At 44.5% G+C, this 144,179-nt stretch overlaps 1 protein-coding gene across 5 annotated transcripts; it reads right to left on the minus strand.

The window, feature by feature from the left end:
* Positions 1 to 6,088: 6,088 nt before the first annotated feature.
* LOC147623585 (signal peptide peptidase 2-like) lies at positions 6,089 to 116,991 on the minus strand. 5 transcript variants are annotated; one of them, XM_086820161.1, is made up of 9 exons: positions 116,522 to 116,990; positions 113,546 to 113,670; positions 70,620 to 70,855; positions 69,806 to 69,886; positions 69,229 to 69,340; positions 33,360 to 33,463; positions 33,148 to 33,200; positions 32,799 to 33,021; positions 6,089 to 6,546 (listed from the first exon to the last, which is right to left on the minus strand). In XM_086820161.1, exons 1-9 carry the CDS (start codon positions 116,888 to 116,890, stop codon positions 6,398 to 6,400), a joined length of 1,452 nt encoding a protein of 483 aa, XP_086676287.1. In that variant the 5' UTR covers positions 116,891 to 116,990; the 3' UTR covers positions 6,089 to 6,397. The 5 variants fall into 5 exon arrangements, with proteins under 5 accessions (XP_086676287.1, XP_086676290.1, XP_086676288.1 ...); XM_086820164.1 differs by having other exon boundaries at positions 116,533 to 116,668; XM_086820162.1 differs by lacking the exon at positions 33,148 to 33,200 and having other exon boundaries at positions 33,364 to 33,463.
* Positions 116,992 to 144,179: the final 27,188 nt, after the last annotated feature.

Genomic DNA, 144,179 nt, shown 5'->3' on the forward strand with positions numbered 1-144,179 from the left:
CATTATTAAATGGCAAAAAAGTATGGAAAACACTCCAAAATGGTTTTCAAGAAAAAGTGCCCACATCAAGTGCAAGACTACTTTGCAACAATTTCCTTTCCTCCACTTTCATCAATCTAAATGGAAGAATGACACATCCCCCTATAATTATAGTTTCAATGGGAGAGCTCCATGCTATATACCTTGTGTACATGCTGTATACCTTGTGTATAGTCTTTTTTTTTAAATTTCCACTCCCGCACGTGGGTTACCACAATCAAAACATTTAACTTTATCATTTCGATGTGGGCTAACATGTTGATACTAGAAAAAGATTACAATTATGATCAATTTATAATGATTGGCGTGTTCATGCCTGAGGAGTTTGTGCTAAGCTTGCTCAATAGTTTCCAAGGTATAATCATCTCAAAAACGTTTTCTATTCTCAAAATTTAACTAGATGCACTTATGATGCCTTGTTCTTTTTACATTTGAAGAAGTAAACAAATTTGTTAATTTTGTTTGTTCAACAAATACGGATAGACTAAAAATACTTTTATGTATATTCTTGTCATGTGCAACATTTAAAACAATCCCAACTAGCACACCAGTTATGTTTTGGTTTTTTGAGTGAGACTACAAATCCCATGGGTTGGTGGTGACTTTTTTTCTCCTAATCTTCTTGATTAGACCCATGGGCCCTACCCAAGAGTCCACATAAGAACACCTTCAAACCCTTCTATAGGGAATTCTCTCTAAAGAATTTCTTAAAAGTTATAGCACATAGATTTCTCTCCGTTTGAGTTAGCACAAAACTCTACTTGGTATGTTTGGATTTGGCAAAATTGATCCTGGGCCTATGGTCCTCTAGATATGGGAGAACTACCTCTTGGCTTGAAGTTATTTTTGTTGTGCCTTACATCAATATCATTTTCACCATGGATTGAAGAACATCGAAATGTGTTGAACTAGTATTTTCTTCACATTTTGATCTAAATGTAACTGACTTCAAAATTTCAAGAAAGCATTTTCCTTTTCCCATTACTTTAGAAGGCCCTTTTAGAAAGCTTTTTTTTGCAAATTGAACAAGTTCTAGGCTAAGCTGATCCTACCTTTTCCTGAACCTTGGTGGGACCAATGAGTAATTTTGTGGAGATCCCCTTTGATCACCCAAGCCATTCTTTCTAAGGCTACTCCATTATTGCGGACAACATTTTTTGGAAACATTTGTGTCCAGAGAATCTCTTGAATCTAGAGCTTCGTCTCCTCCCTTCGTCTCCACTCTCAAGCAATAGGGTGGGGAGAAAGAAGGAAGGTTGTGTTAATGTGTGCAAGGGACCCAATGGGTCTATATGTGTGTGTGTGTGTGTGAAAGAGAGAGAGAGAGAGAGAGAGAGAGAGCACTATGGGTGATAGTGACAGAGCTTTTTTAGGGTTTTGAATTGCTGTCTGGTGCTGTTTTAGGGTTTTGAATTGTTGTTTTCTATTTTTTGGGGTTTCGAATTGCTGTTTACTATTGTTTTAGGTTTTTGAATCGTTGTTTTCTACTGTTTTAGGGTTTCAAATTGCTCTTACTGTTGTTTAGGGTTTTGAATTGTTGTCTACTGCTATTTTAGGGTTTTGAATTACTGTTTTCTGTTGTATTAGGGTTTTGAATTGCTCTCTTATTATACTGTTTTAGGTTTTTAAACTACTCTTTTAAGATTTTGAGTTGTTATTTTAGGGTTTTGAACTGTTGTTTTAGAGTTTTGGGTTACCGATTTTAGGGCTTCAAATTGCTATTTTAGGGTTTTGGGTTGCTGTTTTAAGGTTTTGAATTATTGTTTTAGGGTTTTGGGCTAATGTTTTAGGGGTTTCAACTACTATTTTAGGATTTTAGGCTATTGTTTTAGGGTTTTGTACAACTGTATTCTGTTGTTTAGGCTTTCAGCACAAAGAGAGAGAGAGAGAGAGAGAGAGAGAGAGAGAGAGAGAGAGAGCTATCGACTCAATGAAGATTTCATTACCAAGACAGTGGCTGCTTTGGGTCCTGACATTGACAAAGGCGAGACAGAGGATGAACTTCATGAGAGCTAGGTCTTTCTAAGAGGCCTAAATGTTTTGGCAGTGAGACAGTAAAGATGAGGCTATGGTTGTGGCAGAGCAACCCCGGAGATAAATATGCCCTTGTTGGGTGATGGGTCGAACAATGTTTGTAATGATACACATGCGTATTGTGATTGCTTGTTGGATTTCACAAATTCCCTTCTTCAGGAATATGTGGAACATAATGAATCAAAGAAAGTGGATATCCCTAAAGAGGATGTTTTGGAAATGCACGCCATGTGTTTTGCAGGTCATGGTAGCCTTCCATGAGAAGGTTGCAATTTTCTTTTTCATAGGGCGCTTGCTGGTTGACTTCCATTCCGCAGCAGTCAGATGTGGTAGATAAAATTTGTGATGGACCCAGGGTTTGTTTGAAATTATGTTTAAAACACCTGAAGCTCGACAGTTGGTGCTTCAAAAAGTGCCTTTGTTTTTTGAGGGCCAGTTGGTGCATGTTGTCCCATGGAGACCCTTAGTTGAGTTTCAGAGTAAATTCTTAAGCACGAATGTCCCATTTGGGTGGAGGTGGAGCAAGTCTTGGTTCCACCTCGTTCTAGGTCCAACAATTGGAATAGATTATGTATGTTATGGCATACCGCTCGTTCCCGTCCTCCATGGTTGCGCCTTAAGTCACCAGGAATGAGGTGTATGCATTTCAAGCTCCGTTGAGGAGCGTTTGTTGGAAACTATTTTCAATGTGGTCAATTGGGGCATTTCATGACTGACTGCAAGCTCAATGACAAACATCAGGGGATGCCTATTGAGGTGGAGTCTCAGGTGGGCAAGGAGGCTTCTTACATGGTTGTGGAGTACACATGCAATACTTCTGATGTACAACATGATGCACACGAAGTTGAGGATAGAGGAAAGCAAGTGGTTTAGGAGGAGGCCCCTTGGAAAGATGTGGTTAGCCGTAAAGGCAAAAAGATGGATTAGTCATCCGGCTAAGGGGAAATTTGGAATTCACATAATGCTCCTATTACTCATGGTCGCCGGGCTACTTCGTGTGAGGGTGATGCTCATTCTCGAGACTGCTAGCCTTAGCCTTCTATCCAGGGACGTGGATCTCTTCCTATGCAATATAATTTGCGCCCTCAATCTACCAGCGCTAATGGGCCTTCTTCTCCTCTGGCTTTTGATAGACAAGGCCGTTGCTTGGGATATAAGGTATACGAGTGAAAGAGGTAAACAATGGAATCAGCCCTCTTCATCCGATCAACCATCTTTTGGGGTTTTGCAAAATGCTTTTACAGTTTTGGGTGACTATATGGGTGATGTATGTGCAACATTGGCTACTATTGAAAGGCAGGGTAGTAGGCCATAGCCTCGCTCTCATTGACTTTGTTTCTTGTCCTTATGAAGCTGGTTCATTGGAATGTGTGGGATTTCCTCCTGTAAGAAGCAGTACGTCTTGTGGCAAACATTGTTGTCTAACCAATGGGATGTTCTTTGTGCGGTTGAGCACAAACAACATAGTCGGGTGGGTGGTGGGTTTATATATAGAGTTTTTCATGTTTTCTTGAATGGACACCCTTCCACCTAGTGTGATGATGATTGTCCATGATCGTTTTTAGCCTTCTATTGTGTATCAAGATGTACATGGTAGATTTATAGTTGTGGAGATCACTTATGAAGAACAACTTCTTTGGTTGGTTGGTGTGTATGCTCCCCATATAGTAGGGGCTCGTTGTTCTCTTTGGTGGGATCTGCAAGAATGTTTGAGGTCAGGAAAACCACATTTTCTCATGGGGGATTTTAATATCTGCTCTTCTACTGATCAAGCTAATTCACCTCACTCTATAATGGATAATCCAAAAAGGCAGGTTTCTCTTTTATGTCTCTAGTCCTTAAGCATGACATTTGGTCCTGGCTACATCCTTATGATTTTGGCTTTACTTTTCAGTCTTGCTAGTATCCTAGTACTTAGAGCAAGCTGGATAGAATGTATGTTATGCACGATGATTTATTTTTTCCTAAGATATTGAAAGTGGCTATGGAGAGACATCACGTTCTTTCGGATCAGTTCCCACTGGGACTGGGCATAATGCATCAACCTGTGGATTTTTATAAAACTTTGCTTGGGGGCTACCTTTGTGCTTAGTTACAAAGTTATATGAGGGTTAAGTTATCTGCTCAGTTGGAGGACTTTAAGGATAATAATTCTCACACATAAATTTTATGCTCAGTTGCATCCCTCTTATGCTAGAGAGAATATTGCGAGTGTTGAAAATTCATTGGGAGAGATGATTTCAAAGTCTCATAGCATCATTGATTTGTGTGTTCACTTTTACCAGGAGATTTTGGGCACTCCTGAGGTGCTATCTAACGATGTTCATCAAGCACGCGCTAGTATTCTGGCATTGGTGCAACATCAAGTATCTTTGGACTTAGCCAATATTTTAGATGCTAATATTATAGAGCAGGAGGTTGGCTTTGTGCTTGCTCATTTTCCCAAAGACGAGCCCAGGTTGGGATGGCATTACTGATGAATTGTTTTCCAAGTATGCAGATCATTTGAAGGGTCCATTGACATCCATTTGTCAGGAGATCTAACAATCTGGAGCTATGCTTGATTCTTGGAAAGTGGGGGTGATTTGGTTGTTGCCAAAGGTGCCTTCTCCCTTTGCTTTAAAACATTGGAGGCCTATCTCTTTGATGGGTTGTATGTATAAGATTTTCTCTAAAGTCTTGGCAAACATATTGTACAAGTTTGTGCCGCACTTGATACACCTTGCTCAGTATGGCTTTATAAAGGGGTGCAATATCTTGCATTATGTCCGTAATGTTCAAATAGGCATCGATTATGCAAGGAAAACAAAGCAAGAGGTGGTGATGGTTCAGCTGGATTTGGAGAAAGCCTTTGAACATGTTAGCTGGTCTTTCCTTGTTGAACCAATGCATCGTATGGGTTTTGGGCCACATATGTCTCATTTGATCTACACTCTCAACCATGGATCTCAGTCTCGGATTATGATGAATGGTGGAGTTACATCCCCAATGTCCCTTACTTGCTCTTTGAGGACAAGGATGTCCGTTGAGCCCTTTGCTATTTGCTTTGGTTACCCACCCATGCTTACTTTGCTTTACTCAGTTGGCTCAAGAGGGGGAGGTTCTTGGGCTAACTTTGCTCCCAGGTAAACAGCTGGTGGTCCAAGCACTAGCTGATGATTCATTTATGTTTCTTAATGCCAACAAAGCCAACGTTGAGGGGGCAATGGCAGCTTAGTCTTTGTTTGCGAAAGCTTTTGGGTTGTATATAAATACCCAAAAGTCAACCGTTCTTAGTTGTACAGAGAAGAGGTGGAAGCGCATCCTATTTGTGGTTGGCATTCTTAGCTTCCTTTTCAGGGAAAAGTGTTTATTTGGTGAGTCATGGTTGGGGGCTGCCTTTGGCCACTGCCCTTCGACATCGGAGACTTTCAAATGGCAACTGGTTGTTCTACCAAACTTGTACAAAATCTAGTCGACAGCACAGGTTTATTTCTAGCCCAGTGGCTCGCCAAATATGGGAGTTCATCTCTTTAGTGTGGCAAACGGTGACGGGGCACACTTTGTCACCCAGGCAGTGAGTATTTGGACATGATCAACCCGAGGAAAACAATCAACAACATAACGTCTTCTTTGTTTTCTTTTGATGGTTGGGTCTTTGGCATAATTGACTCATGCAAAATGCTTTCATCTTTGATCAATGCACATGCTATCACCAGGGCGCAAGCTGACCCCTGGTTACATGCTCTTCGTACAGTGGGCATGCCTCATGTGGCCTTTTAGTGTGTGGTCTGATGCCCTCTATGTACATGTTTGTATAGCTGGTCATGCAACCTCTCCTAAAGTACACAACTCTATTAGAAAACTAACAAAACCTTAAAAAATATGTAGCTTTATTTGTCCCGACACAGGGGTGGACCACAATTTACGATACAAGCATTTTATAGAGCTCAAGTTTAATCTCAAACAATTACACGAAAACCATTTAATTAAACATGCAAAGTTACCCACCACGAACAAGACAGAAAGCTCAGAATACAAATAAAATAATCATTTGCCTTCCCCCTGTGTCAGTCCACCTTCTGAGTGTTTCACAAAAATATAGCATGTCCTACTCAATACATTCCATGTTTCAACTGCAGCAGCAATGATGCCTCTGAACAATGATGAATAATCCTTCACATGTCACCTGCGCCCACCACCTCCTACTTCAATTTTGAGGGTTTGAAGGCTTTTGAGCCTGGGGTTTTGAATTCCATCCATACTGCTGCCTACTCTGGTAACATGTCATCAAATACATCTCAACCTGCAACTTCATCCTATTCTGCTGGCAAATAGGTTTACACTACTCTTTGCGCACTGGCATTTCATCTCTGAAGTCCAGCAACAATGATGCTTCTGAACGATATGACGCCATTACAAATACCCCAAGAAGAAGAGAAGGTACAAGATAAAGTAACGCTGGTTGAGCCGCTCCAGAGATAGAGTTTGCCCCTGTAGTATTGACATAATTCATACGTTAGACCAGTCGCAACATCAGACCAGGTTAAGAGACTTTGATGAAGATCACACCGTGGAATTTTATTTCATGTTTTTTTTTTTTTGGGGGGGGGGGGGGGGGGGGGGGGGGGGGCTTACTTTTCATAAAATGAGAGGCTACATTAACCATTAGGTACGCATTGCTACTTACTAGACATGCCACGGAACGAGCACAGTAGACCTCACAATACTTGTTTGGATTTTGATAGAGACTTAAGGTTACAATGCTCCATTGACTTGTATGCAGCAGACCCTCCATCTGCACCACCTCGTTCTAGAAGAGTTGCATTCCACCCGCTCACGTAGACGTTAATTTCCGCTGGTTATGTTTGTATAGAGGGTAGGACAAATAACAATTCTTGAGACTGGCCTTGTCTTCATCCATCCAAGATGCCAGAACAACAAGATGGATGACAACACATGCCCTCTCAACAAATACATTGATAGCATTTCAATACTCCAGACAGCCCCATGCCATACGGTGTATTGAGATGGAGACTGCACAGATTCATAAGAGTGTATTTGGGCAGGTTACCCCAGACATTATTGTCTAGAATGAAATTAACTGAGGCCAATTCCTCCCAGTGATGCCATGTATCTACTCATGAGGAAAAATTTGTGGAGGCTAGTTGAGGGACGAGATGAATGCCCAGAGGTGAGAGGGGAAAATGAGTGGAAGAGCAGGAATGAAAAAGCATTGGGACTTATTGCACTCAGTTTAAATGATGAAATCATTCATCACATTACACGGATACAATGGGCAAAAGATGCATGATTTGAACCCAATAAATAATTTGGCACACAAGCTAAAAATTCAAAGATAAATCTGTTAATGCAATTCTACAAATTGGATATGAAGGAAAGTGAACCTTTAATCACACACTTGAACAGATATAAAAGCATTAAGCAACAACTGGCAGCTATTGGCAAAAAGGTAGAAGATGATGAGGCACTAGCAGTGCTTCTGAAGAGTGTGGACAAAGGTGAATATGAAAATATTTGTGTGAAAAGGGGTGCCATCCACACATGATGATCAAGAGCTGTATGTGAAATATGCCTGCATACTCTGAGATCAGATGCCAATTCTACACCCTTCTTTCACAAAGTGATTCAGCTGCCAACACGTGAGTCGCCTAGTAGTGTGGGCATAGTCACAAGGAATGGGCATTTTTAGACTCCAGAATGCTGGGGATGGCAGCATCTTCCCATTCCCATTCCTGTACCATGTCACTCTATAGTCACAAGGAATGGCCATTCTCAATCTTTCCCGTCCCCGTTCCCCATCTCCATTTCGCGTCCCATGTGACTATGACTGTGGGAATTGGAGAGGTCTCAGTTCAAATCCCCGTTGACCCCTAGTTGGCATCTGGGCTGCTTTGGGTGGGAGGCCATGCCGCCTCAGGGTGGGCACCCAAGTTGCTACTGCAAAGTCTCCTTAAGGTTATAAACTCGAACCCCCCCCCCTCCCCCCTTTTGTCTAGAATGAAATTAAACTGAGGCAGAATCTCGTCACGAAAAGGCAAAGCTCTGATACCAACATAAAAGTACAGACAAGATTATACTTTGATAAGGAATATTCAGCACCTTGGTTCTTGAGGATTGCACAATGTAGCGGAGATAAGAGTGCGAGAGAGAGAGAGAGAGAGAGAGAGAGAGAGAGAAGGGGAGAGAAAAGACAAGCACACCCGATTGCGTCCCAAATACCATCCGAAGGGGCCCCACCAAGGACTGGTTGGAAATCTGCAGACTGAAAATGACATATTCTTGACCTTCAAGTCCACCTTTGCTTTAGCGGCTAGCCTGGCTTTGGTTGTCCTGTCCCTTGGAATACTTCACCACTTTGTGAATAATAATATGGATTTACCCTTTTCAACCCCATAGCTGTCAGCCTGCTTTAATTGCTTCACGACTGGATAAAACACTACATTATGGACGCCTTTTCACATGTGACAACCAGAGCTGCTGCCTGCCTGCTGTCAGGGCCCCTATGGCCTGGCCAACTGCTAATGAAGCCTTTCAAGAGGCTGCTGATTGGTCCCATGTGTCCCATGTGGGCTGTCGCTTGGGCATGGGGCCTTCTCGGCCCCTAGGATGGCCCCTAAGGGCTGCCTCCCTTGCAGGCAAGACCCTTACGGCCTTATGGGGCGGTCTATAGGGCTGCCCCCTTGCCTACATGCCCACATACAACTGTATGCTTGCAACAAGACTCCTTATACCTAACCTTGGTGTCCTAGGCAATGCCCGGTACATATCTACATCATTCTAGAGGGTGGCTCACAATACGGATTGGCACTGCTCCATGTGGGGGACATGCACACTTGACCATCACATGTATGGGACTTGTACACCTGACCATGACTATCTAGTGGACTCCTAGCTAACTCATCTCAGACAAGGGCTCACAAAGGGCCAGTAACAACTCTAAGACACTGCACTTGTTGTCCAGATATGTCCACGTGGCATCCAAGTGTGGGATGCACACGACATCACCTTCTGTCTTAACTTGACAGAAGCTACATAGCCTCCAAATATTCCGTTAATAACGCCGGATAAGCTTCGAAAAAATTCTTGTCAAGCCAAACCGCTTCATGTGTCCCTTGGTCCTGAAACCTCTTGAGGAACTATCTTTCTCTTTGGCTAGAGCCATGCTTGAAGCCATGCAAGAGGATCTATCTGTTCTGGAACCAGAACTTTAGCTTCGTCCACTATGTCTGTTTCTGGTTCATCGTGGACAACGAAGAGAGGAAGGCTTCAACCAACAACTAACATGGAACACATCATGCATGTTCCAACTGGGAGGTAGCCTCACCTTCATAGAAACCTCATTGATCTTCTTTAGAATGCAAAAAGATCGGAAGCTCCGAAACAATAACTTTGGGCATCGCCTGCCCACCTATTTCAATCTTTGCTTCATAATCCAGAGCTATACCCAATATCCTTCCAAGAAGACCGCATCGCTTCTATCCTCGTTGACATGTGCTTTAGCCAACCTGTCCTTCATAGACTCCAAATCTCATGGTAAGACTCTGTTGATCTATTAGCTTTAGGCACTGTGAGGACGACGTTCTGGTCAAAAAAGACTCGAACGGTCTTCCAAATGCTACCTCATATGGAGTCCTCCCATTTGTTGAAGAAAAAGAGTCATTCAAAATATCTTGAACTAAAGGCAAAAAATGTTTTCAGTTACCTTGCTGATCGTGGACATAACACTTGAGCACATCAACCGCCAATTGATTATAAATCTTTGTTTGGTCGTCCGTTTGTGGGTGAATTGCACATATGTGAACACGTCTCGCCTCATTCTTGGCCAGTAAAACTACCACTCTTTCTCCAAAGTCGAGTTCATGCCCCTGTGACCACCAATAATGGCATCGTGGATATCATGGATAAGAGTTTGCTTGAAATTGTTTCAAGACACAGAAGCGACCTTTGTAAAAAAGCCAACCATCGCGTATCAAGAAGTGGCATGGTAACGATAAGCTGCGAGTCCCCCCCCCTCCCTACCCGCTTTGCTTTCTCCACACCCTCCCACCGTGCCAGCAGCCGCCCCCTCGCCTCTCGCTTGCGCCCCCGTCTCCCTCTGCCATCCCCTCCTCCCCTTTTTCTCTGCCGCTTGCCCTTCTCTCCCTGAATATCTTGCTTTTCCTCCTACCAGCACCATGCTTCCCCTTCTCGCCTTTCCCCTTCCGTGATTCTTAAGACAGGTTTTCAGTTCTCGGGCAGTTTTTTTTTCTTCCAGTAAGTTTCAGTGTCACCAGCCTAGACGTTTCCCAGTATGAAAGGGGTCTAGTGGACTCTAGGATGTCCAAATATTCGGAAAGAACAAGCTTTGGGAATGGGGGATTATCTTGGAATACAAAGGATCACACTCCTAAAATTTAGGAGAGTTGCTATTTTGGCCCAACTCCGATGAGATTCTGTTCACGTCATTACGTCTCGAATTGAGCAGATACCAAGAGTTGCTAAAGTACCTATGACAAATGGGCTACCAGTTGGGATATTTTTAGAGATAAAGATAATGGGAGAACCCATCTCTACATGTGGCAAGAAAGTGGATCAAAGTGAGACAAGTGACCTCACACTTGTCAAGAAAGTGGATCAAAGTGAGACAAGTGGCCTCACACTTGTCATTATAGCCTTCTCTTGCCATTTTAGCTCATGGGAGGCCCAAATCTATAAATTGGAGCCCTCTCTCTTTATTAAAGGAGGCTCTCTTCCTGCACACCAACCTCTACCACTATTACACGCTGCCCTAATGATGGCTACTCTCTTTCTCTCTCTTGAAGGCTGCCCATGAAGTATACCGGCTGTTGGGGATTGTTTTGGAGGCTTCCATTGTGAAGAAATACTGAAGGCAAGGGTATTTAATCATTTTATTATGATTTCCAGTCACTATACTTGTACCATCCATTGTACTGACTGTACCAGCCACTATACCGACTGTACCAACCCTTGTACTTCTTGTACCAAACATTGAACCGACTGTACCAGCCTATGTACCTACTGTACCAGCCATTGTACCAACTGTACCAACCACTATACCGGTTGTACTAGCCCTTGTACATGCTGTACCACCCATTGTACTGGCTGTACCAACCCTTGTACTTGCTGGCTGTACCAGCCATTGTACCTGCTACTATAACAACCATTGTACTTGTTGTACTGGCCGATTGGGAGCTGTACTTGCTGCTCTAGCTCTATTGCATGAAGACCCGTGGTTTTTGGGGAAGAATTAGTACCCACATGGAGGTATATGGTTTATACTGTTGGCTTGGCATTTCTACAGCTTGTGTACCGGCTGAATTTTATGGTTGCCTTTTCTCCTTGGGTAATAAAATACTCTAAGGGGGGACGGGGGGTTGGCCCATTCCAGCCTCTTTGCGGTGTCAACATGTGCAAGCTCCACTTTCAGCATTTGGGGATGTTTTGTCAAGCTTTTATGTTTTATGCAAAGTGATCATGGATATGTTTAAGGCTGTGGCCGATTTCAGTGTTTAATTCAAGTGTTTTACGAAACCCTAGGGCACCCCGAAAGTTACATTCGGCCTCTTCTGGTCTTCAACCCCTAGGAGGACTCCATGGCGGCCACTCTGTCATCCCCGACTGAGGTCACCATTCCTTGCCTATCCTTTTCAGAAGCGGACCTCCAACTCCTCACTTCGACACTCGCATCTTTAGAGACCTCCACATTGGTATGCAAGATTGTTGGTAGCTACCCAGCACGCAGACAGCTCAGGGCTCTTTTGCAAGCTAGCCTCCTTGGTGCGCCTAGCAAGATTACTAATATTCATCCTTTGGGGCGTGGCTATTACCAAGTTGAGTTTGACTTGCCAGCGGCATTAGAAAGAGTGGAGGGGATTCCATCCATAGTCACATATAAACCCGTTTCTGGGCTGAGAAACTCCGAAACCCCAAAATGGCCAAAATGCTAGAAACGCATTTCAGAAATGGGGATTTTTTTTTGTTTGTAAAAAAAAACAAATTGTCTTTAAAAAAAAAAATTTGTCTAAGTTTTTTTTTAAAAATGTTGTGCTCATCAGGGAGATTCTCTATGGCACAGGCAGCCAGAGACAGAGTGACACGAGGGTATGCAGCACTAGCAATTTTGGAACGCCAGTGTCACCAGGCACACTTCCAGGAGCCCTGTACTAAGGGGTGGCTATTTGATACACTAGTTACTCCAGCATTGATGTATGCAGCAACAGTATGGGCACCAGGTTTGGCTACATCCTCATGGACACAAATAGAGCGCCTTCAGATTTTGATGGTCTCACGGATGATCCGCAGCAAACCTTCAGTACCACATGATATCCTTCGAGCGGAGTTTGCTGTACCACCTATGTTAGTAGAGGCCATGTTCCAGACTATATCTTTTATACACAGGATGTGGGAGCTCCCACTAAATTGGGTATCTCGGGCTGCTTTTGAGGCATCCAGACAGCGTGCTGAGGAGGACATACCTGGTCATGGTACTCCCAGGTGGTACAGTGGATATCATCACACAAGATTGATATTGACAGATTACCACCCTTACAGTCCACCACACAAACGCCTCTCTTAGACAGAGAGGAACAGAGTCATGAGACATGACATTTGGCAAGGCCACATACAGGAGACTTGGCTATCTCCCAGTAAGCCACTCTCGACGAAGATGCTCTACTACAGAGACCACTTCTTGAGCACCTCCACAGACGGCTTCATCCAGCGACCACGATACTTGGAGGTCCACTTATCACATGGAGCCAGAGTAGCCATTGGGCGACTAAGGGTCTCATCACACCAACTAGAGATCGAGACTGGGAGAGAAGCACGCATCCCTCGAGCAGAGCGCATTTGTAGATTATGCCAGACGGGGGTAGAGACAGAGGAGCATTTTGTTTGCCAGTGTGGTGCTTTGCAGGAGATCAGGGCATGCTATACTAAGGTTTTTAGAGGGACCACCTCACTTAGACAGATATGGGAGAGATCGGACCAGAGACAGCTAGGCAGACTACTACTAGCACTACAGACATAGGGAGATCTTACTTCATACACCCGCACATCATAGCGGAGGAAGACAGTCCCAGTTGACTGACTTCTTCCAGAGATTGGCACTAGTAGCCCAGCCACACACATTGGGAGTGACATTTCAGCGAGCGGAGGAGGTTCGAGCTAGGCGACGACCCAGACTAGCCGGCTACCAGACACCACGGCTACACCACAGAGAGATCGCGGCCATCCGGTCTCGACACCAGCAGGAGATCGAGGAGCAGCTGGCACATTTTCGCTCTGATCGAGACATTTATGGCATCCTCAGATCGGATGTATGACATATTGTACCCAGACTATGGGACTGGATGGAGTTAGGAGTAGATAACATATCATACTTGTATCACCCCTTCAGCATATAGAGATGCATTAGTAGCCCTAGTACTCCATCCACACCCTCTCGTTTGTACACCACCATTGAGTCCCCTATGGTCGTGTTGTCATACTTGTACATTTTATTCTCACTCCACATTTTCCTCTTGATGACTGGAGGAACATCATTGTACTACTTGTTTGTCTCATAGGCCAATTTTGGCCTTTTGCAGACGTTAATCTCTCTCTCTCTCTCTCTCTCTCTCTCTCTCTCTCTCTCTCGCATGATTAGGAGTAAATCATTAGTACCACATGAGATAGTCTCGGCAAAGATGGGAGCCCCACCGATCGTAAGCGAGGCCCTCTTCCAGACGGTCAATTTCATACATAGGCTATGGAGTCTCTCTAGGCACAGATACTCCAGACATGCCCTAGAGTCATCCAGACAGCTCGCATCACAGGGCGACACGGAGTGCTGGTATGCCCAGACTAGCACATGGTTACACCTACATGGTATGCATATGGACCGCCTTCCACGTTTACAGTACAGCATGGACTCCTTCCTGGAGTTGAGCCGGAATGAGCTCAACAAGATCATCAGGATGGATATCATTCAGCTACACATAGCACGCACATGGATCACACCGGCCAAGCCACTAGAGACGAAGATGGCTTTCTACAAAGAGCATCTTCTCCACTTATCCCCTGATGGTTTTGTTGTCCGCTCGAGGTACATGGACATTCACCTCTCTCATGGAGTCAGATGTGCTATTGGCCAGATCCGCACATCTTCACATCAGCTAAGGATAGAGACCGATCGATACGGAGCCGTCTCCCTTGCCCTTGAGGATCGGATTTGCCAGCTTTGTCAGCTCGAGCTAGAGACTGAGGAGCACTACATATGTCGGTGCCCAGTGTACTACGAGATCTAGGGGCACTTTCATTGCCTCTTCCGAGATGGATTTGGGCCATTGTCCAGAGTGAGGGACTACTCAGACCAGCGTTGCCTTGGGCTTTTTCTCCTCGAGCTGCGCAGACATCGAGACCACATCCTACGCTCCAGACAAGGGCGGCATGACCGAGACATAGGCTAGCGCACCCTTACCAACTTCTTCAGAGCAGCAGCGACCCCGTGCACCGTTGACCACCAGTCGATTAGGCCCACACAACCACCTTGAGGAGTCACCCTAGACAGAACTGGAGAGCTATGTAGAGCACGGTGTCCACAACCCGCTGAGCCGCGGCCCCAGCCGAGACATTATCAGAGGATACAGGCGATATTGGCATGAGGTCGTGCAGCGAGACCTCGGCGCTTCAGCCTGTCTATGCTGGATCGACCTATGCGAGACATTATGGGATGAGTCTATCTCAGCCGCTTCCCATAGCCTACCATTTTTCCAGTTCCACACTTTTATCAGATATACCTTTTCTGACAGTTGTATCAAGGCACTAGTTCCTCTTTGGCCACATGTCATAGCTCAGTTTATGCTTTTTATTTTCTACCCTGAACATTTAGTTTCCTTGTGTTTTGGAGGTATTGGTACTTTTGTCTCATTGGCCACTTTGGCCTCTTGTAGACAATCTCTCTCTCTTTTTTTTTTCGTGAAATGGTGTTTTATATTATATGTAAAAATGTACATCAGCCACATGGCTCACACAGAACCTATGGCCCCAAAAAAAACCCCCACAACAGATCCTCTAAAGGATCATGGCCATGCAAACCTGTACACTAATAAAAAAGCCTCCTAGCCAAATAAGCATCCCAGATAAAAGCATCAAAGATGAGCCAGCTGAGCCGCCGTAGACCATAACGAAATAACATCTGCATCCAGTAGCTGAGCTGAGAGAAGAGAAGAAAACTGCCAAAGCAGCAAACCGCGGATACGTAGAATATGCCCATGTATTCCAGACAAGGAATCAAAGATGAACCCATTCCGTGTAGTCCAAATATGCCAAAGTCCTGTCCATCTAAGGAAATGGAATATCACAAGGTGACTGTCCGAAGTAATGACTTGAGGACAAATCCCAAATATCCACTGATGAGCTGAAACAGTATACCTCTCTACTGCCTCCCAAACGCGAGAGACAAAAGACCAAATCTGACGCGCCACTGGACAACTCATGAACAGATGCATAACTCTTTCAGTGCATGTCGTGCAGAAGAAGCAAGAGGCCAATGTAATTTTACGACGGCTGAGCTGATCCCGTGTAGGTAACCCTCCCACCAACATCCTCCAAATGAAAACCTTACCTTGGTAAGGGAGTTTAGACTGCCAACCACGCATAAGAGTTTTCTGCCACCATGATTTAGACTTGTGCAATCCCCACACCTTATTGGCCTTGGCTGAAACCCAATCTTTCTCTGATACGAGCTTATGATAGACCTGGTTAGCTAAAAGTGATATCAAGTCACCAGATTTACATAGTGCCCAATCAAGCCAAGGCTGATCTGTAGATGGCCGAGGCAATGGAGTAAAAGGCTCAACTGCATGCATGGTGTCAACCCATAGTGGCTGAAATGTCCGAGGAACCCTAAAGTGTTGCCGAATACGACGAAATGAATATGGCTTGTCTCACGACCAGGTATCACAGCATCTCGGATTCTCTGTCTGGCCAAACAATGACACGTGACTCCACAAATGTTTTGAACTGCAAAGAGTTCAAAAGTAGTCTTTCATGACCAGGATCCCACCGAGCCAATAGTAGAACTTCATGCCAAGAAAGGAGAATATGCGATAAAATGTGAGATGAGCGAATACGGACAGGATGAGCCGCATTCACAATGTCCCACCATGAAGCCTGCACATGTGTCCGTCCATGTGACAATCCCTCCAACTCAATCAAGTCACGAGCCATGAAAAGGCTGCTGCTGCAAACACATATCCTGAAAAAGCGCCCATCTACGCGCCACCATATACAAGCGGACATCCAGTAAAGCAGCCCCACCCATTCTTTTGGGCATCGTAATGTGATTCCAAGCTATCCATGTTTGACCCATAATATTTCCTTGCCTCTTCCACAGCATAAACCGAATGGGAGCAACCAAATGGAGAAGAGATTTGTGCGTCCAAGGTAGCAAAGGCAATAAATAGGAAATCATGCTAAGCATAATAACCTGAGCTACCTTAACCCTCACGTGCATAGGCCACCCTTGAGCTTTCCAATACACAAATTTATCCGAGATCTGAGCAGAAATCCAAGCAAGAAGTGCTTGGGGGTCCACATCCACACCCACTGGATACCCAAGATGACGAACAATGTCTCCTGTATGCACCACACGGCCTTGCCACCCTAATGCCTCAAGATCAAATTCCGTGCATACAATGAGGGCTGATTTTGTTGAATTTATTTTCAGCCCAGAGGCCAATGCAAAATTATTCCAAGCTTCCATTGCTCGATCTATATTGGCTTTTTCGGTCCTGAGAAACATAAAAGTGTCATCCGCAAGGGCTTGAGCAACCAATTGCTTGCCATGAGGGAGATGCAAACCAACCACTTCACCATGCGATGCCATAGCATCTAGGCGAGATAACATAGGATGAGTGGCAATGGCAAAGAAAAGAGGGCTAAGAGGACAACCCTGCCGGAGAGAACGGGTGAGAGAAATACCATCCGAAAGTCCTCCATTGAGCATAATCCACGTGATAGAGCCAGAGCCAAGTAAATGCACCAAATTAGCCATTTTGGGACCAAAGCCCATGGCTGTCATTAATTAACTGAGAAAGGAAAGACCGGCTGACATGATCAAAAGCTTTTTCAAGATCCAGCTGCACCATCACAATCTCTTGCTTCTTTGCCTTGGCATAATCCACTCCAATTTGAACATTAAGAATATTATGCAAAATATTCCTGCCATGCACAAATCCATATTGATATGGATGAATAAGAGTAGGAAGCACCTTCTGCAAGCGATTGGCAAAAATCTTTGTAAAGATTTTATACATAAGTTTTCCTTGGGACCGCAGCCCTCTCTGCTACACAGAGCACACCAGCGTTTTATCTTCAGTTCATGGGGACAGCAGCCCTCTCTGCTACACAATGCACACCAGCGTTTTATCTTCAGTTCATGGGACAGCAGCCCTCTTTGCTACATAGAGTACATCATCATTTTTCTTCTACAATTTACCTTGGTACAACAGCCCACTCTCTGCTTCATAGAGTACATCATCGTTTTTCTTCTACAATTTACCTTGGGACCGCAGCCCACTCTTTGCTATAGTACATCATCTTTTTTCTTCTACTACAGTTTACCTCGGGACAACAGCCCTCTCTGCTCACCATCTCACATCATCCGGGACGGCAGCCCTCTCTGCTTATCTTCACCATTGACACCACTCGCAAATGGCAGCCCTCTCTGCTCCTCTGCACCACTCACGTCTTGCAGCACCCTTCTCACCGAAGCTTGCACCACTACAGCACTCAAGACCGCAGCCCTCTCTGCTCTTCATCACCCCTCAGGTACCACCACACCCTTGTCACCAGAGTCTGCATCACTTCACCTTCCGCTACACACTACAACCTCGGAGTGCCTCTGCATCCACCGACGCGAGCCTTCCACACCGACCACCTCACCGAGTGCCTTTACCTCACATCAACGTGAGCCTTCGTCACCGACTGTGCTTCAGCTCCGACATCGTCTTTGCTTCTACACTCGTCTTCTTCACAGAGTCTCCTCACATCAGAGGACCTCTAGTAAATATTTTCACTCATCTATTTCATGCTGTGTTGATTTGCTCTGATCTCTCGTACATCTGGTCCTTTCGTCCTTTTGCCCTGACATGGTATCAAAGCTATCGTGAGCAAAGGGATTGAAGACCTCAAGAGCACACAGCATGGATCGTCTACCCACATTCCCGGAAGACCAATGTTTCTCACCAAAAGTTGATTCTCCGAACTCTAATCTGGACCATACAAGGAATGGGACTTCTTACTCAAAGGAGAGCCCCGTTCAAGATCTTACTTTGCTATGTGAGATGTACTTCCGCCTCTAAAGGGGGTCCTTCGTCGACCACGAGATCTGGTTGTTCCTACTCTGAGTCTTTATAAGGATTGTCTCTTGGAACATTCAGGGTCTTGGAGGTTTTTTTCCGCGTCAACGGAAACAAATTGTAAAAACCCAGCTTCATTGTGCAGTCACAGGTGGACCTATGGATATATTGCTCTTGCAAGAGCATAAACTGGATGCTAGTCAGTGTGGGAGATCAGGCAAGCTTCTCTCGGGACACACCTTTTGGTCACCGGCTGTTGGTACCAAGGGTGGTGTTTGTATCTCTGTTTCAGCTTTGATCTTGCCTTGCATCATTGGACATGGTGTCATTTTGCCTGCGAGAGCGCAGTGGATCCTTCTTCTGCAGGGTACTACACGCATTGGTATTCTCAACCTCTATGCTCCTAACCATAGAGGTGAGAGGATTGCCTTTTGGAAATCTCTCACTACATTGATGCCTCTTGCCGACCATTGGATTATTGGTGGGGATTTTAACATGGTTGAGATGCCAACGAATAAAAGAGGTGGACATGAGGGCTTGGTGCATCCTCTTGAAAGAGTGTCTTGGGAGAGGTTTATACTCTCCATTCATGGTAGAGATTGTTGGCATGAGAATGACATTTTGAGGAGTCCAGCCACTCTTCTTTATTCATGGTCTAACAGGAGAAGAGATGTAGGATGTATCTATGCACGGTTAGACAGATTTTATGTGGATGATTGGATGCTTGACAGAGCTGGACATACTTTGATTGCTACAGGCACCTCCAAATCGGATCATTGCCCAGTGGTTTTATGTATTAGAGATCCGAATTGCCATGGATCAGCACCCCATGTACGCATCCCTGATCATTTGTTTTCAGATGCAGAGCTATCGTGTCGTATGCTTGATATTTGGAGATCTCATGACTTCTTACAGGCCTCTCAAAGCCTTGCCTCTGCTCTCTGTGATATTAGTGACTTTTATCACACATGTGCCCTGTCTAAGAGGCAAGAGGCCTTGGACTTAGAAAGGGCTGTAAGACGTAGAATGGCTGCCTTGCAGAAAGAGCACAAGAAACATCCTCGTGCTCAATGGGTTGCAGATTCTTTATGTACTGTTAGAGTTAAACTTCATCACTCTCTTGAGCAGCACGCGGAGTACCGTTTCCATGCCCAGGAATCCTTTTGGACACAGATGGGTGGCAGATGTAACAAACATTTCTTTGCTTCTCACGGCCCATCTCATGCCAAAGATAGTGTCAGGCAGTTGCAGGATTCACATGGCACTCTTCACTCAGATCCTCTTATGGTTAGACAGATTGCCACCGATTTCTATTGCCAGCTTCTTAGTGCTGAGCCGCATTCTGATTTGAGACAAAGGGCACAGAGGAAGGTTTTTGAATGCATTGCCACATTTGATCACTGAGGAGATGTGTGCCGCTCTGAATGCCCCTTTTTCTATGCAGGAGTTCCGTCATGCTCTTCATGACTTACCTCATGGTAAGTGCCCAGGGGAGGATGGCCTCTCCCCTGTTTTTTTCATTACTTTTTGGGATGAGATTGGGGCTGAGATCACATCGGCTTTGCAGGAGATGTGGGACACAGGTTCTATGCCTTCTTCTCTCACTGAGGGGCTTATTTATCTTATTCCTAAGAGCAAGGATAAGACATTGATTGGCCAGTGGAGACCTATCACCTTACTTGGGACTGCCTATAAGATTCTTGCCAAGGCAATGAGCATCACGTTGCGGCCAATTTTGCAAGATGTTAATCATGATATTCAGAATGGATTCTTTGCAGGATGTTAATCATGATACTCAAAATGGATTCTTACACGGCAGGAGCATCTTTGATAACATTCTCTCGTTTTCGGAGGCCATCGAATGGGCTAAAGCGAGCAATCAACCCTTAGCCATTCTGCTCTTGGATTTTGAGAAGGCCTATGATAGAGTGGATTGGGACTTCCTTGAGGGTACTCTTTGTAAAGCTTTTATAGCTTTATTAACATTATTAAGACTTAATTAATGAACATAAGACAAATACTGCAGGAAAGACTGAGTTTTGCATTGAGATAGGGGCCTTTCTTAAATAGAGGCCGAAAGGGTACAAGTGAAGAGACACATCCCTGGGAAGGGGTGTGGCTCTTGAATCAACGGTTATGTCCTTTGGACTTAGGGGTGTCTTTTAATGAATAGACATGTCCTTTGATAGTAATCCATGTGTAAGGGTGTGACCCTTCACAGGTGTCCTTTCAGTTAATAATAAGGGATTAAGGAGTAATTAAGGAGAGATTAAGAGAGTTAGTCACAATCGTGACATTCCCTTTCACTTAAAATGAGACTCCGGCTAAGAAGAGATGGTTGTCTTTGAAAGAATTCCCGAAGAAGTTCTGGATATTCCTGTAAGTCTTCATCACTTTGCCAAGTAGAGTTGGAATCATCAAGATCTCTCCATTTATCTTTCTGTCTGACATCAAGAATTGTCTCTGGCATTAAGAGTATGTGTTTATCTTCGATTTCTGGAACATAATCCAAAATATCTAAAATTGGAAAATCACCGTCCACAAACTTCTTGAGCCAAGATATATGGGAAGTTGGATGAATTCTACCCCAAGAAGGTGGTAACTCCAACTTATAACTGAGAGATGAGTTCTTCTTAGTAATACGAAAGGGTCCATAATATCTTGGGCGAAGCTTTGGGAAGACTGATTTCAATGTCTTGTATCGATGAGGGGCAATATATAATAATACCAAGTCTCCTTCTTGAAATTCAATGTGATGACGACGCTGATTAGCTGTGCGTTGATATTGCTCTTGGACACTGACCATCTTATCCTTAATCTGTAATAGAATATCTTGCATTTCTTGAATGAGGTGATCTGCTAAAGCCACTTTATGTTGAAGAACAAAGTTGGCAGAAATAAGGGGAGTATGGCCATAAGCTGCTTGAAAAGGTGTCATTCCAATAGCTGAATGATAAGAATTATTATAAGCAAATTCCACCAAAGGTAAATATTCTTCCCAAGTCTCCTTCTTGAAATTCAATGTGACGACGACGCTTATTAGCTGTGCGTTGATATTGCTCTTGGACGCTGACCATCTTATCCTTAATCTGTAATAGAATATCTTGCATTTGCTGAATGAGGTGGTCTGCTAAAGCCACTTTATGTTGAAGAACAAAGTTGGCAGAAATAAGGGGAGTATGGCCATAAGCTGCTTGAAAAGGTGCCATTCCAATAGCTGAATGATAAGAATTATTATAAGCAAATTCCACCAAAGGTAAATATTCTTTCCATGAAGCTAATTGAGACTGAACATAATGACGCAGCATTTCTTCTAGAATCTGATTAACTCGTTCCGTTTGTCCATCTGTCTGTGGATGATAAGCAAAGCTAAAGAGTAAATTTATACCAAGAGATTTGAATATCGAAGTCCAAAAATGTCCTGTAAACTTTGGATCTCGATCAGAAACTATAGATTTTGGCAATCCATGAAGTTTGAAGATATATTGTATGAACAGTACTGCAATATCTGAAGCCTGGGTCGCTTTCTTGCACGGAATGAAATGTGCCATTTTAGAAAATCTGTCAACCACCACAAGAATCTGTGTATTACCTTTAGAAGAACGTGGCAATGAAGTGATAAAATCCAAACTAATACTTTCCCAGCGTTCATTGGGAACTGGAAGTGGTTGAAGAAGACCAACTGGAACTTGTCTGCTAGCTTTCATACGTTGGCACCAGAGACATGCTGTAACAAACTTAATAATATCTTGCTTCATTTGAGGCCAATAGTATGTAGCTGTCAAAAGACGATATGTCTTGTTGATGCCTCGGTGCGCAGCATAAGTGACCTCGTGATGTTCTTTCACCAATACTCTTCGAACATGAGTATCATGAGGTACACAAATACGGTCCTGATAATATAATAAACCATCCACTATTGTATATGCTCCATAAATCTTCAAGTCGGAAGGCGTTGCATTCTGAGAATTGAGAATTCGAAATGCATTTCCAAAATCACGATCTTTTGAATAACGGTCCTTGAAACTTTGAGGTATATCCATTTCAACTGTAGAAATAGCCAAGACCGAAGCTGGCGGCATACGACTGAGGGCATCCGCAACCACATTGGTAAGACCAATAACATAGTCAATTGTCATATGAAAATTGGCTAAGAATTCGACCCAACGCGCTTGCCTAGCATTCATAACTGGCTGCGTGAAGATATATTTCAAAGAATGATGATCTGTTTTCACCACTGAATCCGCACCAAGGATATAATGTTTCCATGCACGATAGGCATGAACAATAGCCAAAAATTCCTTGTCATATACCGGGTATCTTCCTTGAATTGCAGAGTGCTTATGACTGTCAAACGCAATAGCACGTCCTTGTTGCATTAAGACGGCACCAGTGGCAATATCAGAAGCATCCGTGTAAACATCAAAGGGGAGAGTAGGGTCAGGAATAGCCATGACAGGAGTTGTCAAAGCTGTCTTTGAATTTTCAAAAGCTTGTATTGTGGGGAGCGGACTTTTGAAGTTCTGTGAGAGGAGCAGCTATTTCGGAAAATCGATGAACCTTTGTGTGATAGAAGTTGGCAAGTCCCAAAAAAGAACAAACATCATGGATGTTTGTGGGAGTTGGCCAATTAACAATAACCTGTATTTTCTTTGGATCCACGGAAATACCGTCTGCTGAAACATGTCCAAGGTACTCCAAGGATGTCTTGAAGAATTCACTTTTGCCTGGATTAATATAAAAAGCATTGTCAAGAAGCACCTGGAAAACGATCTTAAGATGTGCCTTGTGTTCTTCCATATTACGACTGAACACCAGGATGCCGTCAAGATAAATAATGACGAACTTGTCCAAAAAAGGACGAAAAAGATCATTCATCAGACTCATAAATGTTGCAGGGGCATTGGTTAACCCGAATGGCATGACCAGGTACTCGTAATGACCATATTTTGTGCGAAAAGCTGTCTTATATTCATCACCTTCGCGACTAATTTGATGAATATCCAAACTTAAGATCAATTTTGGGGAAGACCTTTGCATGGAGCAATTGATCAAACAATTCATCAATGGGCAGAACAGGATACTTATTCTTGATAGTCAACTTATTAAGGGCACGATAGTTGATGCAAAGGCGCATAGACTTATCCTTCTTTTTCACCAAAAGTACTGGAGCTCCAAAAGGGCTTTTGCTTGGTCGAATATGTCCTTTCTCCAAAAGTTCAGTAAGTTGTCGCTATATCTCCTGAGATTCCGTAAAAGAAACTCGATATGGAGCACGAGTAGGTGGAGCACTGCCAGGAAGGATATCAATAGCATGGTCGACTGGTCGTCGAGGTGGGAGAACCGAAGGAAGCTCCCGAGGAAAAAGATCCAAGTATGGAGCAAAGAAAGGTTGCCTGAGGTACATCACCTTTGTATCTATGTCCTCGGGAGGATCATTGGCTGAATAGACCATTAAAAGTGGTGAGGAACAACCACTCTTGTGGACCCACCGTTTCACTTGAAGAGCTGAAAGGGTTGGTGTAGAAGGTTGGTCTCTGATTCCTTCGAGTGCCACAAGCATATCATTTTGAGCAAATTGTATAGAATGGTTCCGGAAACTGATCAAGGGATCATATTGATACAACCATTCTTGACCAAGGATCATATCATAATGTGCCAAATTCATGATTTGGAAATCCAATTTGTCGCGATAGTGCTGAATTCGAAAGGAGAGGTGTTTGGCAATGGTGTTACACGAGGATGTGGAACCATCGGCAAGCTCTACTTCATAAACAACAATACTTGGAGAAGTCCAAATCTTCAATCTCTGAGTCAAGGTGGTTTCCACAAAGTTACGAGAACGCCCACTGTCAATGAGCACCTGAATAGGGTGACTTGAAATAGAGCCTTGCAGAACCAAAACCTGAGTAGACCGCTAGGGCAACGGTGAAAAGGCAGCTTCTGCTGTAGCAGTAGCGGTAATCACTAAAGCATGTGCAATAGCATGGTGATTAACTGCACGCTTTCCTTTGTCAGCAACTAGGGGTTTCTCCTCAGAAGTGGAGGGTTCAGCATTAGAATTCTGTCGATGGGTTGGTCTTTTGGGGCACTCAAACCAACAATGAGGTCCATTACAAATTGTGCACAATCCTGTCTTTTGTTGATCTCGTCCAGAAGGAACAGTAGAAGGACGAGGATTGCGCGATTGGTCACGTCTTTGGTCCCGTCCACCATCCAAACTGCGTGGTTGGAAGGATTGAGAACGTCGGAACCGAAAAGAGAACGATCCTTTTGATCGGCGAGGGTGTTGAGAATTATTCCATTGGAGATTAGGCCGAGAGGTAGAAGTGCTAGATGACTCTCTACGACTATCTCGGCTCATACAAGATCCATTGGCTTTCTGAAAGTCATTAGCTCAACCGGAAGAGGCCCAATTTCGAGAATTAATGTCTGCAACGCACTCGGCGTATCGTATGGCATCGGCAAGATTGACAGGGTTATATTTCTGAACATCGGCACGTAGTGTGGGGTTAAGCCCTTCAATGAAGGCATGAAGTTCGTCTGCTGGGGACAAAGAGTCAATCTCTAGTATCAAGTTGGTGAACTGTGAGATACAAGAGGCCAAGGAACCAGTTTGGTCCAAATGGCGTAAGTGAGTACATGCTTGGAAATCCGCATTGGCAGGTATGAACTGCTTACGGAGGATCCGCTCAAATTTTTCCCACGTTGTAACTGTTTTTCCGACGTGTTGTCATCATTGCCACCACAATAAAGCAGTGTCTTTGAGGAGGGATACCGCAAAAATCACCTTTTTGGAATCAGAAAGGGTCATGGTTTCAAAGTATAACCGCAGTTTGTAGAGCCATTGGTCTAAGATGCGCTTATTGCGCTGACCACCATAAGAGTCAGGGGGTTTAATTTCCAATTTCTTTGTTTTACTGGCTTGTAAAAGACGATAAAGAGTTTTAAGGTCGTCGCCTTCTACCTTGGAAAAGGAATGACATCTGCGTCTGTTGGTACTGTTGTTGAAATATCTGCTTCTGGTAGTACGAAACTTGTGTAGGAGTGGCGATCCGTGTGGAGCTACTAGATCTGAGAAGCCAAGGATGCCATAGACTCCTGGAGTTGCTGTTGAAGTTGCTACAAAGCTAGCTGCCATTCCGGAGGGGCTGGTATGTCAACAGGTTCTTCCATGAGAGACGATGTTGATGTAGAGGCTTCAGGGTGATGAGGCTCTGGGGGTTTTTGCTGTTGTTGACGCCGCTGGGCTCTAGTAAGAACCATCGGCTGGAGGGTGCGGCATCTGGAAATCCTGAGAGGGGAGGCTACGTACTGGTGAAGCGGCTGTAGACCATCCAGTATAGTAAGGGCAATCCTCTGGGACTGGGCTCGCACGAGAGTCGGCTACTGGAGAAGAAGGTATAGGGGTAGGAGCAGCTACTGGTGTAAAGGGTGTATACTCCGGTGTAGAGGGGCGCATCGTGAATGAAGATGGATTAACGTCCTCAGACTAGGTGCAATATTCATGAAAAATGATGCTACACTCGAGGAGGATAGCGCCCAGATAAGGATGACGCCTAAGTATAAAACAATAATGATCCAGATCCTGTGCAGAAGTACGAACACGGATCACCCACACGTCGAATTCTCGGAGGTGAGAAGTTGGTGTGGCTATTTGAATGCGGTAATGAATGGGCTGGGAAATGGGGGGCACACTCACTCCTAGAACAGGGGCTGAGACTGGTGGAGAAACACGGGTAGGAGAGGGCACTATGGACTGAGAGAATATATTCTGTAAATAACTGAAATCATAGGTTTCCACTGCCATAAGCCGTCGGAGAAGAGGGTAATGTGTGTCCACGTGATCTGAGAGGTGCTTTTGAACCCGTAAAAAGGGATATTGGCCCCGGAGGAGTGGAGAGCCCGCAAAAGAATGAAATGGCAGGTTTCTGATATGTTAATACTCCACATTATGTGAGATGTTTATACCCAAGAAAATGGGAAAATCACACCTGAAGGAGGTTGCCATAATTAAGAGTGTTGCTGGAGAAGAAGCACCAAGGATAGTAGCCGTCAATTCAACAGAAAGCACCAACTACAAATGGCTGGTCCAATCACAGGCGTAGACAGCAGGATGCCAACAATGAGGAGAGGTACGGGTGCTGAATTCGTGGAGGAGGAGGACGGCTGCACACTGGCGCGAGGAAAACCGTATGCAGGAAGGTGGCGGGTGCATGCCGAAACTGCTCAAGCAAGGTGGCGCCGTTTCGTAGGGGCCCGTAAGGTGAGTTTGTGGTTTTTTTTTAAAAATGTGTTTGTACACGTGGCATTAAAGCCTTAGAGTCATAACCTTTGGTTGAGGTTATGAGGGGTGTTCGTCGTTTAGAAAATAATAATAATAACAATAAAAATCAACGAATCGTCATGCGCTCTCCGCCGGCAGCCAATTGGGAAGCTTCCACGAAGGGGTGCGACTGCTCTTGGGAGGGGTGCCGGTTCATGAAGGGGTAAGCCTCCTGGATAGGTAAGCCTCCTGATTGAAGGCTTTTTTTTTGCCTCCTTTATGCAAGAGTGTCCTACATATGGCTGGCCCGAACTTAATCAGCAAAAATTGGGAGTTGGGGGCTGAATTTGATGGGGCATTCTCTCTTGCTCTTCCATTCAACACTTGCTACACCCAATTTTAAGGTTTGGGCGGGCTAATCTTAGGGTTAGGGTTAGGACTGATTTTAGGGTTAGGGTTAGGGTTTGGGTTTGGGCATAACACAGGGCAGAAAAAAGTTTGCTTTGATACCACTGTAAAGCTTTTATAGCTTTATTAACATGATTAAGACTTAATTAATGAACATAAGACAAATACTGCAAGAAAGACTGAGTTTTGCATTGAGACAGGGGCCTTTTTTAAATAGAGGCCGAAAGGGTACAAGTGAAGAGACACATCCCTAGGAAGAGGTGTGGCTCTTGAATCAAGGGTTATGTCCTTTGGACTTAGGGGTGCGTCTTTTAATGAATAGACATGTCCTTTGATAGTGACCCATGTGTAAGGGTGTGACCCTTCACAAGTGTCCTTTCAGTTAATAAGGGATTAAGGAGTAATTAAGGAGAGATTAAGAGAGTTAGTCACAATCGTGACACTCTTAGTCATATGGGCTTCTCTCAGAGATGGATCAAGGGAGTTTCATGCATGTATCGTGATGCCCACAGTGGAGTTCTTGCTTGCGATGATAGAGGAGAGCGGTTTCAGATTTCTAGCTAAGTCCCTTTATTATATATCATAGTTGCAGAGGCCATGAGCATCTTCCTCTGCTCCACTGCTGGTATTTCAGGATTGAGGTTGCCTCTTCGTAGTCAAGAGGAGTTGGTTGACTCTGAGTTAGCTGATGACACAGCCCTGTTTTTGGAGGCTTCACATATATGCTTATGTTCCTTCCGGGTAGCACTAGAGGAGTTCTGTTTGACAGCAGGGGCACTCATTAATTGGCACAAATCTATTGGTTTTTGGGTTAGTGATTCACCGAGAATTGATTGGGGTGCAGAGCTTGGTTTTACTTGGATCAGCAGAGGATGCACTGCTAGATATTTGGGATACCAAGTTCGGATCAATTTGCTCCGGTACTTATGAGTATCCGGAAGAAGCTCCTCCATTGGAGCTCCAGGAGATTAGATTTAGCCTCCAGAGCTTTGGTGGCTAATCGGGTTTTGCTTGCCTCACCTTGGTTTATTGCCTCTTGTTGGTGCTTCTCTCGTGCGTGCATTGGCCAATTGCGGAGATTGATCCGCAATTTTCTTTGGTCAGGCTTGGATGGCACACCACACACTCGTGCCAGGGTAGCTTGGCTCACAGTTATTCAGTCCAAAAGAGAGGGGGGCTTGAATATTATCGATCCGGATGTTCAGTGCAAGGCATTGCTTTGCAAACTTGTGGTCAGAGGTTTCCTACCAGGCACTGAGCTTTGGAAGGATTTTTTCTTGTCTCAGATTTCCAGATGTACACCCAGGGTCGGGAGAGACTGGATGCCCAGCACACGTTTTTTGTTCACAGAGGCTGATATTAGGGCACCATCTTTCCCTCTTATTGTAACCATTGTCAGAGCATGGAGAAGCATGAGATATTTGTTGCGACAAAGGCTTCCTAGGTCTTTGGACGAGGCTGACCGACAACCTATTATGTGGAACGAGTTCATTAGGGATGAGGCTGGTCGGCCACTTGGTGCATCTTGTTATATGCAATGGTCAGGATGGGAGAGATGCGCACACACAGTTCTTGCTTGGAAGACCTTTAAGAGTCTTCCGGAGGATCGGAGAGTTGCATCCACTCAGCATCTTAGGGGCTCTCGCATTCGTATTGATCAGATTGATGCAGCTATTCCGCATGAGTGGCTTTCTAGGATCTTTCACGGAGACTATCATCCGAGTTGGCTCGGAGTTTTTTCGAGGATAGGCATACCTCTGCAGGTCATTGCTCTCCCGGGCCAAGAGGATACAGATTGCCTCATTTATTCTATCATGCCTAGTGGGAGATTGAGGAGATGTAGTATGGAGGAGATCATCCCAAATACTAGGCTTAGTCCAGTGAGGATTGTTGGTCGCTCGGGGAAGCACTGGTTCATTGACCCTTCTCCTCAGATAGTGACTCATGGCTCTTGGTGTTTGTGGCTATATGGTGGTAGTCCTATCAGATATCTTCAGTGGGATCCAGGAGAGTGGGAGTGGATTGATGCCTTCGATCCTTTGAAAAGCCTTCCTTTTTTCAGTTTCATTGTTCAGAATGCCAGGCTTCTCTCACTTGACAGATGCATAGGATCCCTACTCTCAAGCCTCATTGGGAGAGCTATGATATTTCTCCAGTGACACAGTGCAGATATTGGCATAGACTTTGGCACTCATACAAAAGGAGCCAGATCTCTCATTTCTTTTGGTTATTCTTACATGGTGGTCTCCCCACCAATCAATGGAGATCAGTTTTCGGTGTAGCACCTTCCTGTCCTAGATGTGCGGCAAATTCTGAGTCCATACAACATTGTCTATGGGGATGTAGCATTGCACAGCACATTTGGGGTCCTGTAGCCCAACTTATGGGCAAATTGAGTGGCCGAGCCATGCATGTGACTTGGGGGGCAGTTGCTTGGCTCTCCTAGTCCGGTCCACAGCTTTTTTATGAGGGCAGTGGTACAGATTTTGCTTTTTTCATTCGTAGAGGTATTGCCCAGCATGGTTTATTGCAAGATGTTCCTCACTCTGATTATACACCTCCTACACAGAGGATTGACACCAGTTGGGAGATTATTGCCAGTATTACAGCATGGCAGATCTGGGGTCTTCAAGGAAGTGGCCAGCCATGGAGGGAACCACCTTCCCCAGCTGTTCTCTTCACCTGTTTTGAGGGCTCTGAGCATGTACAGCTGGTCCCACCTCCATTTTTAAAGCAATCAACCCCCAAGTGATGTAACCAAGTAGGCTGGTCTTCAAAATGAATCAAAGAGGAATCCTCCACTATATTTGTTACACCTTTGGGCAATCCCAAAGGCAATGTCACTAGTCTTATGGAGAACGACAGTTGCAGGAAGTGGGGCAGTCTACAATGGCTCAACGCATGCCCACTGAAAGGCTCCTCTGGGCTAGTAACCAGTGGAAGAGGGTAATCTTCGAGGCCGGAAGCTTTTTTTTTCCTTGGGATAAAAGATCCTTCCATTAGTTAAAAATTAAGCAGCCAAAGGCTAGATGTAATTTACGAGGATGGCACAAGCCTTGCCCTTCAACTTACACATTTTTGGATGTCAGCCACTCCCAGCTCCTCGGTCCCAGTGCCTCCCCGAGCGCAAAGGCCCATGCGAGTCCGTGATGTCAGATGGGAGCTCATCAACAGCATCGCCGCCAAGCACATATGGCAAGCCAGATGCAATGAGACTATTCATAGTTCCCTCACTGTGCGGGCAGAGTCTGTTGGCTCCATTTGGATGGACCTCATTAACACCCTTCAAGGATGCTGATAGGGTCTCGCCAGCAGAGACTTGGACTGGATGCAGTAGCATAGAGCCGCCTTCTTGCGCACTTCAAGCCTGGGCGCCTTTTCCACCCTCGGGGACTCCAGACTTGTTTGGAAGTTAGTGTGGCTTTTCCCTTCCCTTCTCCCAATGTAGCCTCGCCAATCAGAGAAAGACCCTCATGCTCCTATGGGGGTCTTTTCTTCTCCTCAGTTGAGCGTTGAGCGCTAATTTCTTTTACCACCAAAGCTTGTGGGCAAGCTTAAAATTATAATTATAATTATATATATATATTACCACCAAAGCTTGTGGGCAAGCTTAAAATTATAATTATAATTATATATATATATATAATTATATATTTCTATTTCCTTCCACCATTCAGCTCCAATTTGACTAAATTGTTTGTTTTCTCCTCTGCTGCGTGGGTTTTTAGAGAAGATAAGCATGTTGTTTATTTTATTTTCTTTTTTTAATTTTAATTTTCCTACCTCAAGGCCTTAAGTTGAGCCTTAATTAAAGCTTAATTATATGAATATATATATATATGTATTCACCTCCCTTTTGCGTAAGTGGCAGATTCTAAGGGTTTTTAGCCTTGTTTAAAGGCTTAATAATCAAGCTATATAAGCCTTGTTAAAAGTTAAATAATCAAGCCTTTATATATATATATATATATATATATATATATATATATCCTCAATCGTAGGCCGATGACGGTGGTTGCACAAATATGGAGGGGTGCAGTTTTTAAAATTAAAGGTAAATGTTTAGGAGGACGGGATCCCACCTTGCTCTAGGGGGTGGGTGAAGGAAGGTTGGCAGGGGGAGGTGGAGGAGCAGTTGAGGAAGAGAGGAGATATATCTTGTGGTCCTCTGGTCTAGACGGGGGGGAGTTGGGGACACACCATCGAAGAAGGCGTGCATCAACCCCCCATTCTCCCCCCCCCCCCCCCCCCCCCCCCCCCCCGGGTTGTGTCCCCTCCAAAATTGTACTCTGGTTTTCTCACCTGGCACGAGTGTAGCTCGCTCCTCTTATGAGGGTTTTTGTATTCATTGGTCAAAAGTTTTCTTTCTAAAATTTTTTCCCTTTTTTTTGGGGGGGGGGGGGGGGGGGGGGGGCTGTTTAAGTTTGTAACATTATGGAGAATTATATCTACTCACCAACCACATTTCAGCAATGAAATCAAACTCAAAAATTGTCATCTTCTTGGTCATTGAGGCCTGCATCTGCATTTTCCTTGGTTGTCAGTAATATGCCCCCCTACCCTAGCCCTGTGACACATCATGCGTGCTAATTGTTTGGAGGTTTTGAGGCAAGCATACAGTTGTATGTGGGCATGTAGGGCCTAGGCAAAGGGGCAGCCCTTTAGGCCACCCTATAAGGCCTTAAGGGCCTTGCATCCAGATGATCAGGCAAGGCAGCAAACCCTTCATCAGGCTCCCACGTCCCGGTGTGCTGCCCCCCAAAAATACCGGCTGGGGGGAGATGACTATGAGAAGGTGCAACTCTAGCCTATATATGGCTCTTTGACTTTCCCATGTTTCCGCATATAGGATAATCCAACACACCTTCCATCCATTTCATGCTCGAATTAAGCCATAAAACTTGTGCCAGTTGATATGTGTGCCAGAGGCAAGGTAGAACTCTTCAATCCCCGAGGAAAAATACTGGAGATTCCCTTCTGAACTAGAAAGGTAAGTGGCAGTATCATCTGCAAACTCAGCATCCAAAAGCTCCTCAGGGTGCAAGCCCTAGAGTCTTATGTCCTGCGAATGCAAGAAGTTACTCATGGCCTCTACGATGAAGAGGAAAAGGAAAGGGGATAGCATGCAGCCTTAATGCATCGCAGGGGAGATAGAGTAGCACTTGCCTCTTGAATACGGACCTAGTAGTGGGCTCATGAGTACAGAGCCGAGACCCACTGAATCCAAACTTGAAACTTTGAAACGTTCGATGAAAAAAAAACCCGCCATTTTAAAAAAGTTTAGGACAGACAAGTGCCTAGAAAAAGAATACCTCAAGGCCAATGTTAAGGCAAATTTCAGTCAATTCTTGAAAGCCACATCAGTTTTTTTATTCTCTAACTGGTCCTTCTTTGCATGAAAGCTCACTCTTCAATGTAAAGTGGGGTGGGGCCTGAATGGGTTTTTTATACTACTTTCCAGCCTAAATTGCTTTTGGCGGTCATCATGCTTCTAGCCTCCCTATCCTAAATCTCAGCAGAGGAGAAACCCCCTCAATGTGAATCCCTTAGGCATCCATGGCAGCATAAAAGCCGCAAGTACAATGGCACCTAATTACAATGCAGGAATGTCACCCGTCCTTCTATTCACTGTTCTTTCACTAGTCTGTAATGAGGAACCACAGTTGAGCTGTTAGATCCAACAAAAGCACACAGCAAAAGGGTACCAATGGTAAGAGCTAGCCCGATCAGATACGAAGCTATGCACGTCACAAAATATGTTTTGTCCGGTCTTCGATTCGGAGTTTCTTTAGCAAGCTCTTCTACGATAAGATTTGGCCTGAAATCCTTTGAACGTGATCGATCAAACCGCAACATAAGGGCAATAAGCAGACCAGGAGCTGCTACATCACCTAGACCCAGTACAGAGTACATATTGGCGGCATTTTCCTGCGAGTATTTGTGAAATTCTTTTAGTTTTCAGAGACTTCGCAATATCTGCGCGTATTAGGAAATATAAATGTTTTTGTTTTTTAATTGCAGAAAATGAAACCATGTTTGAAAAAGCATTCTAACATTCCAACTGGGGAAGATTAACTTCATTGGGCCTTCCAAAGCTGTTGAAGTCGCTACCTGCAGCAAATCCAAGTATTAAACACACTAGGTAGCTGGCCCATCCAAGTGTCAGAGAATCCAATGGAAGGGTGGGGCAATACATCAATCTTTCCTTCCAAAGCCCCTTTTGACAGATCCAGTAGGAAGTCTTTGCATGCAAATCTACACCATACCTACCGTAACCATGACATTGTCTCCGAATACATGAGGCGATCCAAAGACCCAGAAGACATCATACAAAAGCAGCCCACCAAGCATTGCAGCTGCTGTCACAAAACTGACAATAGACATGTACAAGCCATCAGAATTTTACTCTGCAAACAGTTACACATATACATCAAAGCAAACCATCTGTACATTAACATCCACATCTTTACAGAAACAGGGCCATGTAATGGCTTGACATTCATATTACAATATCTGCCAGAAAAAGCAAGGGACTGCATGTGCCCTCAATAGTTTCTTCAAATCTAATATTCCAAAACCACCCTGTTCCCAGCTTTCAAAAGAGAGGAGCCCATCAAAATTTATTGGAGCTCCACAAACTCCTTGAAGTCGCAAGAATTGTAATGAAGTACCATCAAAGGTCTGAAAAGTAAGCATCTTCGAAGACGCTCCACCCTCCTATTTTAAGATAAGCAAGAGGGGATGTCACATGTATAATTGCATGTGCCAAGAAAACTAAGGATATGTACAGGGTAGCATATGGCAGTTAAGGTTGGCAGACCTTTGTGATCGTGATCAAAGACTCATAATGAGTGTAGGTTAGGTTTGCACACACTAAGTAGATGTACGTGCACCATCAATGATGGGTTACAATCAAACAGAAGTAACAAACGGAATGGCACTTATAAGAACGGAGATGTGATGATGCTTTCACATATGATCAGCCATCTATGCAGCACAAGATTGTGCTAGCAGAGTTTGGAGCAGCCAGTGATGACATGAAAGAGGGCAGCTATGATCAAAGGCCCGAGTCTCGATGCAACATCATCAGGAGGGATATGAGAAATCGTGGTACTTTCAAGTGGCCTTAGGTCATAGATGCCCTCCATCATGCCATCACTTACATTCATCATGTATACACACTTGGTAGTGATCATCTCCCAAGATGACCCTAGAGTCGTCTATGCAGTTACATCAGGAGGGATATGAGAAATTGTGGTACTCTCAAGTGGTTGATTGGTGTGATAGACATGGCCTCCATATGGACCACCTCCCTCCCTTCTAGTACACCTAGATTCTCCGTTTTTAAATCTTTTACAGCAAAAAATCAATCGTCTTATTTGACCTAATCTGTTAATGAAGCTCGAGATCTCATCAATATAAAGGCCAGAAAGAGTGGACGATATAGGGAAGCCCTATTTCACCACAATAGTACTAGAGATCTCATGTGACATCGCTCTCACCCATGATCCCATCCTATGACTAACTCATAAAGAGCGATGATGCTCAGGATCATGTCGGATGGAGCCCCGATGCCCTATAGGTTCTGGAGTAGTCGAGCTTGGGAAACACTATCAAAATCTTTGCGGAAGTCAACAAAGCAACAATAGATCCTCTGATGGCATGCTTTGCCCTCCTTGATAATGGCTCGAAGGGTGAGGTGAAGATGTAGTCAAGGCTAGAGTAGCTCCTCCGGAAGCCTGCCTGTTCTGGGGCCCTACATACCTGTCTCTCTGCAGAGGAATTGTGTAAGCCCAACGGAGCGTGCAGTGACAGGTTCAACCACATGTACAAGATATATATATATAGAGAGAGAGAGAGAGAAATGGGAATAGGGGTATCACAGAGTACACCATGTTGAGCGGGGAACAAGCCCGGCCCCCTTTTCAGGGAATTTATTTCAAGAACAATCCACAGGCTTTCCCAAGCCAGGACCAATACAACAAATGAATACAATATCAAACAAGAGTGCCGATGTCGAGGTCAAGCTGAAGTCGGTGTCGAGGCACAAGATAATCTGATGCCGAGCTTACCACTAGGAAGACCCACGAGTCTTACAACAGGCTAGTACCAATATCCAACATCTCAATCAAATCTGATGCTCCCAAATACCCACAAGGATCTCTACACCCAATCCGGACAAAGGAAATCCCAAGAGACACACAGCGGGACGGCGACGGAGCTTTGAGGGTGGCGGCGCTTTGAGGTGGAACAGTCGGTGCTGGTGGAGGCGCAGGCGGCGGTTCTCTTGATGGCAGCGCAGGCGGCACTAGAGGCTCTGCGCAAAGGTGGCAGGCGGCGCTTGTACTGGCGCTGCTGGCATTGCTAGTGTTGCTAGCTAGCTGGCTCTGGCGGTGATTGGAGGCAGCAGCAAAGGCGGCTACATATGGCACAGTGGCGGTGCAGCCATGCACAACAGAGCGAGCAGGAGCAGGAGCAGGAGCACAAGCAGGAGCGGCAGGTGGCAGATATGGCAGAGCAGGGTAGAGCAACGGCGGAGATGGGCGCTACAGAGGTGGTTGCTGGCAGAGATGGAGGACCAGGGTTATACTTGGGTGGCGAAGATAAAGATGATAATGATGACAATGATGATGAACTTCCAAGATAACTCTCCACCAAGTTCTTCTAAATTCCTCCAAGAGAGTACAAGCCTCTTTATATACTAGATGGGAGCTCCTTGCCTTGCTTTTGCTTTGCCTCTTTGCTTTTGTTTTATTTTCTTGCTTTTGCTTTTGCTTTTCTTTATTAAATATCATTAACAATAGCCAAAGTTCTTGATTTGTGCTTTTACAACTTTAGGGCCTTGCTTTTTGGCCCTAGAGCTGCTTTTTGAAAAAGCAACTTTTAGTTTTTTGATCTAGTTCAATGTCCTCTTTCCAATGGTGCCCTCAACTTTTGGTCAACATGTGAGGGCAAAAGGACGAAAGGACCAGATGTACGAGAGATCGGATCAAAACAACACAGCATGAAAATATGTGAGTGAGTCTATATATAATGGTGAGTGAACATATGTACAAGAGTCCTCTAATGTGAGGTGACTGAGTAGAAAGACCAGTAAAGAAGCAGAGATGATGTCAGAGCTGAAGCAAGGTCAGTGACGAAGGCTCGCGTCGATGTGAGGCAAAGCACTCCGAGAGGTGGTCGATGTCAAAGGCTCCCGTCGGTGGATGCAGAGGCACTTCGAGGTGGTAGTGGCAGTGGAAGATGAGGTGATCCAAGCTTTGGTGACAAGGGTGCTGCTGTACCTGAGGTGGTAGATGAAGAGCAGAGAGGATTGCTGTCCCGAGTGGTGGTGGTGGTGCAAGCTCTGTTTACAAGCGTGCAGCAAGACCTGAAGGGTGCTGCGTACCTGAGGGGTGCAAGCTCTGGTGACAAGGGTGTTGCATACCTGAGGGGTGGTGAGGAGCAGAGAGGGCTGCCATCCCGAGTGGTGCAAGCTCTGGTGACACGGGTGCTGCGTACTTGAGGTGGTGTAAGCCCTGAGGTAAGCACTAATGATAGGCTGATGTAAACACTGATTTAAGCCCTCATGTAAGCGCTGATGATAGGCTGATGTAAACCCTGATGTAAAAGCGCTGAATGTAGCAGATGATGTAAAACGCTGATGATGTGATGATGAAGTGCTGATGTAAGCGCTGATGTAGCAAAGAGGGCTGCTGTCCCACGGTGTGGCCTATAGCAGAGAGTGGGCTGCTGTCCTGTCATGTGGCCAGATGGGGAAACGCTGAGGTGATGTCCTGTCAGGTGAAGATGATGAAGCTATGTGGTGTAGAGCCCGGTTGATGCAGCAGCAGCAGCATATGAAGTGGTACCGGATATGATCAATGATATGGTACACTGAGGTGAATGATGCGGCAAAGCTATATATACTAAGGGGGAGTGCTGGTCTGCTAGCCTAAAGGTTGTCAGCCAGCAGCAAAGACAAAAATCCCCAAAAAAAACCAAAAATACCCCAAACAGCCAAAAAGGGGACCATGAGAGAAGATGATGGATGCCAGGATTCCCGCACCGACAGACTAGCAAAAGGAATGTATCCCCCTCTGGAACAAAATCTCATAAAGTCAGAGAGGGCGATTGTGATGGCAAAGGTGGTGAAGATGAGTGGATGTACATGGGTTGATCGTCTCCCAAAGTAAGATCTTGAACGGGGCTCTCAACTAAGTAAGAAGTTCCATTCCCTATGTAGTCCAAATCAAAGTTTGGAGAAACAACATCTAGTGAGAAGAGTTGGTCCTCTGGGAGTGCAGGTAGACGATCCATGCTGTGTGCTCTCAAGGTCTTCAATCCCTTTGCTCACGATAGCTCTGATACCATGTGAGGGCAAAAGGACGAAAGGACCAGATGTATGAGAGATCAAAGCAAAACAACACAGCATGAAATATGTGAGTGAGTCTATATATAATGGTAAGTGAACATATGTACAAGAGTCCTCTGATGTGAGGTGACTTTGAATAGAAAGACCAGTGCAGAAGCAGAGATGATTTCGGAGCTGAAGCACGATCGGTGACAAAGGCTCGCATCGATGTGAGGCAAAGCACTCCAAGAGGTGATCGGTGTGGAAGGCTCCCATCGGTGGATGCAAAGGCACTCCGAGGTGGTAGTGGCAGCGGAAGATGAGGTGATGCAGGCTCTGGTGACAAGGGTGCTGCCGTACCTGAGGTGGTGGATGAGGAGCAGAGAAGTCTGCCGTTCTGAGTGGTGGTGGTGGTGCAAGCTTTGATGACAAGGGTGCTACAAGACCTGAAGGGTGCAGGCTTTGATCAGAAGGGTGTTTCGTACCTGAGGGGTGCAAGCTCTGGTGGCAAGGGTGCTTCATACCTGAGGGGTGGTGAGGAGTAGAGAGGGTTGCCATCCCGAGCGGTGCAAGCTCTAGTGACATGGGTGTTGCCTACCTCAGGTGGTAAGGAGCAGAGAGGGCTGCTGTCCCGAGTGGTGCAAGCTCTGGTGACACAGGTGCTGCATACCTGAAGTGGGCTGCCATCCTGATGGTGAAGATAAGCAGAGAGCGGGCTGCTGTCCCAATGGTGTGATGTAGCAGAGAGCGGGCTGCTGTCCCGATGGTGAGAGCTGATGAAAAACGCTGAAGTGCTTTATGTATAGCAGAGATGGCTGATGTCCCATGAGCTGTGGAGAAAACGCTGATATGCTGATGTAAGCGCTGATGTAAACGCTCTTGACGTAAGCGCTGATGATAAGCTGATGTAAGCGCTGATGTAAACCCTGATGTAAGTGCTGAATGTAGCTGATGTAAAACACTGACGATGTGATGATGAAGTGCTGATGTAGCGCAGAGGGCTGCTGTCCCACAGTGTGGCCTGTAGCAGAGAGTGGGCTGCTGTCACGTGATGTGATCAGATGAGAAAACGCTGACGTGCTGTCCTATCAGGCCAAGATGATGAAGCTATGTGGTGTAGAACCCGGCTGAAGCAGCAGCAGTAGCATATGAAGTGGTACTGGAATGATCAATGATATGGTACACTTAGGTGAATGATGAGGCAAAGCTATATGTACTAAGGCAGTGTGTTGGTCGGCCAGCCTAAAGGCTCTCAGCCAACAGCCTAAGACAAAAATCCCCAAATAAAACCAAAAATACCCCAAAAAAAATCCCTTTTTAGGGCTGGGAAAAATATTGTTTTCACACACAACATAGTTTGACTTTTTGCTTTTTTCCCGCTTTTTGACCAAGAATGGTGCTTTTTCTTGTGCCAACCTAAGGATCCCTATTCCCGTGTGTCCATCAACCAGTCCAAGTGTTTAGGCATGAGTTCCATCATGTGAAAAGAGCTTGGAGGACCAAATAGTTACATTCCCTCTCTTATATCATAGTTGTCCTCAACTGTGAGGTAGAAATATTCTATATGGTCGTGGTACTAGCCCCATCTGGTGCTCTTGTGCATCTAGTCTTTCCTCATATATGTGGTGCGTTTTGCTCCTCTGGCAACATCTTTATGCCTTTCTTTGACCAATGTGCTTGTTCTTGATGGTACATGTTCTTCATAGCTTGTCACATGTGTTAGATATAATAAATGCATACTCACTTGCTGCAAAAACTAGACACAAGCTAGTCAACAAACAAGTATGCATCATTCGAGTCTACTCGGTATTCCAGGTATTGTCCAAGTAGTTTGGAGCCCAGTGGACTATCACATGCCATAAATCCAAGCATTGTCCACACATCAAAAACTGCACACAAAGTCAAAGAATTCCAAACATACATTAGTATGCAATGCACATGTAAATTTGTAATGATCCTCCTGTTCATGGATTGTCCTGTCTGGTTTCATTGTAACCGTGCTGAGCCATCTGGTTCCCAAGGGAAACTGCTCAGACTATCCTCGAGGCCATCTAGTCACTAGGACCACCCGAGAAGTCTTCCATAGTCATCTCGACCATTTGGTCGCATTGACCGCCTGACTATGAGATCCAATACAATCATCTGGGCCATCTAGTCACAATGACCGCCCGACGGCGAAATCCAATACAGTCATTTGGGCCATCTAGTCGCAATGACTGCCTGATTGTGAAATCCAAAATATCTGCATCGTTGCCATTCAATGGGTCTTCTAGCATTGTTGCCTCCCATATACAAATTTGGCTCCTTGGGCTTTCCGGCATCATTGCCACCCAAACTAGAGCATATCCAATCTAGACCATTACATAACACTAGTTCTGTAATTGGACACTAAAGTGTCTTGAAAAGTTAGCATTTTTCTTGAATTTTTGTGGGCAATCTATCAAGAGTTTTGAAATGCTTAACATCCACAGATGTTCCTCAAGACCCAAAAAAATCCTTGAGATTTTTTAAATTGCACTTTTCTTAGCTTTTGCAAGGCAATATTTTAATTTTCTTAGACACATGCTGATAAAACGCATGATTTTTGCTGTTTTCAAAATAGTAGTAATTTGGACATAACTTTTAGAAGGGACATAGTTTGATCATGAAACTTGGCTTGATGGAAAGCCCATGATGTAAACTAAATCTTGGAATCATCAAACGACAATTATTGGATAAATTTTTGACTCGCTAATATTGAAATGACGTTTTTTATACAGGTGGAGCATGAATTCTTCTCCTTCCATATGCAAGCTAATAATGTAAAACTTGAGATGCACCCATGTTATATAGGGTAAATACTACTTTGTTTTGAATTTTCCAAAACTTTAGAGCCACTTTTTGGGCCTCTTCTCATACATGGTCTTTTGCGCAACCTGTTTTTAATACATAAAATGTCTAATTATGAGCCTAATTTTGATTTTCATCAAAGGGGAAAGCTGTGTAAGTGCATTATTTGTTGTAACTATAGGTTTAGACTACTTGTGCAAGCATAGTTATGATTAGTTTTTGATAAAAGATGATCAAATTTTGCATTTTTATTTTTTACAGTTTTTTTAGAACTAGGCGATAAGAACCTACTTAAGTGGAGGCTAAGTTAGTGTCATACACATCAAATTATGGCTTATTTATCTCATCTCAAGCATGAAAATCAATAATCAACATTCTCATTGATAGGGCTACATTATTTTTTAGTGGCGTGATTGAGTTTTGATAATACGCGTTACTTTTGCTGATTTTATGCAACTTTTTTGGAAAAAATTCTAGGAAAGGAAAATGATTTTTTTGGTGAACTTCTACCTCCCCGCCTGATGTATGCTATCAAAATATCTTGGGAAAAATGCTATTGATATCATTAGATTTTTTTTTTTGAGAGAATGATGCTTGCATATTTGGAAAAATCCTGAAAAATGTTCATTTTCAAGACATGCTACTTTGTTGCTTATGTACTTCCAAATGAAAAGGCATTTTATATGTTTAGCATTTTTTACATAAGCATAGGGTTATGTTCTACATGCCCAATGAAGCATTTTGGTTTTTAAAGCCTACATTAGGAGTTTGATTTTTTTCGCAACCCCCCAAAAAAGGACACTCAAGTGTCCTGTTTTGGTACCAAACTAGTGATAAGCAAGATAATGATCAATTTCATTTTAGTATAAATATATACAATGAAGAGAGCTAGAGGTACAATCTCTCCCTCTTAAATATGTCTTGATCATGAGACGTTTCAAGCATGTACTTCAAATACATCTGGACCAACTACTTCCTCAAAAGCTTGAAGAATATCTGGGTAGTCCTTGAAGTACTCTTCAGGCATCCATTTCGCATCCATAGGCGAGTAGTTCTTAAACTTCAAGAGATATTTTCTGACCACTGCCTTTCCTCTTTTTCTGACGGAATGGAAGACAATCTGTTCCGACTGTAAGATTTCTTCTTGTTCTTCCACTTCTGGTGGATCCTCCATTACAAGCTCCTCTTGGAGAAGTCCTGTATATGGTTTCAATAAATTGACATGAAAGGCATTATGTACCCTCTAATGATCTGGAAGGTCGAATCAATAACATACATCGTTAATCTTCTTGGTAACCTGAAAAGGTCCATAATATATATACCTAGATGAATCTAGGAACATGCCCAAATTCACCTTTTAGGAACGTGCATGTTATATACTCATGGTAGTCAACCCACAAGACTATATAACTATCAACTCCATTATGCATAGTATGGACTAGATACTATGACATCCCAATTTCCCACTAACGTCATCAGTGCCCAATAGTGGGTGTAGAACTCTGTATTAAGATATGCTCTCACACATGCACCCCACACACACACACACACACACACACACACACACACACACACACATAAGAGCATATATTCACACAAAGCCCTTCGTACTGAGTTTCTGTCAAACCTCTGGAGATGCAAGGCAGACTCAGCCATAATGAAGCCTAGCACTAAGGGAAGTAGCAAATAGAAAGAAAGCCTAGCTTGGGTTCTTTGTGCTCCTTAGCTTTAGACTTTCTAAGTCTTGCTTTTTTCAAATCACAATAAGACCCAATCTCCTTCTTCAAAAACGACCTTCCTTCTGTGCTTATCTGCAACTTTCTTTTATTTGGCTTGAGATGTCTCCATAGCCTTCCAAACCTCTGTTAATGCCGTATCCAAATCTCGAACAAACTCATCCGCCACAATGCACATGGAAGATCTCTTCTTTGGTCTTTAGAATAGGCAACAACAATGGTTTGCCATAAATAATCTCAAAAGGAGCTTTACCTGTTGAAGAGTGAACAATGTTGTTGTAGGCAAACTCAACCAATGGCAAGTACTTCTCCCATTGATCCTTTGCTTCGAGAGCATAACACTTCAGCATATCCAAAATAGTGAGGTTTGCAATCTCACTTTGTCCATCTGTTTGAGGATGATAAGCCGAAGAGAAATTCAGCTTTGTCCCCATGTTGTCAAAAAGTGTTCTCCAAAAGAAACTGGTAGTCCGAGAATCTCTATCCCCTACAATGGATTTGGGTAATCCATGATGCTTGAAAATCTGCTGAATAAACAATCTCACCATATGATATGTGCGGATGGTATTCTTCACTGGAATGAAGTGGGCTTACTTGCTGAACCTATCAATAATAGTCCATATTCCATCATTCCCAAATCCTGACTTTGGCAACCCAAAGATGAAGTCCATAGCAATTGAAACCGGCCTTCACATACTTGACGGGCGGTGATAAACAAACACTCGCACACAAAACACTTCAACACCTTTGAGGACCTGGAAAAGGAAAACAAACAGGGGGAGCTAGAGTGCTCCTGCAAATAGTACACGGACGCCGATTGGCCTCAAAACACTGTGGCGCCCCTTGCGGTATTTCTTTAATTGATTAAAAGAGAGCTTTGATTACAATAAGGCTGGAAACTCAGCCGTCAAAGTAGAACCCCTGAAGCCTACAAAGACCCTGCATCATGGCTTCTTGTCCACTCGGCATCCACAAACGAAAGACTCTCTCACATGAGTCCTGCATACAGAAGCTTTCTCCCACGATCAGGGTTGCCACAACTACCCATAGTCTCTCACCCTATGAGCGGTACACATCCCGATACTTCCAGTGCTCCTGTCTCACAGCAAAGACTCTAACATGTTTCCAAAAGAGAACTCTCGATATTACAGCACAGCGTACCATAGAGAAGGCAATGTACAACACCTCTCTGCTTTCCAAAGGTCTTCTCCATCTCTACCATGGATCCCTTAACCCCTTTCCCAAACAGCAGTAGGGCTGCACACCAAACCACATGTCCTTCCCTATAACCACAGCTTGCATGTAACTAATCTCCTCGAGAAAACCTACAACCTATTCACATGAATCCAAAGACATGTTTTCCACATGAAACCAAAGACCTGGATCCCCAAAACCAAAGTCCTGTTTCCTCTCGAAAAACCAATGTCTTGTTTCCATGAGAAACCCACAAATACACCATCCAAGCACGGTGCCAAAACCAGGGCTGTTTTCCACAGTAGCACCCTATGCTTTTTCCATAAAAAAGAGAGAGGAGAGAGAGAGAGAGAGAGAGAGAGAGAGAGAGAGAGATCGTCTGTGGAGTTCTGTTGTGCACCTCCTGCAGCCAGCCCGCATGCATCCAAGCAAGAGTGGGAAAGCGTGCTCAGTCCAACCCCGCGTCCTTGCAAGAGAGAGAGAAAAGGCGGTTCAGCTCGCTGGCCTGTTGCAGAGAGGAAGAGCCCTGTCTGTGCTGCTGCCCGACTCCTATCAAAAAAGAGAGTAAGCAGTCCAGCCTGTGCTTCCTATCCTGCAGCCTGCCAGTTCCCTTTCTCCAAAGGCCAGAGAGAGAGAGACATAGAGAGAGAGCGAGAGAGAGAGAGAGAGAGAGAGAGAGAGAGAGCGTTCAGCCCTGTGCTTTTTCCCTGCAGCCCACCAGTCGCCAAAAGGAGAGCACCATACGTGTAGCTGCAACCCTGCCCGCCAGCCTGCTGCCAAGAAAAGCCCATAAAAAGTCATGCGCTGGAGCTCTGTGTGTCGCATGTGCTCCCTCGTGACCAGCCATCCAAGAATAAGCACCCAAGCTTGCTCCTCAACCCCTCTTTTTTCACCAATAGGGAGGGGCCTGAAAAACAGCCCGCCAGGCCCTTTTCTCCTAAAAAGCAAGAGCAATAGCAAAAAGGTGTGTCTCCCAAGCTGAAGCCTTCGCCCTCACCCTGCTCGAGCTACCGCCTGCTCGCACCCCCCCTCCTCGCCCTCGTGACCTAGCCTCTCCCCGCCTGCTCACACCCCCCCCCCTCCTCCTTTTCTCGCCCCCTGCCTGCCTGTTTCATTTGCGCCCCCCGCTCCCCCCCCTTCCTCCGCGTCCCGGCCCCCCTGCCTGCCCCCGCCCTCTCCCCCTTGCGCGCTTTCCCTGCCCCCCCCCCCTTCGTTCCCCGCTGCCCCCCCCCCCCCCCCCCCCATCCGCCTCTGCCTTTCGCTCCCCGCTCCCCCCCCCCCCTGCGTGCTTTCCCCGCCCCCCCCCTTTCGTTCCCCGCTGCCCCCCCCCCCCCCCCTTTTCGTTCCCCCGCCCTCCCCCCCCCCCCCCCCCCCCCCCCCCCCTTTTTCTTTTCTTTTTTTTCTTTCTTTTGCCCCCCTCTCCCCTATGTTTTCTCCGCCCATCCCTCTCCTCCCCTCCCGCTCCGTTTTCTTGTGCAGCTTGGCTCTTGCAGGACCCCCCGTTTATCGCTTCGCCCTCGACTCAGCTTCAGACTCTGATGGAGGCTCCTCCCGCCCCACCTCAGAGGGACTCTTCCGCAGCCCCCTCGCCCGCCCCTGAGGATACCCCCATCAGGCTTTCTCTTTCACCAGAAGAGGAAGCGAGCCTTGCCGCAGAGGTGGAACGCCTCCAAGCACACTCCACCATCTGCCGTATAGTTGGCACCCGCCCCAGCAGAGGGGAGATCCGGGATCTACTCCAAGCCCGCCTTCTTGCGGATGTGGGCAAGATCCTGGACGTTTAGTTACTGGGCCGCGGACACTACCAGATTGAGTTCGAGACAGCCCAGAGCGTGGCCCAGGTCCTAGCCATGAGTCCCCTTGACATCAGGGGCGCTCGGGCCTTCTTCAGACCTTGGCAGCATAGTTTCGACCCAGCAGCGGCCGAGCAAGGACAGCGCCTATTCCATGTTACAGTTTGCTTCCCTGGACTTCGCCGCCGTGAGTACCTTCCGCTCCTTTCTAGGATCGGATCATTGGTGGGCTCGGTGCTTGAGACTGGCCCCACAACAGCTTCAGTGGTGGCTAGAGCAGCTGGCCTGTTCGGTCAGAGTTTTGGTTTCTGACATCTCCTCCATGTGTTGTATTTGTCTTAGAAGGAATACATTGGCAAAGTTTTGCAGAGGTTCAATATGGATGGGGGGAAGAAGACTAGTACTCCTTTGCCTCCATATGTGAAACTCAGTGCTATGGACAGCCCACAGTCAGATAGAGACAGGGATGATATGGCCAAGATTCCGTATGCTTCAGCTTGTGGCAGTCTCATGTATGCCATGGTTGCTACTAGGCCGGACATTGCATTTGCAGTGGGAGTGGTTTCTAGATACATGGCCAACCCTGGCAAGAAGCATTGGGAAGCAGTGAAAGGTGTCATGAGATACCTGAAGGGCACACAGGATATGTGCATTTGCTTTGGCAAACAGGATGCATTAGTGCATGGTTACACGGATTCGGATTATGCCGGTCATCCAGATAACCGGAAGTCTACTACCGGTTATGTGTTTACGTTCACAGGAGGTGCTGTGTCATGGATATCCAGGATGCAGAAGTGCACTGCCTTATCTACTACAGAGGCCGAGTATATTGCAGCCACAGAGGCTTGCAAGGAGGCATTATGGCTATCTCGGTTAGTGGTTGATTTGGGTTATACAGGGGATATTCCATTGTTGCATTGTGACAGTCAGAGTGCCATCCAGTTGGCAAAGAACCCTGTCTTTCATGCAAAGACGAAGCATGTGGATGTGAAGTATCGCTTCATCAGAGAGGTGATAGAGAACAAGCAAATTCAGCTTGTTAAGATTCACACGGATGACAACCCGGCTGATCTGTTGACAAAGAGTTTGCCTCCGGAGCGGTTTGCTCATTGCAGACACTTGATGGGCATTGGATGAGGCCAGTTTCAGCCTTGATATGGCCTTGTATATTATCATATACATGCTGATTTTTTCTTTTCCTTTACTTAAGGGCACTTTGCCTTTAAGTGGGAGGTTGTTGGGGTAAAGGCGTTATGCCCACCCTTATAGTGTGTACAAGCCCATAAGTTATAGTACATAGTACACTTAGTACTTTTAATGTACTAAGTGCACCATGTGTACTAGTGCAATATACATGTGTGATAGGGGAGTCACACACTCACAATGATGAGTTGACTTATCCCCACAACTCTCTCTCTCTCACTCTCCCTTGTTCTCTCTGTGTATGTCTCCCACATGAATCTCTAACCCTATTCTCTCATTCACCCCGCGATACGCACAGAGCACGGTCATATGCTGGGTTCTCGGCCTCGTCTAGCCTGGGGACCATTGGCGGCAGGCCCAGCACGCAGTTTTGGAGATTGGCACGCCTTTTGCAACCTCTCGGAGGAGATCCAGGCGGAGAGGCTGAGTCACTTCAGAGGGGGGCTGATTATGAGGGATGACATTCAGGAGGCACTCACTGAGGAGTGGTTCACGCCTTTCGAGCCAACGGCCCCACGGTGGATGGGAGTCTTTACACAGTTGGAGATCCTGATTGCTGCCAGAGCTTGCACTGAGGATGGTAGATGCCTCTACTATGAGATACAGGATGAGGGCAGACTTCAGAGAATGGAGGCGGAGTCGCCTTTGGTTGCAGAGTGCATCTTTCAGAGGATACGGGTAGTGGCCGCCGCTTCTCGGAAGTGGCATATTGATCTAGACCCTGCAGATGTGGACTCTGATTGGCACATATGGGCATATGCTGCGCGCCCCTTGGCCCGGCTCCAGTGGGACCCTGGCAAGTACGAGTGGCATGATCCTTATGCGTCCCCCGAGGCCATAGAGATCACCTTTTTCCAGTACATTGTTCGGTTGGGGAGGCATATTTTGACGGCGAGGAGGATGGTCTCTCCAGCTGCATCGGAGCATTGGAGGCTACAGGGACTCTCACAGGAGTTCCTGGAGGATTTTTGGACCAGGCTCTGGGCTAGCCGACAGGCACGCAGGATCTCGATTTTCCAGTGGCTGGTTGCCCACAGGGGCTCTGCAGTTGGCACCTGGCTTGTCTACAGTGAAAATCTCTTTGTACTAAAGGTTATAAAACCTTTAAACTTTAATTCTCTGTCCCCTTCACACTTGGGGTTGTCCACACATGGCTTTCCTTATCAACTCCAAACCAATGCCATTCACACTGTCCACCATGTCCCTGTGCCCACCTGCATACTGTCCAGAGAAAAACACAGGGTCATAGCAGCAATACTTTCCCATAGAATATTGGGTATTGGCAAAGGTTGCAATAACCCTGCGGGTTTTTATCAATCAAACTTGACCTTCTGACAAACCAAACATTCTCGTACATATTGATCGATGTCTCTTCTCATGCTGGGCCAATAGAAATAGCTCTCCAAGGCATGAGTTGTTGTCATGATACCTCTATGTCCCATATAAGGTGGGGCATGGCATTCTTCCATTACTTTTAGCCTCAAATCTTTAGTCACACATAAACGGGTTTACATCATAAGGAACCCTTCCTTGATGACATAAGAGATCACCGAGTCTCCATTTTGCAACCTATCCCAAATGTCCCTAAAATCTTCATCTGTAGCATAAAGATCTTTCATCATAGTGAAGTCCAAATGATATCCCATAGAAATTCCATGGGTCATGGGTCTTCGAGATAGAGCATCTGCTACTTTGTTGCCTTTACCATGGGTATGCATAATCTAAAAATGAAATTGGGGTAAATAACTCGCCCATCTTATATGCTTTTCTGATATCTTAGGTTGAGACATAAAGTACCTAAGACTTTGATGATCTGTCTTGATGACAAACTGAACACCCATAAGATAGTGCTTCCAAATCTTTAAAGCATGAATGATAGCCATCAATTCTCTCATATGTGGGTGCTGTCTTTTCGGCTCCTTGAAGTCTTCGACTCTCACAGGCCACAGCATGGCCCTCTTGGTTCAAGACTGCTCCAATGCAATCTCCCGAGGCATTACACTCTACCATAAATGGCTTCGATAAATCTAGAATAATCAATACTAGTCCTTTGCTAGGATACAACTTTAAAGCTTCAAAGGATTCTTTTTCAGCTTTGGCCCACCGAAATCCCATTCTTTGTTATATCATGTAGTGGACTTGCTACCACGGCAAACCACTTATTGAACTTCTTGTAGTATGAGCATAAGCCAAGAAAACTTCGAACTACATGCATACTAGTCAACTCTGGCCATTCCACAATAGCCTTGACTTTTTCTAGATCCATCTTGACCCCTTCCTTGGACACTATATAGCCCAGGTAGTGAATCTCTGACAAAAAGAACTCACTCTTTTTGCCATTCACATACAACTCGTGTTTCCGCAATTCCTGAAACACCATATCCAAGTGCTTTCGATGCTCTTCTTCATTCTTTCAATGCACAATAATGTCATCAAAGAAGGTAGTTGCAAACTTTCTATGTGCTCGAAATATTCTTTCCATCATTCAGTTGAAAGTAGCTGGGGAATTGGTAAGACCAAAAGGCATCACCAAATACTCATAGAGTCCAAAGGTTGTCCTGAATGCGGTCTTGTGAATATCCTCTAGAACAATCTTGACTTGATAGTAACCACTCTTTAAATCGATCCTGCTAAAGATAGTGGCTCCATCCAATCTATCTAGGATATCATCAATTCTAGAAATAGAAAACCTGTTCTTTACAATGATCTTGTTAAGAACCCTGTAATCAATGTACATACGCCAAGAATCATCCTTTTTCTCAACCAATAAGACTGGGGAACAAAAAGGTGATGAGCTAGGTAAAATCAAACCCTTTTCCAAAAGCTCGATTACTTCATAATCTCCTCTTGTTAAGCCTGACTCACTCGATGGGAAGGTCTATTAGGAGGTGAGGTTCCTAGCATTATGTGAATCCAATGATCTTCCGGTCTCTTTGGAGGTAGCTCTCCTGGAAGAGTAATTGCAAAATAATCTTCATACTTCTTTAGGAAATCTTTCCTTTCATGATCAAGGGTTGAGAGTGACTCATCACTCTCAGAATCCTTAGGATCTCTTACATATATCAAGTACGAGGAAATAGATTGCTTTATTACTTTAGGAACTTGTACATAACTAATGAGTGAAATGAAATTCCTCTCAACTCCTACATCAAAAGTTACATTCTTGCCCTTAAAAGGAAACCTAATCTTGTTTCCTACATCAATGGCCGGGTCTATCTTCTTATGCCAGGGCATATCCAAAATTACATCACAATGTCCAGCTTTGCCAACAACAAAGTTCTCATGATCCACATAGTCTCCAACTGTAGGCGAAGCTTTCTCAAAATAGGAGTCACCTCAGCTGACATTCCTTCAAAAGCGACACATGCAGCAATAGGAGTTCCAAACCTATCTGCAGGAAGGCTCATGGCTTCAACCACTTGAGGATGGATGTAGTGGTGGGTGGCACCACTATCGAAGTGGATAAGCATGGGTTTGTTGGTTTGCCACTTTGCCCCAAGCTTTGAAAAGTTACCTCTTCTCTGGTGGTGTGTCATCTTGATGTTGGAGTTCTTTGCAATGCATTACTTTGGGGTGGTTTGGCTTCTAGGTTTGGTCTATCAGGACATTTTGCAGCCATGTGTTCTTTCTTTCCACATCGGAAACATTTACCTTCTTTGACATACTTCTCGAGTTGCTTGCGGGATAGTTTCTTTTGGTAAAATGGGGGTTTATCCTCGTTCTTGTTCTTCTTTTCTTGTGGCTCTTTCCTTGCTTGAGTTTAGGAATCCTTTGAACCTCTTCTTTTGGGATTAGTCTCGATTCTTATTTTTTGATTTCCCCACCATCCAAGGCATATGTAGAGCTTCGGCTTGCAAGGCCTTGTCTTGGGCTTCTTCCAAGGTTTTAGGTCCCACCATATAAACTGCTTGCATAAGCTTTGATTGCAATCCATTGACAAACTTACGCATTTCCGTCAATGATGGGATAGGAGTATATGAGGTAAACTTCAACGAGAAAGCTGAAAATTTGTTAAGATATATTGCCACACTTTCTCTGGCCTTTTGCTTTACCTCATCCCATTCCTTCTGCACATCTTTCTCGAAGTTTGCGGGAAGGAACTTTTTGTTGAACAAGGTTTTGAAATCAATCCATGATGTAGGCTCAATCCCATCTCGTACCACTTTTAGCCACCAATTCAAGGCGGTATCCTTCAAATGCATACGAGCCATGCGGAGTTTGGACTTTTCGGAGAAGTCCTCATCTCCAAGGACAACGTCAAACTGTTTAATGATCCACATTTACATTAGTTTGAGCATGTTCAACTTCATCTCTGACAAGAACCAAGTAAGAACAAGTAGACTTTTTCATTACTTTGCGAGTTTCTACATGATTGACCATTTGATCCCTTTTATGGTCCTTGGTTGTGAGCTGGCCACCCCTATTTTCACCCTATTTTTCCCACTTTCCTGGTATTTTTCCTAGGTCGGGTGATCCACCTCTAGTCGGCCAGCTCCTTTGTCCAGTTCTTTTTGTTCAGTCGGCCAGCCCCTCATGACGTATATATAGGTGGGCTAGCCGCTTCACTTTTCAGTAGTTTGGTCATCTTTTGTATCCCTCACTTATGAGACCTTGATGTCTCTTGCTCGGGATTGCTTTCATTGCAGTATATTCAGCTTATTAGCTTCATCTCTCTCTCTCTCTCTCTCTCTCTCTCACACACACACACACACACATTGCACATGGATCACACCCCCGGAGCTCCCCACGAAGATGCACTTTTACAGAGACCACTTCCTCACACTCACTGAGGATGGATTCATCCAGCAGAGCCGGGCTACTTGAGTGTTCACATGTCCCATGCCATGCGGATTGCGATTGGCCAAATACGGGTTTCTTCCCACCGCCTCAAAGTGGAGACAAGTAGAGCTGAGCGCATCTTCAGAGCCGGGAAGCTCGTACGGACACCCAGAGAGGAGAGGATCTGCCGACTATGCCACACAAGGTTGAGACGGAGGAGCATTACATATGCCGCTGCCCAGTATACTATGAGATCCGTATTTCATGAAGGATTCGGTCCACTCTCCAGGATCATTGACTTCCAGGACTAGCGTTGCCTGGGCCTCTTCCTACTTGAGCTCCGCAGACATAGGGACACCTTCTTGAGACACAGGCCCCAGCCACCCCGCCCCCTCCCTCGGCAGCCAACCATCAACAGTTTCTTCCGGACCCAAGAGGTGGAGGAAACCGAAATAGTGGATCTTGTGGACCCTCCACAAGCTGCTCTGGACCTACCTCGCCCAAGAGGAGTTACCTCGGACCGAGCCTCTGCACTCCAGCGTGCCAGACGCCCTCGACCCCTCCGTCGGCCATGACCACCTCATCAGCTCCAGATCCAGGACATGCTCCACCACCATCGAGCTACCTTTCCACATGACATAGCTGAGGGAGACCTCTCGGCCATACTCGTCAACCCCATGCTTGACATTTTGGAGAGTGGTATACCATCTACTCGGAGCTGATGTTGCTCCCATGTTTTTATGTTCTTAGTTTTCCATGACGAGTTTCCATGGACAGTTTTGTATCACCCCAGTGAGATAGCTATATTTATGTTTTCATTCTCGTTTATTTTCCATTCCATGATGAGATATGCCATGGACATTATTGTACCACTTTGGTCTCATAGGCCCATTGGGTCTTTAGTAGACACTTAATATATCTTTCTTTCTTTCTCTCTCTCTCTTGCACATCTCAGATCAGCACACTCTAGTGCTTATCTCACTTCCACTCTGTGCACTCTTTCATGGTATCATCGCTCTAGGTTCAAATTTACTCTGCTGCCCCAGTTTCTTCCCTGTTTTCAGCACCTTCTCTTCTGCGTTTTTTCTCAGTTTTGCTGCTGGTCAGTCTGCCCTCTCCAAGCGCTTCACCATTGCAGATTTGTGGTCACTCTTCATCAGATTTGACCCCTAGGACTCCTGTACAGCTGTCCGCCTGCTCTGTTTCAGGGCAGCAGTACTGCGTTTCTGCATCTACAGGATATCTGCAGCAGTTGGTTTGCTGATTTGTGGCTTGTTTGGTGGCATCCGGTACCTATGGAGGACACTTTCTTCTTCTAAGGTGTGCGTTTTTTTTTTCTGAGATTTGAGCCCGAGTTTTAGTGATGGCTGCCCCGACTAATCTTCATATGTTCTCTGAGTCTACAAAGTTGGATGGCTCCAACTATACTTTATGGAAGGTCCCAGATCTCTGGGAGTGGCTTGTTACAGCTGCCACCCCTCCCACCCTTTCTACTGTTGGTGTGACTCAGGCACAGATTGATGTTTGGCAAGCAAATGATCGTCGTGTTTTCTCCTTTCTGATGTTGAATTGTCAAGATTCTGTTCTCTCTCATGTGCATACATCATATGCTACACATGAAGTTTGGAAGGCATTTGCAAATCTTTACAAGATTAAGTCTCCGGGTCGGATTTTGGCCTTGGAAAAGCAACTTATGAATTTGTCAGTTTCTGTCTTTCCATCTTTATCCGCTTTCATCTCGAAGATGAAAGATCTCCGAGACGAGCTTGCTGTATGTGGCAAGGATATCTCTACACAGGATATGGCTATTCGGCTCCTCTCCAAGCTTCTAGAGAGGTTTGATGCTTTCTTTCAATTACTTGTTTCTTCTCCTCGTCTTGTTCCAGTTACTTGGGAGGAAGTTCTCCCCTCCATTATGCAGATTGAGTCTCGCTTTGAGGAGCGGACGGGCACCTCTACTGGTTCTGATGGAGCTTTGGCTGTTCGAGATAAAGGGAAGAATCAACAGAAGAAAGGGAAAGGGGATTCTGATAAGAACTCCAAGGATAACGACAAAGATAAAGACAGACAAAAATAAGTCTTCTAAAAGACTTTATTGCCAAGACAGGCAATATCACTTTGGGTGATTCTTCTTCCGTGCTGCCAGTTCATGGACGTGGCACCATCCCCATCTTCTGCTCCTCCGAGGACAAGACGTACTTCTCTGACGTTCTGTACATTCCACACTTGGCATTTAACCTTTTGTCAGTGAGTGCTCTTACAACTCAAGGTGCGGAGGTGATCATCTCTCGTTTTACGAGATTACTATTCGTGATAAGGAGACTGGTAGCATCTTAGCTCAGGGAGTCCAGGATAGCGGCTTGCACAAGTTGACCACTTTGCTCTCTACTGGTTGTTCTTCAGCTCTTTGGCATGCTCAGTTTGTCCATTCGAGTTATCAGCTTCTATAGCGAGCTTGGACGGATGGGTTGGTTGAGGGTTTACCGACCATCAAGGCTCCATCTTCTGCTTGTTCCTCTTGTTCCTCTTGTTTACAAGGGAAGCAACACCGAGCTGCCTTTCCGAAGGAGGCGACACACAGATCTTCGACATCACTTGCTCTTGTTCATGCAAGACTTATGTGGTCCTATGAGTACTGCATTTTTTAGTAAGGCGTTGTACATGCTCGTGATGGTGGATCACTTCTCCAGATTTACTTAGGTTTTCTTTTTGAAGTCCAAGGATGAGGCTTTTCAGCACTTTTGTGATTGGAGAGTTGAGGTGGAAAAAGAGAACGGTTCTTCTGTCAAGGTTCTCAGGACTAACACAGGGGGTGAGTTTACATCCCAGGAGTTTCGGCAATATTGCAAGGATCATGGCATTCGAAGCAGCTTACTAGAGCATATACTCCATCACAGAATGGAGTTGCAGAGAGGAAGAATAGATGGCCCGTGCTATGCTTAAGCATTCTTCTTTACCTCCACATTTCTAGGCTGAGGCGGCTTCTATTGCTGTCTATATTCAAAACTCCTGCTCTTCCAAATAAAACTCCATATGATGCTTTCCATGGTGAGAAGCCCTATGTTGTTTGTTTGTGGGTATTTGGTTGTTTGGCGTATGTACATGTGCCTAAGGAGCATTGCTCCAAGTTGGACTCGAAGTCTCAACGCATGACTTTTCTCGGATATAGTTTTGTCCAAGGCATGCTTCTTCTTCCTCCGCCGCCTCCTTCTCCTCCCTCTGCTTCTGCTACACCTCCAACTATGAATTCTCAATCAAATGATGATGATGACTCTGCTCCTCCTCCACCAGGGAGTTCGAGCAAACCGGTGCCTGGATGGTGTTTTCAGACAGTTCGTGATTCTGGGTTACGAGAGCTTCCTTCTGCTCCTCCACCTGGTTCTCTCAAGCCATCTTCCAGAGTTTTAGGGAAACAAATTCAAAAGGGTAACATGCTTGTTAACTATGCTCTTATGTCCTCAATTATTCATGGTCCTTCTGATCCCCCTTCTATGGATGAGGCTCTTTCACATGAGCCTTGGCGTCGTGCTATGCAGGCAAAGTTGGATGCTATTGAGCGGAATGGCACTTGGATTTTTGGTGCCTAGGCCACACCAGCGTAAGGTGATTGGTGTGCGGTGGATCTTCAAAATGAAGTACCGAGCTGATGGCAACTTGGACAAGCACAAGGAGAGGTTGGTTGCCAAGGGCTATGCTCAGCGCCCTGGAGTCGACTTCGATGAGACCTTCGCTCCAACGGCCCGGATGACTACCATTCGAACCGTTCTTGCTCTTGCAGGAAATCATATGGACGTCAAGTCGGCTTTCCTAAATGGAGAGCTTACACAGGAAGTGTATGTTGATCAACCATCGGGATTTGAGGTTCCAAGCAGATAGGACTAGGTGTACCAGCTCAAGAAAGCTTTGTATGGTCTGAAGCAACAAGCTCTGCGGGTTTGGTACCAACAGATTGATGAAGGTTGGCCTGCGCCATTCTCATGTAGATTCGAACCTTTATATCCTCCTTGAGAGGGGTTTAGTTGTTATCATTGTGGTCTGTGTTGATGACCTCATCTTTATAAGTTCTTATTTTGTGAGGATCCGTTCCGTCATGGATGCTTGGAGACAGAGTTTGAGATGACGGATCTTGGCCTTCTGCACTATTTTCTTGTCTTTGAGATTTGGCAGACCCCTCGAGGTATTTTCTTCTCTCAGTAGAAGTACACATGGGAGATTCTTGACAAGTTTCAGATGACTGGGTGTAGACTAGTATCTTCTTCTATGGATACTAGTGAGAAGCTTTCTCTTCTTGATGCTTCTCCAGGGATTGATCAGGGACAGTATTGGGTTCTCGTCGATTGTTTGGTATGGTTGACCTACTTCCAATTGGACATTTGTTTCGCAATCAGCTTATTGAGTTCTGTCACATCCAAACCCCGTCAGCAACATTGGCGGTGTGCTCTCAAGATTCTTCGGTACTTGAGTCTTGCGTGGTACTTTGGACTTTGGCATCTTCTATGGCCAAGGGTGCACTCTTCTTGAATGGTCTGCTTGGGCTGGAGATCCAGATACTCGGCATTCAACCACTGGTTGTGTTTTTTCACTTGGGTCGGGAGCCATTTCATGGAGCAATAAAAAGTAGCCTACTGCGGCCCTTTCCTCTATAGAGGCGGAGTATTGTGCAGTTTGTTATGCTGCATGTGAGGCGATTTGGTTGCGGAGATTATTGGGAGAACTTGGCTTTCCTCCTACCAGATCTACTCTTCTTTGGTGTGACAATCAGAGTTGCATCGCCATCACAAAGAACCCTGTGTTTTATGCTCGTACGAAACACATTGAGATTCAATATCACTAAGTTCGTGAACGGGTTCTCGCTGGAGATTTGTGTTTGGAGTATTGTCCTTCAGTAAAGAATGAAGCAGATTTGTTCACCAAGCCAGTGTCTCAAGCTTCCTTGGCTCTTCATCTTCGCCTTCTCGGAGTTTGTTCAGCATCTGGTGCTAAGAGGCAGTGTTAGCATATTCATTCCCATATTCTGCCCATGTATTGTGTCCACATTTGATCCCTTTTATGGCCCTAGGTTGTGGGCTGGCCACCCCTATTTTCATCCTATTTTTTTCCATTTTCTTGGTATTTTTCCGAGGTCGGGTGATGCACCTCCAGTTGGCCAGCTCCTTTGTCCAATCGGCTAGTTCTTTTTGCTCTAGTCGGCCAACCCCTCATGACTTGTATATAGGTGGGCTAGTCTCTTCACTTTTCAGCAGTTTGGTCATCTTTTGTATCCGGTATCCCTCACTTATGAGACCTTTATGTCTCTTGCTCAGGATTGCTTTCATTGCAGTATATTCAACTTATTAGCTTCATATATCTCTCTCTCTTGCACATCTCAAATCAGCACACTCTAGTGCTTATCTTGCTTCCGCTCTGTGCACTCTTTCACAAGCTACCCACTATGCGCCTGTACATAGTGGGATCCTCCAAAAGCTGACCTGTATCTGCAAAAAGCTTTTTGTTTGACTCCAATGGCACTGAAATAGACTTACAATCTGTTATACCATACTTGGATAACATGTCCAAGTCATACTGCCTCTGTAACAACAAAATGCCATGAGGTGATCTCACCACCTCTATACCTAAGAAATACCGCAGCTCACCCAAATCCTTCATCTCGAACTTCTACTTCAAAAGCCTTCTGACATCATGTATGACAGCATCACTAACACCAGTGATAATCAAGTCATCCGTATAAATGACTATTTCCATTATCCCTCTGTCTTTTTTACATAAAATGAAAAAACTGCATTGGATATCTGAAATTCAATGATAACAAGATACTCTCCGATCTTGTTTGACCATGCTCTGGACACCTTCTTCAAGCCATACAAGGCTTTATGTAACCTGCTTACAAAATCTGGGTGTGCATCGCTCTCATAACCCAATGGCTGCATCAGGTAGACTTCTTCTTGCAAATCACCATGCAAGAAAGCATTCTTTACATCCATTTGATGTAAAGACCAACCCTTCGTTTGCAGCCATAGCAATGACAACTCTCATGATTGCCATTCTGGCGACCGGGGTGAATGTCTCCTCATAGTCAATGCCATAGGTCTACGCATAGTCCTTGGCAACCAATCTTGCCTTATACTTGCTCATTGATCCATGCGAGCTATGCTTAACCTTATACTCCCACTTACATCCAATTGCCTTCTTTTTCTTAGGCAAAGGCACTAACTCCCATATTGCATTTGTATTCGATATTGCCATCTCCTCATTCATAGCATCTTCCCATTTTTATTTCCAGATGCCTCCTTACAACAAATGGGCTCCAACTCTTGTATTACTTAGCATAATAATGGGTTGTATATCCATCATATTACAACCTGTTAACATAGTATCTAATCCTCGTAGACTTGTGTACACTTGGATCACTGCTAGGTGTCCTCAAAATAGTCCTGGTTCTCTTTACACCAAGAGTAATCACTAACGGAATACCAAGCTCCCTATCAAGGCTCTGATCAAAGCCACTAGAGTCACCATTCACATACGAGTGACCTACTCTAACAAATCACGCACAAAAGATTAATCTCTCTTTCTTTCTCTTTGCATAGTACATGTATACCTATATCGGTCAACCTGCCTGAACATGGACTAACACTAGATCCACTACTAGAGGACTCTCCAGGTCCACTAAGCACCTGTGATTGCTGCTGTACATGTGGGACAACATCATTACTTCTTACATCTACATCTTTTGTTACCTTCACTGGTGCATACCAGCTACTCATCTCACCAAAGATAGCATCTCTGCTTACTCGCATCTCACGTGGTAGGATTATAACACCTATAACCTTTTTGCTCTAAAGCGTAACCAATGAATATCGGTCAACCTGTCTGACCATGGACTAACACTAGATCCACTTTTAGAGGACTCTCCGGATCCACTAAGCACCTATGATTGCTGCTCTACATGTGGGACAACATCATTACTTCTTACATCTACGTCTTTTGTTACCTTCACTGGTGCATACCAGCTACTCATCTCATCAAAGACAGCATCTCTGCTTACTCACATCTCACGAGTGGTAGGGTTATAACACTTATAACCTTTTTTCTCTAAAGCGTAACCAATGAAGATGCATTTCTCTGTCTTTAGATCCAACTTTGTTCTCACTTTCATCAAGAACATGCACATATGCAATACATCCAAACACTTTCAAGTGAGTCACATCCAGTTTTATGCCTGTGAACTTCTATTCAGGCGTCATACCATGCACATCTACAGTGGGGATTCTATCCATAATGCAAATAGAAGTTGTTGTTGCTTCTATCTAAAAATATTCTAGCATATTCTTTTCGTACATCAAGGCACATGCCACTTCTACAATGTATCTATTTTTCCTGTCTATAATACCATTCTTTTGTTGCGGAGTGTACCTGCATGTAAATTGTCTCTTGATTCTTTTCGTACATCAAGGCACATGCCACTTCTATAATGTATCTATTTTTTCTTTCTACAATACCATTCTTTTGTTGCGGAGTGTACCTGCATGTAAATTGTCTCTTGATTCTTTGCTTTCTCAAGAAATCATTGAACTCATTGGAGAAATACTCTCCCTCACCATCTGATCTCAAGCACTTTATTTGCATGCCTTTTCCTTTCTCGACCAAGACTTTAAATCTCTGAAATTGAGCAAACACCACACTTTTCTCCTTCATGAAATAAATCCACACTTTCCTAGTGTGATCATCAATGAATGTAACATAATACCTGTAATCTGCACTTCTTAGTCTTAGTCGGTCCCCATACATCCGCATGTATAGTATCCAATGGCCTTGCATTGACATGCTTTTCCTGCGAGTAAGCATGTTTAGCTTGCTTAGATACTTTATGCATAGTATCAACCTTAAACTTCGGTAAACCTACAACAATATTTTGGACCTACATAGACTTCAAGCGATGTATATTCACATGACTAATGCGCTTGTGCAATATGTCAATATCTGCAATGACACCTGTCCCATGCACAAATATGGCTACCTTCATCTTAGGCATATTCACTGTCAGGACTATGGTCCTACGGAAGTCGAACCCTAGCATAAGTTAATAGCTTTCGGAGTCTCGAGAGTTTTATCAGAGCCAGCGGCTTCAGGCGCGACCTGCACGAGAAAGAGCTCGACGCTGCAGCAAAAGAAACGAGCGCAGCCGTCGCCTGTACGGTGACCTACACGTCTGCGCCTGCGTGAACAGCCCACAGCGAGCGCCGCTGCCTACCCATCGTCCGTACGGGCACCACAGCGGACGCCTAAGGCGGCGACCAAGGCAGTCCGGCAGTCCTAGAAGGCGATCGGTGAGCGATCGTTGGCGCGCCGTTGGCGAGCGCGTGAGAATTCTCCCTTACTTGAGTGGCACAAGGGGGAGGCTTCACCATCCAAGGAGTGGGGTTTTGAACCCACCACCTCAAGCTCCAAGGCAAGTGTGCTAGCCACTTCACCTTTTCACTTGTGTTGTTCTTCTCTTCAAAAGAACTCTACTTCTTCTTTCAAGGGAGGACACAAACTACAAGGAAAGTGACCTTTTCACCTTCAACTTTCCTTCCTTCAATTTGTGAGAGGAGTTTTCTATGCTCCAAGTTTGGAAGTTTTTGGTGGACGGATCTTCAACGACATGCTACATCCAACACATTTTTTTGCATCCATGTGTTGATTGATGACTCGAGTGGTGATTTCTTCTCGATTTCCGTGCATGCAAGAGGAATTCTTCTACGACGCTTCAATTGGAGTTCGCTTTTGAAGGTAATCCGTTCTCTATTTGTAAGCACGTGCATACCATGGCCTCAGCGGAACCGTCTCATGTTCACTTTGATTTTGAGAATGATATGCCTGATGTTAGTGAGGCACGCCCTTTGGGTGGTGGTGTGGGTGATTCGCGACAGGCCGTTGCGCCTGATCGGGATGCCAACATGACCGATGCCGAAGGGGGTGCGAGTCCACTAGACGATTATGGTTTGGTAGACACGTTAGAGTTTGGGCGTCTCACTTCAAGGGTAGTTGCACTTGAGCGCACTATAACAAATGTCAATACCAATCTCACAAACATGAGCACGCTTTTTACTGAATTTATGGCACGTTTTGCAAGTGGATCGGCGGCAAGTGGAGGGCCTATTCCGATAGTTATGCTTCCTCTTGTTCCAAATCCTACAGTCGAATCTATTGCACCCTCTCCAACGCAGGAAGGGGCTACGTTGAAAAACGTGAAGCCGCCTGTGTTTAAGGGAGAGGAGCGCGATTGTAACAAGGATGCGGTCCATACATTTTTACACAAGTGGACGGACTTGCATCGCTTACGCCGCACTCCCGCTGCTGTTATGGTCACTGAGACGAGTCTCACACTTGAAGGTAAAGCCTACAAGTGGTGGATGAGTCTACCTATTGAAACTCGCCCTAAGACTTGGGAGGAGTTTGCGGCAGCTTTTAAAAAGGAGTTCTTACCGCAAAACGAGAAAGATCGGAGTTGGACAGCCTGGGACTACAAGATGGAAGGTCTTACACTTAATCAATATGTGTCCAAATACCGTGAAGTCATTCTCAAGCTAGACGGTTTGGACGACTTTCAAAAGGTTCGTGGGTTTGTTAGAGGCCTTGATAAAGAATATCAGGCAAAGGTTAAAACCCAGTATCCTAAAACTTTGGAAGAGGCTATCCAAAGTGCCCTTATCTTTGATGACACCATGGATAAGAAGGGCATGGATAGACCGGCCAAATTCAATGGCTCGCAATTTAATGCTAATAAGCGTAAACTTGCCAGCAATTCTACTGAAAACACAAAGAAGTCTAAAGGGTCAAGTGGTCTGTTGTCTCCACAAGACTATGAACGGGCCAAGAAGGAGAAACTATGTTATCATTGCTTAGGTAATGATCATGAGAAGAAAAATTGTCCACAGTTACCTTGCAAGAATAAGGATAAGGTCAAGGAGAAGGCTGTACACATGGTGCAAACGCTTCCCTTGGATGCTGATCCTAAGTATTCTGCGGTAGAGGTTTCGCACACTGCCGAGATGCACGAGTGTAATCTCACTGCATCTATGTGGCAAGAGACAGTTGGACCACATGATTTGGTCCGTATGCATGGCTCCATTTATGGTCATCGAGTACGTATTCTCATTGATGATGGTGCCACGCACAATTTCTTGAACTATGCATTAGTTAAGAAATTAAAGTTGCCGGAGACAAAGAGTTCTCATCGTTATGTGGTGTCCACCATTCAGGGGGATGATCACGATGTGTGGGATACTCTAGTACAGCAAGTGCCTGTGTTTGTGCAAGAACACACTATGGTTCTTGACTTTCAAGTGATGAATATGTCTCGTGCGGATGTCATCTTAGGACGGGAGTGGTTGTATGGGTTAGGGTCATCACTCAAAAGGAGTTATGAACATAATACGTTTACGTTTGAGGCCAATGGTAAGCATGTTTTACTTATTGGGGAACGTGATGTACCCCCAACACCACTCATATGTAATGCCGAACTCTCTTTTTTGGAGCATAGTAATCAAATAGAAGAAGTCTATTTTTGTTATTGTGTGTCGCAAACTAGTGGGTTTGATGTGCATGATGTTTCTTCTTCAAATGAATCTTCCTCAGCGATGCCTTCTTTCTCTTTACCTTCTTCTAAAATCTCTTTAAATAATCTTAAGCAACCAGTTAATGCTTTGTCTTTGCAACAACTGTTACAAGAATTTAAAGATATTTTTCCTAATGATTTACCAGAGGGTTTGCCACCCGAACGAGCTTTGCCTCATCGCATTGATGTCGTTCCGGGCACCAAACCAATTAGTAAGCCGTCGTACAGGCTTAGTGCGACTAAAGCAGCTGAGGTGGAACGTCAGCTTGCTGACTACCTTAGTAAGGGCTTCATTCGCCATAGTGCTTCACCATGGGCATCGCCCATTCTTTTGGTGAAGAAAAAGGATGGATCCATGAGCATGTGTGTGGATTATCGCTCCTTGAATGCGGTAACCATTAAGAACAAATACCCGCTACCTAAGATAGATGAGTTGTTTGATCAACTCAAAGGTGCGAAGTATTTTTCTAAAATTGATTTACGTTCAGGATATCATCAAGTGCGTATTAACGCTGATGATATAACCAAGACTGCGTTCCGGACTCGCTTTGGACACTATGAGGTTTTGGTTATGCCGTTTGGGCTTACTAATGCCCCGGCAACGTTTATGACGCTTATGGATAGCGTACTAAGGCAAATTTGTCATTGTCTTTCTTGATGACATTTTGGTCTATAGTTCGACTTTTGAAGAGCATTTGGAACACTTACGAAAAGTTTTTCAGTTACTACGCAAGAATGCACTTTACGCGAAAGAAAGTAAGTGCGAATTTCTCAAGGATAGCATACAATACCTAGGTCATGTAATTTCTGCAGACGGAATTGCTATGGATGCTAGTAAGGTTGATGCTATTATGCGATGGCCAACACCTCGAAGTAAGGAAGAACTTCAAATCTTCTTGGGAATGGCAGGATTTTATCGCAAATATGTGAATGGTTATGCAAAGATTGCCGCTCCCATGACTGATCAATTGAAAGGTGCGGCAATTACCTTTCAATGGTGTGAGGAGCAACAACGTAGCTTTGATAAGCTTAAAGTTGCTTTGGCTACGGCTCCCATCTTGGCAATTGTGGATCCTCAAAAACCATTTGTGATTGAAACGGATGCCAGTGCTAAGGCAGTGGGTGCGGTTCTCATTCAAGATGGTCATCCTGTTGCCTATGAGAGCAAGAAGCTCAATCGTGCTCAACAAAACTACTCAGCTTACGAGCGTGAGCTCTTTGCCATCATATATGCCTTACGAAAATGGCGACATTACTTATATGGTGCGCAATTCGAGATTGTTTTTGATCACGAAAGCATAAAGTGGTTTATGAACCAAACAGATTTGTAGGGTCGAAAGGCCAGATGGGCTGAGATCCTTCAGGAGTATGATTGCAAGCTACGCTATCGCAAAGGACGTTACAATATTGTAGCTGATGCTTTGAGTCGTATGCCAGAGATTAATTCGCTGTTATTCACAGAGTTGAAAAGCGAATTGTTAGAATCTTTACGAGGCAAATGCAAGCAGGATTCAACATACTCAAAGGTATGGAATCATGTTCAAATGAGGGGTCCCTCTCACTCACACGGTAGTGTTCCCAGTTCTTCCACACATGGTTCTTCTTTATCACAAGATGAACTACAGCGATGGAAAAACTTTTCCATCGATGATGGATACTTACTCCACAAGGGGACAGTTTGTGTTTCATTGGACTTAGACACTAGGCGCCAAATTCTTTTTGAGTGTCATGATAGTCTAAGTGCAGGTCATGCGGGCATTCGCAAAACGTATGCTCTCGTAAGAAAGCATTTCTATTGGCCTGGACTTCACAAGGATGTTACTGACTATGTTCTGCAGTGTCAGAAGTGTCAAGTGAACAAAGCAGAACGTCTTAAAGCTGGCGGGTTACTGCATCCATTAGAGATTCCCGACGGAAAGTGGGAAAGTATCTCTATGGATTTTATAACGGGCTTGCCCACAATGAATCGCGGACATGATGCCATTTGGGTAATCGTGGATCGATTAACCAAGCTTTGTAGGTTTGTGCCTACTAAGAAAACAGTTACAACTCCAGAATTGGGACGCCTTTTCGTGGAGAATGTTTACCGACTTTATGGCTTACCGTCCAATATTGTCAGTGATCGCGATCGCAGGTTTAACAGCCATTTTTGGCGAGCAGTATTCAGTAAGCTGGGTACTATGTTGAACCTTAGTACAGCTGATCATCCGCAGACAGATGGTCAGACTCAACGGGTTAATCAAGTGCTGGAAGATATGCTTAGGGCATATGTCAGCAAAAGACAATCTGATTGGGAGTCTTATTTGCCTATTCTTGAGTTTGCTTACAATAGTGCAAAGCATGTCTCGACAGGCTTTAGCCCTTTCATGTTGATGTATGGTTTTCAGCCACGTTCACCAGTGTCGGTGGGACTGGCGAATGAGAAAATCAGTCAGGTTAAGGATTTTATCCAAGACCATATGGATATGTTGCGCCTTGCACGATTAAATGTTCGTCAAGCGCAAGATCGTTACAAGAAGTTTGCGGACCAGAAACGTAGGCCACTTCACTTTCAAGAAGGTGATTGGGTGTTTCTGAAGGTACCAGAAAACTCCACCAGTTTAAAAACGGGTCCCGTACCAAAATTGTCGCCCCGATTTTGTGGACCGTTTAAGATACTCAAGAAGGTGGGCCCAGTAGCCTATAAACTTGAGTTACCAGCACATTCCAAGGTTCATCCCATCTTTCACGTAAGCCGTTTGAGGAAACGCCTTATGGGTCATGAAAGGCCGGTGGATGATTCTTTCTTGGTAGAATATGTGGAACCTCCAATACTGCCTCATGAACCAGAAAGAGTATTGGATTACCACATGTTACGTACTCGCCACCAAGTTCGGAAACAAGCTCTTATCAAGTGGAAGGACCGTCCAGAGGAAGGCTCCACTTGGGAAAACATTAGTGTGATGAGGAAACGTTTCCTCACTTTTGTTTTCGAGGACGAAAACTCTTTTCGAAGGGGGGAGTAATGTCAGGACTATGGTCCTACGGAAGTCGAACCCTAGCATAAGTTAATAGCTTTCGGAGTCTCGAGAGTATTATTAGTGCTAGCGGGGTTCAGGGGTTAATGGGTGTTAGGGTTTGGTCGATGTGTGTACACATCTAAGTTAGCACGGCTCTTAAGTAAGATGGGCGGCCGGGCTAGGAGGTATGGACACAGGCCAGGGTTTTGGTATAAAACCCAACGAGAAACCCTAACTCGTCATTATATGGTTGGGAGGTGAACCGACTTCCACCCTCTCTTCTTCTCCACGCCTAGGCTATGGCGGCTTGAGGACGCCTCCGCTACCACACGCCAGGGTTTTGGTATAAAACCCAACGAGAAACCCTAACTCGTCATTATATGGTTGGGAGGTGAACCGACTTCCACCCTCTCTTCTTCTCCACGCCTAGGCTATGGCGGCTTGAGGAAGACGCAGCCGTAGCGGAGGCGTCCTCAAGCCGCCATAGCCTAGGCGTGGAGAAGAAGAGAGGGTGGAAGTCGGTTCACCTCCCAACCATATAATGACGAGTTAGGGTTTCTCGTTAGGTTTTATACCAAAACCCTGGCCTGTGTCCACACCTCCTAGCCCGGCCGCCCATCTTACTTAAGAGCCGTGCTAACTTAGATGTGTACACACATCGACCAAACCCTAACACCCATTAAGCCCTGAACCCCGCTAGCACTAATAATACTCTCGAGACTCCGAAAGCTATTAACTTATGCTAGGGTTCGACTTCCGTAGGACCATAGTCCTGACATTCACATCCAAAGTAAATATCCTGCCATTTTTGTTACCCTTTGTAACCAAGCAACACCAATTTTTGAAGTCCTCCATAAAACACCCTTGAGGATTGAACGTCACTTTACAGACCCTACTCAACTATCTGTCCAACAAAAATTAGATTCTTTTGGATATTTGGAACATGAAGTACATCTGCCAAGTACTTCATTTTGTCATTCTGCATAGATAATGGCACTTTACCAACATGCGCAATGGAGTGCATAGTATCATCACTTGTTTCTACATAACCTAGTTTTTCCATTTTCAGCGTATCTCTAAACCACTCACCATGACTGGTCATGTGGTTAGAAGCGCTAGAATCCACATATCAAAGATCTCCAAATCCTAACACATCTCCTGTCTGCAGAACTGAGTATATACTGCATCACAAACAATTGCTCGCTTCTGTTATCACCCTGTTTACTTGAGGATGCATAGTTGCCTTACTACAACTTTCCACTTTTGATATCATTCTGCTTTTTATAGAAGTCCTTTGCTATGTGCCCTAGTTTGCTATAGTGATAGCACTCTATGCTATTTGCATTCTAATTTCTTTGCCAGTCCCCTTGGCCCCTTTGGCTTTCCCGGGCTCTTCCACCTATATGAGATTGATTTTTTTGTTGTTGCTACTGCTGGCTGGTTTCGATTTCCAAACCGACCACCACCTCGTCCTCTAGATAACGACTTGTCTATGTCTCTACTTGTATCTAAGTAGACGGCATGTTCATTTGCATTTCCAAAAGGATGAACCTCTCCCAATATTTATCTCTTCACGAATGAGGAGAGTAATAAATTCTTGAAAATCAGGAAAGTCCTCTCAAACTTCGATGGAGGTCTAAAACTAACTGTATTCTTTTCCAAGACCATTAAAGGTCACAGACACCATATCATCATCATCTACTGGTGATCCAATAGAAGCAAGAGCATCTGCAAGCTCTTTAACTTTCACCCAGTAATCATTTATACTCAGCTTTTCTCTAGTCACGTTATGCAGCTCTTGCTTTAGCTGCATCTTCCGAGCTTAAGTATTGATACTATACATCTTCACCAAGGTGTCCCAAGCCTCCTTAGGTGTTTGTGCATTCTATATATGCACAATCATAGAATCTAACACAGTACCAAACAACTAATACAACACCTTTCTAGCTCTTTCATGTCATGCCTTATATGGCTACGCTTGTTGTGGGGTCGGATTTTCTTCACTAATCTTTGGCTTTCTTTTATCACCTATGATGATCTCCCAATATTCTTTTTCGATAAGGAAATTCGTTATCTTGAACTTCCATGCTTGAAAGTTATTCTTGTCCAGCTTTTCGCTCACAATCTGGGACAGACTGTCACACATGATTATGTGCAGAGCAACTTACCAAATGGTGCTTTTCGAAAACGTCTACGCTTGCAGTAAACCTGTAATCTCCAACAACGGTATTGTAAACCTGTTATAATACCATTGTATGTGAACCAGTCACATAACATACATCCATCAACAGTTGTAATACTTAGATTCTCTACATAACCAAATTTTTGCTGCAACTTTGCATTGAACCTGAAATTGGACATACATAGTCAAAACCAACACTTCACATAGTGCTTGCGATAAACTTACAGAGCCAACGTAGGGCTTGAAACGTGCTCGAACCTAGTTACCTACACACAATATGGTCTTCTTCCTTCACCAAGAAGGATGCCTCAATTTGAGACAGCGACTTTCCCGTCTGCCTATAGCTCTCACAGCTACCAAAGGTGTTGCTCCAAAATCAAAGAGATGGAAATACTCTTACCCGTGTACTACTTCCTTGCTTGGCTTGTTCGTGCCTCTTGCTTGTCTCCTTAGCTCTCACATGAACCGAAGCTCTAATACCATAAAGAGAATGCGGGGAAGAGGAAGAGCTTTCTTGCAAGCAAACATGTACACGCACAAGAGTGATGGATAGCTAAATTTTCTTCTATCTTCTTCTCTTCTCTACAACCATTAACATAAAGAGATAAGAGTACTTACTATAAGAGAAAGGACTCTCCTACTATAACTTATAATGGTCAGTTCATAGTGTAAACCCGACTATATGAGGTCACGCTATAACTATGCCATACTCTAGTAATCCAAATGACTATCACACAGCCTGTCATCCACTATAGCTGCATATTAACCATAATCTCACCAACCATGCCAATGACACAAGTGCAAAAGCTATCACCCACGCGGGTCATCAATGTCCACAGCACTAGTTGAGCTCGATATCTCTCCTTGAATATTTAATCAAAGAATCCTGGACTTGGGGAATAAGATCTAACCTCACTTTGAACCCACATAAAGATCCCTCATGTAAACATTTCGAAAGTCTCCTTAGTCTACATAGGACTTCTAGAAAGATACTTCTCTATTATATATCCTTCCACACTTCTCCGCATGCTCTCCACACACCATCTACAAGCTTGGCATGTTTTTGCCATCTTATTTTAATAAAGTTACCAAGACAAGAAAGCATAAGGCCCACTTTTACTTCCACATCACTAGACTAAACAACCATACCACGGTAATTATAGAGCATACTTGTCATATTTACAATGTGCACATCGGCACATGAAATAAAACCTTAGGAAAGCCGTTGGGCAATCATTCCATTAAGGGGTGCAATCTTCTTGAACAATCTTCCACTTTATTGTCATTTCAAAACCACCAAAATATATACAAAAGTTGAAAATTAAAAAATATTCAATTTTGATGTCACAATACCATCCTCCTCCTTAATAGAAAGCAAAGCAACCAATGTGTGGTTATACAATGATACCATCCTCCTCTAGAGAGAGAAAGAAAGAAAGATGTTATTAACATCTACAAAGGACTTGAAGGGTCTATGAGACCAAAAAGCTGTTACATGTGATCCATGAGTAAACTCGATGTCGAGACAACACGAAAAAAGTGAGAGACTAGATTGCCGAAAGGATAGACAAGGTCAATGTACTACATAGACCTTACGCGTACAATAAGTAAGCGGCAGAAGAACCCACATGTGTCCCGACTCATAATGTATTGTCCTCCTCATGGACCGTGTACCTGGCCTCAAAATCAACCACCCGTGGGGCTGCCTCTCGATATTGCTGAAGCAAGTCCTGGATCTAGAGCTGGCAAGTGGAGGATCTGGGTCGCTCGGAGTGGGGGAAAAGTTCTATTAACGTCTAAAGAAGGCCAAAATGGCCTATGAGACCAAATACATAAGTGAGCACTATGAGACCAAATACATAAGTTCTATTAACGTCTACAGAAGGCCAAAATGGCCTATGAGACCAAATACATAAGTGAGCACTATGAAGGTCTTATGCCAAATCTCTGATCCAAGAAAAGAAACATCAAACCACACTAAAAAAGAAGTCCTAGTGTTCATCTACTATGCCATATTGACTACAAGACTGTCGGGGAAAAGTCAGCATAAAACCTGGCCTCAAAATCAACCACCCGTGGGGCTGCCTCTCGATATTGCTGAAGCAAGTCCTGGATCTAGAGCTGGCAAGTGGAGGGTCTGGATCACTCAGAGTGGGGGAAAAGTTCTATGAACGTCTACAGAAGGCCAAAATGGCCTATGAGACCAAATACATAAGTGAGCACTATGAAGGTCTTATGCCAAATCTCTGATCCAAGAAAAGAAACATCAAACCACACTAAAAAAGAAGTCCTAGTGTTCATCTACTATGCCACACCAAGACTGTGGGGGAAAAGTCAGCATAAAAGGAAAATGCTTCAACATTTCTTGCAATAAAGAAGGGTTACTTAAATGGCTTGTCCTTATCTCCACACAACAGTTCAGCATTTCTTAAACAATACAATCTATGTTTAACTCTCAATTGGTGTTTTATATCTAGCAAAAAATACCTGCCAAGTGATAAAAGATTCAAAAGTTCTGTCACGATACACACAGCTATAAAATTGTTCAGAGTGAAAGGGGCTCCAGCTTGTTTACTTGCGATAGCTGCACCGATGCCCACTGCAATGCACACAAAGCTAGATATCATGCCTAGCCTAAGACTAAAGCTTCATGATTTGAAACTCTTTCACACAGGCACACATGCACGCGTACACTAGTCTCACTAACAAATTTTGATGTTGTGTAGATATCTTCAAGTATTACATCAATGCTTTCTATCTCTTCAATCTTTTTTCTCCTATTGTCGTGCAAGAACATGTGTGAAGGGAGTAGCCTTACCCTCCCATATTGATGAAACAGGGACTATATTCCTTTTGTTTGATACCTACCCACACAGGCATTGTACTTGCAGCCTATCCTAAGCAGGGCCCAGGCATCAGACTCAAGTCTGTATGTACCCTACAGGTAGGTAGTTACCAGCTAACAAAGAGATCTAGCAGCCAACAAGCTACAAGGCAGGCACTTACACTTGAATGTTGCTAGACATGCTTTGGATAGTAGAATTCGTTCAGGTAGTTGACATACCAAGTAGGGCAATACAATCGACAGCAGTTAACGTGAAATGTACAGGCTGTCCATCATCTTGGAGAAGCCATTGTGGAATATCTGCACCAGTACCACAAAAATTACAGTTAGCTTTTATCCCAGACATCAATGATGCTTCAATTGTAATACTAGGAGTTTCATAAAGATATTCAGCCATCTTTTCGCTGACGTAATCAAGTGCTCCTCTAGGATGCCTCCCCTGTCATGCCCTTTAAAGTTTACAGCTGAGTCTACATAAGCTGACCAATCTATGTTCGGAATCCATACTGTGTAGCATACCCTCTAAGCTGGATGCTTGAGAGCAGCTCCCACCAATCTATACATGTGTCATTGACAAAAAACATGGGCTCCGTCTGTGCTAAGGATTCCTAGAGCTCATCCATATCCTTTCATCGTGAGTTTACATAAGCTGACCAATCTATGTTCGGAATCCATGCTGTGTAGCATACCCTCTAAGCTGGGTGCTTGAGAGCAGCTCCCACCAATCTATACATGTGTCATTGACAAAAAACATGGGCTCCGTCTGTGCTGAGGACTCCTAGAGCTCATCCATATCCTTTCATTGTGATCTATGCTGGCCGCTTATGGAAAAGAGGATGTCAGGTGTGTGGTTCCTCTATTGTTGTGGATGCTACATAGCTTATGTCCCTCCTCTAGATGAAGAAGATATGCTTTCCAGCAGGTCACTTTTGAACTAAACAAAAACCTCACTTATGCCTCACACCTCGCCAAAACATAATAAGAAGCAAGTATGGGATGGGATACAGAAGGTAGTGGTGCTCAAAAACCTTACTGATTTTCCATGAGAATGACTTTTTATCTGGTAAAATGTAGCGCACAGGACCAACCAAGTTGCTGGCTACAGCGAGAGATCCAGCAAAGCCCAGATATATAGAGATAAAGGTTCGCAAATCAAGATTGGGATAAAACCGGAGAAGACAATAGAATCCAAAAAGCGATACTGAACACATGATAGGTACTGCAAGACCCTGCTGGAATGACATCTTCTGAGGAGGGCTTCTCTGTAAACTGCAGGTTCAAATCATCAAAACAATCAGTCAATTAAGCCCGACCAATCTGCACACACAGACACACACACGAGCACCCACATAGGCATGCACTAACAAGCAGCACTTCATGTGCAAAACCTTAACACAAGTGCACCACACAACTCTCCCATTTGTGTGTTCGTACATGCACAAATAAACACATGCATGCCTATACACACCTATGCATCAAACTTCATAGGCTAAGCCCATGAAAGATGCATGTAACTATATGAGCATGTCAAGGGAAGGAAGCTACATCATTACGTCAATCTCAAAGAAATGTACATTTTGCAAGTATGGTAAGCATAGCAGCCTCCAGCATAGGTCCACTACATGCATTACCCTCAAAAATTGGATGCATGTGTCATGCTATGCTACAAATTAGGTTTAGTTTACGTTTAGGCCATTTGTTGGAATTAGGGTTAGGGTTTTGTATAGAATCGGTCCATGTCATGAGTCGTGAGTCCTAACATAAAAAGGAATAAAAGAGGTTGTGTGTGAATGCAATTAATGCAAAACTCAAATTAACGGAGCTATGTATGCCCAGAAGGTGCTAACAAAGAAAGGAGAGCATCAGAAGACTTGTAGAAGCACTATTATATACAAGTAAAACTTGTGTTAGCTCCGAGAGCCCAATCCAAGATATACAAAAGATCGAAGTACAAATGGCTGACTGGAACTAACAAGAGATCTACACTCAGATAGAAGCCCAAGTAGATGGGAATCACTGCTAGTCCCCAAACACTGGGTCTTGTTGTATTATTAATTGGGTTCAGGAACCAGTGCCAAACATAGTTTTCAGCCAAAGGCTAATTCAGGACAGCCTTCACAAAAGGCTAAAAATGATGCAGGCAAGCCCAAGAAAAAGGGCAAATGTCACTACTGCAAGAAGCCAGGTCATTATTTGAATGAGTGCAGAAAAAGGCTTGCAAAGGAGAAGAAAAAGGAAAGCGGCATGGCTGTAGATTCTTCTTCATCACCTGCAGGGAAAGATGATGCATCAATAAATCTTGTTCAAGATGAGTGGACTTTCCTTTGATGCATCATTAGAGCATATGTCTCTCAATGTCAATGAAAGACACGACACATGGTACTTTGACAGTGGTGCTTCTAAACATATTACCTCACAGAGGAATTTGTTTTGAAAAAAAAAAAAGGATAATGTGATGCCAAAGGTCTCCCAATGTAGTGTTTAGGACTAAGGGACCGTCCTTGCACAAATACGGGCAATGCATCTAGGGTGATAGGTTCAAGGACTCCTCTATAGATCAATATGGCCCTGTCAAACTTATGGTTGCCCCTGAAGGCAAACGGATAACATGTGCAAACAACTCTTCTTATTCGGTTCAGGGTGTTGGTGAGGTGATCCTCACAACAACAAATGGTGCAAACTTATGTCTTCCAGATGTATTGTATGTGCTAGGAATTGAGAAGAACTTGTTGTTCGTCTCCTCTTTTGCTAAAAGAGGATATGCGGTGAACTTTGAGGACGACAGATGCCTAGTGAAAGACCGTGATTGTACCATGGGTTATATCAGCTTGACAGGTTTGACTCGAGAGAACATGATGCTCATGTGGTTACTACTCTTACATCTTGTTGAGATTCAACCTCGATGTCAGCTTGTGCCAGCTGCACCATGTGCTGGCATTGTTAGGTAGGAACATGTGTGAGACATAAATGACCACGTCCAGCTGGTCATAGTGTGTGGACATTAGCTAGGGTTAGCTGTGTGTGGACACAACACATAGTGTGTGTTGTGTATTATGGATTATGGCTTTATGCATTGTGTGGGAGGGGAGATGGCTTCTCTCTATTGTTAGGGTTTGCAATATACATTAGGGTTTGCTCCGGTGTGTGTGTCTCCTCTCCCTCTACCTGTTTTTCATCATGGTATCAGAGCCTGGTGCTCTCTATTAGGGTTTATGAGTGAGTGAGAGAAGAGGGAAAGGAAGCCGTGAAGAAAAGCTGTGAAGCTTTCCATTGATGCTGTGAAGCTTGGAGCACACCGATTTCTATCAAATCTAAGAGCTTGGCCTACCGGGTAAGGACTACTAAACACTCTTGAGCGGATTGCAGGTGATTCAAGCACAAATAAGGCAAATCAGGGTTGCCCAAAGCAAAAGAAAATTCTGGTTTTTTGCAAGCTTTCCATGGGAGCTTGAAAGTGGTGATGTATTGTGAAAATAGATGCAATCTGGCAAAGGAACATGTATGTGACAAGGATTAATGTATTGGCAACTCATGTGCAAACCCTAAATTGAATTTGGAGCCAAGTTGGTGCATTTATGTGAGAGGAAAATCACTGGTTTGAACCCTTCACAAAAACAGAGAAATGATGCTCATTGTGGATGCAATTAAAGCTAGGTTTTTACAAAAATCACTCAATTGATGGATTGAGTACATGCCTAGGAGTATTGGGCACCCATATCTATCTTCAAACAACTCTATGAACTCATCAATTCTTCTCAGAGTAGGCGGCGCAGCATATCATGAGGAAACAGAGCAGTTTTTCACCTTTTTGCTAAGTGGAGACCAAAAATCAAGTCTTGTGTTTGATAAATTCCAAAATTGACTTAGCAATTGTGTGGTACATACACTTGAGAAGGAAGCTACATGATTGGTTGAAGCAATTATGCATTATGGAGCTGGAAATGAGCTGATTAAACGGGCTGTCTACTGTGATTAAAAGAGGGTGATTAATCGGCTAATTACTCTCTCATCTTAAACAATTGATCTAATTCCTTTTACATGGAGTTAGTAGACATCAATGCTAAGCTAATGAATGCCTCGTCTCTCAATTTGGACAAGAATCAAAGGAATTAGAGCCATTTTACTACTGGTCTTTTCTAGTTTTACTGGTTTTTCTCAAAATAGAGAAGGGGATTTGATAAATTTGGTATATACACCCCTTGGTTGGTGTTGATATGCAACATTGAGCTTGTTTAGGTGTCAATGCAAGTTATCCACACTTGATTGAACCACTACATTGCAATTTGAAGCCTTGGAAAGCACGCCAAAATAGGGTACCTTGGACTGCGTATGCCAGTTCATTTTGGATGCAATCAGTTTGATTTTCTACATCAAAAGTGAAGTTTGTTGAGTACTTTTGAGTATCTGAAACACTTATTAGAGTGTGGTTGAGCTAAGAAAGGCTCGTTTACAGATTTGCACGTGTGCGGAAGGTGCATTTGCATTGAGCAAATATGTCAAACAACCCAGTACAAATTGTGGGTGAGAAGTTGGATAGGAAGAACTTCCAAGCATGGAAGTATAGGATCAAAAGCTTTCTGAAGAGAAAAGGTTTTTGGAATCTTGTTACAGGTGCGGAGCCAGAGACGGAACTACCCCGACAACCTACACAGCAACAGGTTGTAGCTCATAAGCAATGGTCAAAAAGAGCATACAAAGTTTTGTATTACCTGTCTATATGTATCTCGGATGCTATACTCATACATATACATGATGCTGAGAATCCCAAGGATGCATGGGATACATTGGTAAAGCTGTTTGATACAAATACTAGTGCTCGCAAGTCTCAGTTGAGACAACAGATTCATAATGTGAAACAGAAAGGAAGGAGCATCCATGATTATGTACAAGAGATAAAGAAGTATGCAGATGCATTGGCAACAATCAATGCCCCCATGCCTGATGATGATTTGGTAGACATTACCTTGCGTGGTCTTGGCAAGGAGTCTCGGTTCGTAGGATAGGTTTACCAGATTTTGATGAGTTGGTTTCACTCTTGCTTGTTGAGGAAATCAAACTCAGTGACTCCTTTCATGATGCATCTACTAGCCATGATGATAATGGCAAAAATCAGGCTTTCTATTCACAAAGGGGATTTAGAGGCAGGGGGAGATTTGCATCACGTGCTCGTGGTAATGGTCGTGGATGGCAGGACAGGTCACCACAACAGAATTTTCAGCCTACATATGGTGCTAGAGGTGGTCGTGGATATACACCTGAGAGAGGCAGAGGTAATCCTCGTGGTAGAGGATGTTGGCAAGGCCAACAAACATCTATGCAAAATGTGGAATGCCATTATTGTGGGAAATTTAGTCATATGGCACGTGATTGTTTCCGCAAACAAAATGATTTGAGAAGGGGTAGAGCACAACATGGTGGACATTATGCACAACATGGTGGAAATTATGCAAGTGGTGGAAATTATGCATCAAGCAGTAATGATGGCAGCGCAAATCACTTGTTTGCCATGAAACATGTTGTGGGATCTATGATGACAAATGCTGAAAGTGATGACACTTGGTATATGGACTCTGGAGCATCAAACCATATGACTTGTCATGGCGAATGGTTTGAGCATATGAAGCCTATGGATGTGAAAGGCTATGTGGAGACAAGAGATGATACCCAACATGCTATCACACATGTTGGAAGTGTACCATTGATTATGCACATTGGTGAAACAAAATCTATGGCAGATGTCTTGTATGTGCCTTCTATTACAAAAAGTTTGGTCTCGGTTGATCAAATGATGGAACATGGATTACAAGTTCGTTTCAACGAGCATGGTTGCTTCATTGAGGATTTTAAAAATGGATGTAGAGTTATTGCCAAAGGCAAGAAAGAAGGCAGGTTATTTAAGTTGGATGCTGGGATTCCTGAGTTGAAATCAGCCATGTTCTCTAAAAGCCGAAATGTGGTACAGGACATTGACATGTGGCATAAAAGGATTGGACACGTAAACATACAAAGGTTAAAGAACATGCAGGCAAGAGGCATTGTTAGTGGGCTGCCTAGATTCAAGTATGATGAGAATATGCATGTTTGTGATGCCTGTCAGTTTGGAAAGCAGGCGAGGTTGCCGTTTCCTAAAGAAGGCAACATGAGTAGCAGGCCACTTGAGATAGTTCATAGCGATGTATGGGGTCCTGCACAAAACCCATCCATTAAAGGCAACTTGTATTATGTGACATTCATTGATGATTTCAACAGAATGATTTGGATTTACTTTCTCAGAGAGAAAAGTGAAGTGTTGGGAAAGTTTATGGACTTCAAAGCTTTTGCAGAGAAGCAAAATGGCTCTTGGATAAAATGTTTGAGGACAGATGGAGGTGGTGAATACACCTCACATGCTTTTCAGCATTTCTTGAGAAAGCATGGCATAAGAAGGCAGTTAACTTGCAGGTATACACCTCAGCAAAATGGTGTTGCCGAGAGGAAGAATAGAGTCATTTGTGATGTGGCCAGGGCAATGCTCAATGAAAAGAGCATGCCATATTATTATTGGGCAAAAGCGTGTACCACAGCGGTGTATGTACTTAATAAGACACCCACAGCAGCCATACATGGAAGTATACCAGAGATGCGGCTTACAGGTTTTAGGCCAGACATTAGACATCTCAAAGTGTTTGGTTGCATAGCTTATGTACATGTGCCTGACGAGAGAAGGAGGAAGTTAAATCCTAAGGCAGAAAAGTGTGTGTTTGTTGGATATGCACAGGATCGCAAGGCATATAAATGTTACAATCCACAAACTAGGCAAGTGGTTATCTCACGAGATGTGGTGTTTGATGAACTTGCTAGTTGGTACAAAGCAAAGGATGAGGGTGTCATTGATTCTCTTGATGTTGATGTGCATGTGAACTTGCCACAAGCAAGTTCTATTTCTATGTCTGGGCCAGCAGAGTCTGAGAGTAGCACTATACGTCCATGGTCAAGACGCTTGAGGCATGAGAGTGTGAGCACTGGGAGTAGTGCTGTGGATAAAGGGAAAAAGAAGGTTGAAGGAATTGACATTACAGGTTATGAGTCGTCAAGTTTAGAAAGTTTGAATGAGGAACTTGGCATACCAGTTTTACGCACACATGGTGCAAGGCAGGATAGATATGTGCCTCCACATGCTAGAGTGACAGGTGTTGAGAGTGATCCGCATGCATTGCGGAGATCCCAAAGAGTCAAGTATCCAGTTGTGACATATCATGATTTTGCTATGCATTACGTATATATGACCTCTTTGGTGAAGCATGTGGAACCTACATGCTATACAGAAGCTATTGGGAAGCATGTATGGGAGAGAGCAATGGATGTTGAGATGGATGCTTTGGTTCATAATGAAACATGGGATTTAGTTGCCTTACCACAAGGCAAAAATGTCATTGGTTGCAAATGGATTTACAAGGTAAAATGTAAATCAGATGGTTCCATTGAGCGACATAAAGCGAGATTGGTAGCTAAGGGTTATGCACAAACCCAAGGCTTGGACTATGATGAAACATTTAGTCCAGTTGCAAAGATGGGAATAGTGAGAGCAGTCATTGCTATGGCTGCAGCAAATGGTTGGGAAATGCATCAAATGGATGTGAAAAATGCATTTCTAAATGGTGATCTACAAGAGAAAGTTTATATGGCACAGCCATAAGAATATGTACATCCGAGGTATCCCACTCATGTATGCAGATTAAAGAAAGCATTATATGGTTTGAAGCAAGCATCTCGTGCTTGGAGTGATAAGATAAGCCAATATCTTATCTCCCTTGGATTTCAGGTTTCTTCAGCAGATTCTTCACTCTATGTGAAGAAAACAAATCATAGGATTGTCGTGCTTGTCATCTATGTGGATAACTTGATTGTCACAGGAGATGCTACAGATGTTATGCATGTCAAGAAGGCATTGAGTGGGCAGTTTGACATGAAAGACTTGGGTGAATTGAGATATTTTCTTGGGATTGAAGTGATCAAAGCCCATGCAGGTACATGGTTAGTGCAACGCCAATATGCATTGGATATGTTGGCAAAATATGGGATGACAGGGTGTAAGCCAATGAGTACACCTTTGGAGCAATGTAAAGCTGCAGGAGTTTTTGGATTTATAGCTTATGCACATGTACCTCAGCAATTGATACGTAAGCTTGATGACAAAGCAACTAAGTGCATATTTGTGGGTTATAGCAATGGCAGTAAAGGCTACCGTCTCTTAATTACCTAATGGACAGCATTTGGGTGCTCCAAATCAGTCCATGATAAGCTCATTACAGCTCAAAATGTGGAGGAAGCAGTGGAGCAAGAGCGGACAGCAACGAAAGAGGCTAGAGTTGTGCATCGTTGGCTGCTCCGTACTTTACAGGAGAGCAAACTTTCAGCTCCACTTGGTAGCAAGACTCGGGCAAGTTCACGTAATGCAAGAGAACACGCAGATGTTGCTTGCATAAGTACACTTTGTGATGCAAATGAGCCAGATTCAGCCAATGAGGTGATAGCTCAAGGGGTGAAGATGTTTGCCTAGAACCAAGAGGTCCTGGGTACGGGCAGCCCTCATGCTCTACTTCAGTAGATAACAAGTTTTCTACTTCAGTTCTTTTACACGTGTGTTTCTTTGCAAGATCTATTTGCTATTTTTTTTTTATTTACAGCCATTCTTTCAAGGTCATGAAAGCTGATTAGCTTGTAATTTGATTAGTATGAGTTAATTATGATTAGCTATTCACATTGGCCTATATACCATGGCCCCCTTTTCACACACACTTATTAATGTCCACCCTACTTGGCCTTTGGCCCATAAGTGTATGTCCCCACTTATACTTGACCCTTTGGCCCATTACAAGTTATGCTTGGCCCTTGGCCTGATATGTACAACTTATATCCACCTCTTCATTAGAAGGTTATTGAATAACTAACTAATCCATTGGAGGACCTTTCAAAGGAGGCCTTAAGGAAGCATCATGATAAGCCTTGTTTGGTCCAAACTTCACCCTTTCATCCATCCTCCAAAAGCTTGCTAATGCTTTGTTCATACCCCCTTTAGGCCTTTTTAATATGTGGTAACCCCTAAACACTTCATTTGGGTGCAAAATCTTGACTTGAAAATTTTTCAGAAATATACTCCCAAATAAAATTTAAATGAGCATATTGGAACTTATTTTAAGAGGTTTTCATGTTCATTTACCCTCACCACAAATAAAATTTAATGTACCTTACCTTAACTTTATTTCTAGATAAGAGCGGATTCACACGCATTTACCCTCACCACAAATAAAAATTAATGTACCTTACCTTAACTTTATTTCTATATAAGAGTAGGTTCACACGCATTTACATAATTACAAAGCTCTCCTTTGCGGGTACCTTAGCATCGCCAAGAAGTCCTATGGTCATCGCCAAGAAGTCCTATGGTCATACGATAGAACTAGTGGTCTTTGTACCCACTCGAACAAATTAATAAACTTCAAGTGGAGAATATTTCACTCAAGGATATTATTTGGAAATTCATCTCTTGACCCACCTAGAAAACAAATCAATCCTATAAACAATGACCACATGATAAAAAGTAATTATTGTGGAGGTGAAAGCAAAGACAAAACAAGATTTACACAAGAACATCAAGCAAAATCAAGACAGAGGTCCCCCCTTGGTGCTTGCTGAAAGAGTGCACAGAGCGGAAGCAAAGTGGCACTAGAATGTGCTGAACAGAGAGTGCAAGAGAGAGAGAGAGATATGGAGAGAACTATGCTGAATATACTGAAGCAAAACAGTCCCAAGAAAGAGACATAGATAATCTCATAAGTGAGGGAGCAAAATATGTACAAGACTGAAAGAGAAAAGAGAGAAAAGAGAGGCCAGCACCCACTATTTATAGTAAAGGAATGCTGGCCGACTGGAGCTGCAAAACACGCCGATTGGAGCTATTGGGAAATTGCCGACTGGTAAATGCCAGAAAGGCTGGGAAAAATCCTAGAAAAATAGTAGAAAAAGGGGTGGCTAGCCCACAAGCAAGGGCCATGCAAAAGAGACCAAATGGGTACCATAAAAGAGCAGAATTTGGGGATGAATATGCTAACACCCCCTCTCAGCACCAGATGCTGAACAAACTCCGAGAATCCGAAGAAGAGGAGCCAAGGAAGCCTGAGAAACCCTCTTGGTGAACAAATCTGCAGCATTCTCCACAGAAGGACAATACTCCAAACGCAAATCTCCAGCAAGAACCTGTTCATGAACATAGTGATACTGAATCTCAATGTGTTTCGTACGAGCATGAAACACAGGGTTCTTGGCAATGGCGATGCAACTTTGATTGTCACACCAAAGAAGAGTAGATCCTGTAGGAGGACAGCCGAGCTCCTCTAATAATCTCCGCAACCATATCGCCTCACATGCAGCATACCAAATTGCACGGTACTCCGCCTCGGTAGAGGAAAGCGCCAAAGTAGGCTGCTTTTTACTCCTCCAAGAAATGGCTCCAGACCCAAGTGAAAAAACACAACCAGTGGTCGAACGCCGTGTGTCTGGATCTCCAGCCCAGTCTGAGTCAGACCATCCAACAAGAGTGCGTCCTTGGCCATAAAAGATGCCAAAATCCAGAGTGCCACGCAAGTACCGAAGAACTCTGAGAGCACACCGCCAATGCTGCTGACAGGGTTTGGATGAGAAGGAACTCAATAAACTGACTGCGAAGCATATGTCCAATCGGGAGTAGGTCAACCATACCAAACAACCAATGAGAACCCGATACTGTCCATGATCAGTCCCTGGAGAAGCATCAAGTGAAGAAAGCTTCTCACCACTATCCATAGGAGAAGATATTGGTTTGCACCTAGTCATCTGAAATCTGTCGAGAATCTCTGGAGTGTACTTCCGCTGAGAGAAGAAAATGCCCTTCTAGGTTTGCCAAATCTCAAAGCCAAGAAAATAATGCAAGAGGCCAAGATCCGTCATTTCAAACTCTGTCTCCAAGCATCCATAACAGAATGGATCCGCATAGAATAAGAACCTATAACATAGACCACAATGATAACAATCAACCCCCTCTCAAGGAGGATATAAAGGTTCGAATCCACGTGAGAACAGCGCAAGCTTCTGAAAGAACTCATCAACCCGCTGGTACCAAGCCCGCGAAGCCTGCTTTAGACCATATAAAGCCTTCTTCACCCGGTACACATGATCCTGTTTGCTCAGAACAACAAATCCTGGCGGCTGATCAATATAAACCTCATGTGTAAGCTCTCCATTTAGGAAAGCCGACTTGATGTCCATCTGGAAAACAGGCCATCTATGATGTCCTGCAAGTGCAAGAACGGTGCGAATGGTCGTCATCCGGGCCGTCGGAGCGAAGGTCTCATCAAAGTCGACACCAGGGCGCTGAGCATAATCCTTGGCAACCAACCTCGCCTTGTGCTTGTCCAAGCTGCCATTAGCTCGGAACTTTGATTTGAAAATCCAACGCACACCAATCACCTTACGCTGTAGAGGCCGAGGCACCAAAATCCAAGTGCCATTCCGTTCAATAGCATCCAGCTCTACCTGCATAGCATGACGCTCGGGCTCATGTGAAAGAGCCTCGTCTACAGAAGTGGGATCAGAAGGACCATTAATGATAGTAGACATAAGAGCATAATTAACAAACATGTTGCCCTCATGAATTTGTTTCCCTGTAACTCTGGAAGACTGCCGAAGAGAACCAAGCGAAGGAGCAGAAGGAAGCTCACGTAACCCAGAATCACGAACTGCCTGATAATACCAACCAGGTATGTACAGATCTGCTCGAACTCACCGGAGGAGGAGCAAGGTCATCATCATCTGACTGAGTATCCTCAGCTGGAGGTGTAACAGAAACAGCGGGAGCAGGAGAAGGAGGCGGAGACAGAGGTGAAGGAAGAAGAAGCTCACCACCCCCCTTTGAAAATATAGGAGTCTCATTGAAAACCACATCACGGCTCACAACAACTTTACCGGCTTGAGGATCATACAGACGATATGCCTTGGACATAGTGCTGTATCCGAGAAAAGTCATGCGCTGAGACTTTGAGTCCAACTTGGAGTGGTGCTCCTTAGGCACATGAACATACGCCGTACACCCAAATATCCGGAAATGAACAACGGAGGGCTTCTCACCATGGAAAGCCTCATATGGAGTTTTGTCAGGAAGAGCAGCAGTAGGAGACCTATTCTGAATGTAGACAGCAGTGGAAGCCGCCTCAGCCCAGAAACGTCGAGGTAATGAAGAATGCTCAAGCATAGCACGCGCCATCTCCATAATGGTCCTATTCTTCCTCTCGGCAACTCCATTCTGTGATGGAGTATATGCTCAAGCATAGCACGGGCCATCTCCATAATGGTCCTATTCTTCCTCTCGGCAACTCCATTCTGTGATGGAGTATATGATGTAGTAAGTTGTCTCCAAATGCCATGTGTCTTGCAATATTGCTGAAACTCTTGGGATGTGAACTCACCCCCTCCATCGGTCCTGAGAGCCTTGACCGAGTGACCAGTCTCTTTTTCCACCTCAGCTTTCCAATCACAGAAGTGCTGAAAAGTCTCATCCTTGGTCTTCAGAAAGAACACCCAAGTATATCTAGAAAAATCATCCACCATCACGAGCATGTACAATGCCTTACTCAAAGACGCGGTACTCATAGGACCACATAAGTCTGCATGAATGAGAGCAAGTGATGTCGAAGATCTGTGTGTTGCCTCCTTCGGGAAGGCGGCTCGATGTTGCTTCCCCTGTAAACAAGAGGAACAAGCAGAAGACAGAGCCTTGATGGTCAATAATCCCTCAACCAACCCATCCTTCGAAGCTCGCTGCTGCAGAAGCTGATAGCTCAAATGGCCAAACCGGGCATGCCAAAGAGCAGAAGAAGCACCAGAAGAAAGCAGAGCGGTCAACTTGTAGAGACCACTATCTTGGACTCCCTAAGCCAAGATGCTACCAGTCGCCTTATCACGAATGGTAATCTCATAACGAGAAAAGATCACCTCCGCACCCTGAGCTGTAAGAGCACTCACTGACAAAAGGTTAAAAGCCAAATCTGCAATATACAGAACGTCAGAGAAGTGCCTCTTGTCCTCGTCAGAAACGGAAGATGGGGATAGTGCCATGACCATGCACTCGCACAGAAGAAGAATCACCCAGAGTGATCTCGCCTGATCTGGCAGTGAAGTCTTTGAACCAATCTCCATGGGGTGTCATATGAGCAGTAGCACCACTATCAACAATCCAAGACCGTGACTAAGAAGTCACAAGAGCAAGTATACGCCGAGTACCTGCTAAGAGAAGAATGCCATCATCCTTCTTGGGCTGAGACATCGCCGTTGAGGAAGAGTTCTTTACTGCTTCATCATGCTTCTTCTTGTGACATTGGGGTGACTTGTGACCCTTCTTGCCACAATAATGACATTCAATGTCCTTATTCTTCGAAGATTTGTTGTCTTTATCCTTGTCCGAATCCTTGGAGTTCTTGTCAGAACCCCCTTTTCCTTTCTTTTGTTGAGTCTTCCCTTTATCTCGTGCTGCCAAAGCTCCATCACGGCCACCGGAGGTGCCAATCCGCTCCTCAAAGCGAGACTCAATTTGAGAGAACTTCCTCCCAAGTAACTGAAACAGGACGAGGAGAAAAAACCAGAGACTGAAAGTATGCATCAAACCTCTCTGGAAGTTTGGAGAGCAGCCGCATAGCAATATCCTCTGTGGAGATGTCCTTGCCACAAACAGCAAGCTCGTCCCGGAGATCTTTCATCTTCGAGATGAAAGCAGATAAAGATGGAAAGGCAGAAACTGATAAGTTCATAAGTTGCTTTTCCAACACCAAAATCCGACCTGGAGACTTAATCTCATAGAGATCTGCAAAAGCCTTCCAAACTTCATGTGCAGCATCTGCTGTATGCACATGAGAGAGAACAGCATCCTGACAGTTCAACATCAGAAGGGAGAAAACGCGTCGATCATTCAACTGCTAAATATCAATGTAACATGCGGAAGCTTCAGAGAGTAATCGGTAACTTCAATACTCAGAAAATCTGTAACTTGGTTGAACACAATGCTAATCAATACACTTAAATACACTAAGATTTGATGGACACTTGTTCAAATACAAGATGTAAATTGCTGAATTGACAAGAGACACACAATGAGCCGGAACGGCCGACCCCTCCCTCAAAAAAAGTATCTTGATCTTGGGAGAATCAAGTACATAGTGTCATTGGTATTTCTGACTAGATTTCCATACCAATGTATATGAATACAATATTGCAAACAAGTGGTTCTCGATGTAGACTTGCAACCCACCCCACCCTCTCAAGTGTCCATGTTCCCTACCATCTGCTCTCTATTGTTCCACCAACACAAGGTAGCAACAATCTGCAAGAGAGCACGTAGGACAAGAGAACACTACACAGGGTATGTGATCTTGTAATCCGGTTCCTCCCTCCTATTACTTGCTCCCTTAAGCATAAAAGCTTACCAATAGCAAGTAGAGTCGATGACAGTGGAAGTCTTCACGATGGAGGTCCTTGGAGTGTTGAGATCTTTGATTTGTCGCCTTTCTTCGCGGCAAAAGTCTTCAAGAGGATGAAGGGAACCTTGGGAAAGCTTCCCCTATGGTTCAACTTGAGAAAGAAAGGCTGAAATTAGGATTTTCAGCAAAAAGACCAGAAATTACAGCAAAAATGAGAGCTATTTTGCTGAATTTCAGTCATTGGGAGTGAGTAGGAGAGTGATTAGCACTTGGAAACACTCTTGGAAGCTTGGAAAACACCCTAGCAAGTTGGGTATGGCTATGGACAGCTTGGAAATGGAGAAATGGTGGAAAAACTGAGTTTTCAGCCTCCAAAAATCTTCATGAAAAGAAAACACGAATTTTCTCTTAATAAGTAAGTGAATTGGGGTCCAATCAGGTGAAGGGACATGGGGAGATGAGGTCCTGGACATTGAGTCTTGTCCACCTCGGGACTTCAGTGAGTCTGAACTTGGAAGCGGTCATAATTTATAAGTGACTTTAGGGTGCCCAAACTTTCATGAAGTGGGAACGCACTCACTTATAAATATTGGCTAAGTCCTAAGGGCTATTTGAGCCTAGATTGGATAATACTTACCACCTGTTCACGTGCCACACAACCATGTCAGTAGACAGTTTCACACGCACGGTTCACGGGCGGGAGTCCCCTTACCCGGAACTACACATTGGTCAAGCAAGCATGAAAACAGCATGCAATTTCAATTGCAAGCAAGCACATAAAGATGCTATGCAATGCAGCATTGGTATGGACAATCCCCGTTCATGAGACTATACCAAAATAGATGTGCTCCACGCAAGTACACGAGGTACCAGACCCAATGGAACACCAATCCCCGCGCGGCTTCTAAACAATTGTCCGCATTTGAAAAGCATCCAAATATGTCTGAAGCACATGCGGGCAATCTTTGAAGAACTCTTCATCTACCCATTTAGCATCAATGGGAAGATAGTTCCTAAACTTCACAAGGTAACGCCTCACAACTTTGCCTGCAGCAACAAGCTTGCGTTCCTTGTGATACACAATCTGCTCTGGCTGCAAGATCTCCTCAAGCTCATCCACTTCTGGTTGATCCTCAATGACCATTTCACTAGGCTCCGGCCCTACATACTTGCGAAGGAGACTCACATGAAAAGCATTGTGTATGTGCCAATGACTAGGTAATGCCAATCTGAAAGCCACTTCATTGATCTTCTCGATCACTCGAAAAGGCCCATAGTACCTGGTTGCAAGCTTAGGATATGCACCCTCTTTGTTATGCCTCTTTGCAAGTCTTGCTTTCTCAAATTTCAGCAATATCCAATCATTCTCTTTAACATCCAATTGCCTTCTATGCGGCAGCCTTTTTATGCTTGTCTTGTGACCTTGCAATGGCTATCCGCACCTGAGCAAAAGCAATATCCAAGTCTCTTACATACTCATCAACTGCAAATATCTCATCCTTTGTGCGAAGGATGGGTGGCAAAACCACCTTACAATAAACAATCTCAAACAGAGCCTTTCACGTAGATGCATGCACCGTGTTGTTGTATGCAAATTCCACAAGCTGTAAGTACTTCTCCCAACAAGAAGACTTCTGATCCGCCACATAACATTTCAAGAGATCCAACATGACCGAATTTGCAGCCTCACTTTGCCCATCCGTTTGAGGGTGATGAGCTGATGAGAAGTCCAATTTGGTGCCCATATTATCAAATAAGGCCCGCCAAAAGAGACTTGAAGTCCTAGAATCTCTGTCTCCCAGAATGGACTTCGGCATTCCATGATGTTTGAACACTTGTGCAAGATATATTTTAACCATATTCTCAGCTTTGATGGTCTTTTTGACCGGCAAGAAATGAGCTTGCTTGCTAAACCTGTCCACAATTGTCCAAATTGCATCATTACCCTGTTGGGTACGTGGCAAGTCCATAATGAAATCCATTGTAATTCTTTCCCATGGCTGCGTGGGCATAGGCAATGGTTGAAGCAAACCTGGTGCCTTTTGCCTATCAAATTTGACTTTTTGACAGGTGATACATGCACGTACATGTGCCTCTATGTCCTTCCGCATACCTGGCCAAAAGAAATATAGCTCAATCATGTGCGTAGTAGGCATTATGCCTCTATGACCAGCATATGGAGGAGCATGGCACTCATCCAAAACCTTTTGCCTCATGTCAGACACCACACATAGGCAATTATCTTTCATGAGATAACCCTCTTTGATCACATATGAGGCATGTGCATGACCAGCCATCAAATCAGCCCAAATAGTAGCAAAATCAGCATCCGTATGATACAAATCACGCATGGTAGACAAGTCCCCATGAGAGGCAACCGAGATAGCTGCTACATACGGCTTTCATGACAATGCATTCTTCTTTCCCGGGGTGTGCAAGATCTGAAAATGAAACATAGAGAGGAAATTGGCCATCCTCATATGCTTCTCTGACAACTTAGTTTAAGTAAGAAAATACCTTAAACTCTGGTGATCTGTCTTCACAGTGAAATCAACCCCAAGAAGGTAATGTTTCCATATAGTAAGTGCATGAATTACAGCCAAGAGCTCCTTCTCATAAATGCCAAGAGAGAGCTCTGCATCATGCAATCTACGGCTCTCATAAGCCATGGCATGTCCCTCTTGATTAAGGACAGCTCCTATGCAATTTCCAGATGCATCACATTCCACACAAAAAGGCTTTTGCAAATCCGGAATGATCAACACTGGACCATGAGTAGTTGCATCTTTCAATTTGAGGAATGCATCTCTCTCTATATTAGTCCATTTGAACATGGCTTTCTTCTTTGTCAAATCATGTAAAGGAGAAGCAATCCATGCAAAGTGCCGAATGAACCTGCGGTAGTAAGAGCATAATCCAAGAAAACTACGGATCTCATGCACCGAACTCAATTCGGGCCAATTCCGAATTGCATCAATCTTTGCAGGATCCATCCGCACTCCATCTTTGGACACAATATGACCAAGATAATGTATCTCTGACAAAAAGAACTCGCTCTTCTTTGCATTTATGAAGAGTTTATGCTTATGGAGCTCTTCAAAAACAATAGCCAAATGAGCTTTATGCTCTTCTTCGGTCTTCGAGAAGACTAGGATGTCATCAAAGAAGACACCTGTAAATTTCCTGTACCCATGGAATATGCGATCCATCATTATATTGAATGTAGCCAGGGCATTTGTAAGGCCAGAAGACATAACAAGATACTCATAAAGCCCAAATGCTGTCCTGAAAGCAGTTTTGTATACATCTTCAGACGCTACACGCACTTGATGATATCCACTCTTGAGATCAATTCGGCTAAAGCATGCCGATCCATCCAACTTGTCAAGGATGTCGTCTATGCGTGGAATCGGAAACCGATTCTTGATGGTAAGCTTATTCAAAGCTCTATAATCCACACACATACGAAAGGATCCATCCTTCTTTCGAACCAAGAGGACGGGTGAACAATATGGGAAAGAGCTTGGCTGAACCAAATCCTTTTCAAGAAGCTCATTCACTTGCTTCATGATCTCCTCTTTTTGGGATGCACTTACACGATAGGCTGGCCTATTAGGTGGTGAGCTACCCGGCACAACATCAATGCGATGATCTTCCGGTCGTATGGGTGGTAACTCATTTGGTAACTCATCAGCAAAACAATCATTGTGTTCTTGCAAAAATTTCAGCCTATCATTACTAAGAGTGTTTACATGTAGATTATTTTCCTCAACATGATCTTGTACAAAAATCAAGTACGCAAAAACACTCTTTTTCATTACTTTCTTAATTTGTACATGACATACAAGGGAAATGGTATCACTACATGTTCTCGACCTTTATGCATGAAGGTGATCCTGTTGGTCTTGTAAGCCTTGCACGGATCAATACGTGTATGCCAAGGCTTTCCAAGCAATACATCATAGCCATTCAAAGGCGCCACAAGAACATCCTGATGATCCACATAGCCTTGAATGTGTATGCACAACTTGCCAAAAATAGGCATGACCTGCACTTCTCTACCAACAAAGGCATTTCAATTTGAGGACCCATGTCCTCCACTTCAATACCCAAAGCAGCTGCCATCTGTGAGGATATGAAATTTTCAGATATACAATCATCAAACATGAACAAAGCGGGCTGATCTTTGAGCTGTCCCCAAGCTTTACATACAACCCTATCTTTGCTATCATGTGAAGTGTTGCCCTGCACATCCGGAACCATATGCACATTAGGCTTTGATGCATTTGTATTATCACGCTTCTTCTTCTTTGGGCATGCCTTTGCAATATGCTTGGTGCTACCACAAGTAAACCATTTTCCCTCACTCATATATTGCTTTTTTTGCTCCGGAGTGAGACCATAGTCTCTCAGTTTGAAGAAACGCTTCTTGGTAGGGTTATTTTGAGCCTTTGGACCATTTTTATCTTGGTTTTGGTCCTTTTTAGGTGGCTGTCCATCATTTCGCAGGTTTTGGACAGCCCTCTCTTTGCCTTGAAATGAGGGTCTAGCCTTATTGGATCGACTCAATTTGAGTTCTAATTGCTCGGTGGCGGTGGCGGCTGCGATTAATTGGTGTAAGATATGACCAGGATACATTTGTAGTCCCGCTTTGTACACGGGTTGCGATCCCGATTGAAACCTTCTCTTTCTTTCCGCCTCGGTGACATGCATAAATGGAGACACCTCCAAAAGCACTTTCCAAAACTTTTGTACATATGCATTTACCGATTCCCCCTCATTTTGCTTTACCCAATTTCACTTCATTGTTATCTCATTCAATGCATTGGGAGACAAGAATTGAGCATAGAACCTCTCCTTGAACTCTTCCCATGATCTAACAGGATTCGGTGAGAGCTTCTCCGTGAGCCACCAATGGATAGCAGTGCCTTTCATGAACATGCTTACATGCCGGATCATGGATTTCTGAGTGAAATCCTCATCACTGAAAGCAATATCAAACTGGGCAATAAAAGCAAGTGCCTTTGATGCATCATATTCCCCATGATATGTGTCAAACTTCACAAATTTGTCTCCAGCTTTAAAGTCACGAGACTTTGATGCATGTGTGTGCATCTCAACATGTTTTCCCCCATGTTTGTCTATTGGGACAGCCCCTGTGAGACTGGCATCATTTTTGGACCAAAAGGTGATGCATAAGGCATAGATACATGTGCCCTGTAAGCATGAGGCATGGCTGGCCCCTCAATATGCATGGATACATTTTCAGCCATAACTTCTCCCTCACGAGCACACTCGAAGGCATGAGTGGCATGAGAGATACGCGGAATACCTGCACCAACAGAAAATTGCAGCCCATGTTGTCTGTGTTGTGCATGCACATTTTTAGCCGGCAATGGCATTTGACATACATTTTGACCACTGCCATAAACATTGTATCCTTCACCGGCTACATAAGGTATTCCTACATGTGTGAAGTCACTGTCACTGATTGTTCCTCTCCCATAGCATGGAGATTCATCCTCTTAGACATGTCTTCTTGTTCGGGCACTTGTGGGGATTCCAAGACATGTGGGATAGTTGCCTTTTTTGCACAGGCATCCTCGGTACGAGCCAAGTATGCACATGCTGCATCCCTCGGTTGCATGTGCAACTCTTGAGCAATCATTGCCATTGCATGATTCATATAAAATTCAGCTTTCTTGGCCTTCAAACGGTCATGTACCAATGGATCCTCGCGGCGGTAGAGATTCAATTCTTCTTGTTGTGCATGGAGAAGAGCCTGCATACGAGTAAGTTCAGCCCTCAAGACTATGTACTCTTCTTCCTGCATCTTCTCTTTGCCACGGGACGACCTTCCCACATATTCATGTTCCCTATTGTGCACCACATGAGTTTGCTCATCCTGTAAAGCATTGGAGGCATGCATTTCATTGTCCCTGCCTCTTGTATTAGCATCTCCAACATTCATTGTATGGCTGTCCATAATGTTCTAAGTGTAGAGATAGCTAATGTTCACGGTGATCGTCTCTCACGATAGAAGTGAAAGAGAACCGTATGCTTTGATACCATGTAACTTGGTTGAATACAATGCTAATCAATACACTTAAATACACTAAGATTTAATGGACACTTGTTCAAATACAAGAAGTAAATTGCTGAATTGACAAGAGACACACAATGAGCCGGAACGGCCGACCCCTCCCTCAAAAAAAGTATCTTGATCTTGGGAGAATCAAGTACATAGTGTCATGGGAATTTCTGACCAGATTTCCATACCAATGCATATGAATACAGTGTTGCAAACAAGTGGTTGTCGATGTAGACTTGCAACCCACACTACCCTCTCAAGTGCCCATGTTCCCTACCATCTGCTCTCCATTGTTCCACCAACACAAGGTAGCAACAATCTGCAAGAGAGCACGTAAGACAAGACAACACTACACAGGGTATGTGATCTTGTAATCCGGTTCCTACTTGCTCCCAAATTTACGCATAAAAGCTTACCAATAGCAAGTAGAGTCGATAACAAACGGAAGTCTTCGCGATGGAAGTCCTTGGAGTGTTGAGATCTTTGATTTGTCATCTTTCTTTGCGAGACAAAAGCCTTTAAGAGGATGAAGGGAACCTTTGGAAAGCTTTCCCTATGGTGCAACTTGAGAAAGGAAGGCTGAAATTAGGGTTTTCAGCAAAAGACCAAAAATTACAACAAAAAAAACAGAAATTTTGCTGAATTTCAGTCTCATTGGGAGTGAGTAGGAGAGTGATTAGCACTTGGAAACACTCTTGGAAGCTTGCAAAACACCCTAGCAAGTTGGGTATGGCTATCGAGAGCTTGGAAATGGAGAGAAATGGTGGAAAAACAGAGTTTTCAGTCTCTCATGAAGAGAAAACACGAATTTTCTCTTAATAAGTAAGTGAATTGGGGTCCAACCAGGTGAAGGGACATGCCTATTTATGAGTAAAAGGGGAGGATCAGGTCCTGGACATTGAGTCTTGTCCGCCTTAGGACTTCAGTGAGTGTGAACTTGGAAGCGGTCATAATTTATAAGTGACTTTAGGGCGCCCAAACTTTAATGAAGTGGGAACGCACTCACTTATAAATATTGGCTAAGTCCTAAGGGCTATTTGAGCCTAGATTGGGTAATACTTACCCCCTGTTCACATGCCACACAACCATGTCAGTAGACAGTTTCACACGCACTGTTCATGGGCGGGCGTCCCCTTACCCGGAACTACACATTGGTCAAGCAAGCATGAAAACAGCATGCAATTTCAATTGCAAGCAAGCACATAAAGATGCTATGCAATGCAGCATTGGTATGGACAATCCCCGTTCATGAGACTATACCAAAATAGACGTGCTCTAGGCAAGTACACGAGGTACCAGACCCAATGGAACACCAATCCACCAAGCATTTCCGGGCATGTACAAGGAGGCACAAGTCCCAACGGAAAGCCAAGTCCACAGTATCACATGAGTGGCATCAATCCCCGGCATAAACAACTGCCATGGACACCAGTCCAATGTACATACATGATAAGAAAGCATGGGTGGACCAATTGGGTGGCCAAATGGTGACAAAATCAGCACTCTTTTCGCGACGGAAATTAACGCACAAACTAATAGGAGATGTGCAGAAAAAAGAGAGAGGGAGAGAGAGATGGAGAGGACACAGTATTGGGTCCCAAATACCCTCTGTAGGGCCCCCACCACGGATGGTGTATTTGCTTTATTAGAATGATGTAAATCTGAAAGAAAATACAGAAATCTTGGACCTTTCTTGGCTGGGAATTCCCTGCCCTTGACCTGAAATCCTTCACCCTTTTGCTTAGCACCCTCTTGGCTTGTCTAGCCTCTTATGCTTGAGCTCCTTGTGAAGAATGAGATGATTGAATGGGATTGTGGACTCAACCTTTTATACTACCCCTACTACAGCAGTCGGCCAGTACAACACCAAGCGGCCAGCAATAAATATTCCCACGTCTGCATTTCTAGCATTAAATGCTGAAAATATTCACATAAAATGCTGCACATCACTTTACTGCATGGCTGGGCACTCATGTGCATGGGAAACAGGGCTGGGCACTTAGGCGCCTACTGCCTGGGAGGCTGGGTACTGAATACCCCCTTTTTTGGAGGCTGGGCAGCCTGTATGGGCTGCCCCAAACTTGCTTTATACCTCTCCCAGGGCTAGATAACCAGTCGGCTACCTGGCCTGCCCCCCTGGGGCTGTCCTACAGCCCCAAATGGCCTACCCATGGCTGGTGGGTACAACCAAGGCCTTCTTGGCCCTCATGGGGGTGGTTTCACACCATCCCCATGCCCACACTACAACTTGGGGTAGCCCTATGGGCTGGCCCCTTGTCCTAAACACTAACTACTCAGTGATGTGGCATCCGGTACCATACCAAATACACAGTCACACTGACATCATTCCAGAGGGAGACTCACAGCGCGGACTAGCACTGTTTCATGTGCAGGACAGTGCACACCTGACCTTAGACTCCTGTGCAGGACAATGCTGACCTTGGACAACTGAGATGGATCCTTGGCTAACTCGTCCCAGACTGGGCTCACATGGGACCAATTCACCATCCTAGGTCCTGCACCTTCTATACAGAAATGTCTACGTGGCATCCAAGTGCGGGATGCACGTGACATCTCCTTCTGCTTAACTTGACGAAAGCTACATAGCCTCCAAATAATCCGTCAATAATGCCGGATAGTCTTCAAAAAACTCTTTGTCGAGCCATACCGCTTCATGGGTCCCTTGGTCCTGAAATTTCGTGAGGAACTGTCGTAGTCTTCGGCCTGAGCCATGCTTGAAACGGTGCAGAAGGATCTGCTCTGGAACCATAACTTCTGCTTCATCAACAATATCTGGTTCCGCTTCGTCTTTGACTTCTGAAGGGATAGGACTTGCATATGGCTTTAACCAACTGACGTGAAACACATTATGCATAGTCCAACTCGGAGGTAGCTTTAACTGCATAGACACCTCATTAATCTTTTTCCTGATGGAAAAAGGTCCGAGCTCCTGAAAGACAACTTTGGGCATCGCTTGCCCACCTGTTTCAATCTTTGCTTCATAATCCGAAGATAAACCCAATCCCCTTCCGAAAACCAGATTCTAAGTCTGTTGTTGGGTTGCAGATAGCGGTCATAGCACCACCACTACAAAACCTGTAGCTAAAAGTAATACCTTAGCAAAAATGACTTGGACTAACTTCTCAAAATCTCTTCAAGAGGAAATGAAGACTAGCAAAGCTTCGTACAATGTGCATATGTATCCAAGAAGAGAGCTACATTGGTGATCCATTTTCCATCAAGGATATAGCACCAATGAATGTCCAATTTTAAGACCTCCTAAACAATGGTAATTGTAGCCTTTGTGGGCACTATGGTCATGAAGCCCAAGATTCCCGAGCATGCCTAAAAGCTATTGCCAACACAACAAGACATGGGTAGCGCTCCATCACTCTGTTTGCTTCAGGTACTAAAGACGAGGTCCTAGTCGACAATGACTGGAAAGGTCTTCCAAATGCTGCCTCATATGAAGTCCTGCCAATAGCTGAAGAAAAAGAATCATTCAAAACAGCTTGAACTAAAGGCAAATATGATTCCCACTCACCTTGCTGATCGTGGACATAACACTTCAGCACATCAAAGGCCAACTGGTTGTATATCTTTGTTTGGCCGTCTATCTGTGGGTGGAATGCACTAGAAAAATTCAACTTAGTACCAAAGTTATCAAACAATGCCCTCCAAAAATGACTGGTAAACTTGGCATCTCGGTCTGCTGACACTATGGTCCTAGGAATCCCGACAATCGGGTACCAATGCCGAATGAACAACTGGCCTCCAACGCTCGAGGAGTCATTCGAATCTTTTGCCTTCTTGTCTTCACTCCCTTTAAAAGATCTGTGAGATCTACCAAGAGGTCAGAAAACTCGTTGATGTGGGTGGAGTATGCCTGGCATATACCCACAAAGAATCTAATGTCATAGGCTGTTTGAGGTACTTCCCCAGTTGACAATCTCGGCCACTTTAGTCGGATCAAGTCGAATGCCTTCAGCACTAATTATATATCCCAAGTAATGCACCTGGAACAGATAAAATTCCGACTTCTTTTCATTGACGTAGAGCTCGTTGCTTTCCAGCAACTTAAGGACTTTCTCCACATCAATGTCATGCTACTCAACCGTAGCTGAAAATACGAGTATGTCGTCCAAAAATATGAACACACTTTCCAATCAAATCCCGGAAAACACGCATCATCATGTGGTTAAATGTAGCTGGGACGTTCGTCAAGCCAAATGGCATGACCACAAATTCATAGTGGGCCCGTTCCGTACAGAAGGCTGTCTTGGGGATGTCCCCCTCCACAATCCGTACCTGGTGGTACCCACTCTTTAAATCCAGTTTCGAGAACACCTTTGCTCCATTCAGCCTCTCGAGAATATAGTCAATTCGAGGCATCGGGAATCTGCTCTTGATAGTCAGCTTGTTGAGTGCACAATAATCGACACACAAACGGGAAGACCCATCTTTCTTCTTGACAAATAAGATCGGTGCTGCAAATGGCGACACGCTGGCACGGATGAAGCCAAATTGCAACAATTCTTGGAGTTGGCGGTCCAACTCCGATTCCATTGCCTTGGAGAGGCGATACGGAAACTTGCTCGGGGGTTCCGAGCTTGGGAGGAGGTCAATCTTGTGGTCCTCTGGTTTGGACGAGGGGAGCTGGGGAGGGAGGCTGTCCCGAAGAAAAATCTTCTAGAACTTTTCATGGAGAACCGAGTACTTCTCGAAAGCACTGGCCATGTAATGAAGGTGGGAAAAGGACGGGTTTTATGTGGGAAATAGGTGGGAAAATAGGAGGGGAATTGTGGGGAATGAGGGGGATTATATAAGTCAACCTCAAAAGATTTGTAAGGTACGTATTGATTTGACACCTAATCTACATCCCTCCTGCTCCTCCTCTCCTGTGCACTCCCTCTCCCTAGTTCACTCTACCCCTCTCCCCTCTTTCCCACTCATTCTCACCCTGCCCTCCGTGGCCTTCCTCTCCTGCCCCTTTCCCCCTTCTCTACATTGGTATCAGAGCACTTTCTGTGGGATTGCTACCCTGCTGATTTGACAGTAGCAAGACTCGAACTAGCTCAAGGGACTAGCAATTCGTGAGATTTGCCAAGGCAGAATAGAGTGGTGCGTGGAAGCGAGCAATGGAGGAGGTTGCCACACGTCCTCCTCGCCGTCAAAATATGTCGCCCCAGCCGAACAGTATACTGGAAAAAGGTGATCTCTGTGGCCTCAAGGGATGCATAAGGATCATGCCACTCGTACTCCCCGGGGTCCCACTGTAGCCGGGCCAAGGGGCGCGCTGCATATGCCCATATGCGCCAATCCGGGAGCACATCAGCAGGGTCGGGATCAATATGCCACTTCTGAGAAGCGGCGGCCACTACCCGAATCCTCTGCAAGGTGCACTCTGCAACCAAAGGCGACTCCACCTCCACTCTCTGGAGTCTGCCCTCATCCTGAATCTCATAGTAGAGGCAATTGCCATCCTCAGTGCAAGCTCTGACAGCAATCAGGATCTCCAACTGTGTAAAGGCTCCCATCCACCATGGGGCCACTGGCTCGAGAGGCGTGAACCACTCCTCTGTGAGTGCCTCCTGAATATCATCCCTCATAATCAACCCTCCTCTGAAGTGACTCAGCCTCTCCACCTGGGTCTCCTCTGGTAGACTGCAGAAGGCCTGCCAGTCTCCAAAACTACGAGCTGGGCCTGACGCTAAAGGCCCCCAGGCTAGCCGAGGCCGAGAACCCAACATATGACCCTGCTCTGTGCGAACCACTGGGCTCCAGATGAGCGGCTGTCTGGCCCGCTCCTCAACACAAGAAGGAGGTCGCTGAGAGAGCCCCGGTCTCAGCAGCTCCCAAGCTCTCAAGATACTCAAAGCAAATCTGTCCTCCCATCCTCTACTGAGGCCTGTCCTCCTCATCTCTATAAAGATCCAGCGAATCTCTGGTGCCCAAGTGCCCCCTGCTGGGGGCGCCCGAGCCTGCAGCCGCTACAAGAGGAGCTCTTTCCAAGGCTCAACACCTGGAAGCAACCCCCGAACGATAAGCTTCCCCAATAAAGCTCTACTCTGATCGACTGGATCTATAATGCACAAACCTCCCTGAGCCAGCGGAAGTGTAATAACTGCCCATGCAACCTTTTGCCCGAGCTGGCTGACCGTCCCGCCCAGACCACAGGAAGTTCCTGATCAGCCTCTGTACCGGGCTGATGCAAGAGCTCGAGAAGATCCAGCAAGACGTAATGTACCACATGGTCGCTAACAGCACCTGATTTGCCACCACCACCCTCCCAGCCAAGGATAGTCGAGCTGTACTCCAATACAAAAGCTTCTTCCGAATGCTCAGAAGAAGCGGGGCAATCTGCTGCTCAGGTGACAAATCTAGGCCAATCTGGCATCCCAAATACCGCACTGCTGTGCCTGGAGGAATCCATCTAAAACCGGGGTCCGGGCTCCATGCCGGAGTGGGAGCACTACTGATCCAAAAGGCCACTGTCTTCGCCAATTGATCAATGCTCCCGAAGCTGCACTAAAAACCTGGAGCGACTGCTCTGCCCGAAGAAGATTGGCCTCTTGGCCATGCAAAAATAAGCCCGTGTCGTCTGCAAACTCAGCATCAAGCAGGTCCTCCCCCCGGACTGGGAGCTGAAGTCCTCTCAAACCGACCTCCTCTGCTGTCAAATACATGCTCATAGCCTCCGCAAAGAAGAGAAAAAGAAAAGGGGCGAGGGGACACCCCTGACGGACTGATCTGGTTAGCTCAAAACTCGGCCCCCGTCCTCCTGCAATCAACACCTGGCTGCGAGCTGTGGAATACAGAGCCGCCACCCCTCTGATCCATCCTGGCTCAAAGCCCAGGCGAAGCATAGTGCCCTCTAAGAAACCCCAATCAACTCTATCGTATGCCTTCTCAAAATCGAGAAGCATCACGAGACCAAGTCCTCGCCAAGAAATCTAGCTCGGGCCGTCGCCTCCCAGAAAGTAAAGATGTTGTCAAGGATACTGCGCTCCTTGACAAATCCTGTCTGAGTAGTGTGAATCAACTCCCCCAGGAACGGCTGGATCCTCAAACTCAAGGCCTTTGCTAAGACCTTGTAGACAGTATTGAGGATCGTAATAGGCCTCCAATGCCTAATATCATCTGATACTCCCTCCCCCTTGGGGATAAGATAGATCAAGCCCTCTGAAAAGCTCTGCGGCATCACCCCAGTGTCCAAAACATGCTGAAAGCCCCTGCGGCGGAGGCCTGGCTCCAAAAGGTCCCAATAGCGCATAAAAAAGGCCGGCGTCAATCCGTCCTCCCCTGGGCAACTATGTCGCGGCAGGACCCTCAAGGCCTCGGCAAGCTCAATCTCTGACAGAGGCGCACCTAGAACTGTACGCATACGGTCTGTGACCCTCCTCTGCACATGGGCCCACACAATCTGTCTGCAAACATCTCGATCCTCAGTGGCAGGTTCCGCTGAAAGCAGGTCTCTATAGAATGCAGTGGCAATGGCTCTGATCTCCCCGAGCTCAGTAGCTACCGATCCATCCGGTCTACTAAGCTGGCGGACTCCTGCTCGCACATGACGGGGCCCAGTGATCTCAAAAAACTCTCCAGTCACTCTATCACCAAGCTGCGTCCACTGAGAGGCCTGACGACGATAGTAAAACTCATGTCTCTGCTCCTCTATCTCTCGAACCTCCTGGCGTGCCTGGCTCAGCTGGGACGCCACCCACTCACATGCAGGCTGCTGCTCCTGAAGGCGCTGTAGCGAAGCAAGGCTGCGTCTCAGCCGATGCTCCCGCTCGCGAATCTCTCCCAACCGTGTCAAAGCTGCAGCATGCAAAAAAGAGCTAAGATCGATGAGTCCCTGGGCACACTGGCCCGCTGCATCCTGGTCAGAGCACTGACTATCATGCCAGATCCTCTCAATGTCCTCAGTGAGACTGGGATCTGTAAGTACCCTCTCTGGGATTCTCAACTGCAAGCTGGGCTCCCGTGTCCTCTCCTCCAATGTCAAGATAACTGGCGCATGATCTGAAAATGAGGTGCCAGCGAGAATGCCGACGGAGCCCCCTCGCTCCCCTAACCAGTCGCCCACATAAAAGCGATCAATCCGTGATAGATTAGTCCCTCCCTGCCGGCGATCCGACCGGGAGAAACTAAGACTGTCCTGAGACCGGGAGAAAGCCCCATGCTGCCATGCATCAGTGATCCTCAGTGACATGCACAACCGGTCCCAAGCTGCAAGCTCCGTGCCGTGCACTGTAACATGACTGCCTCCCACCCTATCTGCCGGGTCCTCAAGCATGTTGAAGTCTCCCCCGACACACCAATGTGCGGCCTCTGGCAATGCATCCGTAACCTGGGTCCAGAACTCTGCTCTGGCACTAGCATGATTGGGCGCATAGACGTTGAGCACGCCCAATAGCCCATCATGCATCCTCAGAATGACATACTGTGCTCTACCAGGCACAATGATCCCTCGATCCACAATGGCCTGCCGCCATACATTTGCAATGACCATGCATACTCCTCCCTGTCCACCCAAAGGACCAAACCCTGCAGACCAAAAAGTGTCCCATCTACCAGGCATCACCGAACCATATCTCCGGATCCTGCTCTCACCCAAGTGGTGCTCCTGCATCATCAAAATATCAATGCTGCCACCAACCAGGCATCTCTGAAGCTCCTGCCTCAAGCAACCACGATAGCGTATAAAATGTGCTCCGCCAAGGCCCTGTACATTCCATGAGATGATCCTCATGGATGCCCTGCTGAGGTGGATGCTGTCTCAGCCGTACGGCGGGCCTTCGCAAGCGGCTTGGATGGAGAGTAGTCCCCATCCGAGCGGCTGCGAATCTGCCCACCCGGTGTGCTGCAAGAATCCCGGATCAGGCGCCAGTGGTGGCTGTGGCCCATGGCGACTGCCTCCCGCTCTGACAAAGCAACCTAGTGTATACACACATATCCAGGGTCACGTGCTAAGTCTGCCACTATGCGAACGACCAAATGCCGAATCCCTGAGGTATCCACACTCCCGGGATCCAAGAAAAAATGAGCCAACTCCCAAAGTCGGCCTATCACATCTGTCACCTCCAGATCGCTCATGTGATGAGAAAACTCAACCGCCTGAGTCTTCAAAGTGCTGAGAGCGAGCTCTAGAGTCCACTCCCGGTCGCAAGGGCCACATAGAGGGAACGAGAAGGCCACCGCTGAGTCTAGTGCCTCCTCCCCGCGGGCCGGAGGTATCACTACATGAACTCGGATGGGTGCTAGCTCATGGGGGCCCTCTGCTCCAAAAAGCCGTGTGAAGGTATAATCAAAAGCCTCCGAGCGCTGTCTAATGCCAAGGCGACTCAGCCGACTGCGGATAGATGAAATCCGTGAAGCCCTAATCGGCATAGGTCTCCTCTGTGATGCTCGAGCGAGGTCAGTGCTCAGCGCTCTCCGGACTGCAGGTGAACGCCAGGGAACTGCCAGGGCCTTCCGGGAAGGTGAGGCGGGCGGAGGGGGAGGAGGGGGAGGCGAGGGGGGTGGAGAGGGAGCCGCTGCCGAAACCGGAGCGGAGGCGGGAGGAGGCGATGGTGGAAGCGAGGCGGTGGGGGGGGACGGGGGTGGGGGGGGTGAAGGAGGGGGTGCTGGCATCTCCTGGTCCTCAGTCGTCGCCGCAGGGGTCTCCTCCTGGAGGGGAGAAAAGTTGTTCCTCACGGGAACCCAGTGAGGTTGAGACTGTGGCTGCTGCTGCAGTGGTCTCTGGACGTGCTGCTGTGGCTATCTCCCTCGGCGGCGTCCCTGTCCAGGCTGCCACTCCGAGGCCTCTGTGGCCTGAGCAGGTGTCTCGGAGGCAACCTGCCGAGCCGAATCTGTGGACGGGCCATCAGTAGCCTGCTGTGGTGAGGGTCGGGGTCTCCTGCGAGGGCAGGCCTTGGCCAGATGGCCGACCTGTCTGCAAATGAAGCACTGATTCGGGAGCCCCGAGAACTCCACTCTCTGATCTATCCATCCCCTCCCTATCCTAGGTAGCTGAATGACCTTAGGAAGGGAGGAGATGTCAGACACCAACACTCTGACCGAAGGTAGCCCAGCTGCTCTGGCCACCACTGAAGCAGCTGAGGGGCCAGTCTCTAGTACCGAGCCCACCAATGCTCCGAGCCTGGGGAGGAGCGGAAGATACTCCCGGCGGAGTCCAGGGAAGCAAACTGTAACATGAAAAAGGCGCTCTCCCTGTTCCGCCGCCGCTGCTGGGTCAAATCCATGCTGCCAAGGTCTAAAGAAAGCCCGAGCACCCCTGATGTCAAGGGGACTCATGGCAAGGACCTTGGCAACACTCTGGGCGGCCTCGAACTCGATCTGGTAATGTCCACGGCCCAATAGCTATACATCCAGGATCTTGCCCACATCTGCAAGAAGGCGGGCCTGAAGAAGATCCCGGATCTCCCCTCTGCTGGGGCGAGTGCCGACTATACGGCAGACGGTGGAATGTGCCTGGAGGCGTTCCACCTCTGCGGCGAGGCTCGCTTCCTCTTCTGACGAAAGAGAAAGCCTGATGGGGGTATCCTCAGGGGCGGTCGAGGGGGCTGCAGAAGAGTCCCTCTGAGGTGGGGCGGGAGGAGCCTCCATCAGAGTCTGAAGCTGTGGCGAAGGCGGAGCAAATACGAAACCTACAAGAACCGAGCTGCACGAGAAGGGCGGAGAGGGAAGGCGGGAGGATTTTTTTTTTTTTAAGAAGAAGAAGAAAAAAAAAAGAAAAAAAAAAGAAAGAAAAAAAAAAGAAAAAAAAGAAGAAGAAGAAAAAAGGGGAAAAAAAAAGAGCGGGGGGGAGATAAGGCGACGAAGAAACAGGGGGGGGGCGGGAGCAACGCGAAAGGAGAGGCGGTGGGGGGGAGAGAGGGCTGGCGGAGGGGGGGGGGGACGGGGCGCTGACGAGGGGAGGGGGCGTGAAGGCGAACTGAAGGGGGGGGAGCGTAGGCGCAATGCAGTGGGGGGGAGCGAAGGCGAACTGAAGGGGGGGGGAGGGGGAGCGTAGGCGAAATGAAGTGGGGGGGGGAGCGTAGGCGAAATGAAGTGGGGGGGAGCGAAGGCGAACTGAAGGGGGGGGAGGGGGGCGCTTCAGCGCGAGCGAGGGAGAGAAAGCGAGGAGAAGGGGGGGGCGCGATGGCGAGAAGAGGGGGGGGGGGCGCAAATGCGCTGGTAGGCGGGGGACAGGGCACGAGTAAGGTGAGGCGAGGGGCGAGCAAGGGGGTGACGGCGCGAGCAGGGGGGTGACGGCGGGAGCTTCAGCGAGCCCGATTTCTATACAAGATACACTATGATTCCGCCGCCCGTTTCCTCAGCCAAGCCTAAGGTTAGTTGGGCTGAAGGTTAGTCTAAGGTTAGTAGAGGGTAAGGCAACCGGGTTAGTTGGGGTCAGTTAGAATCTCACCTAACCACAGTTAGGTCAGCCTACCTAGGTTAGGTCACTCTAACCTAGTGTCCAAACTATCCTAGCTGCCCTATTGGTCTTAGTTGGGACTACCCTAGGTGTCTTAGGTGTCCTAAGCTCCCAAAAAAAAACCCTCTTTATCCCTCTTTTAGGGCACTCCTACAACCCTATTCTGGGCCCCTTTTCAGCCACCTTTGTGGCTCATTTTGAGCCCCGTTTCCAGCCTCTTCACCGAGCTTCCTTTGAACCTCTTCATCGACTGCATTTGAGCCTCTACATCGAGCCTTCGACACTTGGCACATTTTCCTCGTGTCACTCATGGCACCCAGGCGTGCACCCTGGTCGGATGAGTCATCTCAGCACGTTGACGATGTTGCTCAGCAGGAGCAGATGCCGGTCACAGAGGGTGCATCTCCCTCGCAGCCAGTTTCTGCTATGCCTACAGACAGTTTCTAGATGCATTGGCCTCGATGCTTCAGGGGGCTTTTCAACAGATGGGTCAGCAGTTGGGGCAGCAGCTCACCACTGCTATGGCTATGCACGATACAGCTATCACCCAAATGGGTCAGCACATTGGGTAGCAGATCACTACTGCCATCACTATGCATGATAAGGGCAAGCAGCCCGCACCCCAGCACGGGGATCAGTCGGATAGTCAGGGTGATTTTTCTGACCCGCGCAGGGGATTTATGGCTAATGGCCGTCGCACTTATGATTCTGGTTCTATGCATGCACCCCAGCATGGGGATTATGTTGATATGGGTGATGCCTTGCCCATGCCGCCGAGCACTTCATTGTTTATGCCAGGCCGCCATTTGGCTCGCAGATTTCATTGGCTGAGCCATCCATTTTGGGCCGGCCTACTGGCACATTTCCGCCCACGGCTAGATGACACCTCCTGTGAACACATTCAGTCAGACATGCTTTCAGCCAGACGCATTTTGTGCATCAGGGGAGTGGTTCTCCTATCCAGCAGGATGCTGGAATTGGGCAGCATGCAAACATGGATGATATGTTCTCAGATGCCTTACGTTCATACAGGGCCTTGCTTGAGGATGTACGTGATGAGATGCCCTTTTCACAGTATGTGAGCTTTAAGCGTGAGGATGCTAGATATGCTGGTGGTCACTCCAGGAATAATGCAGCCAAAGATGTGAAAGACAAGCTCTCTATGCACAAGTTTAAGGGGGACACTCGCACTCCCAATGAGTTGGAGGAGTGGCTCACGAAGCTGGAAGATTATTTCCGCTTCTACCCTAAGAACGATGAGGAGAGGATCATTTTTGCTAGCATGCATTTACAGGATTATGCACATACATGGTGGCGGTACATGAGAGAGACCTCAGAAGCCGACCACATGGAAACAGTTCAAGGAGCTTATGGTCAGGACTTTCGTCTCGGCCCTAATCCTTGAGCAGTATCTTGCTGATTTTTATGCACTATCTCAGACGGGTACGGTCCAGGAGTACTTGCAGCATTTTTTGGAGACTTTCCTTGTTTGTACAGGACATTTCCGAGAAGGGGAAGCTGCTGCGTTTTATCCAAGGCTTAAATCCCCCTCTGGCTGCTGATGTGAGAGCTCATAATCTCCAAACCATTGAACGGGCAGCCCAACTTGCTGAGGTGTTTGAGCCAAAATATGCTGGCAAGTACAAGCTTGTGTCAGGTAGCCCTTATGGTGCTGTTTATAAGGCTGACAGGAAGTCAAAGTTTGCTGATTGGGCTGATAAGAAATCAGCAGTTGCCCCCTTTCCACGATATCCTACGGTTACAGGGAGTAAAATGCCATATGCCAAGCCATACAGGCCCACGGACGCAAAGCCAGGTGTCAAACCCAGTGCTGGTTTTGACAAATCAGATGTTAAACAACACTCCAGGGCCATAATGGACAGTAGGAAAAAGGCTAATTTATGTTTTAGATGTGGAGAGAAATGGACACCTGAGCATCGAGATGTGGGCAAGATGAAGAATGTCAGCTCAACTAAACTCAGCATGATAATTGAATTCTCAGATGATGAGGAAATCACTGATGTTGCAGACCCCCATGATGTCTCTCATGAGGAATTGATAGGAGCTCATGGTGCAGATGAAGCTCCTGACACAGGATTCAGCCTACATGTGGCAGGAAAGGCTGTAAGCCAACACTCTCTCGGGTGGAGCATCAACTTACAATGCCTTTTCATGTCAGAGGTGATGCTAATGGTAATGTTCCTGTGGATGATGAGCAGATTTATTGGGATGCCCAGTCTACGCTGTATACCATCTCACTTCATGCCTTGATGGGTGCCAAAAGTGCTGACACAATCAGGTTGAAAGGAATGATTAATGGCAAATCTGTTCATGTATTGGTCGACAGCGGTAGCACTCACAGTTTTATTAATTGCAGGACATTGCAAAGAGTGGGATTGATTGCTACAAAGATAGACCATGGCCTGAAAGTGGAGATAGCTAATGGACAGCATATGATCAGCAGACATTGTTGCCAAGATGCCAGGATCAAGTTCTCTGAGGACTATGAGTTTGCAGGCGATCTTCTGGCATTGGATATGGGGCCAATAGATGCTGTCCTGGGATGTGATTGGTTACATTGCAGGGCATTGTAACTCGGAAATTGCAGGTCATTTCAGCAAGACAGCTAGCTAGGGAGCTCAAGAAAGAAAGTGCCATATATGCATTGAATGTTTCTGTACCTCAGGAGGGTGGCATTCCCCATGTGGATGACTGTGATATGCAGCAATTGCTCTTTGAATTTGCGGATGTGTTTGCTGATATGCCATCTCAGTTGCCCCCAAAAAGAGAGGTTGATCATGCCATAGTCCTGGAACATGGTAGTAAACCAATAAACAAGGCCCCGCACCGACTCTCTAAGGTTGAACGGGAAGAAGTGGCAACACAGGTGCGAGATTTGCTTGAGAAAAACTTCATTGCTCATAGCACCTCGCCTTTTGCATCTCCAATACTCCTGGTGAAGAAGAAGGATGGCTCTTTCCGTATGTGCATCGATTACAGGGATTTGAATAAGGCCACCATTAAGAACAGGTTTCCTATTCCCAGGATTGATGACCTGCTGGATGAACTCAAGGGTGCTCAGTATTTCACGAAGATTGATTTGAGGTCAGGGTACCATCAGATCAGGATGAAAGAGGGTGATGAGCATAAGACTGCCTTTCGTACAGAAAGAGGATTATATGAGTTCAAGGTGATGCCTTTTGGTTTGACTAATGCACCAGCCACCTTCCAGGCACTCATGAACAAGATTTTACACCCCCTTCTTTTCAAATGTGTGCTGGTATTTTTTGATGACATTCTCATTTACAGTAAGGGTGCACAGGAACACATAGGCCATGTCCGACAAGTGCTGGAAATCTTGAGGATGCATCAGCTTTATGCCAAGGCCAGCAAGTGCACATTTATGGCAGATGAGGTTGAATATCTTGGACATGTTGTACGCAGGCACAGAATCAGGGTAGACCCAGCTAAGGTGAAATGCATTAAGGAGTGGCCGCAACCACATAATACCACGCAGCTCAGGGGTTTTTTGGGTCTTGCTTCTTTTTACAGGAGGTTCATCAGGCACTTTGCCAAAAGGGCTGCCCCTCTCACTGATTTGCTGAAAAGGGATGCCTTCCAATGGTCAGAAGCAGCACAACTCAGTTTTGAGAATCTCAAGGATGCCCTTAGTAATGCACCTTGGTGTGCCCTGATTTCTCATGGTCTTTCATTGTTGAGACGGATGCCAGTGGCAAAGGTTTAGGGGCTGTCCTAAGACAGGAGCATGGTGCGATTGCTTTTGAGAGCAAGAAGTTTAATGCCAGGGAAATGAATTATCATGTCTATGATCAGGAGATGCTGGCAATCTTGCATGCTTTTGCAAAATGGCACCACTACCTGTACGGTAGCAAGATTAAGGTCAAAACGGATCACAGGACACTCAAGTACTTTTTAACGCAGCCTAATTTATCCATAAAGCAGAAGAGATGGTTGGCTGCAGTTCAGTCCTATGACTTTGACATTGAGTACAGGAAAGGGAAAGAGAACTTGGTTGCTGATGCCTTGTCCAGGATGTGGTCATGCAGACTGTCTGCCATTTCCACGCTTCATCAGGAGTGGATACTTGGGATTCAGGAGGAATACATGCAAAATTCTGATGCAGCCCCTACCTTTGTGGAGTCGTCCAGCCAGGGACATGTTCGATTTCAGCTCCGTAACGGACTGTTATGGTGCAAGGATAGAATTTATCTTGTACCAGACTCCAAGTACAGGTTGTTGGTCTTACAGGAAATGCACTCATCTCCTATGTCGGGGCATGCGGGTATCACCAAAACATATGAGAAGGTCAAAGAAAGCTTTATGTGGGATGGCTTGTGGCGAGACGTGGTTAAGTATGTCAGTGAATGTTTGCCCTGCCAACAAAATAAAGTGGACAGCCGGTTACCCGCAGGCCTTTTGCAACCGCTACCCATTCCTAAAGGCAAATGGACTCACATTGCCATGGATTTCATTACAGGCTTGCCTTCTACAGAGAAGGGTTGGGATAGCATATTCGTGGTGGTTGACAGGATGACCAAGCAGGCCCATTTCATACCGACTAGGACTCGGTACTCAGCATCACAGGTTGCCTGGCAATTCATTGAGAATGTGTTCAAGCATCATGGTTTTTCCTGCTCCTCCTCTCCTGTGCACTCCCTCTCCCTAGTTCACTCTACCCCTCTCCCCTCTTTCCCACTCATTCTCACCCTGCCCTCCGTGGCCTTCCTCTCCTGCCAATTTCCCCCTTCTCTACAGGCCCCCGTCTGGGCTGTCTGGACGTAAATCATCGCACACTGTGCGCCTTTCCTGACTGCAAGTGGCTTATGAGGGGAAAGTTCGGAATTCCTGGCTCACACTTATTGGTCACCACGGCGTTTGACACATTCCGATTGATCTGGAATGTGTGCTTGTCCCACTTAACATCTGGAAGAAACTTGTGAAACCACTCAATACCCAAAATTATGTCTGCTCCTACAAGAGGGGCAACCATAAAATCACACACAAACTCTATGCCCTGAATCGCTAACTTAGCACCTAGAGCTTCATACTTGACGCTCGTTGTCATGCCTGTGCTAAAACCCTCAACCTGTTTGTCCACCGAAGTCAGCTCGAAACGGGCACGCCTAGCGGCCTGTTCCGTGACCACATCCTCCGTGCTGTCGCTGTCAAACAAGACAACGACTCTCTGGCCACCTATGTAGCCAAAGGACTTGAGCAATTCGTTGCACTCATACTCCTGGTCATGGGCGCCCTTCTGCTTATCTTCGAGCTCCCGGCTAATAATTGCTCCAACTGAAGCACCGGGGTTTGAAGAACTAGGGATAGCCGCTAGGATCTGTGTGGGAGCTAAGCTCACCACGGAAGCTGTGGAGGCGGCAGCGGCGGAGAGCTTTGGAGGCTTCTTCATACAATCCCGAGAAGTATGTCCTTTTGTATGACAAAAAAAACATCTACCCTCCTCCTTGTACTGAGAAAGCTCTTCAGACTCAACTTGCCACACCTCTCTTGCCTGCATCCGCTTTCTGGTCTGGAGTAAGCTTAGACGCATTGTTTGAGTTCTACGAGCCAGAGGCTCCCGGGCTCTGTCCTGGGGAAGACCCCGTCTGGTTCTGGCTTTTGCCTCCCCCCCCCCCGCGAGGCGGTAGTCCTGGGAGAAGCCGGCTGGGAAGTCTTGGGCTTGCCACCATTATGTTTCATTTCTGCACTCTGCGCAAGCGAGAGTGCGTCTTCAAATGTGGCTGGCCTAAACATACGCACCTCCCATTGGATTTGTGTGTCTAGGCCATACAAAAACTGCCCTTTCTTGTCCGTATCAGATAAGCCTAATTGCAGACATAAAGTCGAAATTCTATTGACAAACTGAAGGACTGGTTGCGCGTTTTGACACGCTCCCCAGAACTCGTCTTCGAGTCGCTCAAGGTAGTGGGGCGGTAGAAACCGCTGCTTAAGGTCACGGACAAACTCGTCCCACATAAGCTGCCATACCTACTCTGGTGTGGGCATGAGCCCACTGAGTCCACCAAGGAATGGCCTCACCTTCCAAGTACCAACTGGCTAAGATCACTCTGTCAGTATCTGTTTTCCTAACTGCCGCAAAGTAAGCTTCAAATTGATGTAACCATGAATAGAGAGTTGTGGGATCGAGTTTACCATTATACTTACTAAAGTTCATTTTCTCGGGAAAATGATTCGAGGGCGCCGCCGGTGTCAATATGGCGTCCAATGCTCAGAGGTAACGCTCGTGTTTCACGCGTCGCATGGCTTCGTCTTCTCGTTGTCGGATCTCTAATGCACGCATCTGCAACTCAAGCAAAGAGCTTGGCTGCGGGCGGCTGTGACCCTGCGAGAGGGTCCCTATGTCGAGGATCTGGTATCTGGGATACGGAAGGAGAGGGAGGAGTAGATGGAAAACGCGACGCTGGAGAATGGGTACGCTCTTCCAGAGCCAAGATCTACGCCTTTTGCTCATCCAACCTGGCTGTCTGTTCTGCGATTGCTCGCATCATCTGCTGGAACATGTCTGTAACACTCAAGCCTGGTGCCCTAGCTGGGCTGCCTGGTGCACTCTCGTCCCATGGTTCTTGGTCTCTCTCGTCGTCAAAGCTCGCCATAGCAGGAAAATGCACTTCCTTTCCAGAACGCAATCTCACCATCCACTATTTGTGTGGGAGACGTCCGGAGGCATCCGGAGGCTGAAAACCAACCGTCCTTCAAGGGACAAGAGTCACTCCGAAAGGGGTGGTCCACCGGCGTCTAAAAACCAACCACACGAGCGAGAAAAAATTCTGGTTTCTTTGCTGAATCTTTGTACTTGAAGTAGGCTCTGATACCACTGTAACGTGCGGAAGCTTCGGAGAAGAATCGGTAACTTCAATACTCAGAAAATCAGCACTCTTTTCGCGACAAAAATTAACGCACAAACTGAAAGGAGATGTGCAGAAAATAGAGAGAGGGAGAGAGAGATGGAGAGGACATAGTATTGGGTCCCAAATACCGTCTGTAGGGCCCCCACCACGGATGGTGTATTTGCTTTATTAGAATGATGTAAATCTGAAAGAAAATACAAAAATCTTGGACCTTTCTTGGCTGGGAATTCCCTGTCCTTGACCTGAAATCCTTCACCCCTTTGCTTAGCACCCTCTTGGCTTGTCTAGCCTCTTATGCTTGAGCTCTTGGGTGAAGAATGAGATGATTGAATGGAATTGTGGACTCAACCTTTTATACTACCCCGAAAATATTCACATAAAATGCTGCGCATCACTTTGCTGCATGGCGGGGCACTCATGCGCATGGGAAACAGGCTGGGCACTTAGGTGCCTGTTACCTGGGAGGCTGGGTACTGAATACCCCCTTTTCTGAAGGCTGGGCAGCCTGTATGGGCTGGCCCCATACTTGCTTTATACCTCTCCCAGGGCTAGATAACCAGTCGGCTACCCCCGGCCTGCCCCTGGGGCTGTCCTACAGCCCCCCCATGGCCTACCCATGGCTGGTGGGTACAGCCAGGGCCTTCCTGGCCCTCATGGGGGTGGTTTCACACCATTCCCATGCCCACTACGACTTGGGGTAACCCTATGGGCTGGCCCCTTGTCCTAAACACTAACTACTCTGTGATCTGGCATCCGGTACCATACCAGATACACAGTCACTGACATCATTCCAGAGGGAGACTCACAGCGCGGATTGGCACTGTTTCATGTGCAGGACAGTGCACACCTGACCTTAGACTCCTGTGCAGGACAATGCACACCTGACCTTGGACAACTAAGATGGATCCCTGGGGCTGACTCCTCCCGGACTGGGCTCACTGGGCTCACATGGGACCAGTTCACCATCCCAGGTCCTACACCTTCTGTACAGAAATGTCTACGTGGCATCCAAGTGCGGGATGCACATGACAATCAATCTGTGCTTGAGTCGCACCACCAGAAGCAAGGGTGGGAGGGGTGGCATTGGCTAGTGTAACAAGCCAATCCCAAAGATCCACGCCACAAGGCCGATTTCACCTTCACCTTCACCTTCCAGAGGGTGTAGTTGGAACCATCCAACTTGGCAGACTCAGCAAACATATGAAGAGAAGTTGGTGCAGCCATCACAAAAGCTTGGGCTCAATCTCAAAAAATGCACAAACTCTGAAGAAGAAGGGTCCTCCACAGGTACCAAGAGTGCTACCAAATCCTGCAACACCACAAGCCCCCTCTACAAAGGGGAAAGGGCCACTAGAGAGGAAAACGCAGCACAGAAGGCTGCTGTCCTGTAGAAAACAGGCCGCCTATGTCCACTCTCCAAGTGGGAGAAAACGCTGATCAGAAAACACCAGATGGCTACTGTTGGAGAAGCCGAAACTGGAGGAGAAGTGACCAGACGTTGCTGTCCAGAAAACGCAGCAGCAAGGGCTGTGGATCTGGGGGGAAAACGCAGAGAAGAAGGTGCTGAAAACAGGGCTGAATCTGGGGCAGCAAAGAGGTTGCTAAACTGCGAGCGATGATACCATGAAAGAGTGCACAGAGCGGAAGCAAAGTGGCACTAGAATGTGCTGAACAGAGAGTGCAAGAGAGAGAGAGAGAGAGAGAGATATGGAGAGAACTATGCTGAATATACTGAAGCAAAACAGTCCCAAGCAAGAGACACAGCTAGTCTCATAAGTGAGGGAGCAAAATATGTACAAGACTGAATGAGAAAAGAGAGGCCAGCACCCACTATTTATAGTAAGGGAATGCTGGCCGACTGGAGCTGCAAAACAGGCCGACTGAAGCTACTGGTAAATGCCAGAAAGGCTGGGAAAAATCCCAGAAAATAGTAGAAAAAGGGGTGGCCAGCCCACAAGCAAGGGCCATGCAAAAGGAACCAAATGAGCACCATAAAAGAGCAGAATCTGGGGATGAATATGCTAACACTTCCTCGGCGGCATCGCCTATGGGTGGATAAATAAGGGCCTACGGGCGACTATCTACAAACGGTGAAATTTGGTAACTATGGGAGGATCTTGGGCCAAAGGCCAGTTGAAAAAAAAAATGAGCCAAATTCGTTTGAAGAGGCTCATGAGGATGAGCAGTGGATGCAAGCCATGCAAAATGAGATGGATTCTATCCATAAAAACAACACATGGGAGGGACTTGCCTGCAGGCAAGAAGCCCATTGGCACAAAGTGGGTATACAAGTTGAAAAGAAAGTCTGATGGTAACATTGACAGGTACAAGGACAAGCTAGTGGCCACAGATTATGCCCAGAAAAAGAGCACTGATTATGATGACACTTTCACACCTACTTCTTGTATGGCCACAGTTAGATGTGTTGTTGCATTGGCTGCCCATCATTGTTGGACAGTGCATTTGTTAGACATAAAATCCGCTTGTCTCAATGGGGATTTACAGAAAGAAGTGTATGTAAATCAGCCCATTGGTTTTGTGATGCATGGTCATGAAAACAAAGTATGCAAGCTTTGAAAAGCACTTTATGGTCTCAAACAAGCTCCCCGAGCTTGGTACGAGAAGATACATACTTATTTGACCATGCAAGGTTTTCACAATAGTCCAATAGAGAGCACCCTCTATGTGAAAGAGGATCATGCCACTTTGATTATGCTCATTCTTTATGTGGATGACATGTTGCTAGCTAGGAATGATGTGGAGAAAATTTCAGCATTCAAAGCTGAACTGCAAACGTCATTTGAGATGACAGATTTGGGGTTGTTGCATTATTATTTGGGCATACAATTTGTGCAGACAGATGTTGGGATTTATGTACACCAATCAAAGTACATTCAAAAGCTGTTGCACAAATTTGGGTTTCAAGATTACAAGCCCATCTCTACTCCGATGGAGCCAGGGCTGAAAATGAGCATGTATGATGTTGGAGAGCCTTTTGATATGAGTGTTTACAGCCAAGAAGTGGACTCCCTCATATAGTTATGCAACACACACCCGGATATTCAGTTTGGGGTTTCCCAATGTGGCAAATTTATGCACAACCCAGGAACAAAGCATTGACAAGCAATGAAGCAGATCTTCTGCTATCTTTAGGGCTCCCTGGATCTCGTGCTGGTATATCCCAGGGAGGCAGCTTGCAGTTACATGCTTACAGTGATTCCAACTGGGCTGGTGACTATGATACACAGCAATCCACCGGTGGGAATTATTTCTTTTTGGGGCATTCATGCATATCATGGTTAAGCAAAAAAGCAGCCCACTGTTGCCACATCTACTTGTGAGGCTAAGTACAGGGCAGCCTTTACAACCACAACAGATTGTGTATGGCTGAGGAGATTGATGACTGATCTTCGTGAGTGTCAACAGACACCCACCACCATACTCACTAACAGTCAAGTGCTATAGCCGTGGCATGAAACCCAGTGTTTCATGCATGTACTAAGCACATAAAGATTCATTACCACTATGTTAGAGAGAGGATTCATGCAGGGGAGATCTCATTATCTTACTCCTCTACACAGGACAATGTTGCACATTGTTACGAAGGCGTTGGCTCAAGAGAAGTTTGAAGCTTTCCGCAAAGCTTTAGGCTTATCCTGTAGAGAGTGATCTGCTGTCAACCTTGTACAAGTTCACATTGCCACTACAGGAGGGATTTGTTGGCATATATGCTATGAGTAGTGCCACATGTGAACATGGGCTTACCAAGGCCACTTTTCTCCCTTTGGTTCCCCTTGGATATTTGGTGTGACCCCGGGCGAAGGAAATAACGTGCATGTAAGGACACCACATTTATTGTATTTCGATATTATGGAGTCAACCCCCAAGCTCCACACATTCTATGCTATCCATCTTTGTGTGAGCATCAATCACCATCTCTCTTGAGTGTTCTTGCTTTCTGCTGTTCATTCTCTGTGTGTCTATCTATGTGGAACCCTAACCCTAACAACTGTAGTACACTAGGGTTGCTGCTGTTGGAGGACCTTTGTCACCCCAAGGGCTTACTTGTACCGTACTTGCTTTTGAGGCCTGTGGTGTTACTTGGATTATGAGATCATTTGAGGGCTGCCTCCACCTTTGGATCTTATCCAAGGGGTACGTTGATCGTGCAGAGGACTCTTGAAGGCTGCAATCATTCCTAGCCTTCGTCCGGCAGCTTATGGAGCGTGACAGGAGCAAGGAGCACGCTGGAGATCTGCCTTTCTCTTGGCCACTGCCTGAACCTCGACAGGATACCATGAGAGAGGCACAGATTGAAGACATGGATTTCATAGGGTCACAGATGTCCTATGATGTGTGGATATCTTTTGGTACTTTGTATTTGGTTTTATGGACAACCTGGCCTTATTCCCTGTGTGGGAACAACAGAGGCCCCCAAAGCTTGTAACCAACAAATACTCCTTGGTATTATGACATATATTCCCAGGAGGGACCGGTCCATTCCGGTCCCAGAGTGGTCAAATTCTTATGAGTGCCAATTGGGTGCCTTTAACTTAAGTGTTTAATCGCATTAATAGTCATGTGTGAACCCCCGGATCAATCATACTTGGTCTATTTTCAGTTTTGTGCTTCGAAATAGTTCACAAATCACAATTTCATTAGTGCTATTCTCACATCCACAAGTAAAGGATCTGAGGCAAAGTCTCTGATCTTTAACTAACAAACTCGGATGAGATGCATTACCTTCGATGACTACTGACATATACTTTGTCTATTTTCAGTTTTGTGCTTCAAAATAGTTCAAGAATCATGATTTCATTACTGCTATTCTCACATCCACAAGTAAAGGCTTGTGAGGCAAAGTTCCACATCTTTGAGTTTTAACTAACAGGTTAGGATGAGATCCATTACCTTCGATGACTACTGACATATACTTTGTCTATTTTCAGTTTTGTGCTTCAAAATAGTTCAAGAATCATGATTTCATTATTGCTATTCTCACATCCACAAGTAAAGGCTTGTGAGGCAAAGTTCCACATCTTTGAGTTTTAACTAACAGGTTAGGATGAGATCCATTACCTTCGATGACTACCGACATATACAGACCACAGTGCTAGGAACACAAAGTAGAAAGCACCAGAATATTGAAGCCGTGGCAACAAAGGGCCTATGGGAACAGCTGCCAGCAACAGCCCATAAGCAACCTGCAAAAGTACAAATTTGTATTTATTTGAATTGCTAAACCAAGGACAAGAGCCTACAAAGCTAGCAAATAAATAACCACTGCCTCCAACTGCTGGCCTACTCTCTTCTCAGCTTCTTCGCCTTAATCTCCTCCAGCCTCTTTGCCCCCTCTCCTTCCTCATTCATGAGGTTTTACCCATCTTCCACCCCTTCTTCCTCATTCATGAGGTTTTGCACACATGTTTGAGGTGTTGCACACATGTTTCTATGCTCATGTACTTATTCAATCCATCTCATCAGATTTTTAACTCTAAAATACTTGAGCTTCTCTCAGCTTCACTGTAGAAGACTGCCCCAGCAAAGCGCCTCCCAACTCCTCTAACCAAGAAATTCCTAAAATGCATTCTTTTGACCGGAAAAGTGCAGCTCCTTTCTACTAAGTTCAGAGCTGTTGAATGCAACCTTGACAGTCTGCCTGTTCATGGACACATCCGTGACAACCTGCAAGCCACTCTTAGCAGTGAGCAAGGGTGTATCTGCAACATTCTCTGTTAGAACAAGGCTATTCTGCATCACGCTCTGCTAAAAAGCCACAGCACAGGTAGTACTCCATAAGTCATCTCACCAATGACTCACCAGACCATGTGATATTTGCTTGTGTTTTTTTTGTGGTGCACCCTGGTCACATGGTTCCCAAGGCTCGTTTCCTAGTCACCATGCATTCCCTGGAAGGGAACACTGACCCTCAGTGTTCACAAGCTTTTTGTTGAAAGTGATGGAATCAGCTACTACCTCAGCCTCGACCATTGCTAGAGTTAGCAGCCTCTCCCTAGTTCACGTCATTAACTCCTGCCATGAGGGACTTCTAAGGTAGTTTTCTCACAGTTGCCTCCTCTTGTTGGACGGCACCACCCGTCAATAGAGTCAGGTTTCCTTGCCTTCCTCATCAATGCCACACATGTAGACACGTAAGGCATTTGGTGAAAGAGTACCACCCATGCCCAGAACAAGTAGGTATCATATCATATCTAGAACCACAGCAAGAAGAGGCACGTGGAGAGATAGCAGGACTTCAAAACTTCAAAAATTGTCAGCACTGCCAGCATGGAGGGACCTCCCCCTCCCTCTACTCCAACTCCACCCCACAATTTGAGAGAACCACAGTAGCCATTCTGAGTATTCACTATTTACACCAAAATCATCTTTCAGCAATGGTGCAAAAGGCCAGGCCCAGACGAGGATGCTCGCAGCAAGCACCGAAATTGATGACCACCTTAATCACTGTGGCCACTCATGCTGGCTCTCCCACAAGCTCCTCCAGCTCCTCAGCCCGACATAATAATCCTATGAGGAGAAAAGATAGGCGTCATTGAGACTTGAAAAGGCACTGAATCAACATTCTAGCTTGATGGTTAGCCCTAGCAGGGAGTCTCCTCCAGCTGCCCTGCCCAATTCGCCTTAATCCCCTCCATGCAGGAGCTTCTCTTGCACTAATTACAGTTAGCTACTCAGTCCCTAGGGCCAATCATCTGCAAAAGATAAGGAGAAGAATTCCTTCTAATTCATTTGGCGGCTGCAACCTGACAAGTAGTATGTTCAATTAAAGAGGCCCTCTGTGGATGCTTGGATACTCATTGACAACTGCCAAGAATAAACCCGGGGTATCTTGCTCTGTTTCAACTTTGCCTTGCAAGAATTGATCATCAACTATCACTCAAGACTTGACAAAGTTGATAAGAGCTATCCACCTTCCTACTCTTGGCCGAGATTCTCGGTAAGAGATAGGGACTTGGGTTCAAGATTGCCAAGTGACTAGCGGTCTTTACCTTCAAGGCTGCCAAGACTAGACTAGTCATGCTCATGCTGCTCTCTACTTTCGCTTTCATTCTCACTCACTCAGATAAGTACTTCTGGCTCAAGATTAATGACAAACATGAGTGACAGAAGCATTGGGAATATGCTGTGTATTTGCAATGGAATTACAAGTGGTAAAATGGCTTGTGCAAATGTTTGCTTGCTTACAGGAAGATTGTACAACAATCGCAGTACATTCAAGACAGCACACTCAGAACTCTGAACAACCAGAACCTTGCCTAATGAGAATAGGCAGTTAGTGCCACATGGCACTCACTGATGTGATCCGCTCCGGCCTTCCTGAATTGTCTTCTGATTGGTCCTTCTCCTCGTTCTTGGATCACTTCAGCTGTGCTTCCTTGTGTGTTTTCTATGTTTCTTTGTGTGCTTCTTCGCAAGCCTTAGAAACTTAAGTCCACAGTCTTATTTAGCCGCTCATTGTCGGCCTTCGGCTTCTCTGAAGCTCTTCTCGTTGCCACATTCCCTATGCATATTCTAGTTTTTTGCAGCCAACCATTTGGCTCTCGGTCACTGGCTCTGATCCGGGCTTCCTCTAACTCCTCAGCTTCACGCCTTAGGCTTTCATCGTCCCAATTCCTTTGGGGACTGAGGCAGTAAGCATTAGGAAGGCTGCAAACTTCGTGTGCTGACTTCCCATTCAGCTTTCACAGCCCAAGCAATGAGCCTTGGTGGCTGGCAAGCTTGACAATATGTTAATCTACTAGTGCACTGCAACAACGGTAACATTTCACCTTTTGGCAGCCTCAGTGTACAGCAATACTCGATCTGGCATAGATGCAAGGGAGAATTACACTTATCAGCCAAGCAAGCATGGTCTATATTCAAAATCTTGCAATTTGAGGGGCTACTAGCTAGGCGCACTGACTGTGGAACATGCCACAAGTGATTATATGTCCTTGTTAGCTTCTAGCAGAGTTGCCCTCTACCAAATGCAGAACTCCATCCTTCGATTTCATTTTTCTGTGAAACGCGACATTGAGAGAAAGAGAGACATACCAGCTCTCTACCTGTTTTCCCCCACTGCCAATCGCCATCATGCTCAAGGGCAAGCTGCAGGTCTGATGATGACGATGCGCCATCGCCTCCTTGCGCCTCATCTTCAGGCCTTTTCGGCTGCTGCTGCTGCTCATTGTTGGCACCATGGCAGACATGTGTGCAAAGCTTCCCTGCATTTCTATGAGAATATCTGCTGCAGAAAAGAGAATAGCTTAGCTTTTCACTGGATAGTCCAGGAGGGGAAGCTTTGTATTCTTTCAGAAGGCGACGTTCTCCATGGATGGGGGCCGAGAGCCAGTGATGGCGAGGAGTGAAACAGCAGGAAGGGATGGAGTGGGAAAGAAGTTGTGAAAGAGCAGTGTGACACATGGTGTAGACAAGGTAGGTAATTAGACTGTTGTAGCCATCGTGGTCGGTATATCCTGAATCTTGCAATATGGTTATCCTGAATCTTGCAATATGGTTGAACGGGATTATTGTAAAATAATTTTATTCATAACTACGGGACTTGCTTACATGTTTCTAGTTTTATGTAGAATTTCACGATATAAATTAATATCACGTCCGATTCCCAAATAGGGGGCTACAATGATTTTAAAAAAATTAATTAGTTGGAGGAAAGGAATTAAAGAGTTATTTCCTAAGGTTTGAAGTGTCTGTTTTTTATGCAAAACTCTAAACCTTAATAAAAGTACTCCAATATGATGTTTTGCGCATCAATTAATTTCTCATCATATTCTATCGCTTTTTTTTGGTTTTTTTTGGGCTGTAAGGTTTGTGTAATAGAAACAAATCTTTTGCAAACTTCTTAGAAAAAGCAAGTTCAACAATTGTTGTTTTGGCATGCATTTCTTCTATGCTCCAACCCATGTGACACTTCTCTCTCTGGTACTCAAGCTTCCTTTGGCGTGTAGGTACTAAAGCTTCACGCTTTACTTTCACACATGAGATGCAACGCATATCTTCCATGGACTTTGTTCTTGCTAGACGAGAACATGAATTATACTAACTCCTTTTGAGAACTAGCTGTTTTGAAGGCACATGTTGTACAAAAGTTGAATGGGCTTCCTTAAGTGCTATGCTAGAGAAAGTTTTTTTATTTATTTCCAATTGCTCCCAATGGAAATCTAATGGTAGGAATGGAGTAGAGATTTGTTGGACATGTTTGGGTGGAATATAAAACATGCACTTTCTTAGTGTGGTTAGAAGAAGTAGATTGCTCAAAGAAATTTCAAAGATGGAAGCTTGAGAAGTTGAAATTTGCATTATTTGAGCAAGACATATGTGAGCATTGCAAACAAGAGCTATAACGCATTGCTAGAGACAAGATTAATGCTAATCACTATGTGATTAAGATGTAAAATAGTAATATCAAACATTCTTTGTCCCCCCTTGATGGAGACACATATACATCATCGATGGCTAGAGACAAGCAAATGTGAGGCAGTCAAAGAAAAGCCGAGAGTAGAAGTGCGAACAACGTAAGCGACAACAACCAAGAAAAGGAATTAGGAAGGATTAAGGCTAAGTAAGGAAATAAGAGAAAAGTAAGGGAGACATTCACAAAGATGAAGAAAACAAGGAAAGGAGGATATTAATCGAACTTGGGAAACAAAAATTAGAAGAAAAGAATGAGAAGCAATGATTGAAGGAAAAATGGTCTGAAAGGGCAACAAAAGAAATAGCAGACCACCTTAGCCAGGAAGGGTAGGAAAGCCTGAGACGAGAAAGTTCAAAAAGCTAGGAAGCTTTGAAGCAATGAGCAAGCCAACAAAAAGGACATCTCTAAAATATTGGAGTTTAAGGGTACAAGCAAAAGAATGGCCCTAAAGCTCAAAATAAGATAAACCAAATATTAAGTAGTTCAAGGGAGGCAACACAAACGAAAGTTGTCTAGGAAAAGGAGGGGTTAGAGGTGAGCCAAAAAAAGTAGACAAAACAAGGAAAAGTTGGGGAATAATTCAAGGATCTCAAGCTATCGGTAAAAACCATAGGGTAACTAATTTGAATGGCGCCAAGTTGTCTAGATTACTTGCAAGAGCAAGGGGATTTGGTTGAAAAAGTTGGCAAGCCATGAAAAGGAAAGGGTAAGGCATAGAAGCACGAGAGGCAAATGAGAGGGAAATATGAAAGGATCACAAGGTATTCTCTATTAGTCAATAAAGTCCACTAATCCATAACAACATAGTCCTAATAATAGTCGTGAAATGCAAAGGGATCAAAATAGAAGGTGTCATCATTGATGGAGGGGGCATGATGAACATCATGAATGAACACTCAAAGGAAGCTAAAGTTAAAGAAGTTGAAGGAAGCTCCTTTTTTAGTAAGAATGGAAGACCAAAGAATAGTGCAACCTCTTAGGAATGATTGAGCAAGTGCACATTAACATAGAAGGATTGGATTTCCAAGGAACAACATTCATCATAATGGATGTTGCCACAACAATATCCTAATGGATATTGGAACAACAATATCCTAATTGGAAAGATCTTGGTTGCTCATAACAAGTAAGATGGTGTGTGATCAAGGCAATAATTAGTTGACACTTTGAGACCAAGAAAGAACAATCATAATATCCACAAATCATAAGAACATGGAAAGAGAGATCAGGCCTACGCTAGATGTTGACCAAAGAAATCAAGGAGAAAATTTTATTGGCATTAGATATCATATGGGTGGGGGATATCGACTTATACACAATAGTAGCTAACCTAAAGTAGCAAAAGGAATAATGAAGAATATACCCATAATATTTTCAAGAATCAAACAAAGGAGAGAGGGAAGTGAAAATGCTTAGCGAGGAGCAATCTTGGGAAACACATCCCCCTAAGGATCAAGAGACTTGAGAATTCAATCTAGGCACAGAAGAAGAACCTCAAACAATGATTCTACATAAGAATTTACCAAATCAATTTGAAGAAAAAGTGGAAGCACTGTTCAGAGAGATTGAAGATGTGTTCGCATGGGAGCACATTGTTCAAAGAGTTCAAAGATGTGTTTGCATGGGAGTTCAAAGATGTGTTCACATGGGAGCACATTGATATGAAAGGAGTGGATCCCCAAGTATGCCAACATTGAATTCCACTCAAATGGGATGCTTGACCGATAAGGATGCAGATTTACCAATCTGAAGCCGAGAAGGTCAAGGAATATGTTAAAAACCTGAGTTTATTTCAAAGGTTTCAAGTAGTGATGAGTGGTTGTCATAGTACCCAATAAAAGTGGTAAGCTTAAGGTCCATACATTTGATGTGCTCAAATGCATTAGCTCTCATATTCATGTGGCATGCCTACTGAGCAACTTCATATGGTAGTCGAGGTGAGGAGAGGCGATTTGGTAAGGGACATGCCCATGAGAACATGAGGATGGGAATAGGATGGACATCAGATGTAGGCAGATTTCAGCACGGTTTGGGCAATTTTTAGGGCTCTGTGTAGAGCCCTAGATCAGACACAACCAGCCGCCAATGCCCATGGAGGGTCTCACTGAAATGAGAAAAGCAATGAAAGATGTTTTGGAACATACACAATGGTGAAAGAGTCAAGAAGAATGAATACACAGGTGGGCAATCTCTCGTGTATATGGTTGCAACAAGAGAGAGAGCTCTTGAAAACGAGTCTTAGGGGGACTTTTTATAGGTGAGAAGTTTTTCCTTTAGAATTATCCTTCCCTCTAAGGACTCTCCTCATTCTCATCTGATGGTGGATGGTGGATGGGAGACTTTCTCCCCACAGCAAGCTCGTCGCGCAGCAGTAGCAGCCTGCCCGATGACACAAGCGCCCCAGAGGACATCCAACGTGGACCGCGATGTAACGATTCCCATAGAGAACTGTAACTCGCATTTGCTTTAGGATCATCATGCAGTGTGTTCAAGAGATTTGGCGGGCTAACTCTATCCTAGTGGGGCCCTCCTCGTCCAACCCTCTTTCCCTTCATGCAGAGGGCCCCTTGCCTCAAATGCATAGCTACCAAGCATTTCTGAAACGTGTTTCCTTACTGGTTCAGAAATGTTTCCTAAGTTTCATAAACGTTTCATAGGGGGGAGGCGGCGAACGGGGGTACCAAGGGAAAAAAATCTTATATATGCTACCTATTTTATGCTAGAATGCCATACAAAGTATGGAAGCTATGAAACAATCAACTTTAATAGAAAACATCTACAAATGCCATAAGCCTCATAAACCTTTGTGTGTGGAAGTTCAATGCCTAAACCATAAAGCTCAAGTAGTGAGTGCTTGTCATACCCAATAAAAGTGAAAAACTTGGGGTCTGTGTGGAATCTCAATGCCTAGACCATAAAGCATTTCCACTACCCTTTGTTGATACAATGTCAGATGAGGTAGTGGGTCACAAAATGTATAGCATTATGGCTAGGTATAGTGGCTATAATCAAAAAGTGGGGAGCTTACATCATATATTAAGTAACACCTTTTAAGATTTGCTACTCAATCCACATTTTAAAGATGCATGATGGAGAGCTTCTTGGACTTCTTTTGCAAATTTTGTGGTAATCTTTGGAGATGACTTTATAGCCTTCTCTAAGATGGTAGAGCATGTGGTATGTTTTGTGAAAGATCTTTTAGAGATGCATGGAGAAGAAGATATCACTTTAATCCTGCTAAGTGTATGTTCTGTGTCTATAAGGTTTTGAATCCTTGTATGGTTCCTCGTCTCATATTGGTTCATAAGAACTTGCAATGCTTCAGAAGCTATGGTTGTATGTTGAATTAGGGTCATCACCAAATCAGTGACACAAGTGACGATGGCACATAACATATCTGTATTTGTTCACCTCCACACCAAAGAAAGAGCAAGATCGAACAATATTATGGTGTGTAGTGGATGATCCAGAGTAGGAACCATCTTTGCATCAACCCCTATTTGCGATTTCCCATAACTTATATAAACCAAGAATAGACCTAATCTTGAACTTCTAGAGAGTATAATGAAGGACACGCACGAGTGACTACATTATTTGGAGGTTGGGTTATCTCTCCAAATCTACCTTCAAATAGAAAACTACCAAAATAATCTTTTCCTAGAGCCTATGCTCTGATACCATGTAAGCAAACATGTAAGCAAACACAATAGTGGAAGCAAGATTAACATAATACAAAGCATTGAATTGTAGAAAGAAGTGGAGCGTAAATAATATTATTTCTTATGAATAATATTATTGTTTTGATACCATGTAAGTAACTACAATAGTGGAAGTAGGATTAACATAATGTAAAGCATTGAATTGTAGAAAGAAGTGAAAGTAGGATTAACATAATGCAAAGCATTGAATTGTAGAAAGAAGTGGAGGGTAAATAATATTATTGCTTGTAAACATTGATTACAAATTGATGGTTGTCTTCCCACCCGTGCGCTCTGGGAGTTTTGATGACGATTTAGACAGACTTTGAACGAAGGATATTTTGCTTGCAAAAGTGCTTGAACACAATGAACTCGATGATAAACAGACTACCAAACTAGTCTATATAAAGTACCCTGGGTCGACATGGATGTAGGTCAACCATGTCCATGTCGACCCATGACTTGGTCTAAAATAACCAACCAACCATATCATCCAACTAGGACCATATTAAACTCTACAATAAAGTCCCATAGTGTCTTGCGCAGCTCCAATGACCATATGAGACCATCTGGAACCTCAAATGGGCCCTGTAAAACCCAAGAACAGTGTGTCCTCAGTTTGTTATCTAACGCTCATCAATGCGGTTACATAACCCACACAAGCATGCATCCTACTTGGTAGAGTGCTCATACTCACCAATGCAGTCACATAGCCTGCACGTGCATGTATCCTACTTGGTAGAGTGCCAAGTCTACATAAGCCACCGTCTCCTAACTATTTGGCCACATTTGAACACCATCCAATGTGTCTAAATTGGGAAGTGTCTAAATTGGGAACTGCCTCGGCAAGTGCTCATCACCACAAAATGCAACTCCTCATATAGGACGCCTAAAAGAATAGAGCACAACATCTATTAAAGCGTGCAATAGTAACAACACGAGGGTGGAGCAATGAGCAAATGCTTTTTGAACACACCCAAACTTAGTTATCATCGACTCATAGAGAAACCATGGCATACTTCTTGTGGAATTATCATGGCGATGCTTTTTCTTCAGCCCATTTGGTGGCATAATCTATAGCTACCATAATGTATTTGTTCCTCCTTGAGTTAATGTCTTCATTAAATCCTTGTAAAAGTAACATCCATCTCATTATTCTTGCCTAGATGACTCCATGGTGGTCTATGCTTTCTTGTAATTTAAGAACTTGTGACTTGCAAAAAGAAAACTAGGAAAATCCAAGCTTCCCTATTTTGTGAGGAGTAATTCATGGAATTTATATTCTCATATTTTTATTTATTATGAATTCTCCTAGACAGGTTTAGTGTCTAAATTGGGAACTGCCTCGGCAAGTGCTCATCACCACAAAATGCAACTCCTCATATAGGACGCCTAAAAGAATAGAGCACAACATCTATTAAAGCGTGCAATAGTAACAACACGAAGGTGGAGCAATGAGCAAACGCTTTTTGAACACACCCAAACTTGGTTATCATCGACTCATAGAGAAACCATGGCATACTTCTTGTGGAATTATCATGGCGATGCTTTTTCTTCAGCCCATTTGGTGGCATAATCTATAGCTACCATAATGTATTTGTTCCTCCTTGAGTTAATGTCTTCATTAAATCCTTGTAAAAGTAACATCCATCTCATTATTCTTGCCTAGATGACTCCATGGTGGTCTATGCTTTCTTGTAATTTAAGAACTTGTGACTTGCAAAAAGAAAACTAGGAAAATCCAAGCTTCCCTATTTTGTGAGGAGTAATTCATGGAATTTATATTCTCATATTTTTATTTATTATGAATTCTCCTAGACAGGTTTAGTGTCTAAATTGGGAACTGCCTCGGCAAGTGCTCATCACCACAAAATGCAACTCCTCATATAGGACGCCTAAAAGAATAGAGCACAACATCTATTAAAGCGTGCAATAGTAACAACACGAGGGTGGAGCAATGAGCAAACGCTTTTTGAACACACCCAAACTTGGTTATCATCGACTCATAGAGAAACCATGGCATACTTCTTGTGGAATTATCATGGCGATGCTTTTTCTTCAGCCCATTTGGTGGCATAATCTATAGCTACCATAATGTATTTGTTCCTCCTTGAGTTAATGTCTTCATTAAATCCTTGTAAAAGTAACATCCATCTCATTATTCTTGCCTAGATGACTCCATGGTGGTCTATGCTTTCTTGTAATTTAAGAACTTGTGACTTGCAAAAAGAAAACTAGGAAAATCCAAGCTTCCCTATTTTGTGAGGAGTAATTCATGGAATTTATATTCTCATATTTTTATTTATTATGAATTCTCCTAGACAGGTTTAGATTAGGACACCTTTCTAAATCCGAATGATTATAGCCTATTTCGAACATATATGAGTGACTCCGTATATGCATGATAGTATTAGATGCATCATTTTAAGTATCTAGATTTTAAGTGGATTTTGTATTGGTAATTTAATCAATTTATTTATTTATTTATTGACATAGTTAATGTAAGTGTAGATCCTTGGGTTGGATAATGGAGGCGAGCTAGTGGGGTCATGTAGATTTTGAGATGCTCAACTTTAAGCATCGGTAGATTATTATTTCATCATACGCGAGACACTATTTATTCCATTTTGGGTGGTGTCCATATTATTCTATGGAAGCGGATAATTATTTATATTGGACAAGTGAAAAATCTTTAATAAATATTTTATTTTTAATACAAAGGTTGTAATTATTTACATTGGGCAAGTGAAAGCTCTCTAATAGACATTTGATTTTTGGTACAAAGGTTGTAAATAATACTTGGTCATAAGGTCATTATCCAATTTTAGAAGAAAATCTTGTATGTAAAGTAAAGCAAGCTATTTTTTATTGAGATGTATTTTGAGCCCCAAAAACCTTGGGGCATGTTATGAGCAGTTCAAAAAATTTATATTCCCATGCTTTTATTTATTATAAATTCTCCTAGACAAGTTTAGATTGGGGTGACTTTCTAAATCCAAGTGAGCTAAGCCTACTTTGAACATACATGGGTGACTCTATATATACATGATAGTATTGGTTGCATCATTTTAATTATTTAGATTTTATATAGATATCTTCATTGGTAATTGAATCAATTAATTTATTAATTGATTGACGTAGTTGATGTAAGTGCAAATCCTTGGGTTGGATAATGGAGGTGATGGAGTTAGGCACATTTTGAGATGCTCGACTTTGCGCATCACTAGATTATTATTTCATTATGTGGGACACCTGTCACATATGGGCAATGTCCATATTATTCGTAGTGGATAATTATTTACATTGGATAAGTGAAAGCTCTCTTATAGACATTTGATTTTTGGTACAAAGGTTGTAAATGATACTTGGTCATAAGGTTATTATCCAATTTAGAAGAAGAGCTTGTACATAAAGTAAAGCAAGCTATTTTTGCTAGAGATATATTTTAACCCCTAAAAAGCTAATCAATTAAAATACACCAAGAGGAAGCACCAAGAGGAAGAATGGGCTTACTCTTGTGTGGGGGAAAATCGGACCCAATATTTTGTTCTTGTCTCTACTTGTTTATTTTTTTGTATTTTAATATTTAAAGGATCCTTGTCTCCCAACACCCTTGGATTGCGCTAGTATAATCCTAATAGCCAGACTCAAAGCATCTACATAGATATGGAAGTCTTGGCTACCTTAGAATAAGAGATTAATGGCTAGCTTCTTTAAGATCTGGAATGCCTTCTCCTCACTTGGCCTCCCCATTGAAATTAAAGCTCATCATGTTTAATAAGCTCATGCAAAAGGAATGGTATGGAAGCTTATGTAACGTACAAATGACCTGACATGAGTAAAGTTGGTAGCTACTGTTGTTAATCCCAATTTGGATTAACAAACATGATCCTCAATTGAGGACATTAATAAGTGTCATGAAACGGCACTATAAAAGTTGTACATTATGAGATATTGGCCACCTAAGGCCTAGTAAGTGAGTTTTGGGCTCCCAAGTGTGAATAAGGACCAAATGTATATAAGGCATTTTCTCATAATGAAAAGACACAATCCCCTTTGTGTTATAGAGAGCTCTCCCTTGTGTCTTGAGAGAGATTGAAGGTGTGAGAGCATTCTAGCATTGTGCCTCTTTCATGCTTGTGTGAGAAAGAGTGATTGCCTTATGCGACGGTGTGAGCGACTCTACGGTGACAGCGTGGAGGTGGATCTTAACAAGTGAGCTTGGAGGCCTCAAGGGACTCAAGTTCGAAGCATTGGTAATTACCCTATGACAATTGTGGTCTATTGCTCATCCTTTAGGTGAATGTGTAGAGTTCCCTCTTGGAGGTGAGGTAGCCTATAACATTTTTGGCGCCACTGCCAGGGAAACACCTTTGTTTCTTCTATCCTCTTGGAGTTTCAGCTCCCATTGCATAAGATTCATTATTGCCCTTGCATTCTAGTAGTGCATTGTGTGGAAAATGAATGGATAAGATGTGTGTGATAGGAAAAAATTGTGAGAAATTGGTTGTGATGTTGTGTATGTTTGTGTGGTGAAGAGGTTTTAGGATAAGGCTTCATTGTTTGTTCTTGTTAATTTTGATATTCGCATCACTGAAAACACTAATGTGAATGAGCAGGTTGGTGTTTGATTTTCTTTCCTTTTCAAAAAATTCATAAAAACAAAAAACATAAGGGACCATTGACTGTGCCAAGAACTTGCATTTCATTCCTTAAGAGTGGCACAATCGATCTGGTATCAATTGGATAAGTATTATGCACCCAAAATCACAAACTTTCAACGCCAGAAGTTCCACGTGAAATTGCAGAAAAAATGTTTATGCCGTAAACCATTTCGTGCTGTTTCACACGCGACGAAATTGCTCACGAAATCAGTGCCACAATTAACACCAAAAATCACGGGATTGTCTTTCTAAAAATAAAAAACCTTATTGTGATGCCTCTGACACCGTGAAGTCTGCCAAAATTTTTGAGCACGTGAAAGTTTAATAAAGCGTTCATGACGTGAAACATTCTGAAGCTATTCACGGCATGAAACCCCTTAGTTCATGACATGAATCCTTTTGAAATTGTTCATGGCGTGTGTTAATCCCATTTGGATTAACACCATGATCCTCAATTGAGGACATTAATAAGTGTCATGTAAAGGCACTATAAGGGTTGTACATTATGAGACATTGGCCACCCAAGGCCTAGTTAGTAAGTTTTGGGTGCCCAAGTGTGAATAAGGGCCAATTGTATATAATGTATTTTCTCATAATGAAAGGAGACAATCCCCTTTGTGCTATTGAGAGCTCTTTCCTTATACTTGTGAGAGAGTGAGGAGTAAGAGCATTCTAGCATTGTGCCTCTTTCATGCTTGTGTGTTTATGCTTGTATGAGAGAGTGTGATTGGCCTATGTGATGGTGTGAGCAACTTCACAGTGTGACAGTGTGGAGGTGGAGCTTGGAGTTTGGAGCATATATGCAAGCTTGGAGGCTTCAAGAGACACGAGCTCGAAACATTGGTAAGTACCCTACGACGGTTGTGTTTCATTGCTTATCCATTAGGTGAATGTGTAGAAATCCCTCTTAGAGGTGTGGTTAAGCATAACATTTTTGACACCGCTGCCAGGGAAACACCTTTGTTCTTCCATACTCTTTGAGTTTCAGCTCCCATTGCATAGTATTCGTTGTTACCTTTGCATTTTGGTAGTGCATTGTGTGGAAAATGGAAGGATAAGTTATGTGTGGTTGAGAAAAAAAATATAGTTTTGATGCTGTGAATGTTGTGGAAAGTAGTTTAGGAAAGGATTCATTGGTTACTCTCTTGATAAGTTTGATGTTAGCACCACATAAAACACCAACGTGAAGAAGCAGGTTGTGTGTTGTTTTCTTCTTTTTTTAAAAAAAATTCAAAAAAATAAGAAACATAAAGGACCATTGATTGAGCCAGGAACTTGCATTTCATTCCCTAGCATTAGTACAATCTAATTTTCATCAATTGGATAAGTATCATACACCCAAAACTACAAATTGCCGGTGCGAAAAACTTCACGTGAAAGTGTAGGAAGTTGTTCACGATGTGAACCTTTTTTCTACAATTTCATGCTGCGAGTCGCTCATGAAATCAGCGCCGAGATTTATGCCAAAAATCATGGGATTACATTCCAAAAATAGAAACCCTTATCCTGACACCTCTGACACGATTGAGTCTGCCAAAAATTGGATCACGTGAAAGTGCAGTAGACTTTCACGATGTGAACCATTTTTGAAGTAGTTCACGACGACGTGAAATACTTTTGAAGCAGTTCACGACGTGAAACACTTTTTGTTTCATGATGTGAACTCAATCCTGTTGTTTCACGAGAAGACCAAAACCAACAAATTGACAAAACTAAGGCTGTGAGGGTCGGCTAAAGAAGGAATTTAATCTTAAGGAGAAAAATTAGATCACGTGAAAGTGCAGTAGACTTTCATGGTGTGAACCATTTTCGAAGTAGTTCATGACGTGAAACACTTTTGAAGTAGTTCATGACGTGAAACACTTTTTATTTCACGACGTGAACTCAATCTTGTTGTTTCACGAGAAGACCAAAACCAACGAATTGATAAAACTAAGGTTGTGAGAGTTGGCTAAAGAAGGAATTTAATCTTAAGGAGAAAAATTGGATCACGTGAAAGTACAGTAGACTTTCACGACGTGAACTAAGTCCTGCTATTTCACGACGTGAAATATTCTCTGCTAATTCATGCCTCCTCAATAGAACGATAGAACCAGGAATTGAATCAATTTGGGTTGGATACTATCTTATCAAATCATACATACATACACTTAAGATCTGGAAAACTCATCGGAGACGATCTTATGCCTGACGATAGTGCATCAAATCATCCAGGAACTTCCTATCAAAGAAGTGTGGGATCGGGACAGTGCACAAGCACACACTTAAGTGTCTTTAGAAACTTGACCACCGTAGGAACCAGTAGTGAGGAATCCATGGAAGAAGGGATGAGATACACTGGGTTTGGGGAAGGTGACAAACCACACTCTCCAACCAAGTCCAATGGGATCATTGATATAGCCCGGGGATTTTTTGGTCTCCAAACCAGTCATGATGAAGAAGCGCAATCTGCGGGCATGGGTCCATCAACTAGCGTTGGACTCGGTCCAAGACAAGAAGGGCCAGTCCAGACATTGAATTCTAGGCTGTTAAATACTGGCACCCCTCGAATTAGATGAGATATGGAAAGTGCAGGTCGGGCGGGTCAAATATTCTTTCCCACCATCAACGAAATGGAATTGGAATTCCAACAAAGTGAGGTGGAATGACAACTCCGAGAATTGAGCTTAAAGAAACAAGAGCTTGATACTCGTAGGACAAGAGCTGAGAGAAAGGAGACAGATAATGTTAACCATCTCCAATCACCGAGGAAAGGAATCTGAAATTGCTACAAGTAGAGGCTAAGGGGATATTCCAAACCTAGAACCCATCAATGAGGAATCCAGAATGGAGGAAGGGGTTACAACCAGAGAAGAAGAGGGTAACATAGCCAACTTGGCTATAGAAGTTGAGGACCATCTCTATACCAAGAAGGACATAGAGCTAATGATCAATCACCCTACATTCTTACAAGATATGGAGCTCTTAATTACACAAAGACACACAGAGGCTACTATTGGGGAATCCCACCAGGATACCACAACCGGACAAGTCCACGAACCTGAGATACCAAGAAGAGCCAATATGGGTAGGGGACGAGGTCTAAGAAGGGGGGAGCAATCCCCCAGAGACCTAGAAACGATCCAGCCATGGACCTTAATGGAGCCACAAGGACAGACTTGTTAAATATTACAGCTGAGATGGGTAAGGGGATGGTCAAGGAGTTAGGTTCTACTCTAGAACTTAGACCATCCTAGATGAAACTCCATATCATCTCAAAACTTGTCCAAAAATTGTTGGAATTAGGGTTGCAGGAATGCACACACAACTTCAAGAAGATGAGGAAGCTTGAGCACAACACAGTAGTGTATTATGAGTGCCAAAAATGAAAGATAACAAGCCCTAGAAGATAATGGGCGTATATACAATGCACGGGGGAAAAAACCTCCTAGTGAGGGAAAAAGTGCCCCGGCGGTCCTAAGTGTGTTCACACACATCACTACTATAATATGGTAACAAATCCCCCCTGGAGTGATGCGGTGAACAAGAGCTAGCACTCATGTATAGGGAAGTGTCTAGCTATGTGGACGAATCCACAAAAGGGAGTAAGCCCAAAGCTTTGCGAAAAGCTTCGAACTTCTCACGAGGCAGAGCCTTTGTGAAAAGGTCTGCAAGGTTATCCTGTGTTGGCACATAAGCCAAACTGATCTCTCCTGCAGAGAGTCTCTCCCTGACATAATGGTAGTGCACCTCAATGTGCTTCGTACGAGCATGGAACACTGGGTTCCGCGCAACTGCCAATGCGTTCTGACTGTCAGTGAAGATGGTGGTGGCAGATGGCTGCCCAACACCCAAATCAGCCATAAGGCGTCTGAGCCACACACACTCAACTGTAGCTGTGAAAGCTGCCCTGTACTCAGCTTCACAACTAGAAGTGGCCACAGTAGGCTGCTTCTTGCTCAACCATGATATGCATGAGCTTCCAAGCATGAAGCAAAAACCACTCGTGGACACGCGTGTGTCATAACAACCAGCCCAGTCAGAATCTGAAAAAACATGTAAATCTGGCGGCAATGATCCCCCCTTGGGATAAAACAACCCAAGATGCCGAGTACCACTCAAATAGCGAAAGATACGCTTCACTGCCTGCCAATGCTTAATGCCTGGGCTATGCATAAATCTGCTCACCTGTGAGACTGCAAACTGAATGTCTGGCCTCGTAATGCATACATAAATGAGGCAACCAACAGCTGTCTGATAGAGTGTGACATCAAAGTGATCTCCAGCATCATGAAGACTCAACTTCAAACCTGTCTCCATTGGAGTAGCAATAGGCTTGCAGTCTTCAAGGCCAAATCTCCGCAACAATGTTTCAATATACTTTGTCTGACACAAAGCAATACCTCCATCACACTGCTTAAATTGTATCCCCAAATAATGATGCAAATGCCCCAAATCTGACATCTCAAAAGAGGCATTCAAATCAGCCTTAAAATCAGCAATATGACTCTCATTTGGTCCTGTGAGCAGCATGTCATCGACATAGAGAGCAATGATTAGATGTACACCATCCACACGTTTAACATACAAAGTGCTTTCTGTTGGACTATTCTGAAACCCATGTGCAGTCAAATATGCATGTATTTTTTCATACCAAGCTCGTGGAGCTTGCTTTAAACCATATAAAGCCTTTTTTAACCTGCACACTTTGTTTTCCTGCCCTCTTTGAACAAAACCACGAGGCTGCGATACATACACCTCCTCATGCAAATCTCCATTTAAGAACACAGTCTTTATGTCCAGCTGATGTACATTCCAACCATTATGAGCTGCTAATGCACAGATGCTACGAACAGTGGTTATACGACATGTGGGAGCAAAAGTCTCATCAAAATCAATGCCCTTCTCTTGAGCATAACCTTTTGCAACAAGCCTAGCCTTATGGCGATCCACTGTGCCATCAGGCTTACGCTTCAATTTGTATACCCACTTAGTGCCAATGGCCTTCTTGCCAGGGGGCAAGTCACATAAAGACCATGTACTATTCTTCATAATAGCATCGTATTCTGCTTGCATGGCAGCCATCCAATTTTCTGAACTTTGTGCCTCATCAAATGAAACAGGCTCACTTTCATCGCACATACTAGAAACAGCCAATGCATAACAATCTGACGCATAAGAGGCACCATGAGAGCCAGAACGAGTGCGACTAGACAAAGGGGCATCCAACTTGCTGTCACGCAAAGTCTGCACCAGCCATCTAGGCATGTTCCTAGAGCCCTCAATCTCTTGTCTCTCATCCTCAAGTGCATCATGCACATCTGCATCAGATATAGGCTGATCTGTGCCATCATTTAAAACCTGCATAGGCTGAAAAACTGCCTCATGAGGTATTGCACTTGACTGTGCACCACTGAAAAGAGGCAACAATGTATCATAGACATCACGTGAGCTGATATCTGTCTCCTTAGTACATGAAACCAAGGGCTGAACTGCATCTTCCACAAATACAACATCACGGCTAACCAAAATGCGCTTTGTCTGTGGATGATACAAACGATAGCCTTTGCTCTCAGCACTATATCCAACAAAAATACATTTGACAGCTTTGTCATCCAATTTTCTGCGATGTTGCACAGGCACTAATGCATATGCCAGGCAACCAAAAACACGTAAATGGCCAACAGATGTCTTGCGGCTATGCCAAGCCTCATATGGAGTGACAACCTGTAATGCTTTGGTGGGACACCTGTTTAGTACATAAGTGGCACACATGACAGCCTCAAGCCAAAAACCATGTGGTAGACTTTGACTCTTAACCATACATCTTGCCATTTCCATGAGAGACCTGTTTTTTCTCTCAGCCACACCATTTTGCTATGGTGTATACGGCACTGTACATTGGTGTTTTATCCCACGCTCAGCCAGAAATGCATTAAATTCTGAAGACATATACTCCCCCCCTCGATCTGAACGGAGGGTGCCCATCTTACTTTCTGACACATTTTCAGCCATAACCAAAAACTGTTTGAAGCACAAAAACACTTCGGACTTTGCCTTCAAAGGATATACCCATGCATGCCTGGTAAAATCATCAATGAAAGTCACGAAGTAAAGGTAGTTTCCAAATGATGGAGTTTGCATGGGACCACAAACATCACTGTGAACAAGCTGCAATCTGCGTTCAGCTCTCACTGATCCATCTTTGGGAAAGGAAGCACGCTGCATTTTACCCAATATGCAGCCCTCACAAACATGCTTGACAGGTGCCTCAAGCTTAGGCAAAGAAGACACCATTTCAGATTTCTGCAGGCGCAGCAAACTTGCAAAATTCAGATGACCAAAACGTGCATGCCACAGTTTTGCATTTGAAATAGCCTGCGTATCCATAATAGCACATGCTGAATCCTCTACACATTTGCCATCCATATTGAGCTTATACAGCCCTCGACATAGTGAACCAGATGCTACAATGATGTCACCACAAGAGAGATCATGAACAGTACATCTGTCATCCACAAATTTTACAACCAAACCTGTTTTGGCAAATGCGGAGACTGACAGCAGATTCTTTTTGATCCCTGGCACATACAATGCATCAAAAAGTGTAAAGGTGTTGCAATTTGCAACATTCAGCACAATCTGTCCAACTCCTTTAACGGGATAAGAGGAGTTATTGGCACAAGTGACAGTATTCCCTGTGGGAGCAGACTCAAGGAAAGTGAATAAACTGCGCTGCGAGGTGATATGCTTAGTGGCACCACTGTCAAAGTACCATACATCTGAATCTATTGCAGACATACATGTGTCATGCAAAGATGGGTCATAACTGCACTGCGCATTGAATGCCCATTCTGTATCTTGAACAACATTAGCAGATTCATTGTTAGAAGGAGAGGCATCTGCAACAGCCATACCAGCCTCTTTCTTCTTAGCCTCTTTCGCAGCCAGCTTAGGACACGCTTTGATGACATGATCATTTCCCTTACAGTACTTGCAAAATGTCTTCTGTTTGTCACCCTTCTTCTCATCTTTGTCTTCCTTCTTTGGTTGCGCAGCATTTGCAGATTTCTGCTTACTAGAAGAAAAGCCAGCTTTACCTTTCCCGCTTCTCTGACTAGCAACGAAAGCTTGATCTGCGACACGCATAATATTCCTGTTTTGCCTTGACTGGTCTTCTTGCAGCAAAACAGAAACTAACTCCTCAAATGATAAGGCATTGGGATTGCCTTTCATCATCAAGCGAAGAGTGGAAGCAAAACCCTGATAAGAATCTGGTAGACCATTCAAAACAGTCTGCACAAGTGAACTGTCTGACAGGATTTCATCTGCAGAAATGAGCTGCTCTTTGAAATCCTTGATCTTTGTCAAAAAGCTATCCATAGAATCACCTTCGTTCATATGCTCACTCTCCAACTGTTTTCGGAGGTAAGCAACACGAGCCTCATTTCTTGCCTGATACAATGTGGCAAGTACATCCCAAGCATCCTTAGAAGTCCTGCAGGAGCGAATATGTGGGATAATGGTACGTTTGACAGACAGCGCAATCAAGGCATGAGCCTGCGCATCTCTACCATCCCAACGAATCTGCTCTGCTGAAAGTGGTGGTTCTCGAACAGCTGCTACAGCACTTGTGCCTGCACCATCATCAACAGTACCTGTTTCTGATGTGTTTGCAGCATTCCCAGCCACAATAGGACGTGCATCAATACCCTGCACAATGTTCCATAACCCCTTTGCTACCAATACATGTCGCATCATATATGCCCACAATGGATAGTTGGTGCCATCCAACTTATCCTCAGCAGCCAACATGCGGAATACATCATTGTTGTCAGCCATGGCCAATGACTGTACTACTAGATGTAAATGCTGTCTGTAAGAGGTAAACCTGTATAAAATCGACCTGTGCTATGTAGCACAGCCCAAAACAGACGAATGGGCACCTGTCCTGCAGATTTTAATCTTGACAGAAAATCTGCACAGTAGGACGATTTTGCCTGCGCAGTACTTGGAATGCAAAAACGGAGGGCGAAATGACTTCAGATCAAAATTCTGAAACGAACCTGCAGACGCTCGTGAAACCTCGTCGCAATCGGAGGAGATGAAGCGGCAGGTGCCGGTGATGCTGCCCGGGAGGAGGAAGCCTGCTCTGATACCAATTGTTGGAATTAGGGTTGCAGGAATGCACACACAACTTCAAGAAGATGAGGAAGCTTGAGCACAACACAGTAGTGTATTATGAGTGCCAAAAATGAAAGATAACAAGCCCTAGAAGATAATGGGCGTATATACAATGCACGGGGGAAAAAACCTCCTAGTGAGGGAAAAAGTGCCCCGGCGGTCCTAAGTGTGTTCACACACATCACTACTATAATATGGTAACAAAAATTCTCTGGGGATGGAGATCCTATCCAGCATGTAGAGATTTTTGCTCATTAGTGGTTCAGAACCCTTAAGCCTGAGGACAAGGTTAACTTCATTAGGTTAAAAAATGTTTTTGTGCCCAGCTTTGCACGTAGTGGGTGGTGACAGGTGGAGCCCTGTGGCCCAACTACATAACATTAAATAGAAGGAAGATGAGCCTATGAGAGACTATGTTTTTGGCCTGAAACACTTGAATTCAAGATGCAAAATTTGGGAAAGAATGACAGATGATCAATTGTTACCTTGTTTCATGAGAGGGGTTAGAGACCATAAAATGCATGATTACTTGGTACTAGCCCCGCTAGCCACCCTTGATGCATGCTACAAATTGGTAATCGAATACGAAGATAACATGTTAGAATTGCCACAACCTGAGGATGTTAGAACATCGGCAGTAACCATGACTTTGCGTGTCTCGAGTCATCAAGAAATTGGAACGTGAAGTAAACAAGTCAGACATATGACTATGGATGAGCTCAGCAATGCATATTGGAGAAATTAAAGGTAAGGGAAGGAAGAGAGATGTCGGGCCATGGGCATAGTCACCTTTACCCCCGTAGGGAACTGGTGTGGTGCTCCATGTGTGCAGACTAAACCATACCACCACTGAATGTCCACAATTAAGGACAAGACCATTACTATATTGTGCACATTGTGTAAAATTAGGCAATCATGACACATCATCGTGTAGATTTCCAAGGTTTCAAAATATAGCACAACTGCAACCAAATAGAGCCCCACTGGCAACCTAACCCTTCTTACTTACCTAGGGGGATGTTCCGGGTAGAAGACGCTTCGCCCTTGCCACCACCAGTTCTACCGCCACAACCACCACATGCCAAGATCAATCAAGTAGTGATTGAAGAGCCATCAGAAGATATTGAACTGGCGCGAGAACTAGAATTTAGTGGGGAATACTATGAGGATATGGGTGAGGTCACACTAGATTATTATGTTCTATAGAATAACAAGCCAATACCTGTGTTTCAAACCACGGTACAGTGGAAGGGCAAGGAAATCAACTCAAATATGAGAAGAGGACCTTTACAATGCTATGGTTGTGGTGGGCCACATCGAGTAGCTAAATGCCCAAATAAAAATATGACTCATACACACCAACGGCAACAAGTGGTGACCACACCCAATGACATGCCAGTGCTCACTTGCACTAAGTGTGGGATTGATCATCTGATCAAATATTGTCCCTACAGAGCAAGTGGTTCAGCTTCTACCGCTCATCAGGCCACCATTCGAGCCATTAGTGTACAATCTAGGAAGATCACACGGCTCAATGTCCTAACATGAGCTCAAGCTCAGTTAGGTGACAAAGGACGAAACCAGGCGGATGCTAATATTTCCAAATCTGGTCGTACAGAAGAGTGAAGAAATTAGGAAAGGGGGACATGTGGGTTACAATCCAAGGCGGATCCGAAGAAAATACAATTGACACCGGATCCACAAAATCAAAGGAAGAGGGGGGTTAAGGGATCAATTTGGAAGGGTTAGACCTAGGAAAACAAGGTGAACAACTAGCAACCCCAAAGGGGGTTGGTGAATATCCTAATGCTGATGAAGAAATAATGAAGTTAGAAGATGCCAAGGCCCTAGTTGAAAAGTATCAATAAATTCATGAAAATATAAGACTAGGGCCAGCCGAGTAAGGGATACCATCTATCCACTAGATGTACCACCCCGCAATAGGGCTTTGAGCCTACCCACCCCGATTTTGAAAGGAACTGAAGTAGACTCCCAAACAAACACAATGACTAGAATGTTCGAGGAAAATGAGTTGGGGGGGTCCATTCATTCCTTCCCCGTGTGGTGGAAGAATACAAGACACATCGATGGGAAGAACACTCTATATCTAAAGAACCCAGGGATATAGGAAGCCTAGTAGCTGTGTTATCCATGCTTGTCCAGATACCCTTGGGCTAGTTGTTACGCAATTCCCCCACCCTATGGAGACAGATGTAAAAGAATGGGTCGAAGGAGGTCTAAGGCCAGTGGAGAATATGGATGAGGCTCTGCCAACCTTGGTAGAAAGACCTTTGAGGCATACAAAGGAAACGCGAGTGGTTAAGATACTAGTTAACCAATTGGGATGCTACTATGAGAGTGACAACATGAACGCTACCATTTCGTTTCATCATAATGGATACCAGGCATTGGCCATCTTGGATGGCGAGGCAGGTGTCAGCATCATTACCAAACATTGCTGGGAAAATTGGGGGAACCCGGATCTAAAAAGAGCAGATCTAATCATTAAGATGGCTGATGGAACATCCTTGATATCCATTGGGCTCTTGGAAAATGTGAAGTTTAGATTCTTTACGTTTCAATATCGTCATACATTTGTGGTCATGGACTTCCTATGCCAACCTGATACATATGACATAATATTGGGATGACCTTTCATGAGGGAATCCAAATTGGTGCATGATTGGGCTTTGGATCATGTATATGTATGCAGGGACTCACAAACATTGAAGATTGATCTAAGAGCATGGAAGGCAGACCCCATGGAAGGGCAATTGTTCGGTAATGACTCTGTCACAACGGAGCAAACCACATCCCTACAGATGTGCCAGCCCATAGACGGGGAAACCAAGGATGAGGAGGATACGGAGATGTATGCATCACTACCTCCCTCGAATTTATGTGAGAATTGGATGCATGTGTTGGCCACAATTGATGTGATGCAACCTAAGGGAACCCAATATTTGGAATATGGAAACATCCTAATGACTTCTATCTGCATGGTTAATTGGAAAACCATGGATGGGGAGTCAGTGGAGGAGACATCAAGTACAAAAGGTACCGTGGCACGAATTCGAACCAGCGGTCAGCGCATCAAGCGATGGTGGAGACAAAAACGGTACCTAGCTTGACAAAATGCATTGTTGTTGTGAAGCAAACTAACGGATGCCCAATGGTTGAGATACCTTGAGGCTACAAGGGTACATGATGAATTCTCCAAGGATTGGGACGAAGAGTTGAGTAAAATATAGTTGTGGAAGGGAGGAATCTAGAGAAAATCCCCCTTATGGAAACCGATACACCCAAACTTACAAAAACGGGACGCCAAAAAATGCAACAAAGCCTTGGCAGAGGCAAAATGAGAGGCCAAGAAAATCATGGAAAATACCAAAAAAGACAATGAGGATAAAAAAGATGTACTCTTAGTGCCAAACCATTTCAAGGACTATACTTACCCTAGATTGAGTGCACAGCATTTAAGGACTACTTGCAAAAGTGGTTGGAAGTGTTTATTGATGATCTATGTGCACATTCTCGATGGGAAGATCATTTAAACTATTTGAGGAAGGTGTTTGAACGTTGCCGATTATATCGAATATCACTAAACCCTTTGAAGTGCCAGTTCTAGGTCAAGCATGGTGTGATACTAGGACACATAGTCTCAAAAAATGGCATATCCCCACTGATGATAGCAAGGCCAAGTTGATCTTGGAACTACCACCACCCACCAACTATAAAGGTGTGCAAAGGTTTATGGGCCATGTGGGTTATTATCGACGCTTCATCATATTTTATGTGGAGATAGCGAGACCCTTGTATAAACTGCTCATTATCTTTGAGTGGACCAAGGAGTGTCAAGAGGCTTATGATCGTCTGAAGCAAGCCTTGGTAAGCGCACCCATTTTGTGACCCCCCAATTGGGATCTTATATTCCATGTACACATCGATGCGTCAAATTTTACAATTGTTTGCGTACTAGCCCAACTTGGTGAATTCAAGTTGGACTATCCAGTTTGCTTTGCTAGTCGTCAATTGAATGATGCAGAGGTGAACTACACCACTATCGAAAGAGAAGGATTGGCCATGGTCTACACAATCAAGAAATACCGACATTATCTCTTGGCTAACAAATTCATATTTTTTGTGGACCATCAAGCTTTGCTATATCTAGTGAATAAACCTTGCACCACAAGAAGAATCACACGTTGGCTACTATTTTTGTTGGAATTTGACTTTACTGTAACGGTAAGGAAGGGAACACAGGATTGGCCATGGTCTACACAATCAAGAAATACCGACATTATCTCTTGGCTAACAAATTCATATTTTTTGTGGACCATCAAGCTTTGCTATATCTAGTGAATAAACCTTGCACCACAAGAAGAATCACACGTTGGCTACTATTGTTGTTGGAATTTGACTTTACTGTAACGGTAAGGAAGGGAACACAACATGTGTTGGCCGACCACCTATCTAGAGTTCCAAATGGAGAACCAGCAAACTGGTGTCGATGATGACCTCCCTGATGCTTGTCTATTCAAATTGGATATGGTACCGGAGTGGAGCAAAGAGATCTCAGAGTATTTGGCTTATGGCTTCCCTTAGGACGTACCCTTAAATAAGGATAAGATGCGAAGGCTTATCAAGCTTGTAGCACCATATCGATTGATTGCCGGAGAGTTGTATAGACTGGGCAAAGACAATGTGCTTAGACGGTGCGTAAGGGAGGATGAATTCATCACCATAGTGGAAGAGTCTCATTCTGGGATAGTAGGCAGGCATTTTGCCGGAGAAATTATAGCCCGGAAGGTGCTCCAAGCTGAACTCTGGTGGCCCACGTTATTTAGAGATGCCAATGAGTTCATCAAAAGATGCAAGGAATGCTAACGTTTTGCTATCCCGCAAAAAAGAGACAAGATGCTACTAACCCCCATCATTGTCAGCATTTGAGAAATGGAAAATAGATTTTGTGGGGCCTATAAGTCTGGCAGCTTATCTATCACAAGCCCGCTACATAATCGTAGCCACTGATTATTTCACAAAGTGGGCAGAAGCCAGAACTTCAAAGAAAGCAGATGCGCGAACAACTGCGAAATTTGTATATGAGTAAATCATATCACGATTCGGCTGCCCATTGGAATTGGTGAGTGACCATGGCTCACATTTCATTAATGGGGTGATTAATCAATTGCTTACAGGATTCTTGGTAATCCATCATAAATCGTCACCATACTAGCCCCCCAAGCAAATGGTCAGGCAGAAAGTACCAATAAGATTTTGTGTACCATCCTAACAAAAATTGTGGAAGCAAGTCGAATAGATTGGGAGCATAAGTTACAGCAGCTCCTTGGGCCTACCGCACATCCTATAAGGTGGCAATAGGATATACTCCTTTCCGTCTAGCTTATGGTGTTGAAGCAGTTATGCCCATGGAATACTTAGTCCCAAGCTTAAGAATTTCTATACAAGAACGTCTAATTGAAAATGCATTAGCCGAATGGCTAATTGACTTGGAAAAACTGAATGAAACCAAGTTGATAGCATCACATGGACTCATGGTTGAAAAGTTGCGCAGAAAACATTGGTTTGATAGAAACCTCAAGTAAAAAGAGTTAAAAACAGTGGACCTTGTCCTGATGTGGGATGTGAATGGATGTGGAGTGATGAGAAGTGATGTGTGGAATGTGAATGGATGTGAATTGATGTGGGATGATGTGAATGGATGTGAAATGATATGGGATGATGTGAATGGATGTGAATTGATGTGGGATGATGTGAGTGGATGTGAATTGATGTAGGATGATGTGAATGGATGTGAATTGATGTGGGATGATGTGAGTGGATGTGAATTCATGTGGGATGATGTGAGTGGATGTGAATTAATGTGAAATGATGTGAGGTGAATTGATATAGAAAAATGTGGGTTAATGAGAAATGATGTGGAATGATGAGAAATGATATGGAATGATACGAAAATATAAGAATTTTGTTTGGAAACTGTATTTATATGTGAAATTTATTTTTTAAATATTGTTTTACATCAAGAATGCTGGGGGAAGAATTTTGACTATCTTGTGGAATGAGGTCATGGACCTAAGTGGAAATGTTGCAATAGCTGAGGGAGAGTCAAAGAAGAACGTCTCACGTGGCAAGATCGGGCCGAGGTCTTGACTAGCCTCGGTTGGGTTAAAATAGTGAGCTTCCGGTATGGTGGATGAGGGACCAAGGAAATGGCCTATGAGTGAAGCACTAGGTCACCTGAGAAGGAACCTAGAGGGTGCTGACCATACGGTGCTTGGGCTCTGTGAGGTCCCTATCCCCATCGCGCAATGAATTCAAGGGTTCTAGCAGCGGAAGTAGCAATTCTTGCACGCGGTAGGGTCTCACACTTGGGGCCTTGCCCACGGATATCCGGACAAGGGATTAATCCATCGGTTCTTCCAAAACCAATCCCAGAAAAACTTCCCTTGCCCGGAAAGCACAGGCGATTTCTCCAGGATAACTTTTCTCTAACGTAGTCAAAAGACGTAACTAACTGAACTGATCTGACTCAACCTGTAAGTCCCAAATCAAATCAGGGAAAAGATTGCACTTGGATCATAGAGACCAACACTTTTTTCCTCATTGAGAGGCACAGCCGCCATTGATTCTTTTCCATAGAACAATTTTTGTCCGGGATTTACTTCACATATCGTACCATAATAGAATTGAGTCTCAATTCAAGGATCCATTAGTCCAGCCTACCATCCAGTCCCGTGGGTTAGCCAACCGCCCAACCACTGTAGCGATGGGATCCAATTAAGAATTTGGTTAGGTTTTGTCCCGGGTACCAGGAAAAGAGTTCCTAGGTCCCCTAGCCAGATATTCATGCAAACTTAAAACTAGTCACACCACTTACACACCCAATATGAAATTGCCTTTTTCTCAGCATCAGCTATCTTTAAAACAATCATTTAATGAAACCATTGTGTCACTGATCACAATCCTCAAAATCTCCGGTTGAATCCTTATTTCCAATCATTCCTTCATCGGTGTACCTCTGGCATCATTGGCAACCAGAATGCTCACCACTTGTTCACTCAGGGGTCTTTTTGATAGTTCCTAGCTCATAGTAACCGGCAATATATTCACATATCAAAATGGAATCTCCGTTGAAGATCAGCAAGATCAACCAACGGATCCATATAAAAGAGCCATGGGACTCATCCGTTGAAGATCAGCAAGGTCAACCAACCAGATCCATGCCTGAATTCAGAAAACAACTCTTACTCCTTGTTCCAATATCTTCCCTGACGTACGTGTGGGTATCTTCGGTGACCCAGAGCCCGAGCACCATATGGTCAGCACCCTCTAGGATCCTTCGCAGGTCACCTAGCGCTTCACTCATAGGTCGCTTCCTTCATCCCTCATCCACTGTACCGGAAGCTCACTATTTAAATCAAACCGAGACAGGTCAAGACCTCCGCCGACCTTGCTATGTGAGACGTCCTCCATTGACTCTCCATCTTAGCAGTTGCAACTTTAACAGATAGGTCTCCACGACCTCATTCACAAGACGGTCAAAATGCTTCCCCAGCATTTTTGACATAAAACAGTCATTTAAAAATAGATTTCACATACAAATATAGTTCCAACAATATTTCCATTTTTTCTCATCACTCCACAACCTTTCACATTAGTCCCCATCTTTTCTCATCTTCCCACAAAATTCTTTTTCTTCATCGATCCCTATCACATCACATCATTCCCACATCCAATCGCATCATCCACACATCATCCACACATCCAATCGCATCATCCACACATCAATCCACATCATCCATACATACATCCACATCATCCACACCAATCTACATCATCTATACATACATCCACATCCATCTACATCAATCCACATTATCCACACATCCATCCACATCAATCCACATCATCCATACATCCATCCGCATCAATCCACATTATCCACACGTCAATCCACATCATACATACATCCATTCACATCAATCCACATTACTCACACATCAATCCATATCATCCATTCACATCAATTCACATCATACATACATCCATTCACATCAATCCATTCACATTACTCACACATCAATCCATATCATCCATACATCCATCCACATCAATCCATATCATCCATACATCCATCCACATCAATCCACATTATCCACTCATCCATCCACATGAATCCACATTATCCACACATCCATCCACATCTTCCATACATCTATCCTCATCAATCCATACGTCAATCCACATTACCCACACATCAATCCACATCATCCATACATCCATCCACATTAATCCACATTCTCCACTCATCCATCCACATCCATCCACATTATCCACCCATCAATCCACATTCATTTCATAAGTATTTCCATTCTCATCTAATCACATCTTTTTCTATCTCATCACTTATTTCCTCATTTATCCTCATCAGATCACATCTACTTGCATCTACCCATACATCTCATCACCTCACATACATTAACATCTATCCAGTTTACATCGCATCTTATCACATCCATTTCACATCACATCTCATTCATTCACATCCCGATTCACATGCTAACACATTCATTCACTTCCCTTATCATTTATTCACATCCTGACTCACATTTTATCACATTCATTCACATCCTATATCATTCATTTACATCTTGATTCACATGACATCACATCTCATCTATTCATTCACATTTATTTGATTCGCATCACATATCATCACATCTATTTACCTTTCATTCTCATCACTTCTATTCTCATCACATCCATCCATCCATTCTTTCCCATCTATCTAATTCGCATTACATCTCATCACATCTATTCACCTCACATTCTCATCACTCCTATTCTCATTGCTTCCATCCATCCATTCATTTCCATCTATCTGATTCGCATCACATCTATTTACCTCTCATTCTCATTACTTCTATTCTCATCACATCCATCCATCCATTCTTTCCCATCTATCTGATTCGCATCCCATCTCATCACATCTATTTACCTCTCATTCTCATCACTTTTATTCTCATCACATCCATCCATCCATTCTTTCCCATCTATCTGATTCGCATCCCATCTCATCACATCTATTTACCTCTCATTCTCATCACTTCTATTCTCATCACATCCATCCATCCATTCATTCCCATCTATCTGATTCACATCCCATCTCATCACATCTATTTACCTCTCATTCTCATCACTTCTATTCTCATCACATCCATCCATCCATTCATTCTCATCTATCTGATTCGCATCACATATCATCACATCTATTTACCTTTCATTCTCATCACTTCTATTCTCATCACATCCATCATCTATTCATTCTCATCTATTTGATTCATATCACATCTTATAACATCTATTTATAGAATGTAAGAGAATTCTTATTTTTGATATAAAGATTCTTTACACATCTATTTATACATAAGAACAACTTCAGTGGGAAATAACACTTTTATGAAAATTCGTTTATGCATAAATTCAATTTTAAGGAGAATAACACTTTCAAAATAAAAATAAATCTTTTATGCATCTGCATAAAATCAAAATTGATGAGAATAACTCTTTTGAAATAAAAATAAATTTCTTTATACATCTTTCTATATGCATAAAATAAAAACTAATGAGAATAACTCTTTTGAAATAAAAATAAATTTCTTTATGCATCTTTCTATGCATAAAATCAAAATTAGATGAAAGTAACGCTTTTATAAAAAAAATCTTTTATG

Source organism: Cibotium barometz, chromosome 26 (genome assembly GCF_041138505.1).
Source record: "Cibotium barometz isolate CiBa-2024 chromosome 26, ASM4113850v1, whole genome shotgun sequence".
Taxonomy (NCBI): Eukaryota; Viridiplantae; Streptophyta; class Polypodiopsida; order Cyatheales; family Cibotiaceae; genus Cibotium; species Cibotium barometz.

Excerpts from the sequence above, each read along its gene's own strand:
- LOC147623585 (XM_086820161.1), bottom strand. The coding sequence starts at position 116,890 with ATGTGTCACACTGCTCTTTCACAACTTCTTTCCCACTCCATCCCTTCC. Across the intron at positions 69,341-69,805 it reads CGATTGTATTGCCCTACTTG|TGGGCATCGGTGCAGCTATC; the intron begins GTATGTCAACTA and ends TGTGCATTGCAG. Across the intron at positions 33,464-69,228 it reads AATCTTTTATCACTTGGCAG|TTTTGTGACAGCAGCTGCAA; the intron begins GTATTTTTTGCT and ends GTCTATTGTCAG.